The 140,563-nt window shown below is 50.0% G+C and overlaps 4 protein-coding genes across 7 annotated transcripts in view; 3 read left to right on the top strand and 1 right to left on the bottom strand.

Annotated features, from left to right (window-relative positions):
- Positions 1-767: 767 nt before the first annotated feature.
- SYNM (synemin) lies at positions 768-14,979 on the top strand (the record flags this gene model as incomplete). The annotated part of the gene is made up of 5 exons (XM_081114763.1): positions 768-1,580; positions 4,006-4,130; positions 7,806-7,876; positions 9,650-12,054; positions 13,004-14,979. The coding sequence occupies 5 exons, from the start codon at positions 768-770 to the stop codon at positions 13,283-13,285; spliced, it is 3,696 nt and encodes a 1,231-aa protein (XP_080970889.1). The 3' UTR covers positions 13,286-14,979.
- A 646-nt stretch (positions 14,980-15,625) lies between these two features.
- TTC23 (tetratricopeptide repeat domain 23) lies at positions 15,626-41,780 on the bottom strand. 3 transcript variants are annotated; one of them, XM_081114764.1, is made up of 12 exons: positions 41,527-41,780; positions 40,532-40,731; positions 39,872-39,995; positions 38,995-39,145; positions 38,198-38,323; positions 33,230-33,407; positions 29,455-29,560; positions 25,105-25,232; positions 24,483-24,632; positions 20,893-21,015; positions 17,328-17,410; positions 15,627-16,152 (listed from the first exon to the last, which is right to left on the bottom strand). In XM_081114764.1, exons 2-12 carry the CDS (start codon positions 40,709-40,711, stop codon positions 16,035-16,037), a joined length of 1,467 nt encoding a protein of 488 aa, XP_080970890.1. In that variant the 5' UTR covers positions 40,712-40,731; positions 41,527-41,780; the 3' UTR covers positions 15,627-16,034. The 3 variants fall into 3 exon arrangements, with proteins under 3 accessions (XP_080970891.1, XP_080970892.1, XP_080970890.1); XM_081114765.1 differs by lacking the exon at positions 20,893-21,015 and having other exon boundaries at positions 15,626-16,152; XM_081114766.1 differs by lacking the exon at positions 20,893-21,015 and having other exon boundaries at positions 15,626-16,152; positions 41,704-41,774.
- Positions 41,781-42,035: 255 nt separating this feature from the next.
- LRRC28 (leucine rich repeat containing 28) lies at positions 42,036-82,575 on the top strand. 2 transcript variants are annotated; one of them, XM_081114773.1, is made up of 10 exons: positions 42,036-42,105; positions 43,698-43,925; positions 46,717-46,757; positions 49,467-49,504; positions 50,137-50,274; positions 63,794-64,000; positions 69,583-69,685; positions 75,687-75,862; positions 76,758-76,917; positions 82,267-82,575. In XM_081114773.1, exons 2-10 carry the CDS (start codon positions 43,758-43,760, stop codon positions 82,337-82,339), a joined length of 1,104 nt encoding a protein of 367 aa, XP_080970899.1. In that variant the 5' UTR covers positions 42,036-42,105; positions 43,698-43,757; the 3' UTR covers positions 82,340-82,575. The 2 variants fall into 2 exon arrangements, with proteins under 2 accessions (XP_080970899.1, XP_080970900.1); XM_081114774.1 differs by lacking the exon at positions 63,794-64,000.
- A 57,735-nt stretch (positions 82,576-140,310) lies between these two features.
- The window catches only part of LOC308535819 (F-box only protein 31-like), a gene marked incomplete at both ends in the record, with an annotated part of 1,566 nt that continues 1,313 nt past the window's right edge, over positions 140,311-140,563 (top strand). Inside the window, one exon of the mRNA XM_081114803.1 lies at positions 140,311-140,563. This exon is cut by the window's right edge and continues 1,313 nt beyond it. Coding sequence (XP_080970929.1) covers positions 140,311-140,563 — 253 coding nt within the window.

The following is a 140,563-nucleotide window of genomic DNA, read 5'->3' on the forward strand; positions in this document are numbered from 1 at the left end:
AAAGGGGTCGCGACCCACAGGTTGAGAACCGCTGCTCTAAGAAGCCAAACATGGGATGCCAGCAACCCCGTGTCAGACGCCTCGCTTGTGCGTCAAAACTTCAGCACCTGGGTATGCACTTCCGTTTCCAGTGAAAATGGAACTTTTCCTGCATAGGGGTGTGCATAAGTGCATACGATAAGGTACAGACGTATATGAGACGTGTATCTGTGCACTTTTGAAAGACAGACATTCCTCCAAACTCCAAGGCCCCCCTGCCAAACCCGGCCTCTCACCTCATGGCAGCTTCAGAGTCCGCCCACGAAGGCCGGGTCGGACCCTTGGGTGCCGTCGGTGCGCGCGGCAGGGCAGCAACAGGGAGCCTTTTCCCCTCGTCCCTTCGGCCGGCGACCAGGACCCGACGGCCAGGCGGCGACCAGCACCCCGGGCGCGCGCGGGCCCCGAGGTGCGCACCGGCCGGCCGGGCGCCGCGGCCACTCCGGCACCAGGTGGCGCCGCGCGTCCCCACAGCCCGCGGCGTCCGTGCGCTGCGCCCTGGGCGCGCCGCGCCGCGCTGCGCTCTGATTGGCTGGGCACCTGCCCGCGCCCCGCCCCCTGCCGGGGACCTAAGTGCGGCTGCTCGCCAGCTCGGGGCGCAGTCTGCGGGCCTCCCGGGCGGCGGTAGCGGTAGCGGCGGCGGCGGGGCGGGAGCGGCGCATCGGAGGGGACAAGACCGGGACAGGAGGGGACAGGCCGGCCGGCTGGCAGCGCCCCGCACACCCGCAACGATGCTGTCCTGGCAGCTGCACACGGGCCCCGAGAAGGCCGAGCTGCAGGAGCTCAACGCCCGGCTCTACGACTACGTGTGCCGGGTGCGCGAGCTGGAGCGCGAGAACCTGCTCCTGGAAGAGGAGCTGCGCGGCCGGCACGGGCTGCAGGGCCCGGACGCCGAGGGCCAGGCCCGCTGGGCGGAGGAGGCGCGCGGCTTGCGGCAGCAGCTGGACGAGCTGAGCTGGGCCACGGCGCTGGCCGAGGGCGAGCGCGATGCCCTGCGGCGCGAGCTGCGGGAGGTGCAGCTGCTGGCGGAGGAGACGCGCGCCGCCCGCCGCCGCCTGGACGCCGAGCTGGGGGCGCAGCGGCGGGAGCTGCAGGAGGCCCTGGGCGCGCGCGCGGCCCTCGAGGCGCTGCTGGGCCGGCTGCAGGCCGAGCGCCGCGGCCTGGACGCGGCCCACGAGCGGGACCTGCGGGAGCTGCGCGCGCTGGCGGCCGGCCTGACCCTGAGCTACAGCGCCCGCGCCCTCCGGCCCGCCGCGCCCCCGCCGCCGCGCCTGCGGGAGGTGCACGACAGCTACTCGCTGCTGGTGGCCGAGTCGTGGCGGGAGACGGTGCAGGTGTACGAGGACCAAGTGCGCGAGCTGGAGGCGGCCCTGAGGCGCGGCCAGGAGAGCCGGCAGCAGGCCGAGGAGGAGAGCCGGCTGTGCGCGCAGGAGGCCGAAGCCTTGCAGCGCCAGGCGCTGGAGCTGGAGCAGCTGCGCGCGCTGTTGGAAGAGGAGCTGCTGCGGATGCGCGAGGCCTACGAGCTGCAGGCCCAGGAGCGGCAGGTCCGTTCGCAGGGACCAGCCCCATCCGGGCCCCGGAGCGCCCTGCAGGGGCTGGGGGAGCGGCGGGTCTCCCCGGACCCACGGCGCCTTCACTGGGCGTCACCCTGGGTGGTGTTGGCCCCGAGGTTGCCTGAGCTGCCTAGGGCCAGGACACTGAAGGGGGGCACCTTGCTCTGCCTCAGGACCTCAGGGTCCCAACATCTCTCCAGCCCCGGAAAATGGACCCCTGGCCCATGGACTCAGGGGGCGAGTGCCAAATGCCAGGTTCTGGTGGCTAGCTCTGTCCCTGTCATCTTTTTTAAAAAAAATATTTTTAAATTGATTTCAGAGAGGAAGGAGAGGGAAAGAGAGATAGAAACATCCATGATGAGAGAGAATCATGGATCATCTGCCTCCTGAACACCCTCTACTGGGGATCGAGCCCACAACCTGGGCATGTGCCCTTGACTGGAATCGAACTTGGAACCCTTCGGTCCGCAGGCCAGTGCTCTATCCACTGAGCCAAACAGGCCAGGGCCAGAGATGTGGGGTGTGTGTTTTTTTCACAGTCCGAGCTGAAGCCAGGTCTCTGGGGAGTGTAAAAGCCGCGGAAACGCTGCCCGGTGGCAGGCTGTTATAACAAGTGCCGAGTAAGGTAAACAGTTGCTGTTTCAGAGAAGCACAGGCTCAAACCTCGGATACTGCCCGGGTGACACCTGGTGTGATTTATTGTCTGTACGCCCTGCCCAGTCTCGGACAGAATTGGAAATAATCCCAAATCTTCCTATCAGTAGTTCCCAGGAGGACGGCTTAAAATAACACGCCCATAAACTCAGAAGTATTTTTTTAAGGGAACAGTTTGTGTAGCTCCGAGTTAAAAGATTTGCGATCGGGTGATATGGCGGTGCAAGAGTGAGTGGGTTTGGAAGATGCTGCCTGGAGGCGTGTTGTGTGGGCTGAATCCTCACCATTCCTTTGCTGTCGTGGCTCCCTCGGCTTATCTCAGACCTGGAAGCTCTAGGGGTGGAAAGAACCCTTATCCCCCTAATTAAATTTTTTAAAAATTGATTGAAGAGAGAGGGAGGTAGAGAGAAAGAAATAACGTTGCTGAGAAACATCATGCATCGGCTGCCTCCTGCACGCCCCCTAATGGGGATCGAGCCCGCAACCTGGGCATGTGCCCTTGACTGGAATCGATCCTGGGACCCTTCAGTCCGCAGGCTGACGCTCTATCCACTGAGCCAAACCGGCTCGGGCGCCAATGAGTCTTAGGTCCCTGCTTCCAAAAGTCAAACTTCCCTTTGGCAGTTTCCGGAAAAGTTGACTCGCATGGAAATGTGGTTGGGACAATACTTCCTTTCACTCCAACGCAGTTTGATTTTCCTCTGTGTTTTGGGGGGTGAAGGGGTGGGGTGCAGAACTCTTCCGTGCCTTCTGGGAAGAGAGATTCTTTGCCCGTACCCCTTTGGCATGGCTCGGAGACCTTAACCAGCTTAGGAGGTTTGTGGTTGGAGAATTGAGTGCATCTGGTTTTATTTTTTCTAAGCAGCTTGACAATACATGAACGTCTTCGAAAAGAATAAGCTACAACAGAGTCTCAGGTTGGACTGTTTAGGTTGAATTTTGTAGAGCAGAAGGGAGTAAAGTGTTTATGTTCTATACGCTAACCTTGTGGCTGAGTCTGGAGTCATCAGTGGGGTGCTGTGCAGCTGGCATTGTTCTAGAAGCGGGGACACACAGCACATGGAGAGAGATGGACAGATGGGATTGACATGCAGAAGGGCTGTAAAGAGTCATGTGAGCACGTGCCCTGTTACTGATGTCCTACAAGTACAGTCAAAAAAGATTTCGCCCGGCCAGCATGGCTCAGTGGTTGAGCATCGATCTATGAAACAGGAGGTCACAGTTCGATTCCTGGTCAGGGCACATGTCGGGGTTGTGGGCTTGATCCCCAGTAGGGGGCGTGCAGGAGGCAGCCGATCTATGATTCTCTCTCATCATGGATGTTTCTATCTCTGTCTCCCTTCCTCTCTGAAATCAATAAAAATATTTTAAAAATTTTAAAAATTCCTTCATTTTATAAAAGGGACACGTACCTCAGTTGCAGGCTCAATCCCCAGCCGGGTTGGAGACAATCAATTGGTATGTCTCTTAAACATCAATGCCTCTCTCTCTCTCTCCCCCTCCTCCCTTCCATTCTCCCCCCCAAAAAAATCAATGGAAAAATATCCTCAGTGAGGATTAAAAAACACACAAAACTTCCATATGTAATAAAAAACAACAACAATTGCTATGTGGAACAAATGCACCACTTGAAACCATCCTTGCGATGACTGCCCCTTTAACCTGGACGGTTTTCATCTCTCTGTGACCTGGACTATTGTTACCGCCAGTTGGACCCAGCACAGCTCCAGGCCTTGATCTAAACACCCTCTGATCTTTCTAGAGTGCGATTGACCGCCTGGAGGATGAGAAGGCTACCCTCACCTTGGCCATGGCCGACCACCTGCGGGATTATCAGGAGCTGGTGCAGGTGAAGACCAGCCTCAGCCTGGAGGTGGCAACCTATCGGTAAGGATGGGCTCTAGGCAGCTCCAGGCTGTGGTCCTGGTAATGGAGGAGAGGCTGTTGTCTTGGCAACAGTGGAGGGGCTGTTTTCCTGGCAACTGAGGAGGGGCCGTTGTCCTGGCAACGTAGGAGGGGCCGTTGTCCTGGCAACGTAGGAGGGGATGTTTCCCAGCCATCCCCATGGAACTCCAGGCCTAGCTCTCAGGCTCTCCTGAGTCATGCGTCCATCTCTGGCCAGGGGACAAAGTGCCTCATGAGTCACATGGACGGAGGCTGGGGTGGGAGGTGCCCCAAACCTGGCACCACTCTAGAGCCTATGCCGGGCTGGCCCGGAAACCCACCTCTGAGCCGGTGTTAGGTAACACCGGATGCCAGGCCGGTCTCTTCCCGGCAGGAATCTTCCTGTTTCCTCTCCGGGTTGCAATAAGGAGACTCTGATTTTATGCTTTGTCTTTGGGATTGTTTTTCTTTTTACATATATTTTTATGGATTTCAGAGAGGAAGGGAGAGGGAGAGAGAGATAGGAACATCAACGATGAGAGAGAATCATGGATCGGCTGCCTCCTGCACGCCCCCTACTAGGGATGGAGCCTGCAACCTGGGCATGTGCCCTGACCGGGAATCGAACCGTGACCTCCTGGCTCATAGCTCGACGCTCAACCACTGAGCCATGGCTGGCTGGGCTTGTCCCGACTCCTTAATGAGGCCGGAGACGTGGTTTTCTCACACGCGTCCACTTATTTTTCTGCTGAGGAGGCTGCCGACCTGGGGAGCCACATGAAATGGCCACAAATAGGCGGTGAGTCAGGAGGTTGGCATCTCACAGTACCAAGGCCTGGAGGCCGCTTTCCTCGCCTCAAAATAACCAGAGAAGCTCTACCCACTTCTTAAAGCCATACGAGTCTCTTCCTTAAAAATAGGCCTCTGAGCCCGGCCAGCGTGGCTCCGTGGTTGAGCACTGACCTATGAATCAGGAGGTCACGGTTCCATTCCCGGTCAGGGCGCATGCCCGGGTTGAGGGCTCCATCCCCCGGAGTGGGTGTGCAGGAGGCAGCCGGTCCATGATTCTCTCTCATCATTGATGTTTCTATCTCTCCCTCTCCCTCTCCCTTCCTCTCTCTGGAGTCAACAAAAATATATTTTAAAAAAATGGTCCTTGGAGAGGTTTTGAGGAAATCGTGCGTTTCTGGCCTCTATGCTAGTGGGTTTGTGGATGCCTCTGCCATTCGTCTGGTGGAGGGCAGGGCTCGGTGTGTGTTGTGAAGGGTGTGTGTTAATTAAGGCACCGATTACATGGCCAGTGCCTGCCTGTCCGTGCCTGGGAAGGCCCCGGATGGGTGCCCAGGTGCAGAAGGTGACACCTGCCCATGCCAGCCATCGAGAGGGGGACGCAGATGTGGGTCTGAGCCCTTCCCCAGGAGGGGAACCCTGTGGGGGCGTTTTGGGGAAAAGCTCCAGAAAATGGTGAATAGGCTTTCATCAGTGTGGTCTGGAGGGGGTGTCTGCAGGATTTGTTCTTTCTTTTTTAAAAATATCTTTATTGATTTCAGAGAGGAAGGGAGAGAGAGAGAGAGAGAAACATCCATGATGAGAGAGAATCATGGATTGGCTGCCTCCTGCATGCCCCCTACTGGGAGTCGAGCCCGCAATCCAAGCATGTGCCCTGACTGGGAACCAAACCATGACCTCCTGGTTCATAGTCCTTGAGCCACTGTGGCCAGGTGAGAGATCTTTTTTTTAAATAGTTTTTATTGTTTTTAGAGAGAGAGGGAGAGAGAGAAACATCAGTGAGTGAGAAACTTTGATCATCAATCGGCTGCCTCCTGCATGCCCCCTACTGGGGCCTAAGCCCGCAACCTAGGCATGTGCCCTGACCGGGAATAGAACAGATGACCTCTTGGTGTGTGGGACGATGGTCAATCCACTGAGCCACACTGGCAGCCGGGCCCGAGCGATCTTCTTTCCCCTGAACGTCTCTCCACATACACCTGTCATGGATGTATCCACTGACCGGTGCTCCCCAACACTTTCTGTCCTGACTTGGGCCGCTCCAGCGACAAGCCCTGTGGTACCTGAGGCTTCCCGCCGGGTCTGAACCAGCACGTGGCCTTCTCACCAAGCCCCACCCTGGCCCCTTCGCTGTCGGTGGCATCCTCGGGCGCCCACCCCCAGAGTCTCCCTTTTACCCAGAACATTCCTCCGATCCGGTACAGGCCTCAGAATTTTCTCTGCTTCGGAAGCTATTTGTGTTTCTGGGACGTGAAGCGCCTGGTCAAGAGGGTGTGGGATTAATGGGCTAGTGTCCTGCTTCCTGGCTATTTTCCTGAGTGGAAGGGCTGGGGTCCGGGCCCTGCCCCTCGTCTGTCTTCTGGTATCTGCACACGTGTACATGTCCGGCCCTGCGTCCGTGGCAAACCTGTCCACACACACCTTGCGTAGAATCCATCTCGCCATCATCTTTGCTGTTTTCATGAGAAAGGGCTCCCCGCCCAGCAGCCGACATGGCTCAGTGGTTGAGCATCGACCTAGGAACCAGGAGATCACAGTTCGATTCCTGGTCTGGGCACATGCCCGGGTTGGGGGCTCGATCTCCAACGCAGGGCCTGCAGGAGGCAGCTGATCCATGATTGTCTCTCATCATTGATGTTTCTCTCTCTCTCTCCCTCTCCCTTCCTCTCTGACATCAATAAAAATATATTAAGAAAAAAAAAGAAGGGGTTCCCCTTGGCTGGCTCCCCACCCCCCTCCGCCCACGGGGTTCCTGTATCCGTGGGAATCACCAGCCTTGGAATCAGTGGGCATGGAACTTGGTTCCCATTTGCCTGAGGCGCCAGGCCCCTGCCCAGCCCTGGCGTCCCACCTGTTTCCGTGCCCGGCTCTCAGCGGTAATCGGCAGCGTTTCCAAATGGCCCCCGCTGCTGCCTGCCCGTTGCCATCCACAGCTTGTTACTTCTTGGCAGGGAAGTTAGTGATGTCCCGCGTCGCTCCGGCAACGCGACAATTGTGGTGCCCGCAGCAGCCAGCCTCCTAGGGTCTCCTGGCGCAAGGGACATCCCGGGCCGACCCAGCCCCAGCCCCAGCCCCAGCACGCCCGGTCCGCGGGCCCAAAGCTGGCCTGGCCACTGTGTCCTCGGGGCTCTCCGTTGTCGGCGGGAATCACAACCCGATGAAGATGCCGCAGTTTCTTAGACTTTTGGAGCTCGACGTGGCCAAAGAAATCACCTGATCGAATGCTTTTGTTGTCGTTGTTTTGTGTATTGGTTTGTTTTAGAGAGAGTGGAAGGGAAGGGGAGCAACAGAGAGAGAGAAACATCGATGTGAGAGAGAGAGAGAGAGACATCGATTGATTGCCTCCCGCACGCGTCCCAAACGGGACCGGGGATCGAGCCTGCAACCGGGGCACATGCCCTTGACCCAGGAATCGAACCCAGGACCCTTCAGTTCCCGGGCTGATGCTCTAACCACTGAACAAACCAGTCAGGGGTAGACCCTCATTTTGTTCATTCGATCGGATGAATGCTCCACCCCCCGGGTCTGCGTTCAGACACGAGTCCTCAAACTCAGAGCCTGTGACGTTGTGGTCATCGACCCAGGACTCCACAGTGCGGCCCTCAGAGCCCATCTTGTGCTCTGTTTCCTAATGAGTTGTTGTTATTATTATTATTATTACTTCCACAGAGCCTTATTGGAAGGAGAAAGTAATCCAGAGATACGGATCCTGGCTGAGCGCATGGAACACCTGCCGCGAGGTAAAGACCAGAAAAGCTAATTCTTGAACTTCCAGATGCTTCCCATCTGGACAGCTTCCGCCCGAGGATAAACAGCAAAGCGTCGTTCACCTGGAGGCATTGGGGTTTAGATGTGATTTTGTTGCATAACCGTTGTTCACCCCACTCTTACGTACCGAATAGATTTTATCCAACGGGCCACCATTTTCAGGGGTGGGGGATCTTTTTTCCTGCCAAGGGCCATTTGCATATTTATGATATCACTCTGGGGCCATACAGAATGACCCACTTAGAAACCAGCCTGTTCTGTTTGGTCAAACAGTTCATTAACTCAGAGCCAGGCCAAGTGACTTCCAGGGCCTTATACAGCCCCTGGGCCAGACAGTTTATAAGTTGATAATTTTGTAGGGCCTGTGAATGATGTGATAAGTATCCAGATGGCCCTTGACAGAAAAAAGGTTCCCCACCCGTGACTTAGAAAGAAGTGGGGGGTGGGGTGGAAAGCAAACACGGACCAGGACCAGACTCCGAGGAGGACCCCAGGTTAGGTCCCGGGCTCCCTAATCTTTTACTGGCTCTGATTTTCAATCCTGGGAAAAGCTCAGGACGAGGGCCTTCGGATGTCTGCTACCTTGTTTCATGCATTCATTGTTCTCCAAGCTTCTTCAAGGATCCAGAGACCGTATTCATAAACTAAAACGTATTGTAGCAATTATGTATCGTGGCCAAACGAAGGAAGGATTAGACTAAAGCGTGTTGTTTTGGAACTCTGTGCCCAGGAGGATGGGTGCCCTTGAAGCTGTTCCCCGAATAAGTGTTCGGATGCGTTCCCAGACAGCGGGTCGGTCACGCCTGTGAGTGGCTGTATGCTCCTGTGGCCACAGCGCGTCAGATAATGCGGGGCCCCTGCCCACAAGGTGATGGGTCTAAAACTAGCCTGGATCTTACAGATCTCTCAATGAGCCTGCATTAGACAACCAGGCAGTTCCCGCATCATTTTCTGGGATGTGCCAGTGGAGAACCAGTATATTGACCCCAAAAGAGGAATCTTCGTAGAAATTGTCCTGTCTTGATCTCCCTCCTGTATGAGAGGCCTCTGGCCTTTGCTACCATGGAGACCAATGGGGAGAGAAGACAGGATGGGGTGTGGGTAGCACTGGGGTGGGAGGGGGATGCTCTCAGGGTGGATGGTGAGAGAGAGAGAGGGGGGTGGGGGGAGAGGAACATCAATGTGAGAGACCCATTGATGGGCTGCCTCCTACATGTGCCCCAGCTGGGGTTGGTGATCGAACCTGCAACCGAGGTATAGGGCCTTGACCGGGAATCGAATCCAAGACCCTTCAGTGTGCGGGCTAACACTCTAGAACAGCGGTTCTCAACTTGTGGGTCGCGACCCCTTTGGCGGTCGAACGACCCTTTCCCAGGGGTCGCCTAAGACCATCCTGCCTATCAGATATTTACATGACGATTCATCACAGCAGCAACATGACAGTGATGAAATAACAACGAATATAATATTACGGTTGGGTCACAACATGAGGAACTGGATTTAAAAGGCCAGAAGGTTGAGAACCACTGGTCTATAACCACCGAGAACACCAGCCAGGGCTACAGTGCCATGTTTTATAGCAACAGGATAAGTTGGAGATTTGAAACTATCTTATTGATGACGACCGTTCCGTGGTAATAGTGTGTGTTTATTGGATGGGATAGACCTGGGGGGGGGGGAGATGCTTTTATGATAGAAAGAGGTACCCATGATGCTGGTTTTAATGAACCGTTTGCTTCCTACAGAGCTCAGAACCACGGCCTACCAGCACACGCACGCGACGTTACAGAGGGAAATGAGGGAAAACGAGAGAAACCTGTTTCTGAGGCACAAGCCGCCCCCCGGGAGTGTCCGTCGCAGCTGGACCCGGCCCCCGCCCCACACAGCCACGGGGCCCGCCGCCAGGGGACGCTTCCCGGGCCCGGGATCTCCTGTCCTCCCCACCGCCCGGCGGGAGACCGCCTACGAGAAAACCGCCAACAGTCAGGCCCGTTTCAGGACTTTCTCTCCCATGTCCGGGCTTTCGAGGAAAGCCGGGGTGCTCGCGCAGACATTCCCTGGGAGGCCGAGAACCGACGAAGGTCCCAAGGCGCGTCTGGCCAGAGAGGCCAGCCCCGCCCGCGAGTCCCACCGCGACCGCAGGGACCGAGTGGCGGTGGGTGCCCCCGAGAGCGCCTGGTCCGAGGAGAGGATCGTCGTTTTGGGAAAGAAAACGGAAGCTCCGGCCGCGAGGGAGCGGGAGAGAAGCCAGGAGAGAAGCCGGCCTGTGACCATCCACGTGAAGCGAGAAGAGAAGATGTTTGACTCGAAGGAGAAGGCTTCGGAGGAGAGGAACCTGCGGTGGGAGGAGCTGACCAAGTTGGATAAAGAAGCCAGGAAGAGGGAGAGCGAGCTCATGAAGGACAAGGCGAAAGGGAGGGAGCCCCCCCAAGAGACGTGTGTGCGGGTGAGAGAGGTACCGATCCGCCTGGAAGTGTCCCGGGACAGCCGGGCAGAGGAGGGGGCCGCCCGAGGGGCCCGGACGCCCCTACAAAAGGATGCAGGTGGTGGTCCGGGGGGAGGGATGGACACGAGGAGAGAGGCGAGGTTCGGGCTGGACGCCAGGGAGGCCGCGGGCTCGCCGAGCGGCGACGCCACGACGGAAACCATCGCGGAGAGCATCGTGTCCAGCGTGCTGAAGCGGTTCACCCAGTCTCCCGAGACCGAGGCCTTTCCGGACACGAAGGTCACGTACGTGGGCCGGAGGGAGCTGCCCGGGGACAAGGGAACCAAGACGGAGATCGTGGTGGAGTCGAGACGGACGGAGGAGATGGACGTGCGGGACGGAGCCGGCCTGGACTCCCTTCTGGGCCAGGGCGGGAAGGCCGAGGTGGAGCTGAAGGCCAAGTCCACGGAGCGGATGATCGGGGACCTCATCAGTCTCGGTCTGAAGGGGAGGGAGGGCAGGGCCAAGGTGGTCAACGTGGAGATCGTGGAAGAGCCCGTGAGCTACGTGGCGGGCGGGAGGACGGAGGAGTTTTCCACCCCCTTCCGAGTGGAGGAGGCCGACGACGCGTCCCCGGGGTTCGGGGAGGAGAAGGAGGTCGAGTTCTCAGCGGCTCGACGTCAGAAATCCACGCTGCCCCCGGGGAACGCCACGCGGGTGGAAGAAGTGACGGAGGCAGGTGACTCGGAGGAAGAGCAGAGGTATTTCGTGTCCACCCCGGAGGAGGGCCCCGAGGGGCGTGACTTCGGGCAGGACAAGGATGAGGGCTCGGTGTACGGGCAGATCCACATCGAAGAGGAGTCCACCATCCGGTACTCCTGGCAGGACGAGATCGTGCCGGCGTCCCGGAGGACGGTCTCCTGGGCAGAGACGGCGGGGAAGTCCCCGGGTACCCCAGCATCGTCTCCGGAGGCGGAGGTGGGCTCCCCGCACTGGATCGAGGAGACGACCAGCGGCGAGTTTCGCGCCGAAGCCACGGTCATCGACAAGGAGATTAAAATCCCGCACCAGTTCCACGCGTCGATCAACAGAGACTTCAGGGAGCCCAGGCACCAGCTGGTGGAGGTGATGGAGCAGCTGGAGGAGAGCCTCCCGGAGCGGGTGAGGGAGGAGCTGTCTGCCCTCACCACCCAGGACCAGGGCGGGCTGGGCGGCCGCCTCTCGGTGGACGTGAAGAAAGTCCAGCCCTCGGGCGGCGGGGCCATGACCCTGGTGGCCGAAGTCAACCTGTCCCAGACCGTGGACACCGACCAGCTAGACCTGGAGGAGCTGAGCAGAGACGACGCCGGTGAAATAGAGCGAGCCGTGGAGGCCGTGGTGCGAGGCAGCCTGGCCCAGCGACGCAGCCCGGGACCCGGGAGCCCAGACGGGGATGCTGGAGCGTCACCACCGGCGACCGGCTTGGGCTTCAAGCGCTGGGCCACCCAGGAGCTGTACAGCGCCTCCGCCGAGGACGATGACGCCGGCTGGGCCTCTCGCAGCTCGGAGACGGTCACCACCACGCAGAGGCCGGTGTCGGCCACCGTGGAGGTCACCAGCCCACGGAGCTTTGCCCGCTCGCATGTGCTGGAGGACGTCAGCTCGTCTGTGAGACACATTAAAATCGGCCCCTCTGGAGTTTGGAGGACCGAGCAGGTCCCCCCCGAAGGACCGGCGGCAGGACAGGTGAGTGGGGAAGGTGGCTGGGGCCGGGCAGCCAGTTCCGAGGGAGCCTGCTGTTTTTTGAGGCGCTTTCCAGTAGGTCCCGGTCCAAGTCGAGTGTCCAAAGAAATCGTCTCCCAAGTGCCTGACCCTGCCTGGCAGCAGGCAGGGGGTGCAGAAGAACTTGGCCTCCCCTCTTCCCTCCAACCCCCCCAGAACTCGACACAGGCCAGGGAGCCACCGGGCATGTGGCTCCAAACAGTTTCATGCTCAAAGGGAAAGGAGTTTATAAGGCCCTGTTTCTGGGGCAGGGGAGGTTGGCGATGATGATTATTACTTTTTTAAAAAAATATATTTTATTGATTTTCCACAGAGAAGAAGGGAGAGGGATAGAGAGCTAGAAACATCGATGAGAGAGATTGATCAGCTGCCTCCTGCACGCCCCCCACTGGGGATGTGCCCGCAACCAAGGCACATGCCCTTGACCGGAATCAAACCTGGGACCCTTCAGTCCGCAGGCCGATGCTCTATCCACTGAGCCAAACCGGTTCGGCTATTATTACTTTTTTAAAAATATATTTTTACCTATTTCAGAGAGGAAGGGAGAGGGAGAGAGAGAAACATCCATGATGAGAGAGAACCATGGATCGGCTGCCTCCTGCACACCCCCCACTGAGAACCGAGCCCGCAACCCGGGCATGCGCCCTGACCGGGAATCGAACCGCGACCTCCTGGTTCACTGGTCGACGCTCACCCACTGAGCCACCGCCGGCTGGGCACGAGCAGACCCTTTAGGCACCGAAGTCTTGCAGAAACCCAAACCTCTGAGCATGCTGCCTTCTGTGGGCCCATTTCCAAAACATGGGCCCTGGCTGGTTCCGTGGGCTTCCCGGAGGGCCTAGGCAAGCCCGCAGGCAGCAGGACGCCAAGGCAGGCAGTTCCGGGGCCCAAAGGAGCTGCGTTTACCTTTCAGATGGACGTGAGTCCCACGGAGGCGGCCCCCCGCTGGGCCCGAGAGGCCACGGTCCGCTTCGCCACAGGGACGGAAGGGGATGCTCACGGCAGTACCTGGAGGGAGGCCGGCCGTGAGGAGGACCAGGCCGCCCGCGTGGCCTCCCGGGAGCAGGCTGTGTTCGACAGGACGGTGCAGCTGCAGAGGATGGTGGACCAGAGGTCGGTGGTCTCGGACGAGAAGAAAGTGGCCGTCCTCTATCTCGACAGTCAGGGGGACGAGGATGACGGACACTGGTTTTGATGACGTCTTTGTGTTCGAGGGTATTTGGTTTCGTAATGTACCAACCTGCAGAGGCCTTGGCTCATTGTCAGCGGGTGTGTGTGTGTGTGTGTGTGTGTGTGAAGTTCCCACTCTTTACTGAACCCTCCCCCATCTTTTTAATTTCTCCAAAGAGGGCGCCAGGTAATGTCAACTTTCTTTGCGGCCTGGAAAGGTGTCGAATGAATGAATGTGTGTCTTAAAAGGCGCTGGAGTTTTATCTGAGTTGGGGCTTTTCAAAAATACCGTTGATCTTTGTGGTCTTAAAAGTTTTTTGTTTGTTTTTTTAAAAAATAAAATTTTTATTGATTTCAGAGAGGGAGTGGGAGAGAAACATCCATGATGGGAGAGAATCATGGGTCGGCTGCCTCTTGCACGCCCCCTACTGGGGGTCGAGCCCGCAACCTGGGCGTTGAACACGTTCTGGTTCATAGGTTGACACTCCACCACTGAGCCACGCTGGCTGGGCTTAAAAGTTCCTTTTTTTTTTTCCCCCCCTGGGAGTTTTCGCTCCTGGGGACGGCTTGCACCAATTTGCACCTGGTCACAGACACGCCTCGCACCTATTTGCAACTCTACCTTTAGGTAAGCTGCCCCACCGGCAGCCAGAAAAAAGTTACGTATTACAGAGGACATTTTCTTTGCATGTGCTACTAATAGTCAACTAACCTTGTAAGGGGGAAAAAAAAAAGAAAACAATGCACTTTTCTCTTTCTGAAGTCTTTTCAGAAAGAAATCATAGGAGATAAGCAGATGGCTCACTTTGAAATCTACATGATTTCACCTTTAGGAAAAAGTGACACGTCATAGAGTTAAACCCACTGTAACACTTGAATGAATAGCTTTCTCTGTACAGAAGTTTAGAAAATAGAGCATCTTATTTATGGAGAGGGTAGCTCCAGGCTATTGCGGCATTTCAGTTTTTAAAAATATATTTTTATTGATTTCAGAGTGGGAGAGAGAGAGAGAAACATCGATGGGAGAGAATCATGGATCAGCTGCCTCCTGCACGCCCCCTACTGGGGATGGAGCCCACATTCTAGGCATGAGTCCTGTCTGGGAATTGAACCGTGACCTCCTGGTTCATAGGTTGCCGCTCAACCACTGAGCTGTGCAGACCGGGCTGAAAACTTCGATCTTTAAAGGTGTAATGTCACGTTAAAGCTAGTATCTCAAACACCCCAGCATATTGTAATCCAAGATGGTTTCTTTCCCACGATGTTGCCTAGACTACGCTTTTTCTAACAGTATCATAGAACTGCCCGGAGTGCACAGAGGAGGAATGAGCCAGATGGCATCACCCTCAGGTAGGTCATGGCCTCAGGGGTGAGGGTGGCATTGAAAGTTCTCCCCTCTGGGTTTCACACGGACGGTCCTCAGGCCCCCGAGACGCGCATCTCCCCGGCTTCAAGGAACGTTTAGGGAGAGTTGGTCTTCGTCACCGATAAGTGGAGGAGAAATAAGTGAGCATAACTTTGGGGTGAGGATGCGGTCTTTTCCTATTTACTGTTGTTTCGCCTTAATAGTATTCATGGGCTGCTTCTCACCTTCCCGCGGGCTGCTTCGATATTGTTTGTTTAAAATGTATATTGAGGATGGCCTCATCTAAAAGGCTTCCCTTGCTAACCTGCTCCCTGCGAAGGGAAATGTCACAAAACGTGTAAAAATAAAAATCTAAGAAAACAACAAAAACCCTGGCATTGCCACTCAAGAGAATGAATGTCTCCAGGGCGGGGGGGTGTTTGTTTTCCTGTTTACACGCTAATGAAAACGTGTGTTCATATGCGTGCTTTTCATGATGGCCCGGAACCCCTGCGGAACCCATGTGAAAAGCTCGTTCTTGAATTCAGCCAGGACCCGACACGGTTAGCCCAGAGCGAGAGCGCGCGGCGGACGGAGCGTAGGCCCCGTGGCTGGGGTTCACAGAGGACTGGACGGTGTGTGGTGAGAACCTCACCGTCACCGCCAGGGAGCCTGGTGGCGGGAGATGGGACATTCTCGCCCCTTCTTCCCACGCGGCCTTCATTCCACAGGCCTGTCTGGGGGGAGTGGGGGAGGGGAGGGGAAGGGAGGGTATGAGAGGGTTGTGTGGTCGCTGTCACCAGCCTGAGGAGGACAAGGGACCCTGCCTCCCTCCGCCCTGTCACTTGGATCTTTTTGGTTGGTTTCCCCATGGATTCCGGAGGTGGCCTCTCTCACAGATGAAACCAGTGGTTTGGGGCGAGGGCAGCCTTGTGATCCTGGCACCAGCCTGCAGCCTGGGGAAGAGCGGGGGTCGGGGGGAGGAAGCACCGCCCACACACTGACTCCAGCACCTTCAAGCCTCCTTTTATCAGCCTTTTATTCTCCATCCTATTACCTTCCCGTCAGAGAGGGCTTTTCCCAGAATTGAACTCCAAACCGGACTCCCCGACCTGGGCGGAGGGCTGTGTACGCGCAGTGAGGTGCCGACATTTCCCCGCCTTTTCGAGAGGAGCTCTCGGGCCACAGTCGTGCCGGTGGGTAAAGGCATTTGTTGGCACGAAGAACCACTTAGGAGGTAAAACGGAAACTGCTTATGGGAGCACCAGAGGCCAGGAAAGGCCATGCACCGTCACAGGGGCCCGGAGGCGTGGGGGGGCACCCAGCCCACCTGAGGGCTCGCGCGGTGCCTGCTGATGCCACCTCCCGGTTGGGGAGGCGTGTCGCCAGCGCCCGCGCCTGCCCGAGCTGTCCTGGGGTGCGGTGGGTCTCAGTCCGCCACGTGGGGCCTGGCCCTCCTGGGCGCCGCGTGCTGGGCCACGCCGGTGCAGAAGGTCGGTCTGGCCCTCGGGGCCGACCTCAGCTTCACGGTGGCCATCTCGGGGGCCCTGCGAGCAAGCGGAGGGTGGTGAGTGGGGTGCTCCTCGGACCCCTGCCCCCCAACCCCCCGGTGCTGTGGGACAGCCCAGCAGCTGCCCGGTTCCATTTCATGGAGGAGCCTTGGGAGGGGATGCGGGTGGGAGGAGAACCATGGCTCAGGGACCTAAAAGGCAAGGTGTTTTCTGGAGCTTTCTCATGCCTGTGACCCTTCCCTCGAGCTGAGAGTCAACCCTGAGGGAGCCGAACAGGAGCAGGAAGGTTGGGCTGGAGGCCTCAGTGCAGGGGTGGGGACCTTCTCTCTGCCCGGGGCCATCTGGATGTTTATAGCATCCTTCGTGGGCCGTACAGAATGATCCACTTGAACATGAGCCTGCCATATTGGGTCCAGCATTTAATTAACTCATCCTTAATGCCTTGGCAGGGCCAGACCAAAGGATTTCCTGGGCCTTACATGGCCAGCGGGCCGGACGTTCCTCACCCCTGCCTTAGTGGCTCATCTTCCCTGGGGTAAGGGGCCTGGAGCGCAGAACAGCGCCCCCTGCTGGCTGAGTCCGCATCGGGAGCTCCCATGAGTGCGGATTTGGCAGCCCGTCCAGGGGCCCTCTGGGAACAGGCTCTGCGAGGTGGGGAGCCGCCACAGCAGAATTGGGGCCTCCTAAGAAGGATGTGGGGGGCCCGGCTGGCTTTGCTCAGGGTTGAGCGTCAACTTGTGAACCGGGAGGTCACAGTTCGACCCCGGTCAGGGCACAGGCCCGGGTTGTGGACTTGATCCCCCGTGTGGGGCCATGCAGGAGGCAGCCAATCAATGATTCTCTCTCATCATTGATGTTTCTTTCTTTCTCTCTTCCTTCCTCTCTGAAATAAAAAACACATTAAAAAATAAAATACCAGAATTTCAATCTTAAAGAAAAGAAAGATCTGGGTGAAGTCAGAGGGCTCTCAGGATCCCATCGCGACAGGCACCCCAAGAGCGCGGGGGAGCCCCGGGCAGGTTCCAGCGGAAGGTATTTTACAGCTGGGCTTCTAAGCAGCTGGTCTTGCCTGATGTCTGAGTAACAGGAAGTTGGTACAGCTCTCCACGCACGGACAGTCCCCCAGAACCCCACAGACCCGGCTTCCTGGTGGGTTCCGGACGACCGAGGAGTGAGGTGCCCAGGGGAACAGCGAGGGAACACCAACTCACTTGGACAGGACGTCCAGGGCCTGCTGGGTGGCCAGCGTCCGCCTGTCCTGCGGTCCGTACAGGAGGGTCTGAATCTGGAGACACTGCAGAACACCAAGCAGTCATCGTGAGGGTGTGAAATGTCACGGGGAGCATTTAGCAGGCGGACAAGCCTCCCAAGAATGGGAGAAAGAATGCTTGTCACAGACCCCTGTCTGACCTTCACTGTGAATGCTAGGGGCAGTCTGACCTTCACTGAATGCTAGGGACAGTCTGACCTTCACTGTGAATGCTAGGGGCAGTCTGACCTTCACTACAAATGCTAGGGGCAGTCTGACCTTCACTGAATGCTAGGGACAATCTGACCTTCACTGTGAATGCTAGGGACAGTCTGACCTTCAACTTGGATGTTCCGAGGGATCTTGGAAACAAGTGTACAGCTCTAGCACTGTTTTACAGAACCCTCTGTGACAACCTGTATGCAAAAATATGTTTAAAAAGTAATATTCTTAAAGGCAAGAGAATTGGTATTCAGGAGAGGATGGTGTGCAGTTTCTATTTTTAAATGACCCTTGCTACAGCCCAGACACGTTAAAAAAAAAAAGTTCTGTGCCCTGCCCAGTGTGGCTCAGCTGGTTGGGCATTGTCCTGTGCACCCAGAAGTGGCAGGTTCGATTCCCAGGTCAGGGCACATGCCCAGGTTATGGGCTAGAACCCCCGTGGGGGTGAGGGGGTGTGCAGGAGGCAGCTGATCCATGTTACACTCTCTCACGGCGATGATTCTCTCTTCTCCCTTCCTCTCTCAAAATCAATAAACTATTATTTTCCATGGGCTCTCTGTAATCATTACTACACTGCAATTTCCTAGGGAGTCATTTATTGAGGAGTTAAAGATTCTGCTTATTATCCTGCCACTTGACTGCTTGTACCTGGCCAGGGAAAACTCAGGGGGAAGATAAAGATTCAATTTGTGCCCCCAAACGGGCCAAGTAATTTTGAAGAAGAAGGAGGTGGAAGAAACTGCTTTATCGTCACCATCTTTATAAAACGACTAGAGGCCCGATGCACGAAATTCATGCAAGAGTAAGCCTTCCTTCCCCCGGCTGCCAGCACTAGCTTCCCTCGAAGTCCCGGCTTCGTGTGGATGGTCATCCGGAAGGACGTCCGGTCTAATTAGCATAGTACGCTTTCATTTTTATAGACAGATAGTAACGAAGGCAGTGCAGTTCTCATCCAGGGGCAGAAAAGTAGACCAATGGGACATAGCAGAGAGCCCAACACATGACAGATGACAGGAGAGAAGTGACCCTGAGGGGTCGGCAAGGGAGAGCTGGACTCGTCAATGAATGGAACCGGAAGGAAATGGACCCCTGCCCCATTACCAAGCCCAACAGTGAATCCCGGGCTGATTGAAGAGCTAAATACGAAATGTAAAACGTGGAACGTTTAAGTGAAAATACTGGAGACGACCTTTATGCAGAAGTAGTTCTTGGACAAGATCTGGACAAACCCAAAGATTTGATTTATAAAATTTAACTACATTAAAACTCAAAATACCTGTGCACCGAAATTCAGCTTAAACAAAGGATACAGACTGGGGGGAAACATTGCACAAAGCGGAGAAAGGATTAGCATTCAGAATAGATCAAGAACTCCCACCAGGCAATGAGAGAGATGAATACAACCTCCCTACGGAAAAGTGAGCACAAGATGTAAGAGGATGATTCAAAGACCTGGAAAACCAGGACAGCGGACAAGCATGCCCAGCCTCACCAGTAACCAGACACCCAACCTAAAACTTCTCTGAGGTTGCCCTTCACCTGCCAGATTGCAAAACGAATCGTCTGATCATGGAAAACCAGGGTCTGTCAAAGAACACGCATGACAAGCACGCTTTCAGATAGGCTGAGAGGGACAGAGCCATTTGGCGATTCGGCTAATGGATGAGCAACCTGTAACATGCGCACGGACTGTACATGCGTGATATGCACATTTCTGGTGTGTGTGTGTCCATGTAGATGAATCTCAGGGTTATAGGCAGAAAAGAGCAAACTGCAGGTGAATGCAAATTACAGATAATATAGGCACATTTTATATATATTTTATATGAAGCTTAAAAAAACACGTAAAAGAAAACCACAGTAAAATACAGTGTGGGAATGATGTCAAATGCGGGGGAGCAGTCATCCGGTATGGGGCGGGCAGGGGCAGAAGTGGGCACTTCCTGGGGGTCATGTTTTATGTCTTCTATCAGGCAGTGAGCTCAGGCGCCCACCCCCCAGAAGGCAGCTGATGGTATCCTACCAGTTGTCCCTCTACCCTTGACCTTGGGCGCTCAGCGTTTTCCCTGTGGGCACTGCGTTAGGAGGGAGAGTGGATCCTGGTTGGATAAAACGACCCTTTCCAAGAATCAGCCCAGAGAGAGGTGAGCCCAGCTCCCTCCCATCTCCTCGACGCCAATCCGGACTCTTGCTTTCCTGGAATTAATCGATTTCTTTTTTTAAAAGGGCTACTTATCCTCACTAAGCAGATCTGCTCAAAGTTCTAGCTGATGGGAGAGAGGTGCTCAGGGATGCCAGCCGGGAGAGAGAGGAACACCCCGACCCTGGGGCCATCCCTGTGTGATGACAGCGCCCACGGAGGCCGCCGTACCAGGTGCCAAGACGGGAAACATGGTCCATCCGGGAACGGAAATGGTTTTCCTTCTAAAGCGACATAACCCCTTCCTGGTTTTTCCCGGAAGGTGTTTTCCAAAGCTGGGCAACTGAGTCCGAAGCTGAGTAGCCACGTGACTCTAAGAACCAGAAGTTGGGTTTTTCGATGTTCTGCTGCTCTTAGCGAAATGTGCTTTAAAGCACTGGGTGCGAAGGATGCACTTGGATTCTTCTGATGAAGAAAGACCTTGACACTGACATTGACTCAGAGACAAAGCCAGTAGGTGTTAACGGGTCAAAGAAGCCCCAGACGCCTGCGCCTGCGGGAGAACAGCTCCCGCCCCGTGGGAGGTTTTCTGGGCTTTCTCGATTCCTCCAGGGAAGCCCCTGCTGGAAACCAGCCGCAAGGGGGAGTTCCTCACTTTTCTGTAACTGGACAAAACCCTGAAATCCTGAGTATCCAGATGAATCTTAAAAAAATAAATTAATTTTTTTTAAAAAAGAAGAAAAGAACATGGGCTGTGAAAGAATAAAATGAGGGGAGGTCGGTGGTGGTAGGGGTACCTGGGCCGGTGAGGCCTCACATTCAAATGGAGATGCGAAGGATGGGGAGGGGGGTCAGCCAGGTGAGGAGCACCTGGTGGGAGGTGATGGTGGGGGTGGGGTTTTAGGCAGGTGCTTTTCTCTCTCTCTCTCTTCCTCTCTCACATGCACACCCCACCCCCCTGCAGCTCCCTTACCTGGAGGAGCACTAATTCTGAGCTGTGCACAGGAGGGAGGAAGGTTCCCGTGAGAGGAAAACAGGTGAGGTGGGAACGAGGAGGGATGTGGAGATGAGCGAGAAAGGGGGGTGTGGGGGGGGCTGCCACTCACTCCGCTGCGCTCCCCGAGCCTGGGAAGCCCGGGTGCCATCCTGGCCGCACCCTCCTCACCTCTGCGTTGCCAAGTGCCGTGAGCTCTCTATCCTTATCGACACCCCTCGACTCCCCCACGACTCTGCTCCATCCCCTGGCCACTGTCATGGAACAAGCTACCATCATCTTCCTCCAGGACAACTGCAACATAAATGTTCAGAGGACAGACAGATGCGTCATGGGGGCACGGCAGGATCCCCCTCCAGCCGGCCGGCGGTAGGAACCATTTTAAACTTCTGGGCCAGCCCGGCCGTGTGGCTCAGTGGTTGAGTGTGGGCCTAGGAACCAGGAGATCACGGTTTGATTCCCGGTCAGGGCACATGCCCGGGTTGCCGGCCCGATTCCTAGTAGGGGACATGCAGGAGGCAGCCAATCCATGATTCTCTCTCATCATTTATGTTTCTCTCTTGCTCTCCCTCTCCCTTCCTCTCTGAAATCAATAAAAATATATATAAAAAAGAAATAAAAATAAAGAGTAAACTTGTGGGTCATACGAAAGCAGGCAGGGAGTGGTCTGGATTCGGCCTCAGAGCCCATGGTTGGGACAGTCACCTAAAGGATCAAGTCTCAGCCCCTTGACCTAGGAACTCCGCCCAGAGCCTTGCCCACGTCTTCCGGGTGCTCCCCGACAGACAGTCCTCCCCAGTCACTCTCTGCTTCTTAAATGGGTTGTACCCTCCAGCCCCCCAGCCTCCTCTTCACCCCATTTCCAACCTGGGGATGCTGGCCTCCCCCAGGCTACACTCTTTCAGGACTACTTATTACACACCTTCCCTAAACCTCTCCCTACTCCTCCTCCCTCCCAACCCAGTCCCGAAAAAAAAAGAGAAATCCAAATGTAAAACTAAGATGTTACAATGGGAATGCAACTATTTAAAAAGTAGAAATTTTAAAAATTCATGAGACTATCTTGCAAATCCCTATGCAAATCAATATGTAAATGTAAATGAAATAATTACCTAGAATTATACACCAAAATGACCCCATTAAAGATCAAAAACTTCAACAAATCAATTTTTTGTATAATACAGAAAACTGTCAAGGGATTTCCCCCTAAAAGACCTAAAGAGTTTCACAGGAAGTGCAGAACTTCAAGCACTCGATAGTTTTAATGCTGCATAAATTCCTTCAGCGCATAGAAAATAAAGGTAAGGAAGGAGACCTGATATGGGGTGGTGAGCGCACAATACAATATAGGTGATGCATTAGAGAACCGCACCCCTGAAACCTACATAATCTTACTACCAACGTCACCCCAATACATTCCATAAAAAAGTTAAAAAAAAGAAAAGAAAGGTAAGCTTCCAAATTATTTTTATGAAGCAAATATAACACTGATACTTAAATATCACTTATAAATATTGGTGCAAAAATCGTAAAATAAACATTAGCAGGCAGAACCAACTTCATATTAAGACTATAATTCAGTATAACCAAGCACATGTATTCCAGGAATGCAAGGTTGGTTTGATACTAGAATAGAATATACCATATGAAGTGATCTAAGTAGAGTCATCTGATTATCTCCACCGATGCTAAAAAAACATTTGATAAAATCCAACACTTATTTCTAATTATAAAAAAACACACAAAAAAACCACACGATATCTACTTCCTTAACATGATAAAAATACATAAACCTTAGTCCCAAAGCCAGCATCTACTGAATGAAGACTCACGAGAGCAGTGATGGCGAACCTATGACACGCGTGTCAGAGGTGACACGCGAACTCATTTTTTTGGTTGATTTCTCTTTGTTAAATGGCATTTAAGTATATAAAATAAATATCAAAAATATAAGTCTTTGTTTTACTACGGTTGCAAAGATCAAAACATTTCTCTATGTGACACGGCACCAGAGTTAAGTTAGGGATTTTCAAAATGCTGGCACGCCGAGCTCAGAAGGTTCGCCATCACTGGCCTAGAGGCATGTCCACTAAGCTCAGGAGCAAGACAAGGGCGCCCGCTACCTCCACTACCATCCGCTGTTGTCCTGGAGGTACGAACCGACGCGATGAGACAAGAAAAATCAAGCAGAGCCACCAGGGCTGAAAAACAAAAAGTCAAACCATTCGCCGATGAAGTAATAGGATATACCCTGGAAACCCGAGAGAATGCTCCAATTAACTCAGGCAGGAGAAGCATTAAGCAAGCAGCAGCACATAAAATTCACACAGAGAAACCAGTCGTCCTCACATACACAAGAGTGACCAGTCGGAAGACATAACAGCGGATACAACTCCACAGACAACAGTATTAAAGGAGATAAAATGCTTAGAAATCAACCGGGTAAGAATTGTGCAAAAGCCAGGATAAAGGGGCACTTTAGAAACGGGCCTAAATGAGACAAAAGTGGACACCACCAAGTATAACGACATCCCTGCTCTGGAATAAAATGACTCCACACCATAAAGCTGTAGCGCTCCTCAAGTTCACTTATAAGTAACACCATCCTCCAGAAAATACCACCCAACTTTGTATTTGGCGAGACAAGCTGTTCACATTAAAATTCATGTGGAAAAACAAACACACACACACACACAGGCTAGAAGACCTGGGAAACCAGATATTCTAGAGTCAGAGAAACCACGAGTGGTGTCTAGTCCTCCCAGCTACTGAGCCCTGCTATGAAATCTCTAAATTTAAAACCAACAAGGAACTGGCATTTACACAAACAAAGCCATCAGTGGAGTAGAAGAGAAATCCAGAAACAGACTCAAGTTCATGTGGAAATGTGGTCTATGGTGAAGGTGTTATCTCAGACCACTGGGCTCTTTAATAAAATGGTGCTGGACAACTGGGTAGCCATTTAGAAAACAAAAAACGTTTTATCTGTACCTCACACCGTCCACGCAAATGAACTCCAAATTCAAGAAGAAACTGGTGATGGAAAGAGACTTGGCTTGGGGTGACCATACAATACAATGTACAGATGATGTATTATAGAATTGTACTCCTGAAACCTACATAATTTTATTAACCAATGTCACCCCAATACATTCAAATAAAAAAAGAACTAAATATGTAAGTACTAGAAGAACACAAAAAAATTCCTCTATAAACTGTGTGCACAGAGAGTACAATAAAAGACAGATAAATTAAACTCCATAAAAATTAAAAATTTACATAGTAAAAATAATTGATAATTCATTAAAAGATTATATATATATATATATATTTGTATAAGAGGATTACTGTATCTTTTACTGAAAAAGTGTTAGTTTAGATCACCTGTGAAAGTGAAGTAATCTTTCCTAAATAAACCACTTAGAAAGGTCCATTTAAAAAGAGCATGGTGGCCTGACCGGTGTGGCTCAGTGGTTGAGCCTCGACCTATGAACCAGGAGGTCACGGTTCAAGTCCCGGTCAGGGCACATGCCCGGGTTGTAGGCTCGCTCCCCAGTGAGGGGCATGCAGGAGGCAGCCGATCCATGATTCTCTCTCATCATTGATGTTTCTATCTCCCTCTCCCTCTCCCATTCTCTCAGAAATCAAAGTATATTTTTAAAAATATAAAAGTAAAAAGAGCATGGGGAGGGAGAGAAGACCCGTGGGAGGGAGGAGGGGAGGAGGGCTTCTCTCTGCATTGGTGTCGGCTACAGGTTTACCTTGTTCAGCTTCTTGTGGGCCCCGCTGTGGTTCCCCTGCGCCAGGTCGGCGCCGCTCAGGAGCCGGTAGGTCTCCGCCACCTCAGGGCTGAGATCACCAAACGCCCCCACTTTGGCCTCCAGGGACTCTCTCAGGATCGAGGTCGCTCTCTGCGAAAGGCACACAAAGCTGTCTGGTTAAACATGTTCCAAAGCTGACGAAGATCAGTGCCCATTAAGAAAATGAGGTAGGCCAGCTGGTGTGGCTCAGTGGTCGAGCGTGGACCTGGGAACCAGGAGATCATGGCTTGATTCCCTGTCAGGACACATGTCCCATTGTGGGCTCGATCCCCAGTAGGGGGCGTGCAGGAGGCAGCCGATCAATGATTCTCATCATTGATGTTTCCATCTCTCTCTCCCCCTCTTCATTCTTCTCTGAAATAAAAAATATATATATACTAAAAAAGAAAGAAAATGATGTAACTCACTGCCTGACAGTGGCCACATGGCCTTACTCATCCATGCCTCGCACAAAGTAGATGCCTACTGGATGCTCGCAGAGCGAGGGAGTTGCGTAGCCCTGTGGGTATCAACTGGGTCACCCATGCAGATAACCGGCCAGCTGTGGCCCAAACTCACTCACCTCCTCTTGCCCAGCGCCTTGCAGAAAATGGCAATATTCGTCTTGAACCGAGAGAAACTTGGCTTTCCCCATCCCTTCCGCATCGTTCAGGTGAGCCAGGCTCTCTCGGAAGTACCGCTCGGCCACATCTGAAGCAAAGCATCGCGACAACTGTGAAAACGGCTCGGGGATTTGAATGGAAACCACAGAGACGCTTGTAGCGTGGCGAACTATTTGAAAATAATAAGCACTCGGGTAAGAGGACCCTGTTGGGGAGACTGCCGTCTGCCCGTTCAGCTGCCTGTTTCATCAGAAAAGATTCAGATCTCAGAAGGACACGGCCATTTACTTTCCTCGCTTTTTTCAGATAGCTTAGCTCTCCCAGGGATGCGGTCATGCAAGATATCAGCAAGTTTGCAGGCTGCGTAAAGAGACTCCTTTCTTTTCTTTTCTTTTTTGTTCATCCTCACCCGAGGATATTTTTCCACTGAATTTTATAGAGAGTGGAAGGGAAGGAGAGAGACAGAGAAACATCGATGTGAGAGAGACACATCAATTAGCTGCCTTCTGCATGCGCCCCGATCCAGGCCGGGGATCGAGCCTGCAACCGAGGTACATGCACTTGACCAGGAATCGAACCTGGAACCCTTCAGGCCGAGGACCGACGCTCTATCCACTGAGCCAATGGGGGAGGGGTGGTGGTGGTGGTGTCTGTACATTTCTACATTTCTAGAGTATTACTCCACTTTTTAATTTTCTCTTGGTAGGAGAAAATTCTACTGCCTGGAAAGTATTCCTTCCTTCCCTTTTACTTGCAGCTGACTCATCGCAATTTAATGCTCAAACTCTGCGTTCACTTTGCCTGCGTCGATGATCGGATGACAGCGACCGGGGCATGACGTGGCATTTGTTCTGTTGGCTCTGAAGGCATTACCGACATCAACATTCCACGTCTCAACACCAGCGAGTGGAGTACGCCGGAGAGTTCTGTTTTCTGTCTATTTGGAAATGAACCGAAGAACGGAACCAAGCCATCCTTGAAGAGCAAGGATCTTTCCCGGCTGGTGTGGCTCAGCGGTTGATTCCAAGAGGTCACCGGTTGGATTCCCAGTTGTGGGCTCGAGGCCCAGCAGGGGGCGTGTAGGAGGCAGCTGATCCATGATTCTCTCTCATCATGGATGTTTCCATCTCTCTCTCCCTTTCCCTTCCTCTTTGAAATCAATAAAGATATATTTTTAAAATATTTTGAACAAACACAACCCTCAATAAAAAAACACCACCACCACCACCGAAACACCTCTTCTAGAATCCTCAGCAACCCGAGGCCCTGGCCTGGGCAGCGGATGAGTCACTCTCCTAAGCAGGGGAACATGACTTAGCTGTAAACCTGAGCCCTCGGGGCACAGGTCAAGGCCATCAATCTTCTCCCCTTTCCACTCCCGTAGACTGGCCAGGCTGTCTGCACGTCAGGGCGAGGGAGGAAGTGTGGCCCCGTGGTGTACGGTCCCCTCACAGCCCCGTCAGGCTCTGTTCCGTCTGTGTGACTTCACTCAGAGAGCATGAGGAATACAGGGTCACACGCGGGGCAGGAGGCTTTAATTACAACCAATCCCTGTAGCCCGGCAGGCGTGGCTCAGTGGTTGAGAGTCAACCTGGGAACCAGGGGGTCAGGGTTTGACTCCCAATCAGGGCACATGCCCGGGATGTGGGCTCGATCCCCAAGTAGGAGACGGGCAGGCAGTGGATCCACGATTCTCTCTCATCATGAATGTTTCTCTCTCTCTCTCTCTCTCTCTCTCTCTCTCTCTCTCTCTCTCTCCCTTCCTCTCTGAAATCAATTAAAATATATTTAAAAAATAGATGAAACCACCACCACCAATTCCTGTAACTCTCTGGGCAGCTTTCACTGAAAGGGAGGCCTGTGCGTAGCGGCAACAATGGTCTTTTGTGATGGTCTTGGGAAAGACTCTGCACTCTGTGCTAAAGCATTAAGGACCCCAGGGAATTTGAAGACGGAAAGTCTTAGAGCCCAGCTTGGCATGAACCCCGAGGAGCACATCACCCAGCCAGCAGACTGAACCCATTTAGAACCTGCTGGGCGTGCCCGGAGGGCATCGCAGGGCTGGGCTGGGGCGTGGCTCGGTCCCCACCCAGTGTGGAGCGTAGAGGAGGCAGCCGATCCATGATTCTCTCTCATCACTGACGTTTCTCTCTCCCTCTCCCTTCCTCTCTGAAGTCAATAAAAATACACCGAGTGGCCAGATGACTATGACCGGCCAGATTATTATGACCACCCCATCAGTACAATGAAGTGAATTAGTTATGCAAATAATAATAAAACCTGGAGAGTATTTGCTTAGGAAGTTTTCAGTATTCAGTATTTTTGGAAGTGTCAATGAAGCACTGATGGGGTGGCCACTCAGTGTATATTTTAAAAGAACATATGGATGCTGACATCTGCTTGGGGAGCAGAGACAGGCCAGGCTCGGACTGGCTGGGCATTTCATAATGAGAAGGGCCCTGAGGAGGACCTGAGGCAGGCCCTCTCGGAGCACAGGGGGGTCAAGAAGGTGAGGAGGCCAGGGAGGGAGGAAGGAGGGTGTGGTGTCTAGCAGCAGGGGCAGCTAAGGAGGGCCACGGGAAGAGGTGAAGGACCCCTGTCAGGAGCCCATCGGAGCTGAGTGCACGAGGACGCCAGGGGCTGCCTGACTTCCGGTGTCTCTAGGGCACACGGGACGCAAGGAGCATCAGTAACCCAGACAACAGGGAGCCGGGCCCAGCCTGGAGCAGGCGGAGAAGGCAGGCCACAGGAGGAAGAGTGGGGAAAAGGGAGGCGGGTGTAGGGTGAAAAAAGGAGACTTCATCAAGATCCAGGGCGTCGGTTCTGATGCTTTCATATTTCCCGTCTACTGTGCAAAATGTGGGGAGAGGCTAGGCCACGTGGGGGCCGGGAACATATTGGTGCACAGGGAGCTATACCTCAAGAATGCACCCCAGCCCTGGCCAGTTTGGCTCAGTGGACCGAGCGCTGGCCTGTGGACCGAAGGGTCCTGGGTTCGATTCCGGTCAAGGGCACGTACTTCAGTTGCAGGCCCTCCCCTGCCCCTCCCTGGCCCGGGCTCTGGTCTGGGCACGTGCAGGAGGCAACCAATCGATGAGTTTCTCTCAACATTGACGTTTCTGTCTTTCCCTCTCTCTTACACTCTCTCTAAAAAATCAATGGGAAAATATCCTTGGGTGAGGGTTTAAAAAAAACCAACAAAAAAGAACGCACCCCACGCTCATGAGTCCGGTTCACGGAGCCAGGGACCCACCCCCGCCCCGGAGGCTCCGATGGGACAGAGCCCGTTCCGTTTGGATGTGCCTGGCGCTGCCCGGCCCCCTGGAGCCCGGAGGCAGATGGGGCCACTTCCAAACAAGGCCGCCGTGCTCGGCCTCTGGAAGGTTTACACTGACATGAACTTGGCTTCCACCCACTTCATCCTCACATCCTTCGCGAGGAGAGTTAAGAGCCCTGACCCCCTGGCAGGCGGCGCTGGGAGAGCTGTTGATACCAAGTTTGTCGACGGCGGCCCTGGGAAGCCGGCCTGGCCCCGGTCCGGGGGCTGCTGGGGGAGGCCTGATGCAATCCGGGTCCCGCCTGGCTTCTAGGCAGTGCTGTCTGCATAAGGAATGCGGGGGAGGCTCGGGGCGAAGGGATTAGCGTGATGCGCGCTGGCTGCTGGGCCAGCGACATTTTTTCATCGGAGGGCAATGCCTTGCATGGGCAATCAGCAGGCAGGCTAGGGAAGATGCCCCAAAGGAGATTTTTTTGTTCTCATTAATTAGTCTTTTTTATTTTTGCCTTGTATTTATTGGCCTTAATTCTTTTGCTGTTGTTAAGACTTGCCCGAGGATATTTTTTCCACTGAATTTTAGAGAGAGGGTGGGAGGGAGAGAGAAACATCGATGTGAGAGAGACAATGATGTTACTATCGCTGTCTCATCATGGATGTTACTATCTCTCTCTCTCTCTCTACATCTCTGAAATCGGTAAATATATTTAAAAATAAACACTGATCACCTTTGAAAGCAGAGTGGACCTCCCGGGGCGCCCAGCCCGGGTTCCCTCGGGCTCTTTACCACCTACATTCGGGTGCAGACTCGCTGTATTTGAAAACCAGAGCTTGGGGAAGGCCGCACAGGGAGACACCAGGGACCTGGTGACGCTAAGATGCTTGGCTAACGCCTCGGCCGCTCCCCGAAGGGCCTGCGTCACAGCTCCGTCCACCTGCTCGCCCATCCCCAAGGCCCAGACGTGTGCAGGCCAGGCGGGCAGCGGACAGCGCCCACCACTCACCCACCCACCCAGCCACGGAAGGCGGCTCTCACCGTGGTGCTCGGGCCTCCCGGAAGCCGCGGCGGCGCGGGCGACACAGTGCGCGGACTCCGCTGCCTCCTCTCCGGACGGCTCTGCGCTCAGGACGATGAGATGCGCCTGTCGCCGTGGGAAGAAGGAACAGGCTGGTTGCCATGCTTGGCAGCAGCGCCAGGGGACTCGCTGTTCTCGTGGCGATAAGGACGCCAAGGAACACTCTAGCCCGCTGGACAGTGGGATGGATGTGGAGGCAACGATGTGCTCTGGGAGAGGTGGATCTTAACAGCGCTGTGTGGAGTGAGCGGGAAAGCATTGGGCATCGAGTCCCCAAGGGCTCGAGGCTGCGGCCAGAGGCCAGGGCCCATCGCTAAGCAACTTACTTCACAGGCTCTGCTCCTGGGAGAGGGGTGTGGGCAGAGGAGGTGAGAGGGCCTCCAGGAGGAAGGAGATGGATTTAAAAAGGCCAGTGCGGCCCTGGAGGGTTTGGCTCAATGGTTAGAGCATCAACCCTGGGACAAAAGGGTAGTGGGTTCGATTCCTGGTCAAGGGCACATATCTGGCTTGCGGGTCCCCCAGACCCAGTAGGGGCAAGTGCAGAGGCAACCAATCAATGTCTCTCTCATGTCGATGTTTTTCTCTTTCTTGCTCCCCACTCCTTCCTTTCTTCCATCTCTCTTTCCTCCGTCCCTCCCACGCTCTAGTAATCAATGGAAAAAATATCCTGAGGTGAGGATTTAAAAAGAAAAAAAAAAGGGGGGGGGCCAGTGCTGTGCAGAGGAAGTGGGCCAGCCCCGACCCTCCACCCACTGGTCAGCTCAGCATGGGGTCCCCTCCACCCCCCCGCCACCTTAAAAACCGATTTTTAAATTCCTTCAGGAAAAAACACAACCCTATGATCCGGGGGACATGAAATAATAGTGGATCCTTGCAAGTAAAATACAAAGTGCATCGCTTCAAGTAAAAAGATGTAAAATACATGCGCGGATGAAACGGTAAAGTCACTTCTCACCTGCCTATCGGCAGGGGGAGTTTTACAAATGCCTATAAGTAACGTGTGTCCATTGATCTGATACACAGGTACTTACAGATCGCCCGCTACAGGACACGCGTGGGCCAGAAAGTAGGGCGGTAGAGGAAGAAACAGACAGAAACACCAAGTCACACAAGGCACTACTGCGAGAGGGCAGGGAGCTCTCCACAAACTGCCCAGAACAAAAGGACCAAAATACCACGCGTTTCAAGGACAGAAACACTAGGCCAAACATAGGAATCACAACTGATATTTAAGCTGCACACTTTATATATATATATATATATATATTTTTTTTAACATGTTTTTACTGATTTCAGAGAGGAAGGGAGAGTGAGAGAGAGAGAAACATCCATGATGAGAGAGAATCATGGATCAGCTGCCTCCTGCACGCCCCACACTGGGGACCGAGCCCACAACCCGGGCATGTGCCCTGACCGGGAATCGAACCCTGACCTCCTGGCTCTGGCTCATGGGTCAATATTCAGCCACTGAGCCACACCGGCTGGTCAGTGGGCGGTAGCTCTAGACTTGTTATGATAGGGGCTACTCCACACCAAGGTTGCTGGTCATAACTCTCATGGCTGTGTTAGGACCATCAGAATTTCATATTCTTAAATGCTAACAATATCCCTTGTTTGGGCACTACTTTTGTTATTAAAGCGTAGAAACAAATGGGAGAAAGTGTCTTGGCAATGCCCCAATTAGTCATTTCCCTCCCATCCCCTCCCTCCCCCACCTCCCCGATCTGGCCTGAAGGGCCGACTGAGATGCTTTTCAAATAGCAGGCGCCCCGGAAAGCCACGCCCTGTGAGTGAAGACAGCAGGGGCCGCGGGGATGGAGTCAAGGGGCCTCGTGGTCAGTGTCTGGGGAGAGGAAGAGAGAGAGGCCAGCCTGCCCCGCTCCCCATGCCAACGGAATCATGGTTATGATTCTGCCCTGGGCTCGCTATAGGGAAGCTCTTCAGCGCCGCACACACCACAGGGGCATGGGGGCAGTTGGGGGGACCTCAGCTAAGAGCAAGACGGAGCTGGGAATCCCCGGGGCAGTAGCTGGAAGGGACGTCGCTGGGTGCCCGTGGCCGTACAAAAACCGAGTTCTCGGGGCCCCGGCCTGAGCCAGTTTCTTTTAATAGTCGGAGAGAGTCCTCCGTGGCAGCTCTCCAGCGGTCAATTTTAGCTCCTCCAAAGGGCTGGCGAGAAAAGGCCCTGCCTGCCACCCCGGTGAGGGTTAGCACCAAAATAGATGTGTCGGGGGCTTGCATTTTCATCCAGTTTTGGTTGCAAGTAGGTGTTCTCTTAACACTTAACTAGGCTTTTAGATAGGAACGCGAACACCTGCCTGTCACTTTAAAAACCCCAAGTCAGTGGTTCTCAAGCTTCCTGATGCCGCGACCCTTTGATACAGTTCCTCATGTTGTGGTGACCCCCAACCATAAGATTATTTTCGTGGCTACTTCATAACTGTCATTTTGCTACTGTTATGAATCATAATGTAAATATCTGATATGCAGGATGTATTTTCAGTGTTACAAATTGGACATCATTAAAACATAGTGATTAATCACAAAAACAATATGTAATTACCTATGTGTTTTCCGATGGTCTTAGGTGACCCCTGTGAAAGGGTTGTTCGAACCCCAAAGGGGTCGTGACCCACAGGTTGAGAACCGCTGGTCTAAGTGGCAGGAAAGAATGAACAACTTCAATGCCCCCTCCCTTCTGTCCCTAGCTGTACTCTCTTTTCTCCCCACGCCCAGCTGATTCCGGATAGCTCCCTGCTGCCCACTGTTCCCCGTGTATCCTCTCGGAAATACTGATGTGCGCCCACCGGCGTGGCTCGGTGGCTGAGCGCTGGCCTATGAACCAGGAGGTCAGGGTCCGATTCCACCGGCGGTGGCCTCGTGGGGCTGGCTCTATTTTTCTCCACTTGCGTGGGTTCGCTCCCGAAAGGCTTTGGACTGTTGTACATTCTGCAGAAAACGGAAGGTCTTTTCTCTCTGGTGCTTGTCCCCGCGAAGGAATGCAGAGTGACAAACAAGACGGGAAGTAATAAGCCCCTTTTCTTTGTGCGGATCGAATACATGGCTCTGAGGCAGGAGCTCCCCCCGAGAGCTGTGGCCACCCTGGACCTTTCTGTGTCTTAGGGGATGTCCCTAGAGAAAAGGGGGGCCTTGATAAATGTCTAATGGCGGCTGCTGACACATAAAAGGAGCTTGTGCAGGGGACACGCCCACCGGCGCACAAAGCGCTGTCCGTCTTGACCCTGTGAGCGGGTCCTCGAAGTGGGTGAGGGTCTTCTTCCCTTTCCTTTTCTTTTCTCGAGGGGTTAAGTGACTTCCTTAACCAGATCTTCCCATTCCAAATCCAATGCTATTTTGATTTCACCAAGGGACCTCTTGAGCAAGAATCGGCAAGTCTTAACTGAAACTCTCTAATCTTTATGAACCTCAAGAATAAACAAGAAGAAAAGTCGCCTGTCACACTTGACAAGTATGCCCTGGCCGGTTTGCTCAGAGGTGAGAGCGTCGGCCCACAGACTGAAGGGTCCCGGGTTCGACTCCCGGTCGGGGCACATGCCCGGGTTGTGGGCTCAATCCCCAGTAGGGGGCGTGCAGGGGGCAGCGATCCATGATTCTCTCATCATTGATGTTTCTCTCTCTCTCCCTCCCTCTCTGAAGTCAATGAAAATATATTAAAAAGAAAAAGAACAGCGTTGGGTCGGGACCAGCTCTGGCGGCCAGGGTGCTGCAGCTCACCTGTAGGAAGTGGTTGATGGACGCGTCGTGGAGTCTCAGGGCCCGTTCTGCGCCCGCCAGTTCCCTCAGCACCGGCACACATTCGAGACTCTTTTCCCCTTTGCTGCTCTCCATGTGTTCTAAAGCCTCTTGGTAGTAAGGCAGAGCTTCCTTGGATTTCCTCCGGCCCCGATACATCCTAAAACACCAAAGTGACAGTTTTTAGACTAATTGCAATGGAAAATGCTGGAAATACGGGTGGTCTGGGTGGTGAGGATTTGGCTCTCCGATCCCTGCTGTCCAGGTTTGTTTCCTAGCCAGCTATGACATTTTAAAAAATGTATACTTTTTAATGGATTTCAGAGAGGAAGGAAGAGGGAGAGAGATAGAAACATCAATGATGAGAGCGAATCATGGATCGGCTGCCTCCTGCACGCCCCCCATTGGGGATCGAGCCCGCAACCCAGGCATATGGCTTGACTGGGAAAAGAACCGTGACCTCCTGGTTCATAGGTCGACACTCAACCACTGAGCCACACTGGCCTGGGGGGGCCCATAGTAGTTTATCTTGAAGAGTTACTCTGGCAAGACAAGAAGATCTGCATGTAAGAATGTTTACCTAAGCATTCTTTGTAACAGCGGAAAAGAACAAAGTACTTAAATTGCACCAACAGGCAACCGTCCAGGCGGTTACAGTAAGTACGTCCATGCACCGCGGAGTGCCCCTTAGCCATTAAAGTTAATGTCGATCCATACTTATCCATGCAGAAGTGCATCCACTACATTTTCTAAGCGAAAAAGCAAATTATAAAAATAACTTTGTATGCTATACAAAACCTTTATATCTAATCTATAGGTACACAAATGCGTCAAGAGATAGTTAGCCCTGGCGGGTGTGGCTCAGTTGGTTGGGCGGGTTGTGGGCTCGATCCCCAGTGGGGGAGGCGGGGGGGGGGGGCATGCAGGGTGCAGCCGATTCATGATTCTCGCTCATCACTGATGTTTCTCTCTCTCTCTTTTCCTTCCTCTCTGAAATCAATCAAAATATTTTTTTTTAAAAAGAAGCTGAGAATATAATAATTGGGCTTTGAAAGCATCATATTTTATTTCTGAAGAGAAAACCTGCTAGCATCTCTGGTGACAGGAAGAGGCTTTGAAACACAGGGTTGGTAACAGATCACTTAGCCAAAGAATACGGTTCCTGGGAGACAAAGATCACAGAACTGAACACAGAAGTCAGCAAACTATGGTCTTTGGGTCAAATGTACCGTTTTTATACATAAAGTTTTATTGGGACATAGCCACGCCCACTTGTTTACACACTGTCCATGGCTGCTTTTGCATATGGCCTATGAAGTATAACATACTGACTGCCTGGGCCTTTACAGCAGGGCTGGGTTGGAACGTCCCTGTACGGTCCCTGAAATCATTAGGTCTGGCCCTAGGGGCATTAGGGGTGAGTTAATTACATGTTTGACCAAATAGAGCAGGCTAATTTTTAAGCTGATCATTTTGCATGGCTCACGGATGATGTGATAAATATCCACATGGCCCAGGGCAGAAAATAACGCCCCCTCCCCCCCAACTTTACAGAAAAAGCTTGCCAACCTCTGGTCTAGAATCTAGAGCAAGTCGCATAGTTTCAAAATGACTGCAGATTTTTTCCACCGAACTGCACCTCAGGAACTCAGACAATACCACAGATATTTGAGTAAAGGGAAAAAAATCACCTTGTTCCTCTCATGCTCATAAAGGATGAAGCATGTGCCCAGGGAGTCAAGAATCGGCCTCTCGTTTCCAAGGCTCCTTAAATGGCGTGCGTGTCCTGGGCACCGGGCTTGCTCATCTTAGTCCTGGCTCTGGTCTGACGCCCTAGACCAGTGGTTCTCAACCTTCCTGATGCCGCGGCCCTTTGATACAGTTCCTCATGTTGTGGGGACCCCCAATTTCATTGTTACAAATTGAACATAATTAAAGCATAGTGATTCATCACAAAAACAATATGTAATTATCTATGTGTTTTCCGATGGTCTTAGGCGACCCCTGTGAAAGGGTCGTTTGACCCCCAAAGGGTCGCGACCCACAGGTTGAGAACCGCTGTCCTAGACTGAGTGGGGTGACACTGTGATCACTTCACTGTGCTTCCCCAGAACTGGGAACCCCTCTGCTCAGAAAACATCTCTCATACTCTATTTTGGGTTATCTTTTTTTATTGATTTCAGAGAAGAATGGAGAGAGAGAGAGAATCAATGATGAGAGAGAATCGTCAATTGGCTGCCTCCTGCATGCCCCCCAACTGGGGATTGAGCCCACTACCTGGGCATGTGCCCCGACTGGGAATCGAACTGTGACCTCCTGGTTCCTAGGTCGACGCTCAAACCACTGAGCCACGCGGGTCAGGCTCTCATACCTCGGTCCCACTCTGGGAACACGCCTCAGAGATAACGTTGTGCGAGTGCCCAAAGAGACATGCGGAAGAGGGATCAGGGAAATGCTGTTTCCAGGAGGGAAAGTTTGGAGGCAATTTACAAGTTTTACTCTCATGTTCATGAGAATGGATCATTAAATCCATTTCGTCTCTCCCCCTCCCTTCAACTCTCTCTGAAAATCAATGGAAAAATATCCTTGGGTGAGGATTAACAAAACACAGAACAACAACAACAACAGAAAGCTGCGGCAATCGGAACACAGGGTTGGATTCACTCTCCAAAGGGAGTAAGAATGACTGGGTGGAATGGTGCTGGGACAGCGGCGGACAGGTAGGAGGGACGGAGCTGCAGGCCCCAGGGAGGGATGGGAGGCTGGGAGCATGAGTCACTCTGCAGCACTCATCTGCCTGCCTGAGGAGGAAAGAGCTGGCCTGGCCGACGGGCACCATAAAAGGCGAGGCCGATGGAGGAGGTGGATGCACCTCAAAGATACCCTTTTAAGAGAAACACAAATCCCGTGAGAGCTGCCTGAGGGATTATCCAGGCCTTCCACCTCCAGGACCTGGCCCTTGTGGTTGGGACTGTAGCTACAGAAACGCACAAACTAAAGCCTCCTTTGCTTTCTTCCTTCTTTTAGCCTCACCCCGGGATATTTTTTCCATTGATGTTTAGAGAGAGTGGAAGACTAGGGGGTTGGGGAGAGCACAGAGACACAGAGAGAAACACCGATGTGAGAGAGACACATTGATTGGCTGGCTGCTGCCCGCACGGGGATCAAACCTGCAACCATCAAGGCACGTGCCCTTGATGGGAATGGAATCCATGACCCTACTGTGCACGTGCCAACACTCTAACCACTGAGCTACACCGGCCGGCCAGGGCAAAGCCTCACTGCCTTCTAGAGCAGATCAGTGTGGGCAAAACAGTCACACTTCAGTCAGGAAACAAAGCCGAGCGATGGCATGAAAACCGTCAGTTGAAACACGCGAGTTCCAGTAACTGGGTCAAGGTGAAGGTTCAGGACGGAAAAGGAAGTAGAGAAGTTTAAAACGACTCCCCTGAAGTCAAGGTAACTAACTGTAGGACAGCTGAGAAAGGGGACTCACGGGCATTCAGGACAGATGCGTACAAGGCACGCCACCTGCTGGCGAGACTTGGTACCGCTAGTCTGGAGAGCACTCGGAGAGGAGGTGCTGGATTCTGGGTGGAGGAAGGCATTTATACTTGACTTTGCAGCAACGTTGTTCAACATGAAGCACAAGTAACATTAGTCAGATCTCAACAGATGGCGACAAACATCAGATCCGGGGCCTCTGATTTGCATACGTCCTGTCTTACAGGGCACGAGAGAATGCCTACTTCTGGGCAGGGAGCAATTCTGGGCTAGCAGCCTTTTGCAACCACTACCATCTCCTGTTACAAACACGGGATCAGACGGTATGATGAATTCTTTGGGGGTCTGGCTTCTTACACAAACACTGCTTGTGAGAGTCACTCCTGACGTTAAGCATAGGAACGCTCTGATCATTTTCTTTGGATGAACATATCACAATTTGATCTATTCCACCTTCCTGCCAGAGGCAGCCATCAGCTTATCTTTTAAGTATTTTTTTTGTTAGTGTTTCAAATTTACCTTTATTGTTGAAAATATTACAGATGTCCCCCCCTTTTTACCTCCACTGACCTCCCCATTCATCCTGGCCGCCCCCCCCCCCCCAGGCCTTCACCACACTATTGTCTGTGTCCATGGGTTATGCATATATGCATATAAGTTCCCCGATAGTCTCTCCCCACCCACCCACCTTCCCTCTGAAATTCACCAATCTCTCTCTCTCAAGTCAATAAGTAAAAATAATAAATAAGATATGCTGCTATTTTAACCTCCCACCCAACAGAACATATCAGACTGCATAAAACAATGCCTGGCAGAACCATGGACAGCGCTAAACAGCCCAATAATTGTGCGTCAAAATTCAAGCGCGCTTACCTTCAAACCTAATACATCAAAGTCGCAAAAGATAAAACAAAAATGTGAATTTGAGTCACCCCTAAGGCAGACTTATTGCAACCTTACACACGGCAATTAAAGAACACAATTTCCCTTGTAGCTCCCTGGAAACCTTCCCGAAACTTGGCCCTGGACTAGATCCCAAAGAAAGCTTCAGTAAATTGCAGAGTCCATACCATACAAATATGTTTCTGTCTATAATACCATAAAATTAGGCGGGAATAGCACCCAAACACCCAGAAAAAAAAATCTCACGTATCTTCAAACTAAAACACAGATCACGTGAATAATCATTGGCTTAAAGGGTAATTTATACATTAAGTTATAGATGCTAAAAACTGGATCCCCAGGAGGGGGCATGCAGGAGGCAGCCGATCAATGAATCTCTCTCATCATTGATATTTCTCTCTCTCTCTCACTCACTCTCCCTTCCTCTCTGAAGTCAATAAAGGCAGATTTTAAAAATAAGAAACTTCCTGTCTGGAGACAGAGTCTTCCGGCAAAGAACCGCCAGCCGTCATGCTTACGAAAAGTCCTGCCCTGGAAACCTACCGCGCGAATGACAGCTTGATCCGAGCTTGGGTTTCTATCCACTCTTCCTTCACGATCCTTCCACATCGCAGCAGCTCCTTTGAAAGCCTCTCTGCTTTCGCCAAGTTCTCTGCGGCCTCCTTAAATCTGAGCTACGTTCAGGAAACATGACCCTTGGTTCTGGATTCCGGGACCCTAGTTCCTGGACATCCTGGACTCTCTACACTTCCCATCACCCTTCCTGGGTCACCTGTCAGCTTTGAGAATCCTATATAATAAAAGCCTAATATGCAAATTGTCCCCTCGACCGGGAGTTCGACCAGGGGCGGGGCCAGCCGGCCAACTGCAGAAAGGGAGGCCCTGGCCAGTGGTGGTGGCAGCAGGCAGCTGGGGAAAGGGAGGTCCCAGCCAGCATCTGGCACCCAGCAACCGCTAGGGACCCTACCTATGCATGAATTTCATGCACTGGGCTTCTAGTTATATATAAGGAACATGAACAGTATGTCTCTTTGTTAAGTAGAGGCCAAAGAATACTTTTTTTATTTTTGTTAATCCTCACACTAGGATTTTTTCCACTGATTTTTTTTTTTTTGAGAGAGCGAGAGAGTGAAAGGGATGGGGAGAGACAGAGAGAGAGAGAAACATTGATGTAAGAGAGACACATTGATTGGTTGCCTCCTGCACAAGCTCCAACTGCGGCCTGGGATCGAGCCTGCAACCGAGGTACATGGCCTTGACCAGAAGCCAACCCGAGACCCTTCGGTCCGCAGGCCAACGCTCTACCCATGGAGCCACACTGAAAAGGGCCAAAAGGATACTTTTGAAGGGAGAGTAGGGCTCTCCCCAGGGTATGGAATAGCTCCACGGAACACCTGAAAACAGCCGTGTTGTCATCACAGGAAGGCACGATGGAGTTGGTGAGGATTTCTCTGGCTTTCTCTGCATGGTGTTTGGCCTGCAGGGACGTTCCTGGGAACAAAGAAGAGGAAGTCTCAATTTCTCTATCATCTCAGTGGGCAAGAATATCGTCAGTCACTTAAGGTCAGGGAATCCAATGAGGTCTCCTTGACCTACTTACTGTCAAGGGGAGAGGTACTGGGGCAGCAGGAAATACTGTCATGACTGTAGCAACCAAAGTGTTTTATACCTAGTACAGAAGATGAAATTTCCATACACACCCGCCTTATAGTCAAGATAAGATCATTTCTCCCGAAAAATGGTCTTCTTATTTATCTATTTTTCTAAAATATATTTTTATAGATTTCAGAGAGAAAGGGAGAGGCAGAGAGAAAGAAACATCAATGGTGAGAGAGAATCATGGATCGGCTGCCTCCTACACGCCCCACACTTGGGATCGAGCCTGCAACCTGTGCATGTGCCCTGGACCGGGCATCAAACTGTGACCTCCTGGTTCATAGGTCAATGCTCAACCACTGAGCCATGCCAGCTGGGCCCAAGAACCCCACTTTTAAGACCCTAAAAAACAAAACTCCAAGGGCGCAAATCTCCCTGCTCTTTTTTTATACATTATATATAAAAAATCTTATTGACTCTTTGTGAAGGGAGATGGCTTCCCCATGTGTGCAGAGGAGAATGATCAGGGTAGTTTAATCCTTGCGGTTACATGTTAGTCCAATTTGGGGGAAAAAAGCAGAATCCAACCAACTGAGCCTCCTGGGTCTGAGCTGAGCTCACCTTTCAGCTGGAGGTAGCCTTGAGCCAGATTAACATACGCCTCTGCTAGTTTCCAATGGCAGCTGCCATAGCAGATTCTGGTCAACGCTACGCATCGTACGAGCTCCTGGATCGCCTGCTTATACTGTAAGGAAAAGAAAACAGGCTTACTATTAAAAAATTTTTTTTTAAATATATTTTTATGGATTTTAGAAAGAAGAGGAAGAGAGAAGTAGAAACATCAATCTATAATAATAAAAGCAAATATGCTAATTAGACCAGACAGCACAACAACCTTCCAGACGTCCTTCCGGACATCCTTCCAGACGACCTTCTGATGAAGCCGGGGCTGCGAGGGCCGAGCCCCTTGCACAAATTTCGTACATCAGGCCTCTAGTAAGAGATAATCATCAGTCGGCTGCCTCCTGCACACCCCCTCCTGGGGATCGAGCCCGCAACAGGGGCATGTGCCCTGACGGCGAATCAAACAGTGGCCCTCTGGCTCATAGGTCGACGTTCAACTACTGAGCCACACGGGCCAGGGCAGAATCTCCTTCTTTTTATGGCTGAATGATATTCCATTGTGCATGTACATACATACACATTTTCTTGGGAACGTCACCTAAGCCATTGCCCTTCTCAATGGCCCGGGCACAGGGATGGAGAAGGAAGGCTCCTCACCTCGTGCCGGCTGGAGTAGAACTTTGCTTTCTCTTCGCAGAGCTGGAGTTGCTCTCGCGGAGGCTGGAAGAGGACCGAATGAGGCAGCCTGCTGGCGAACTTCTTTCTCGGCGTGACGCTGACAGCAGCCACAATTTCGTCTAAGTACTTGGATATGTGGGTTTCCTGTGATTCTTGCATAGTTTTATAGGCATTATCCTCTGGTTTTTAAATAAAGAAAAAAAAGAGAGAGAGGTGTTAGGTGATCTTTTTCATATCGACTTTTTAGCTAGAAACTGAGGGTAGGCTCCAGGTAAATTTCAACACTATATTCAGGACTTCTTTGAAAACAGGAGCATTCTCGCCCAGCCTGCGTGGCTCAGTGGTTGAGCGTCGACCTGTGAACCAGGAGGTCACGGCTGGATTCCCGATCGGGGTCCCTGCCAGGGCTGCGGACTCCATCCCCAGGTGTGGGGTGTGCAGGAGGCAGCCGATCCATGATTCTCTCCCATCATTGATGTTCCTCTCTCTCTCTCCCCCTCTCCCTTCCTCTCTGAAAGCAATAAAAATATATTAAAAAAATAAAAAAGGGCCACGTTACCAAACAAGGTATTTAAAATATTCGTATGGTGTTTTTTTTAAAAGTTCCCTAAAAATGCTTGGATTTTTCTTTTCTTTTTCTTTTTTAACCAACATAAAGCTCTCTTCCTTTGATGTCTTTATTCCCTGATATAGACATTGAAGGAATATTTATGCACAGCCATTCAGCCACGCTAGGAACCGCCTCAATATTTAAATGACTAAGCTGTCACTGTCTTTTCTAGCGATCCTTCCTCACAACAGGTGTTTCAGAGACCAGGTCACCGCCTCCTCTCTGGCAGGAACCTATCAGCGCGCACCGCCGGGCCCTTAAAACCCGGCGCCCAGGCTCACGGCTTGCTCCCTAACCTTGGCCACGGTGCCGAAACCCACCCGGCCTCCGTTTTTCACCCGTCAAAGGGGTAGAATCATGGTACCTGTGCCACAGGATTGCTGTGAGGGTTAAAAGAGGTAAACTATGCGCAGCTCTTAGCACTCCGCCTGGAACCCAACAAGCGCCCGGCATCAATTATTGTTGTAATCCCTCAACCTATACATTCAATGCGTGCATGGATGCCTGAATGGACGCACGAACGAGAGCGCAGAGTAGTTACCGGCGGCCTCTGAGGTTGGAGCCGGACAAATCACACCCTCACGCCGTAAAAGCAAAAAACTACTCCTTCCTGACAGCAAGCCCGGAGCCGGAGCCGGAAGCGAGGGTCGGAGGTGGGCGGGGCCAGTAGGCCGGAAGCGATGCTCTCGACCAATGGCCACATGGCTTGGAAAACGAGCGTCTCGTCCCACCTATCGTGAGACCGCGAGAACAGGGGGCAATTATCGCGAGATTCCGTCCTCCTGCGCCCTTCCCGCTTTCCCAGCTCTCGGTAGGGAGGGCCCCGCCCCGCCCCTCACCGCCTGGCCCCGCCCCCTCCCCGGCGCCCCGCCCCGCCCGGCGCCCCACGGTTGCCGTCCCAGCTCAGCCTGCGCCCGGGAGCGCTCTCTCCGCCGGCGCCCAGGTGAGTGTGGCGCCTCCGAGTCTTAGGTGACGGGAGCGGCGAGGCCCTCTGTCCCGGCCTCCGCCTCGCAAGCTGGGTCCGGCGACAGCGTCCGGGCCGCGGGGGGAGGGTCGCGGGGCGAGCGGGCCCGGCCGGGCCCTCCTCGTCCCTGGGGGCCCGGGACTAGGCCCGGCGAAGCACCTGTCTGCACCTGGGACTTGATCGGGGCGTCGGAGGAAAATGACCTTTGACAGATGCTTTTCATGTGCCGTTTTCTACGCTGCCATGTCCCGTGTTGGGGCGTCGGAGTGGCATTTCCCAAGGAAGTAACGAAGCCAGTCTCAGGGGCTCCTTCCTTGCCTTGAAGGCACCCTGCCTCCAATGGGCGAAATATTCTTAAAATGGGAGGTTTTGTTTCTTTAAGAAAAAATAAACAAAACAAAAGCACAACACACGAACGTGGGGTGGTGTTTGCCTGTCAAGAAAACTCGTGTGGAGGTGCAGTTGTATGCGGTGAATGCTGAGGCTGTCGTTTCCTTTTTATTTTCTTTTTATTTGCTATCCAGTCTCTCTCTTTCTTTAATAAATATTTATTGTTGAAAGTATTAGTTATGCCCCTTGTCGTTTACTTTTAACTGTCCAAAGAAGTGACTTTGCGTAAGAAAAAAGTACCCAAGTAAGGGAGGTATGTGGCCGAGGAATGCACATTGGAGAACTGTTTGCATTATTATTTTTTTAAATTTTTAATTTAAGTTTTTATTTCTATATGCATTTTATTGATGTCAGAGAGGAAGGGAGAGAGAGAAACATCCACGATGAGAGAGAATCGTGGATCGGCTGCCTCCTGCGCGCCCCCTACTGGGGTTGGAGCCCGCAACCCGGGCATGTGCCCTTGACTGGACATCGAACCCTGACCCCCTGGTTCCTAGGTCGAAGCTCAATCACTGAGCCTCAGCAGCCGGGCTGATGTAGCTATATTCTATATACATATTTAAATATTCTTGAAATACCTTAAGCTAGGTACAAAAATGAGGATTTGCCATATCCGATTTTTAAAAAAATATATTTTATTGATTTTTTTTTACAGAGAGGAAGGGAGAGGGATAGAGAGTTAGAAACAGCGATGAGAGAGAACCATCTATCAGCTGCCTCCTGCACACCCCCTACTGGGGATGGAGCCCGCAACCCAGGTACATGCCCTTGATCAGAATCGAACCCAGGACCCTTCCGTCCGCCGGCTGACGCTGTATCCACTAAACCACACCGGCCCGGGCTGTATCCGATTTTTAACTTGTTTCTTTGGTTGCCTGTTGTGAAACCGGTCTCTTGTCGTCTTAGGGATTCCGATCTCAATTTCAAGACTGTGTGTGTGTTTTTTCAATTAGGACTATTTCTACTGAGTAATAAATATTTCCTAAGTAGGGGGTGTATTTTTATGAAATGGTTATTAATTTAATCTTCTAAATACGCCTGACAAATTTAGCTGTTATGAGAGCAAACTATGGGGATTCAATGCATAACTCTCTTTTTGAGTATCTGCAGTGGCTGCGTGTGCTTAACGGGCTTGCCTGGCAGTGGTGTCATAATCACTCGCTGGTCTTTCTCCTCCTCAGAGATGGACCGATTCTGACAGGATGTAGGGCTGCCGCGTGCCCGATGGGATCGGCTCAGCCATGGCGTCCGAGCTCGGCAAGACCATCTCCGTGGCAAGGCTGGAGAAGCACAAGAACTTGTTCTTGAACTACAGGAATCTCGACCACTTCCCGCTGGAGTTACTCAAAGGCGAAGGGCTCCAGTTCCTGGAGAGACTCTATATGAAAAGGAACTCGCTGACCACCTTGGTACAGTATTCTATTGCGTTCTTTTAAAAAAATAAAATAAAATAAAACCCTTTAGAACGTGTTCCTGACCAAGGTGCACTTTCCCTGTCTTAACACAGACTGAAATGGGTGTCCTCTCTTATTGTGTGAGCAGGTGCTAAAAATCCACATCCAGAGGGTCCTCGTGAGCTGAGAACGTGTTACTCAAGACCCCGCAGTTGTGTGGTGACAGGAGGAGCCGTGTAGGGAAGCAAAATATTCGCAAATGTTCCACTTACCAAACTGCCCCCATTCAAAACCCCTTTTTGCTTAGCCTGTGCCTGTGTCTGTGTCTTGGCCTGTGCCTTTTTTGTGTGTGTGTTAAGCTTCCTAGATGATCTTTTGGATGTTACAATATTGAATGGACCAATTAAAAGGTAAAGAAGAGTCCAGCTGGTGTGGGTCAGTGGCTGAGCCTCCACCTAGGAACCAGGAGGTCACGGTTTGATTCCCCATCAGGGCACATGCCTGGGTTGTGGGCTCCATCCCCAGTAGGGGGCGTGCAGGAGGCAGCCGATCCATGATTCTCTCTCATCATTGATGTTTCTCTCTCTCTCCCTCTCCCTTCCTCTCTCTAAAATCAATAAAAAAATATTTTTAAAAAAGTAAAGAAGAGAAAGACCAACAAGAATGATTTTTTAAAATGAATGATTTGAAGATTAAAATATTAAGATGGGTGTTTGGGAAGCCTGATGTAGCCCTTTGAGTGTTTTGAAAAAACAAAAAACCTTTTTAATGATTGCACTGTGATCATTAATGATTTTGAATCCGGCTATCATCCCATTTGTCAGAAAAAGTTTTGCCCCAAAAGCAACATCTGATTCACTCTTTTTATGTTCTAGGAATAAGCACATAGTTATCATTATAACCTAAATTTTATGACATAGAAGATTTTAGAAAACTATTTGTAATTATTTTCAAGAGAATGTTCGAATCAGATTTTTCATTCTCACTATTAAGAAATTTGGTCTGCGTTTTAAATGGATTTGCTTTATATAAATTCGAGTTCTTATTCATTTTAGATCATTTATGATGTCTTTTTTTCTTTGTGAATTGATCCATTCTTCATTCCCTTCTCTGTATTGGACTTTGCTAAATATCTGAACGTATATCTTATTGGCTTCATATAATGGACTGTTTTCCTCTAAAAGTTTTCTTGATCTATATAAAATACCTACAAGGAGCAGAAAGCATTATAAAATTTGCTTGTGTTTGCTGTTTCTGGAAGTAAATCGATATGTATCTTTCATTTATAGCCGTTAGCATATTGGTATGTATGTTATTTTGAGGGCATAGTTAGATTTTTAAAATAGGTTTTTTTAGTATAAATTCTGTGGATCAAGATAAACTATTTTGTGTGGCATCCATAATCCAGCATCAGAGTTTAGCAACCCAAAGAATAATTACAGCTTTTTTAAATTGATTTTCAGGGAGGAAGGCAGAGAGAGAGAGAGAGAGAGAGAGAGAGAGAGAGAGAGAGAGAGAGGCGTCAATTTGTTGCCTCCTGCATGCGCCCTGACTGGGACTCGAACCCGCCCACCACCCTTTGCTTTTTTAGTTATCAATTTATAGTTATCAAGTCTCTGACTTTATGTAAACCCCATGGACACGTAAGAATTAAAATGTATAACTTTCCCCTCATTCCTTGGCTATATCGCTAGCACGTGCCGGTAGGAAACAGAGAACGGTATTGTAGGACACCAGTAGGTGTCAGCCACAGCCTAGGCAACAGACTGCTTGCTTACCAGGCTTTTGGGATGGAGTCTAATAAGTGGAGTTTTTCCCCCCAAATCCCAGTGTTGTAATAAATTGCAATTTCCCACGGTCACTGTGCTTATTTAAAGATAAAAGCCCAACGTACTTATTTGTTAATAAAGACACAGCGATGCACTGTTGGCAGCAGAAACTTTATTCATTACTCAGTTGTGTGTGTGTAGCTTTGTGACTCAAAACAACGACAACCCGACTAGCTTGTCAAGGAAAGATTGGAATGGATGTGCAGGAGCCAGGTGGGCACCTGGAAAAAATAAATGATCACCGGTCCTGTGAGTTAGCCAGGTAAGATGTTGCTATTACAGCAGGCAGACCTAGATGAGAGTCAGCATCGCTTGCTTTCTGGACAAGTTCTCTAGTTTTTCTAGGATTCTTTGTTGAGTGCCAATACATGGAGGTGTATATTCCTCTTCTTAGGGATGATAACGGTGCTAATAGAAACATTTTGGGGGTTGGGACAGACCCAGGAGGAACACCGGAGAAAAGACTTGTCATGAAGGGCCTCATGGCAGACAGTGACAGCAGAACCTGAGGGACAGAATCACAGCTCTTGGCATGTGAAAGCTAAAGGTGGTTTTATCAAGAGCGGGTTCTCGGTAAATGCTTCACTGACTTCGGAACAGCGTTCACACGCAGCGCTGTTTGATCATCATAAAAGGGCGAGGATGGATGGATGGAAGCAGCTTGGGATACTGTGTTAAGTATTTGAATAGATCAGAATCCCAGTAAGACATTAACAATGTCACTTCCTTTTTTGTGATGGTGGTTGCTAATCCTCACCCGAGAATATTTTTCCATTGATTTTTTTTTTAGAGAGAGTGGAAGGGGTGGAGGGCGGGGGAGAGAGAGGGAGAGAAACATCGATGTGAGAGAGATACATCGACGCCCACGTGCGCCCTGATCAGGGCCCTCGAAAAGATACTGGTTTGTGCGTAAGCTATTTAGAGACGTTTATACATTTTTCAAAAATAAAATTTAATTCTGAGTTTTTCATTTTCAGCCAGAAAACCTTGCTCAGAAACTCCCAAACCTGGTGGAACTGTGAGTATGTTTATTCAATTTTTTTTTTAAACAGGGATAAAAATAATTTTAAGTTATTTGAAATAGTAGGAAATATAATGTTCATGTATTAACTTATTAGTATCATGAGCATGGTAGACCTCTGGTTCCGCTAAGCCCAAAAGTCTTTTAAAGTATTTTAACCATTTAAATTTGTGTTTTCAATATCTCACTTCAAGGTGGTGAAGATGCTGAAAAGTTCAGTTTTTCTGGTTGCAGCATCTTTGTCACAGAATCATTCCGGATAGTCCATGTAACTGGCAACATTTATTATTGTTACCACTACTCCATGTGATACTTGATATAAACAGTGAAACCCTATAAAAGATTTAAAATGTATGGCAAAAGCCTCCTTACCTGCATCCTCCATGCTTTGTTTTATTTATTTTTTTTAAAACCTGTTTTTATTGATTTTGAGAGAGAGGGGAAGGGAGATGGATAGAGTGATAGAAATGAGAGAGAAAATTCATCAAGCGGCTGCCTCCTGCACGCCCCCCACCGGGGATGGAGCCCACAACCCAGGCATGTGCCCTGACCAAGAATCGAACTGGTGCCCTCTTGGTTCATAGATAGATGCTCAACCCCTGAGCCACGCTGGCCGGGCCCACTATACCTTTCAACCAGTTTCTCCCGTTGTTAACATCTCCCAATTCCATGGTACATGTGTCAGAACAAAAAAACTGGCATTGGCATGTTACTGTTAAGTAAAGTCTATACTTAATTTTTATTAAAAGAAACACACCCTGCCACACCATTTCCCAAAGTGGCCGTGCTAGCTTGCGCTCCCACCAGCAATGAATGAGAGTTCCTGTGTTATGAACATGATGAACACTTAGTCACATCGAAAACACCATTTCAACTTCTCTGGACTTTCAAGCTTATGATTACAAATGACTCACGATATAATAATAATTCTCACGACAATAACAATAGCATTCATTGAACTCCATTCAGAGAGCTTTGTATATGTTGATTCATTTATCTCTTACATCTCTATGTTCTAATTGGTGCTATTGCCATCTGCTATAGAGAGAAAGCGAGAAGTTCAGTCATTCTGATCACATGGCTCTAAAGGCACAGAGCCTGCTCTCTGATCCACTCTAGCAGCAATGATTCTTTTTTTTTTTTTTAAATATATTTTTATTGATTTCAGAGAGGAAGGAAAAGGGAGAGAGAGAGAGAAACATCAATGATGCGGGCTGGATCCCCAGTAGGGGGTGTGTAGGAGGCAGCCCATCAGTGTTTCTCTCTCATCATTGATATTTCTAGCTCTTTCTCCCTCCTCCTTCCTCTCTGAAATCAGTACAAATAAATTTTTAAGAAAAAATAAAATGTGGAATCGTTTTATGTACACAAAACAAGGAACATGGAATCGTGTAATTATTATTTAAATTGTGTTAGACCCAGCAGGTTAATACCTACTTCAAAATTAATTTAGTCCAGCATAGAATAATCTTCTTAAGTTTATTTTCTATCTTTTTTATTCTGTGTCACACTTGAAATTAGACTTTAAAATAGAGAAGAATATTTTGAAATTCTATTTTTAAAGATTTTATGAAGATTGGATAGTGGGGTACAATAAATAAAAGGATAGTTTTGAAAATAAAGTTTTCAGAAGTCTAGTTTTCTTGTCTCAAAATCCATGATATAAATTTATTTTAAAAATTATTACTGTATGATCTCCAGTGGTCCTTATTTTACTCCGATGTTAATGGGCTGCTTCTGATTGTATAAAATCTCCACCAGAGGGTGCTGCAGACACTTCGCCTGGATTTGTCAGCCTGGAACTTTTTTTCTTTTTTATGAAAAGAATTTGATCCTTGTTTATGAAATTCATTTTGCTGTAAAATAAATTCTGTGCCTTGACAGTTGCATATTTCTACAGATACTACTAATGATGAGTATGTAATCTCTCCAGAATTCTTGGTTCTCAGTAAGCATGCTTGCTGACTGGAAATATCTCTGGTTTGATTATTTTGTGCCGTTATCCGTTAGAAACGAAAAGTTGCATTTTCCTGTACACATAAGTGCCGACTTTTCTTTACACCATAACTGTATCTGAAAACCTGAATCATTTAAAACAAAGTAGGAAACTAGTTTGTATTATGAGGTTGAAAAAATACCTCTAGTTTTTCTTTTGTGTATCTTTTATTTTAAAATAGCACTTAAAGCCCTAGCTGGTTTGGCTCAGTGGATAGAGTGTCAGCCTGGGAACCAAAGGGTCCTGAGTTCGATTCCGGTCAAGGACTCGTGCAGGAGTCAACCACTCGATATGTTTCTCTCACACCGATATTTCTGTCTTCCACTCTCTCTAAAAATCAAAAATTATCCTTGGGTGAGCATTAAAAAAAAAAAAAGATAAAAATCCCTGCTTATTACAGAAAATGTCAAAAATACAAAAAAAGCCCTAAAAAGAAAATAAAAATATTTATTTTTAAAAAAACCCAAAAATAAAATAGCAATTAAATCAATAAATAGTTTTAATATTTGCAATCCCAGCATAAAATATTTCAAAGTATTAGTTATCTGTGATGACAATATATTTTGTGTTATGTACTTAGGGCGTTAAGGAAAGTTTGGTCCCTTTATATTTGATGTATTTCTAAGTGAGCATTTTACAAACCTATTCTGTAGCAGAAGTTCTGAATAACAACAGCGTTTTTTTGTTTTGTTTTTTGGTATTTTCCCCAGGTACCTTCATTCAAATAACATAGTTGTGATTCCAGAAGGTAAGTAAGCACACTTCCAACTTTTAGTTAGGAGAGACTATAGTTTAAGTTTTCCTTTCTAATAGTAGAACAGATAGTGTCTTTAAACCTATTGTGGTTGGTATATTAGTGAGTTTTAATTATAAACCATCTTTAATTTATTTGTTTCACAGACTCTTCCCCCAATTAATAAATCCAGTTAGGAATTATGACTAAATGACATTAATAGAGTCCAAAGTGGTTATAATGATTAGATAAATTATCTTTAGATATATTGTTGTTGGGTAAATAACAAAATAATAATAAGTTCTAAATTCAGTAAATCCAGTTAAGAATTTCGGTTAGATTGAAAACATCCTTATATATTGTTTCATGAATTTATTTTTTTATTCAAGCGGTATTTTGCATTGTTTTAAAAATGTTGATTTGTGCTTTTTTTAAAGTAATATTTTATGTAGAGGTAGAAGTCTTATCACCTCCATAAAATTTAGTTTCATGTATGTTTTTATTATTTAGGGAGCAACTCTATTAGTACATTGTGAGATGGTGATACTAAGTCTGCAAATATTTTAACTTGGAGTTCTTGCATTAAAGATCTGGCATAACGCTTGGGTCAAATTGATTTTGCCTTTCCCCTCCTTTTCTCTTTGAAGCCATTGGATCCCTTATAAAACTCCAGTGTTTGGATCTTAGCGACAATGCCTTAGAAATCGTTTGCCCAGAAATTGGTCGTCTGAGAGCTTTGCGTCATCTCCGATTAGCTAATAACCAACTGCAATTCCTACCTCCAGGTAATCGTAGTCGGGGCACCCGGTCTCTTTTCTCTTACAAGTCTGTTTCATTCATGTTTCTCACTGTGTGTCTAGGCAGTGAGCTTTGCAAAGATTTGTAAGTATTTGATTGTCCATTTGTTTGACTGGAAGCTAAGAAATGGTGGGGGGGAAATGTGACAGTTTTCCCGGATGCAAACATAAGAAGGGGGCATTTATGTTTTTGAGGTACACTTACCACAATTGAGCATTGGCCTTCAGATCACTGCTCTGGTGAAATATTTGTACAAAAAGCTACTTCACTTCTGAAGTTCAGCTCTGAATTTCACATCAGGAAATTTAGGGGAAATTTGCACGGTGTGATCATTTTAGTATCAAAAAGGCAGATATATAGTGTTTTCTCTCATTCTCTAGTGAGAGAACGGATGTATATTAATAAGATGTGATTTAATAAGAAGCCATACAAGAATTTAGCAGCACCATTTAAGTTTGATCCGAGGCTTAATGGTCAGTTTTGCCTACTGAACATTCTATTAGATTGTGACATACCTATAGACCAGGGGTGGGAAACCTTTTTTCTGCCAAGCCATGTGGGTATTTATAACATCCTTCGCAGGCCATACACAATTATCAACTTAAAAATTAGCCTGCTATACTTGGTCATAATATTTCTTTATGATTTAAGGAATACTTTCTCCAAAGTTTTGCAAGTAGAGAAATTTCTTGATCAATACACAATACATGATTAGTTTTGTACTGGCCAGTAGTTGATGTACTGGCCTTCACATAGAGGTGCAATATTGCTTACAAAAATGGTACTGGTGTAGCAGTTAGTCTGTTTAAAAAATAAGTTCTTAACCTCATATAATGTCTTTTCAAAACTTTCTATTCAAAATACATTACTATTACTGCATATAATTTTACTCCAAACATGCAAAGCTACAGTTAATACAAGAATTTTCAGTATAGTATAGGAATATGGTCTTTCCTTTAGATTTTATCATTGGTGATTAGGCTCAGTGGTGTTTCATCACTCTACCTTTGTCAGGTTCACATATCCAGATATTTAGGAAATTAGATTCTCTTTTGTTGATTACCTCAAAAATGTATCATTAAAATGATACTTTAAATTTTCCTGTATGGGGCTTATAAAGATATATTGTAGAATCAAAATGCATGGATGGATATAACACTGTTCGTTAGCCCTTTTGATGTATGTTTAAGTAACACGAGACTAGAATTCCCTGTTAAGCCATTGTTCTTTGTATTCTATTATTCTCTTTTCCTGTAACGTAAGACGTTTTGTGGTAGAATGTGGCCATTTCCTTCCATTATATACTCTCGGAGGTTAAGGCTGTACGGCCGATAGCATTGGCTGCTTCCTACTCACCAGTGAAGGACATAGGTTTCCTGACGCCTTTCGTGTAATTTTTTATTTATATCACACCTGTTGCTTAATAGATTGGAGGCATTTATCCCTGATTTTATCTCCTTAGCTTATTTCTGGTGTCTGTGTTTGTGTTTGCTTGTCTTGAATAAAATTATATGCAGCAATAGCAATGTATTTTGAGCCATGTATAGACTTTTTTTCTTCTTTCTAGGCTATCATGAATAGCAATGAACTAGGTCTTACTATCTGATTCACTTGATATCTCTCTGTATGAGGTAGTTTCAGTGTTATAATTTGAATGGGTGAGGGGCTAGGGACACCTCTGCAAATGTTTGATTATGTTTGGGCACATACTACGGAAATGTATTTTATTGATAGTTTTTAAAAATGGGAGGGTGCCATGTTGTCTCCGTTTGATGACAATAGACATGTGGCTATGGGATTGTTCTCCCTTCTCCCTAGTCCATGCTAGTACATGTAGACTTCCTTTTAAAAAAAAATTTTTTTTTATTTATTTCAGAGAGGAAGGGAGAATGAGAGAGAGAGAGGAACATCAGTGATGAGAGAATCATTGATTGGCTGCCTCCTGCACGCTCCACACTGGGATGGAGCCTGCAACGCAGGCATGTGCCCTGACTAGGAATTGAACTGTGACCTCCTGGTTCATAGGGTGACGCTCAACCACTGAGCCACACCGGCCGGGCCGTTTAGACTTCTTACGCGTTATATTCCCTCGAAAGACTTAACGTTTTGCTATGTGTATTCGTTGTGGTTGAATACGCTTTGAATATAAGATCGTAATCAGTATTTATAATTTTAGAGCATATTTGAAATATCTACTGGTTATAGAGAGTTTTAAGATTAGGATCTCAGAATGCATTACAAGGGTTTCATGAGCGCCCTCCATGGATGCATTTTGCAGGAGAGTATACAACTTGTCATTAGTCATTTTGACTTGTGCTCAGAGCCTTCATAAGAAAAGTGAAGACCCAAAGAGCATTTGGAGCCAAATACTCACATGTTGGATTAGACAGAGAGTAGTCCATTGTGAGAACTTGGTAGGGAGGCGGGGCTTGGGCTAGGACAGTGCATTGTGGGGAAATGGCCAGGAGGATCAAGGTCAGCGTAACAAGGTTTGTTTGTACCGATTTCCCTTGGCCTTGAGTCCCCGCCTCTGGAAATAAGAACGTCTCCTGGTACAGGGAGTGCACCTTTTGCATGGGGCTTTCCAGACCCCAGGGGCAGAGCCAAGCCGCTCAGGGCCTCCCCGAGGGCCACCCCCAGGCCCAAAGAGCGGAGCCCTGGTCCACAGGCCCTGTGCTCTGTTAAGGATGCTTTACCTCATTTGATTACTTAAAGGAGTAGAGGGGTCGGCTCGACTCTTCCGGGCGAGGCTCAGGCCTACGGGGGATGGAGCCTGCAACCCGGGCATGTGCCCTGACTGGGATTCAGACCATGACCTCCTGGTTCATAGGTTGCTGCTCAACCACTGAGCCACACCCACTGGGCATGATGATGCTTTAAAAAAAAAAAAAAAGGCAAAAGGAGAAAAGTTAGTCTTTCAGACTTCAAAATCCTCTCCTACCACTCATACCACTGATGAAGGCCTGGGCTGTTCCTCTGTTGAAAAGATTGAAAAGCAGCTAACATCCTAACAGTAGAGATCCAGTTTGAAACCTTAAGGGATGGTCATCCAAGTTCACCTCACATGCAGTGCCTTTTCTCTTTCCTTTCTGCATATAATTAATTTTCTTCACCTGATCTATTAGAGGCGTGGTGCTCTATGGGAACTTTAAAGAGAGTACTGCCCGGCCAGTGTGGCTCAGTGGTTAAGCATCAACCTATGAACCAGGAGGCCACGGTTCGATTTCTCGGTCAGGGCACATGCCTGGGTTGCATGTTTTTAAGACACAGCCTATTATTGACACTTCAGAAATTTTATTTTATTTTTGGATCTAAATCAACTTGCCGTATTTTAGAGGTGTTGTTTTATGACATGATCAGAAAATTCTAGCTTCATGTCAAACTATATAACTGTGAAGAAAAATGAACAGGTAGGCTATAGGGTATGTGCTGAAATAAGTATTAGTTTAAAAGTGTCTTCAATATGTAAAAAAGTTATTTTTCTTAATGTGTTATGGGAACATGCTTGGTGCTTGCTTCATCTATAAATTATGGTTTAATCTGTTCAAGGTTTTAATTTAAATCAGATTGTCTATTCTGCAAGTAATTTGGAAGTTAATGACTGTTTTAGTGAATGAAAAGCTGTATGATTTGCCAAGGGTTGATGTAATAGAAGTAATTAAAGAAAATTCAGTTTGATATGGGTTGTTACCAAGTTCTCCGCCACACTCCACACATAATTGACATCATAGTTCTTTGTTTAATACTTTTTATTATCCCTTTTAAAAAATTAACATTATGTAATATACACAATTTGTAAACCCTCATGCCCTGTTATGTCATGCCTTTTAGAAACAGGAAGCGGATTTCCAAGGCTGTCATTATGCCCTTCATAAAATCAAAGCCATCAGAGTTACCATAAACTCTGATGTTGGATGTTAGTGGTAGAAGGACTATCACAACCCATCAAGTTAAAATTTAGCTACCACATTGGATAAGCAAATGGAGGCCTAGGGAAATTAATTTTATAGGCTTTTGCTTTATTGAACATTCACAATTCTTAAAGCTCCATGGAATTCTCAGTGTGGGAAACTTAAATATCTATCATTTGAAGAGCAGAAATTTTAAAAATTGAGGACGCCCAATTTTCCTGTATTTTTTATTTGCTGGAGTATGCTATTGACGTCACATTTAAGAACTATTCACCAAATCTAGGGTCACAAAAAATTTTCAATTATTGTATGCGATGTGAAGAAAGGGTTCAGATATTTTTAGATTGGGGATATTCAGTTTTTCTAGAACAATCTGTTGAAAGGCTATTTTTTCTTTGTTGAAAATCAGTTGACTGACCATGAACATATGGGTTTATTTCAAATGTTCTGTTCCCATTAGTCTCTATGTCTGTCCTTATGGCAATACCATATTGGCTCGATTACTGTAGCTTTATAGGCAGTTTTGAAGTGAGCTTGTGTAATTCCTTCAACTTTGTTCTTTTCCAAATTTCTTTAGAAAAAAAATCAAATTTCATTGATTTTTTTTTTTTACCACCAAAAAAAGTTTATTTTTCTTCCTTTTGGGGGATTCCAGCTGTGTATATATGTTTATGCATATATGGTAGCAATAAGAAGGTAAAGATGGAATGGAGGACTTTGTATCCATGGAGATCATTATACTAACCAGTATAATTTTTAATCACTCAACCTAGTTCTTCTTTTTAAATATGTTTTTATTCATTTCAGAGAGAGGAAGGGAAAGGGGGATAGAAATATCAGTGATGAGAGAGAATCATGGATCGGCTGCCTCCTGCACGCCCCCTACTGGGGATCCAGCCCGCAACCTGGGCATGTGCCCTGACCGGGAATCAAACCGTGACCTCCTGGTTCATAGGTCGGTGCTCAACCGCTGAGCCACACAGGCCGGACTCAATCTATTTCTTGCCTTTATTTATGTAACTTAGAACATTAAGCTTGGGTCTCTCATTCTGTTGTGCCTTCCACAACATTGTGCCTCTTGTCAGTAACACAGGGACAGTGAAGGGCCAGACCAGGAGCCAGATGACACGCTCTGCATTGTACTCAGAGGCGGGAGAGTTGAAGGATGGACAGACTTGAGAAAAGGGAAGCTGTGTCTGTTTGTCCCCCCCTCCCCCTTCCCCGTGTACCTGCTTCTGCTATTTATTGATGGCCAGCTCCTGGGCGGGGGCGTTGAGCAAGAAGAAGATAAAGGCTCTGGGTTTTGACTCACAGATCACCTAAATGCATTTCAATGTCCTATAGAGATCATGCAAATATATATATTAGATGAAAGGACACCAGACAATTAGGATGCGTGCTGGAAAGGGTCTTCTCTCTGTGGCTTTTATTATTTATTTATTTATTTATTTATTTATTTATTTTGTTATTGTTACATGGATACACTGTAGCTTGTTCTTGTCTCTGTGGCTTTTTTATAAACAAGAATTAATTTCTGTACTGCTAAAGTAGTGTGAACATCTTTTTTTCTTTTTAATCATCTTTGATAAGTCTTTCCGTGCCTGTTATGTGCTCAAACTTTGTTATTTAATTTTCTGTGGTTTACATATCCTGGCATTAAATACATTGCACCCACATAAAAATAGAGCTTTTGGCCAAAACCGGTTTGGCTCAGTGGATGGAGCGTCGGCCTGCGGACTGAAGGGTCCCAGGTTCGATTCCGGTCGAGGGCATGTACCTGGGTTGTGGGCACATCCCCAGTAGGAGATGTGCAGGAGGCAGCTGATCGATGTTTCTCTCTCATCAATGTTTCTGACTCTCTGTCTCTCTCCCTTCCTCTCTGTGGGAAATCAGTAAAATATATTTAAAAAAAAATATATAGCTTTTGTAGCAAATATTCATTTAATTTTTTAATTCTTTCATAAAACTAAAATAAATATTACTTTGAAATGTATCAATATTTAACAAAATGTTTATAAGAATAATATTATTCAGCTATTGCTAGAACTAAAATTCTTCCAATATCTTTAAGATTCTTTAGGTTTTGATGAAGGATTGGGATCTGTTCACAAATACTTCCAGGAATGTTAATTAACAACCACTGCCTTTTTAAACCTCTTGGACATGCTAACTAGGGGCAAGTAAAATTTGGAAAGTGGAAAATTCACATTTATCCTTCTATATGTTTATGTCATTTTAAAAATGACTTTGAACTTCAACACAGTGATTTTGTTCTCTTGAAACCCTTTTAGTGTTTCTCCACTCGAGTCTCTTTGAATGTTCTACCCAATGTCTCTAACCCAGGAGGAGGGAACCTTTTATCTGCCAAGGGCCATGTGGATATATATAACAACTTTCTCAGGCCATACAAACTGATCCACTTAAAAATTAGCCTGCTGCATTTGGTCAGATATTTAATTAACTCACCCCTAAGGCCTGGGCAGGGCCAGACCAAATGATTCCATGGACCAGACGTTCCCCACCCCTGCTCTAAACCAGCGGTCGCCAACCTTTCGGACCTCACGGACCACCGCTTGGCGACCGCTGCTCTAACCAGTGCTCTACGTAAAGTGTGTTAGTAAATCTTAGTCAAAATGGTAATGGACAACTGCCCATTTCTTCCCCAGGAAAGAGCTGGCAGTATTTCAGTCCCAGTCACTGAGACGTTAAGTCTCAAGTGGTGGTAGTTAATTTCCTTTCAATGGGATGATTAAGGCTATGTAGAAGGCTACTTTTGTGAAATGTTTTGATTTCTCCCTTTGTCTTCATTTAATTAGCTCTTACTATTGCTTCTTATTAGGCTAAATGACTTGGGTGTTTCTAATTAAAACTTAAATCTCTTACAATGATCTTGCTTTTGAGAAGCGCTGTGGACTAATGCTGCCGAACGTTTTCTCTGGGCTCTTGGCCTTGACATTGCTGGCTCTGGTTTCCTAATTTAGTAACAGAAATACAAGTATGCACTACTGGGCAGGTTGGGTATGCTGGCACCCAGCCAGGAAGCATGGGCTTCTCAAGTAAGTGGACCAGTGGGGATTTGTGGAAAACACAGATTACATTACGTGACGTGACAGGAGCTTCGCACTTTACAAATCCCTAACTATTTAAAGGGACTCAGCTAACCCACGCCATCTAAATAAAAGTCAGTTTTGTTGAAACACGCATTCACACTAAACAATATATTGTTTCCCTTTCCAAAATCACCCTTCATTTTTGTAGTTTTAATTTCGTATTTGTGTAAACATATTTTGCCCATTGACTTTTAGAGAGAGTGGAAGGGAGGGAGAGGGGGAGAGAGAGAGAAACATCTATGTGAGTGGGTTACATCGATTGGTTGCCTCCGGCATGTGCCCCATCCACCCCGCCGGGCCCAGGGGTGGAACCTGAGCCACACCGGCCAGGGCATTGTGTAAACTTGTAAAAAGCACGTTCTCTGTCAGTGAACAAATAAATGCATCACATTTACTTCACTCTATTCAATTATCGTATGCGTGTGTAATACCATTCAAATTAGCCTGATATAACAGAGTTGATAAGATACAAATGTAATGTGCTTTTGTGTGAGGAAATGAAAGAAAACTCTGACAGAGATAAACTTCATAAAAGAAGAACACGCCTGGTTTTATAAGGCTGCCCCTGCCCCTGCGCGGCCGGTGGCGGTTGCGTCTCCTGCACTGTGGGCATCCTTAGGCTTCGCGTCCTCCCTGTGCTCTGGGGGGGGTTGGCCCCGGTTGCTTCCTTGAATGTTGGAGCGCTGGCTGCTTTCCCGTCTGCTCACACTTGACCTTCCTGTTGGTGCTTCTTGCCTGGCATAGGCTTGGTCTTCAGGCTCATTGCCTCTGAATTTGGAGAAGGGTCTTGAGGTCCCTTCTTGGCTCCCGCCAACCTTGATGTATTTCATTGTCAAATGAGGGCCCGCTGTCCATCCTGATCATCGTTGAACAATGAATTCTACCACTCGGACGCTCTGAATCACACTAGAGCAGTATGAGTCACAAAATGCAACAAAAGGGATTTCATGTAAACTCAGGAGTCAAATTATATCGACTTCAGGATTCAGGTTTTTGTGTTGTATAAATGCCATCCAAAAGTTTTAGGAAGAAAGAATACTGACCATCATGGATTTCTTGACCAAAAGTGGTCAGGTTTTAATCCTTAAAAATAGTCCGTTCTTAAGATGGTCTGCTCCTCACCTTTTGTAATTGGGCAGATGTCCAGTCCTCGTCAGGCCTCCTCCCTCTTCCCTCCCTCCCTTATCTCAGGCCTCTGCCTCCCAGTGTGCTCAAACTCCACATCCCACGGAGACTGACTCAGAGCTCCTCTGCTACTCGCCTTCCCTTTGCGTTCCTGAGAGAGGGCACTGTCCTAACAAGGTTTTGGCTGCCGAAGAGATGGGCTGAGGGGAGGTCTCTGTTGTCAGAGACTCAAAATGGTATCCACTGGTTACTAGGCAACGCAAAACATTTGGAAAGAACTAGAATACAGATATTTTGGCAGCCTCAGTAAATTTAATTTCTTAAATGCACTCTATTCATGTTGCTGTTTTTGCTAGTAATAAAATTTAAAACAATACCTTAACAATTACTTTTTTACAAAATATATTTTTTTATTGATTTCAGAGAGGAAGGAAGAGGGAGCGAGAGATAGAAACATCACTGATGAGAGAGAATCATTGATCGGCTGCCTCCTGCACGCCCCTCCATTGGGGATCAAGTTTGCAACCCGGGCATGTGCCCTGACTGGGATCAAATCCGGGACCCTTCAGTCCACAGGCCGACGCTCCATCCCCTGAGCCAAACCAGCCTCAGCTCTCATGGAATCTTTTCTATTTTTGTTTACCTTTCAGCAGTTTGACTATTATGTGTCTAGATATGGATTTCTTTGTGTTTCTCCTACTTGGAATTCATTGAACTTCTTGGATCTGTAGATTAATGCTTGTCATCAAATGTAGAACATTTTCAGCCATTGTCTTTTAACATATTTTTTTCTCCCACTTTCTCATTTTCCTCTCCTTCTGGAACTCCCATTACAGATATGATGGTATCCCACAGGTCTCTGGCGCGCTGATCATTTTCTGTTGATTTTTTTTTCTATTCTCCAAACTTAATAATTCCTATTGACATGTCTTTGAGTTTACTGTTCTTTCCTCCACCATGTCAACTCTGATCCTGAGACCATCTAATGACTATTTTACTTCAATTATTGTATTTTCCACTTTAGAATTTCTCCTTGGCTCTTTTTTATGGCTTTTTTTTTTTTTTTCCTATTTAGATTCTCTATTGATTGAGTCATTGTCATCATAGTTTTCTTTAGTTTTTGACATAGTTTCCTTTGCTTCTTTAAACACATTTGTAACAGCTGCTTTGAAATCTCTGCCAAGTTCAACATCTGGACCCATTCAGAGTTAGTTTCTGTTGACTGCTTCTCCCCACGCCTGCCCCCCCGAATGCCCCCCTGGTTATGGGTCACACTTTGCTATCTTGTATTTTTGTTGTTGTGGAAAACTGGAAAATCTAGTTAACATATTGGGACAACTTTGGATTTTGATTTATTTTTCTGGAAGTTGTTTTATTTTTTAAATTCTTCCTCCTTTCTGTGGTTTAAATTTCAGACTCTTTCCCCCTCAGTGGTATGTAGCTGCTCAGAATTCAGTCTTGTGTTTTTTAACCTGGCTCCGTAGGGGCAGCCACTGTGTATAGCTGAGCAGCAGCCATTGATTTGGAAAGAAGTTCGCTCAAACACTTCCAGCCCGCGAGGCTCCTGTCTTACGCGACTTGAAATGTGTGTGGATTGTCAAGTGCCTTCAGAGGGTGTCAGCTGTCGCATCTGCTCTGCTGTTGACTTTGTGCAGACTCTCGGGTCTTCCCTGCACGGACACACGGTTCCTCGGTTGTGGAAGGATTTGTGGAGAGCATATCTAGCACTTCATCTGCTCTCTCCTTTCCAGAATCGCCCAATTAAATTTATGGATGTTCAACCACTCATTCCAGCGGGGTCTGCAATCCCAGGCTAGCAAAGCACATGCTTTCCTCTTCTTTTTCTATACCATTTGCCACTTTTAGCTAAAAAAAAAAAAGCTGTGAGATTTGCCCCCAACCCCCAAGTCAAGGATGCTCTCTGACTGCAGGCTGCTGGCTGTCCTAGCCATTCCTCAGCAGCCCTGCCTTGGTAAGCTCACATTTTTGAGATTGAGCTTGGGCCCTGGATGGGAGAGGAGCCACCCCAAGCAATAAAAGCCTGCAGACTCCCACTGTTCTTGAATGAAGCTTTAACAGGTTCCCAAGAATAGACACTTACGAATTTGTCTGCCTTTGGGTGGTTTCCAGAGTCCTGAAATAGTTGGTTCTTTACAGTTTTGTCCAGTGTTCTGCTTGTTTTTGGTGGAGAGACTTCACCCAGCTCTTCACATCGCCTTGAGCCCCACTCTTTTGAAATATTCTTAAGCCATTTATGTAATATATTTTTATTGATTTCAGAGAGGAAGGGAGAGGGGGAGAGAGAAACATCGATGAAAGAGAAACATCAATCGGCTGCCTCCTGCACACCCGCTACTGGGGTTCGAGCCCGAAACCCGGGCATGTGCCCTGACTGGGAATCAAACCCTTGACCTCTTGGTTCATAGGTCAATGCTCAACCACTGAGCAACACCAGCCAGACTCCCTATACTAATTTGAGTTCAGAAAGTGAAATGAAAGCAATCATTATAATGACATTTTATTCAGATAGTGTAATACGGATTATTTGTAGTTATTCTCTTCAAAGTAATAAAATAAAAAATAAGCTTTTATGCTGGACTATGATGCTGTGATATTTCTTGAGGCAGCGGTTATAATAGTTTTATGCCAACAATGGACACCTGGTGATCTCACTCAGGTCAAAAACTCCATTGTGCTACCTCGGTGAAGACGGAAGAAAGCCTACCTAGAAGAAATCTGGGAAGCAGACAATCACTAAAATATAACATAGAAATGAAAATCGGCGTATGTGGTCTCCATTAATCTTGCTGAATGAAGACAATAAAGGGTTTTTCTAAGTAGCAATTCGTGTATTGACACAAAGCAATGCGACAGATGCTAAGTTTTAGAATAAATGCTTTTCCATTTCAAAGACAGGCTGTATCTAAAGAAGAGATAGAGGCCACTTCAGTCTAGCGGTGGGTTAGATTATAGTTGGCCCTCAGGGAGAACACTTTCAAGAAACGTTTTCTTCTATAGTAGTCTCAGGGCATTTTACTAGGGTCAGATCAACCATTTGGTTAGCTAACCAATAAACATCTGGTAAGTAACTTATTTTGAATGACATTGAAAGAAACTTTAGGGCATAATTTAATTGCACACAAAGCACCAGGTAAAATGTCAAAACTGTGCTTTTTTTTTTTTGAAGTATGTCTTTCACATTTTAAAATTTCTATTGGGAATTAGTTGCCAAGTCTGACACCCAGACATAACTATTTAAGTCCTATCAGTGTCTGTTGTGTTTCTCCGATGTCGGGTGTTTCAGAGCATTTTATTTGAAAACTCCCAAATAATATGTAATCGTCTTTCCCAATTAAGAGGCCTTCTTAATTGCTTGTTTGCTATTACTTCTATTAGACAAATGCATAGTTAATAGATTTTTTTTTCAGTGAGCTTTCTGCTATTGTTAATTTTATTCTTTCTTGTGATTGTTTGTTATTAAACATAACCCGCCACACATTCTTATGAATATATAGCAAGCTCCATACGATTGGTTTTCATTTTTTTATTTCACCAAGGTAGTTCTACCCATTTTCTGAAAGATCATCTACTTTGTAAGAGCTCCTTTCTCTAGGTTAGACATAACAAACATGAACATACTGTGTTCATAATTGATTCTGTGATAAAACTGCATAATTAAAAAGGCACTTATATTTAGAATTTACATTTAGAATATTGTGTAGTTTAATGAGCTGAAAAATAATTGTTTTCTGCCATGTCTTGTTGAATCTATGGATATTTCATTTAATCACTTTATGTACATGTTATTCTGGTGTTTTTATAGATGATTTCTTATTTTATTTTAAAAATATATTTTTATTGATTTCAGAGAGGAACAGAGAGGGAGAGAGAGATAAACATCAATGATGAGAGAGAATCATTCATCCATCGGCTGCCTCCTGCACGCCCCCTACTGGGGCTAGAGTCCGCAACTTGGGCATGTGCCCTGACTGTGAATTGAACCATGACCTCCTGGTTCATAGGTCGATACTCAAGCACTGAGCCATGCCAGCCAAGCTGTAGATGATTTTTGAAACATCAAACCACCAGATCTAAATATTTGAGTAAATCACCCAAGTGGCACGGCTGATGAGTGACAGGGTTATGGCTTGAATGTATTGCTACGTATCAGTATGAGCCTTCCACCGCCAATCTAGAGCGAGCGCATGAGCATAGAGAGGGACACGCTGTTACGCAGAACGGAACCTGGCCCTGAAATATTGTCCTCTTGTCTCTGCGTGCTCTCCCCTACCTGCTGTGGTTGGCAGCTTCCATTAGAGCTTTCTTCGTGGCACCGGAAAAAGCCAGTGCTTGAAAAATACCATCCTTGTTACTGACTCTGTGGTCACTGCCCTGGCCTGGAATGGGTGGCTTCCTTCCCGTTCCCATTTAAATTTCAGATGAGGTCAGTGTGCATCAGCAGAGAATGATGGTCGAGGGAGCCGACTGCTTTCTCTGTAGAAATGGCACTCCCGCGTTCTTTTTATGCTTCGTGTAAGTCATTACTGCGTTGGCAACAGGGAAGTCATTTTCGGGATATTCTATCAGTAGCTGCCAAGTTGTAAGGTATTGAAGGTGTAGCATAAAAGGAAACCATGCAGACTGCCATGAAGTTAGGCTTATTCTAGGCCCACCGAGGAAATACAGTCTGCAAACGGATGTTTACTCCTTGGGGAGTGGGGTGCTGACAGGGAGACCAGCTGGGAAGAGTAAGATCCCACTAATATTCTAAAAAGAATGCATTGAAACGCTCTATCAGTAATACCACACTAATACCAAGATGACTTATCAATGAATATTTTTGAAGGCGTCAGTAATGTTAAATCTATTAAGGATAAAATTAATTATAGACAATTTTATTAAAAAGAAACATAATACTTGCCCGGCCAGTGTGGCTCAGTAGTTGAGCGTCGTCGGCCTATGAACCAGGAGGTCATGGTTCAATTCCTGGTCAGGGCACATGCCTGGGGTTGTGGGCTCCATCCCCAGTAGGGGTTGTGCAGGAGGCAGCCAATCCATGACTCTCTCTCATCACTGATGCTTCTTTCTATCTGTCTCTTTCCCTCCCCCTGCCTCTCTGAAATCAATAAAAAACATATTTAAAAAAAACAATTCTGGCAGGCTCCTTTAAAGACACCTGCCCAGGTTGGATCATTTGCATACTAGACCTTAACCCCGTGCCTCCGCATGCATATCTATGGGAATAGCTGCAGCTACTGGTGTTATTTGGTTGAACTGTTGCGGTATTGATTCATTTTATTTGCTCAGCCTAACTCATGTAACCAGGATGCGAGTTATCTTAATTTTGGTTTTGGTTGTAGAGGTTGGCGATTTGAAGGAGCTGCAGACACTAGACATTTCTACCAATCGTTTGCTAGCTTTACCCGAGAGGCTTCACCTGTGCCTTTCTCTGCAGTACCTCACCGTGGACCGAAACCGGCTGTGGTGTGTGCCGCGCCACCTCTGCCAGCTGCCCAGCCTCAATGAGCTCTCCATGGCCGGAAACCGGCTTGCATTTTTGCCGCTTGGTAAGTGAGTGCAAAGTGGATACGAGAAAGCAAAGAAGCCAGGGAGTAAGACAGAACACCTCTGGCTCCTTGACTGGGAAGGAGGAGTTAGTTTTCTTCATTCTGTTTGTCCTGAAGATTCCTCTCTCAGTCCATCTTTGCCATGAAGAAGGCAGGATCCTGCCCAGGGAACAAAGTTCATTTCAGGGTTTGAGATTAAAAGAAAAAAAAATCTGTGCAAAAAAACGTGATTAGGGACAAAACATGTGACATATGAGGTGATTTACTCTGAGTAAAGGATTGACATATATAGGGTATCCCCAAAAATGCCTACACACTTTGAATAATTGTAAAGGCAGTGTTTATCAAAATACATTTCATGTTCAAAATTGAGCCATCGGCGGTTAAAGTGTGTATACATTTTTGGGACACCCTGTATGCATATGTACACATATGTAGTATATTTTATATGTAGATAACCATGCAACTGACAGGGGTTATCGAGCAACATGAAAGGGTGGCCACTAGTACAGATATATCTGTTAGATGTGTGCTTCTATGTGGAAACATTTGTATCGGGTGTTCTAATGATTAGCATTGCCAGGTAAGCAGACTAGACATTTTTAAAGACTGAGCTAGAAATGTCACTCTGAACCTAGCCGGTTTGGCTCAGTGGATAGAGCATCGGCCCACGGACTGAAGGGTCCTGGGTTCGATACCGGTCAAGGGCATGTGCCTTGGTTGTAGGCTTGATCCCAGGCCAGGGAGCCTGCGGGAGACAACCAGTTAATGTGTCTCTCTCACATTGATGTTTCTCTTTCTCTATCTCCCCCCTCCCTTCCACTCTCTCTCAAAATCAATGGGAAAATGTCCTCAGGTGAAAAACAAATGAACAAACACAAGAGATGCCACTCTGGCTAGTAACATTCTCCACTGCAGACTTATGTAGTTGGCCCATTCTGACATCATATACTAGTATGTAAACAAACATTGGCCATTAATGAAACAATACATTAATTTTCACTGAGAATTGAATTCTTTTAACTGGTAAGAAACAAAAGAGCCACTTAAAAAAATTTCAGTGTGAAACCCCCCAGTCTGTGCTGGACAGTCAGCACGAGCTCCTTCGCTAGGATCTTCCCTGAAGGAATTCCTGGGATTTATTGAAATCCCTGCCCTAATCCGGAAGACAGAACTAGCTCACAGTGATCGGGGCTTTTAAAGGAAGCTGGACACTTTGTTCATCACTCAGCTCTCTGGCAACGCCTCCTGACGTCTCACCTGGACGCTGGGCACAGTGCCAGTACTCGGGGCATCCACAGCACCCGTGCAGCCTGCTCGGTAGTACCATTTCCTAGTTATAGGGGAGCGCCCTGCTTCTGTGGAATGATCTGTTGATAGAGGTTGTCTAACTCACAGGGAAGCAGGCCGCCCCACCTTTCAGTTCCAGCTCTGCCACTGAATAGCGGTGTGAGCTTGGGCTTTGAAAGGCTTTTTCGTTTGTATAAGGCTCAGTAACAGGGCAATATTAATACCTACTTCATACTGCTCTTGAGAATGAAATAAGATTCTTTTAAAACACTATCACTCGTAAATACTGCATAAGCACGCAGTCAGTATGAACTACCTTTATTGTTTCCCAAGACTGTAAGCAAGGCTTGGAGCTGTGTGTCTTCACTTTTGTGCCCAAGAACCTAGCACAGTGTCGAGCCCATTGCTTATAATAATGTCTTTGTTACCTGAACTGTGGGACAGAATTCGATTTAGAGATACTGACATCTGCATATTTAAACCAACAACAAAGGCACACTTCAGTCATTCAAATTCATTTAAATCCACTTACTGTAATTTAACAGTTGTTGATTCACTCTGTATAAAGCATCTGATTAAATTACAATTCACTGTGAAATCTTACTGTGCAAAAGTTGAATAGATCGGAAAGAATATGATTATGTAAAAGATTTTGTGGAGCGTGTGAGTATTTGAAGAAGCTAGCACTTAAAAAATTCATTATTCTGAAAAAGTGGTTGAGAAGTTCTCTTTGTCAAAGGCCTCATGTAGGTAATTTATTTTTTAGTTTTTAATATGTTTTTATTGATTTCAGAGAAGGGAGAGGAGAAGGAGAGAAACATCAATGATGAGAGAATCATTAATCGGCTGCCTCCTGCACACCCCACACTGGGGATGGAGCCCAAAACCTGGGCATGCGCATTGGACCTCCTGGTTCATGGGTCAACGCTCAACCACTGAGCCACACTGACTGGGCTCATATAGGTAATTTATATTACCTTTGAAGTATTTTCCGAATAGACTATAAATTACTCTAAATTCATTACCAAGATACCCACATTTTATAGGCATTAAAAATGTAATTATGACTAATTATATATCCAATCGATCATACTCTGATTATTGGTATAATATCGATAGAGCATTCTGAACAACCTGTTTTGGTCTGTTGCTTTCATGGTGCCATCCCTCTTGGCCTGTCATTTTCTTGAAGAGAATCCATCATTCATCTTTGATAAAAGAAATGAGTTTCGCCCTGGTCAGGCCTCGGTAAACAGAGCCTGTCGGTCCTGGCCCGGGCCGCGGGGCCGTGCTTGCTTTTACAGGGCAGCTCACCAGCAAGCACCCGCACACACAAGACCTTTTTTGTTCCCTCGGCCGCCATGTGGGCCGCATATGCCGGAGCCTTGAAGTTCAAGGTAAAAGAGCTGGAGTCTGTGCAAGACCGCTAGCTTTTGCTAATTTGCAAGTCACAATACTTTGATCTGGGCGTCTGGAAGGAAAAAAAGGAAAACACTTTAGACACTTTAAAAAGCCACATGAAGGAGTTCTTTGTGGCTTTTCGCATCTGTGCAGATGTTCACTTCCTTGCTTTATGAAGTTCACGTCCTGAGCATTTTCGCACAGGAACTAGGAAGGGTATTATTGCATGACATATTTTATTGCAAGATATTGGTCCATTAAAACTAATAGAAGGAAGAAAACACACCATCTCATTAGCTGGTGGGTCACTGGTACCTTCCAAAGGTAATGATTGCCCGGCCTGTGCGGCTCAGTGATTGACCTGTGAACCAGGAGGTCACAGTTTGATTCCCAGTCAGAACACATGCCTGGCTTGTGGGCTCCATCCCCAGTGATTCTCTCTCATCATCGATGTTTCTCTCTCTCTCCCTCTTCCTTCCTCTCTGAAATCATTTCTTAAAAAAATATTCACAGAGTTAGTTACTGAGTGGAAATTTTCTCTTTTCGGAATAGAAGAAATAGCTCAAAGCTTTTCCCTGCAGAAGCACTTGCAGGTCAGCCTCGATATGATTAGAAAGGCCATCCGTGAGCTTGAGGCTCTGCCGGCGGACAGCTCTCCGGCTGCGCGCGCTCCTGAGGTTGTCACAGCGCTGCTCCGACAGCCCGTGACCTTGCTGGGTGTTGGGTGTCGCTGCCTCGCCAGCAGGCCGTGCTGTGTCAGCTAACGCAGGAGCGGCCTGGTTCTCTGTAATTCCGCACTCTCTTGTGATTTTTCTCTTTATATCCAGAAGAGAGAAGTAAAAGTAACGCAGATGCATTGAGCGCCCATTAGTATGCAGGGGATCGAGTTGGCATTGTGTGCACTGTTGAACCTTCAGAACGAGCCTGCGGCCTGGGTCCTGTTCTCTCCATTTCACAGAGGAGGTGACAGGCACGGAGCCTGGCATTTCCCCTGGCAGCGCGAAGCAGGCAGAAGGTGGAAAGCCAGGGTTCAGACCCAGTTCTGACTCCAAAGCCCACTGCATCGTGTCAGTTCAGTACTGTTTTTTCATCCTCTATATGAGATTGTGTTACTTGGAAAGTTTAAATATTTGTATTAAAAACTCACAGCCATGTGGTATACTGGCCAACATGTAATAGACTTTAGCACAGTCGATTCCTGTTTTCTTTCAGCTTCAATAGAAAATAGTTCAGCTTTGGCCAGTGGTGTTCAGTGGTTAGAGTGTCAGGCTATGCCAGTGATGGCGAACCTTTTGAGCTTGGCGTGTCAGCATTTTGAAAAACCCTAACTTAACTCTGGTGCTGTGTCACATATAGAAATTTTTTGATATTTGCAACCAGAGTAAAACAAAGACTTATATTTTTGATATTTATTTTATATATTTAAATGCCATTTAACAAAGAAAAATCAACCAAAAAAATGAGTTCGCGTGTCACCTCTGACACGCGTGTCATAGGTTCGCCATCACTGGGCTATGCACTGAAGGGTCTTAGGTTTGATTCCTGATCAAGGGCACATAGCTGGGTGGCAGGTTTGCTCCCCACCCTCGATTGGGGTGGGTGGGGGAGGCAATCGGTCATGTCTCTCACATCTCTCTCTCTCTCTCTCTCTCTCTCTCTTTCCCTCCCTTTATCCCTCCCTCTCTTCTCTCTCTAAAAATGGATGGAAAAAATATCCCTGAGTGAGGATTAACAACAGCAGGAAAAAAAAAATTAAAAAAAGAAAATAGTTCATTCCATCACGAGCCTACTGTATAAAATAACACCCCCAGCCGAAGAGGCGCGGAGAGAACTCTCTGGAACTGAAAGCCTACGATAAGATCTCAGCCAGCTTGCATTTTAAACCATCGACTCCTCATTGTTTCCTCTACACCCAGGATAGGAACGAAGACTCAGGGTATCGGAAGCTGCCAGTGCCAGCTTTTAGGTAGCTTTGTGCTGGGGTCTTTGCACGCAGCCTCCTCTAATTGCACGCGCTCTCCCTTTTGTGTAGCTCAGAGGAGAGAGGCGCCTCCTCTGCCATGTCCCATTTTGTGTCCTTGTCTCAAGTGGGTGAATCACCATCTCCCAAGGCCGTTGCCTCCAACCCTCTTCTGTGCAGTTCAAGTCCAGAAGAGCACCAGTACCTTTTGCTGATGCCAAAGAGAATTCTCTCTCTCTCTCTCTCTCTTTTTAAAATGTATTTTTATTGACTTCAGAGAGGAAGGGAGAGAGAAACATCAATGATGAGAGAGAGACATCGATTGGTTGCCTCTTGCACGCACCCTGACCAGGGCCGGGGATTGAGCCTGCAACCGAGGTACGTGCCCATGACTGGAATCGAACCCAGGACCCTTGAGTCTGAAGGCCCACGCTCGGTCCACTGAGCCAGTCCAGCTAGGGTGAGAATTCTCTCGTAATTGACCCTCTCCTGGAGGGCACACCTCCAAATATGTCCCCTACTAATAATCACGAGAATAATAATAACTGCCAGGTATTGGAGGAGGCTGTGTGCCAAGAATTCTGCTTGACAATTTAGAAACTGTTAGTAATGCCCACTGAATTTAAGAGGCAGCATTATCCCCCCCTTTGTACAGATGGGGACACCGAGGACACCCATTTTGTAAATAGAAGGAGAATTCAAACCCTGGGCATCTGACTGCAAGACGGTGCTCCCGTGATGAGCATCCTACACGCCTCACCGCTGGTCAGCTCAAGCGGAGACTCTTTCCTTAGCCCCGTAGGGACTCTAAAAGGCACATCTGAGCTGAGAGCGTGTTTGGATTGTGTCAGAGCCGTTTCATTCAATTTTCCGTTTCATGTTGTATTGGTGCGTGGTTACAGGAGTGATGGTGCTTTGCTTTCTGGTCCAGATTTAGGTCGATCGCGAGAACTGCAGTACGTGTACGTGGATAACAACGCCCACCTGAAAGGCTTGCCGTCCTACCTGTACAACAAGGTCGTCGGGTGCAATGGGTGAGCGGACGTCCCCTTTCAGCCTGTGGCCCAGCTCTTTGCTGCCTTGGTTTCTCTTTCATTATTTGGTCTTGATCTCACTTTGGGAGAGATGAACTGTTTTGATAATCCTGCTCAATTTTATCTTTGGCCTGAATATGCTAAACCACATACCTTTAGAAGCTAAGCATTTAGGGCAAGTAGGTTAGAGCGTTGTCATTCAAGTTCAGCCAGTCAGCTGGGAGTTCAGACAGGACACAAGTAAAAAATGAATCTCTGCATCTCATTCTAAGCTCAGGATCAGTCACAGACGGGCGGTGTCAGCAGTGACGTAAACGCTGTCCTCCTCAGCCCTCCACTGCAGTGCCCCCCTCGGATCTGGAACAGTACCACTTGGACTATTCAGAACTCAACGTCTGCAATAGCCCCTCATGGAGATCATGATTCTGGCAACCAAAGCAGATGTTTCATTTAATGGGGAATGATTGGCACTTGTTTTCAGAACCACAATAACCTTTTCTTCTCAGTCGGGCTTTTAGAAAGACGGCTTCAGCCCTCTTGGCGAGACCCAGTGGGTTGAGCAGTGTCCCATGAACCAAGAGGTCGCTGGTTGCATTCCCAGTCAGGGCATGTGACCAGGTTGCAGGCTCCATCCCCAGTAGGAGGTGTGCAGGAGGCAGCCAATCGATGTGTCTCTCATTGATGCCTCTCTCTCTCTCTCTCTCTCTCTCTCTCTCTCTCTCTCTCGTTCTCCCTCCCTCCCTCCCTCCCTCCCTCCCTCTTTCTCTAAAAAAACAATAAAAACATAATTAAAAAAAAAAAAAAAGACAGCTTTAGCTCCTCCTGCAATAGTGGGACAGACCCACCTTAAAGTGCTTCCCAGAGGGGTTTGGGGTTAATGTAGGACAACCCAGCTTCCAGAACCTGCTTTTGAATGGCCTCGCTTCCCTCACTTAAGCAGCCAAAGGATGCTTGGAACACCTCTGAGGCCTCTTAGCACGGTTGACTGTGCTCTGGTAATCCCCAACACCCTGCCTAACCTGCCTCTCACCATCCGCAGTTCTGGCCAGAGAGGGGATGGCCATCAGCTTGAGCACAGCCGTCCCCCTGCCGGCATGGCTCCGGGGGATGGACGCCGAGCAGCGCCACCTCCCCTGGGAGAAATTACAGGGCTGTGATCTTAGGAGAGCCCTGGGTGAGATCAGCGCCTGTGCAGGCTGATGAAATACCAGCGGGGCGGTGCCTGCAGAGCCCATGCGAAGTCAGTGGAGTCGTGTAGCTCAGCGATTTCTACAGCTGGTGTGACAGCTGTGGCTCCCCTCAGTCAGTCACTGATCCAGACGCGGTCCTCCAGGATCCGCACGATGGCCCACTTCTCCCGGGGGAGGGAGATGCCCCCATCACCGAGATCCAGGGACTGATGCAGGCCAGCCCCGAGGATGAGGCAATGTTATCGCACCAGGCCAGGCCTCCAGAGACGGCGCTGCGATGGACTTAGGCTGCGCCATGATTGTGGGAGCGGCCCTTCTGCTCCCGTGTTGGATGTGGATGTTGTTGACGGCCAGAACGTTCTGTTTGTTCTGAGCAGGGAGAGATGTCTTAATCCTTGACTTGGTATCTGGTAGCAGAGAAAGTGAATTTTCTGGGGGCTCCAAATCTTTGAGAAAAATAAATGGTAGTGCAAACTATGCAGATTTTTAGCTAGTAGTCCACATTTTATTCTTGTTATTAATAGTGTGGTAACATTTTCCTTGGATACTAGTAACAAGAAGATAAAATTATTATTAGAAGGAGAGCACCACACTATCAGCTTTCTAACATTGGTAGTTTGGGAGTGTAGGCAGTTCCACTTAGAAAGGCCCAAAGGCATTTTTAGTCTGTTGGCTTAACTCAGCCTGCATTTGTCACAGGTGCAATTCTGGTGCTTCTATTCCAGAATTGCTCTTTAAAAGGTCTGGCTGGTGTTGCTCAGTAGTTAGCATCAACCTAAGAACTAGGAGGTCACGGTTCGATTCCTGGTCAAGGGCACATGCCTGGGTTGTGGGCTCGATCCCCAGTGTGGGGCATACAGGAGGTGGCAATCAGCGATTCTCTCTCATCATTGATGTTTCTAGCTCTCTCCCTCTCCCTTCCTCTCTGAAATCAATAAAATATACTAAAAAGAAAAAGAAAAGAGAAGACCTTTTTCTCTCCTGCATCATTTTGTGGGTGTTATTTAGTCTCTGATGGGGTCAAGGGAGGTTGGCCATGGCCAGCAGAAAGGTCCCTAACCCCTGTGATTGCCTCCCTTGCAGCCTGCATCCTATAGACCTGCTGCTCTTCTCTCGTCTTAGCAGAGAAAGCGTTTCATAGATGGATCCTAAAATGGATTTAATTAGCTCTTTGCATCCAGTCACGAAGAATAGGAACTTCTGCTAAGAGAATTGTCAAAGGGAAATGAGACCTTATGCAAAACGAGGATCCGCTCACTTGCTAGTGAGCCTTGGTAGTAGTTTCGGTCAGATCCCTGTCTTTCTCATTATTGGAGGCCAGGAGAGCATTAGGGGAAATCTGGTTTTGAGTTTTCTAAACCTTTATTTGTTCCTCTATGTTATTAAATTCTTCAGGCGGTTCCACGCAGAGTCCGCCTGCAGTTGGGTTAAGAAGAGCAGCTGCCAAGGCAATAACAGTGTGAAGTAAATACTCACGAATGATTGGCTTGTCTCATTGTGTTATGGTTTTGATCAGGGTTCCCATACTACAGTGTGGCTGTAAAGTTTGGGAACAGATACCCTTTTACCATGTGTTCTCCATAGCAACAGCACCAATAGAACGAGGTGCGGGGGTGGGTGGGGAGGGGGTATTAATTTATTTTAAGAAATTGGCTCTCCCTAGCTGGTTTGGCTCAGTGGATAGAGTGTCGGCCTGTGCACTGAAGGGTCCCGGGTTCGATTCCGGTCAAGGACACTTGCTCAGATTTTGGGCTCGATCCCCAGTAGGGGGAGTGCAGGAGGCAGCCGATCCATGATTCTCTCGTCATTGATATTTCTCTCTTTCTCCCTCTCCATGGCTCTCTGAAATCAATAAAAATATGTTAAAAAAAAAAGAAAAGATAAAAAATGGAAAAGAAATGGGCTCATCTGATTGTGAAGGATTGGAAGTCTGAAATCTGTAGGCAGCCTGGAGCTGCAGCCCGGGGAAGAGCTGATGAGGCAGCTTGAGGCTGAAGACACTGTAGGCAGAACTCCCTCTTCCTCAAGGGGCCTTTTCTCTAAGGCCTTCAACTGATTGCGTGAGGCTCCCTCACGTCACAGAGATGAATCAGCTTTAGTCAAAGTCTACTGATTTATGCCCGGCCGGCATGGCTCAGTGGTCGGGTGTCGACCTATGAACCAGGTGGTCATGGTTCAATTCCTGGTCAGGGCACATGCCCGGGTTGCAGTCTTGATCGCCAGTGGGGCGTGCAGGAGGCAGCCGATCAATGATTCTCTCTCATCATTGATGGTCCTATCTCCTTCTCCCTTCCTCTGAAATCAATAAAAATATATATATTTAAAAAAACAACAACAGACAAAGTCTACTGATTTAAGTGTTAATCTCATTTTAAGAAATACCTTCACAGCAACATCTAGACTGGTGTTTGACCACATATCAGGGTACCGTGTGCCTAGCCAAGCTGATAGAGGAATCTACTCACACCGCTTATTGTAGTATATCATCAAAAGAACCTTTTGTTGTGTTTTTGCCTGTTTCCAGACTTAATGGCCACACGGTGTAATAACATTTTGGAGATGATCCTCTCATCTTCATTTTTCTCCATATTAGGAAAGAAACAAGAATTATAAAGGAAAACCTAGAATCATTTCCTAATCTTCACAAGTGGTTCATAAGGGTAATAGCTTGAGAACCAACGGAAATACTAACACATTGTCTTCTAAGATTTGTAAGGGTTTAGGTTTGCATGTAGGTCTTGGATTTATTTTCAGTTAGTTTTTATATGATACAAGCTACAGTTGAAGTTTCTTTTCTTTTTTCTTTTTTTTTGCCTATGGGTATACAGTTGTTCCGACAACCTTTGTTTAAAACCCTATCCTTTCTCCACTTGCCTTTGTACCTTTGTTGAAAATTAGTTGTCCATATAGGTGTGGGCCTATTTTTTGTTACTCTATCTGCCCCATTCATCTCTTTGTCCGTTTTGACACCAGTAACACATTGTCTTGATTACCAGGGTTTTACAGTAAGTCTTAAAATCGGGTGGTATTTGTCCTCCAGTTTTTTTTGTTGTTTTTTTTTTTGAAGTGTCTGACTATTCCAGTTGCTTTGCTGTTTAGAAAAAAATCTATTCTGTAGTGAATTTCATTGAACTCACAGGAGGCGTTCCTTTATGAAAACTAAACTATAACGTTAGCATTTAGAGTAGCCGTTCCCTTTGAAATGTGAGTTTTGCCTGTTAAAGGGTCCCAGAGTCGCCTTCTGAGCTCTCTTTCTTGAGCTGAGTGGAGAAATCGGATGGGTGAAATCAGCTGATTCTAGGTCACATGTTCTCGCCTCTGCAAAATCTCAAAATCTTCCTTCATTCCCTGGACAGGGCCAGTCACTCCGTCTTCTCTAATATCAGAATAATTGTAATCATTTCATTTTCCAAGGAAAGGGAGTCATCTTGTTAGTTTGTTCTCTCTCTCTTTTTAAAATATGTTTTTATTGAGTTCAGAGAGGAAAGAAGAGGGAGAGAGAAACATCAATGATGAGAGAGAATTATGGATTGACTTCCTCCTGCACGCCCCCTACTGGGGATCGAGCCTGCAACCCGGGCCTGTGTCCTGACCGGGAATCGAACCATGACCTCCTGGTTCATAGGTCGATGCTCAACCACTGAGCCACACCAGCCGGGCTGTTTGTTTCTTTAAGTATCTTGATTGACGGCAAAGAGTAGGTTCTCTGGGAACCTTTTCTAGTGGAAGGAATGAGCAAACGAGGGGCCTTCCTAATGAACCAGCGAGCCAAGGGCTTCTTGCCATCCCTGTGCGCGCTCCTTCATGGCCCGTTTCCCGTGGAGGTTGGAGAGGTTGTCCCAGGTGATGTCGGGAGAACCAAGGTCTGTCCCTTCATTAGAGGAGGAACGTGTGAGGACTTTCAGGTAACCCAGTGGTCGCAGGCAGGAGGTGGAATGAGGTCAGACTCCGGAGTTTGGGTAACCCTGCAGGAACAAGGCCTTCTGTGCCTCCAGGTTATGAGTGGCTACAGGGAAGCGGGTGTGGCTTGGCTTAGTCAGTAGGTTTGGCCAAGAATATTTTCACTGCAAGTTTATGAAAGGCTCCAATAAAGGTATCTTCTACTACTAAAAATCTATTTGCTCTGCAGGGTATTTTTCCACGCCAAAAAGTTCTTCTAAACCTCGTTACTAGAACCTAACAGCGCATCCTTTTTCTCCTTTTAATTTTGAAAATTTCAATAAACATAAACGTGAAGAGGGTCATAAAATGAGGATAAATAGAGCTCACAAAACATACCGTGTGGGTCCTGGGAAGGAAAGTTCCTTCAAAGTTTGTCCTCCCTGGAAGTGACTGGACCTCGGCAATGGTTTAGTTGAGTTCCAACTGGCGAATGTAGATTTCTGCGCCAGGTTTTATTTATTTAATTTTCATTTTTGTTATTTTTTTTTAAATACATTTTTATTGATTTCAGAGAGGAAGGAAGAGGGAGAGAGAGAGAAACACCAGTGATGAGAGAGAATCGTTGATGGGCTGCTTCCTGCACACCCCCTACTGGGGATCGAGCCCGCAACCCGGGCATGTGCCCCGACTGGGAATCGAACCGTGACCTCCTGGTTCCTGGATTGACACTCACCACTGAGCAACACCAGCCGGGCTGTGCCATGTTTTATGAAGGAACCCGGGAGAGCATCTGTGCGCTTTGCAGGGTATCCTGGCAGTTCAGCGGCGTCTTCAGATGTTCAATGTATATTTTGACGAACACATTTTTATTGGCACGTGTCCCCCTGTCCTCGTTGCTCACCCGGCCGTGAATGCCTGTCTCTCCGCAGCTGTGGGGCTCCCGTCCAAGTTTCCGAGGGGAAGCTGCTGTCCTTTTCATCCGGGCCCCTCACCGTCTTCCTCCCCGCCGAGGTGAAGGCCATCGGGACGGAGCAGGACCACATCCTGCCACTGCAAGAGCTGGCCATGCGGAGCCTGCATCACATCTGCCACCGTTTTCTCAAAGGTACGGGGTCCTCCCTTCCTGCTCCACCCCGCCCGGTGAACTGAGGAATTGTGTTTCATGCTGCCTGTTTTGGTGTTCTTTTATTTATTGTGGAAAAATACACCCAAGTAAAAGTTACCATGTAATCCAGTTTTTTAATTTTAATTTTATTTTAATATATTTTTGTTGATGTCAGAGAGGAAGGGAGAGGGAGAGAGAGAAACATCAATGATGAGAGAGAATCATGGACCTGCTGCCTCCTGCACGCCTCCACACTGGGGATCTAGCCTGCAACCCGGGCACGTGCCGTGAACAGAATCGAACCCGGGACCCTTCAGTCCGCAGGCCAGTGCTCTATCCACTGAGCCAAACAGCTAGGGGCAGTTTTTTTAAAATACAGCCTTGGTTTCAGTACTTTTCATTCCCTTTACATTTTTTTGTTTTCCCTTTTTTTTATTTTCAGTAAATATGATTTAAATTGATTGATTCTAAATGCCCGGTAGATTTAGGAAGAACTTAATGAAAGCCCATTTTCATCTCCAGTCCAGTCCCTTTTTTATTCTCTGTCTCTTACAGAAGTTTACAAACCCTCTCTGGTAAAATCACGCCTTTCTGATCTTCGTTCTTAAAGAATACTTGCTCTTACTCTTTCCTTGCCTCTTCCTCAGGACAGCTTCCGGTTGCTCTTAAAAGAGTAGATGTGGGTTCCATCTTAGTATCAAAAATGAAAAAGCATCTTCATTTCTAAATAATGTTCCGTTTTTATTCCATGCCTGACCGATAAAAGAATTTCCAACAGGCAGTACTTTTAACTAACTGAACTGACTTGGTAACAAAGAGAACTATATTTAAAAGCCTGGTACTATAAAGAGCTCTGATTTTTTTTATTCATGCATGATTTCCTCTTATGTTCCAGATCTGAACTTCCTGTCTCCCGTCTCATTACCCAGAAGTCTCCTGGAGCTGCTGCACTGCCCCCTGGGGCACTGCCACCGGTGTAGCGAGCCCATGTTTACAATCGTCTACCCCAAGCTCTTTCCCTTGAGAGAGACGCCGATGGCGGGGCTGCACCAGGGGTAATCATGCCCACGTGGGCGCCAGGGTGTATACCTGGGCACGGGTGGGTGACCAGGGAGGGGTGGATGCCTCGCATGAAGGTCTTGTGAAGTCAGGAGCTATATAGGGGCATAGATTCTGCTAAATGAAACATGCACATTTTTAGCATCACAAGAAAACAGTTTTGCTCATATGCAGGACAGCTTTATTGCACATATTATTTAGAGGAGCTCATGCTTCCCAGGCGTGTTTTTCTGCTATTCCCCTGTTCAAAATAGTCTTCAGGCAATAAGGAATTGCGAGAACCAGATAGTTATTATATAATGGAACCAGCCCAGCCCTTCTATTTAATGGGTGTTGCTAGCTGAAAGTGTGTGGCTGACCAGTGTGTGTGTGTGTGTGTGTGTGTGTGTGTGTGTGTGTGTGTGAGTGTTTTGAATTTCTAACCCTTCCAAATGGCATTCTCTTGCCACTCTCTGTTTCTTGGCACAATGCCTTGAATTTGCTAAAAATGTTCACTAAGTAAAAAACGCCATACTGGTAGTTTAAAAAAGAATACCAGACAATTAAAAATAGAACAGCAAATAAAAAATTCCCCCATTAGCACAACCATAGCATATAGATTTTCTAAATTTAAGGTTTTCTAAGTTTGCATTTTTCAAAGTAAAAAAAAAAAAAAGTGCTATAATACCTTACTTATTTATCCAGTGTGGTGTTTTGGGTTAGTAAATTTTCCAGATCACTTGTTACCTCTATTCCACGTCAAGAGGTGTTTCCTTTGTAATCATTTCTTTTTTATTTTATTTGTTACTGGTTTCAGAGAGGAAGGGAAAGGGAGAGGGAGAGAGAAACATCAATGATGAGAATCACTGATCAGCTGCCTCCTGCACGCCCCCTACTGGGGATCAAGCCTGCAACCTGACCTCTCCACTGGGAGCCCTTGGGCAAATTACTTAACTTCTCCAAGCTTCACCTTTTCATTAGTAAAATGAACATCATCATAATATCTGTTTAATAAGGTCTTTTTGGGGTTTAAGTGAGATGATTCATGTCAAGAGCCCAGGATGGTGCCTGATGTGTAATCAAGACTAAGTAAATGTTAACTATTTATTTCTGCAGCTCAGAGACATTTTCAAAATTAAATTTATTGGGGTGACATTGGTTAATAAGATTATGTAAGTTTCAAGTGTACAATTCTATCATGTACCATCAGTATATTGCATTGTGTGCTCACCACTCAAAATCTAGTCTGAGACTTCTAAAAAATTGTGTGTATAAGCAAATATTAATATCAGTATCTTTAAATGAGTAAGATCATACTAGGAAAATCAACTAATTCATTCAACTGTAGTAAAATTCTAATGCATTGTTATTGCACAGTTTCCTATAGATGGTATTTTCTTACCAAAAATATGAAAATGAAAACAGTTCAGTATGGTCAGGATGCACTGTTAGCTGATAAAATCCTAAATACTTATTTTTTAAAAAAGATAGACTTTCTTTTGTCATGCTAATTAATTGGTGAAAGTAAAGAAGCCCTTCAAATGAAGTCATTTTTGTGTCGTCTTTACATGAAATTGGGAAACTTATTCAGTATTTGCAATTGACTTCTGCTTATTCTAGAAATTCAGTATGAATAATCTTACATTGTTTCAGAACATAAATTTAATAGTGTTCATTTAATGAAATGTGTGTTATCAAGTACATAGGACTTAGTGCCCTCTGGTTGAGCAAAGCCATCGTGCCTGTGTTTACAGCAAGATAATACGCCAAGCTATAAACATGGCTTTCTGTGGCGAGCTAATGCTGGGTCTGAAATCGAGCCCTTGTGGTTTTCATTCGGTCCACCAACCTTTGCTCCTTCCCATGTTGCTATGGAGATTGTATTAAAAGCATTGACTTCGGTTTCCACCATAGCCTTTAAAGTACTTTTTTGGTAACTGAAAACCAAATACTTGAATCTCAGGACCTTATTGCTCCAAGTAAAATCAATATTTTTAATGTCATAAACTCTAAAAGGTCTTGGTAATCTTATTTTTTCAGTTTTCTAATATATTTAGGCCTGTTTGCATTGCTTGTCCTAAAATCATGTATTGTTTTAGCCAAAGTCTACATTAATATGGACATCTGGCATTATTGTGAAAGAACTTTATTTTAGAATATTCTTCTAAAATACCACGTCCCTTACAAGTGTTAGTTCTAACCTAAATTAGTGCAGCATGAAATAAAAAGAAATGACTGTAATTTCACATACCCAAACCTTTAAATATCTATAGCAGAGAAGAATGAGTAGTATATTGATAATTTTTGATCCTTATAGAGATAGCAGATTTTCATTCCCAAAACTTACTGTTCATTTAGTAAAACGAAAGACATCAACTTAGAGGATTCTTGATCAACATAACAACGTGTATCTGGCTTTTCCCAGGCGTGTATGATTCTCACAAGTTCTGTATTTCCCAATCTGAAATCAGGCTACCAAAAGCTTTTCAAGGGCCGTGTTTTAGTTTGCTAGAGATACCGCAACAAAATACCACATAATGGTAACCGAAACAACAGAAATCTGTAGTCTCACAGCTCTGAAGGCTGGAGGTCAGAAATCAAGGTGTTGGCAGGATGGGTTCCTTCTGGGGGCTGTGAGGGAAGGACCTGCACACGGAATCTTCCCATGAGAGCCAGTTAACATACATGTAAGGAGCAGATACAATATGTTGTTAGAGGGTTCTCCCCTAAGTTAGCAGTCCAAGGGCTGGCGGTTTTATCTGATCAACTCCGTCTAATAAAGATTAATTTTCTTTTGGCTTGAATTCCTGTCTGAGTCAAAGATAGGCTTTTTGTTTCTAATGAGGGAGCACATTTGCAATGAAAATACCACGATTTTCGTGGGCTCCGGTATGCGCCACCAACATTGCGATTTGTTTCGTTTATTTGCTCGTTGTTAGAACGGTGGCATTCCTGTATCCAGAAGTGAGCTGATATGCTCTTTCTCTGCCTTCCTATAAATATGCTCAGATTCTGTAGCAACAAATGCCGTGTCTGATGTTCTTTGTAGGGTTTGCCAGCATCTCCTTCCTCACTGTACAGTTGATCGCTTAGCTCCAAGGGTCTCCCCTAAAACGGCCACATCTCCAGTGCCAGGGTGTTGGCATTTTGAAGGACCACCCAACACACATCCCTCCTTAAGGCAGTAGACCTGGTGGTACACTGGTGACCGCCGAGAGCCGTGGTCAGCAAACTCATTAGTCAACAGAGCCAAATATCAATAGTACAACGATTGAAATTTCTTTTTTGAGAGCCAAATTTTTTAAACTTAAACTATATAGATAGGTACATTGTGATTCACTTAATTAGGGTACTCCTAAGGCTTAGGAAGAGCCGTACTCAAGGGGCCAAAAAGCCGCATGTGGCTCGCGAGCCGCAGTTTGCCGACCACGGACCTAGAGCATGAATGTAGCAGGCACATACAGTGTTCTATTAGGTGAGTCTCCCAATAGTAAATAGCACACAGACTTGGGGTTTCTTTGTAGCACAAACACGACTCCTCCAGGTGGCCCACCCTCCCACCTTGAGCGTGCATCGTAAGGAGTTAATGATGATCCAAAGAGCACTAGCCTCAGTGAGTAAAACCCACATCTCTGTAAGTTTGGATTCTTTTGCTTAGGACTTTTATTTTAAGCAGGTCCTTAAATGTTAAGTCGATACCCAAGTATTTCACTTTCTTTGTGTGATTGTAAATTATCTTACAGTTTTTTAATTTCAACTTCTGTGCGTTCATTGTTAGTATATGAAAATATGGTTGATTTTTTATTTTTTATTTTGATCTTACGTGTTTGAAACCATGCTGAATTTGCTTGAGAGGCTAGGAGTGTTTTTGTAGATTCCTTGGCATTTTCTGTGTAGACGGTCATGTCATGCCATCTGACATTAGGAATAGTTTTATTTCTTCCTCTTCCATCGGTTTCGCTTTTATTTTTCTTGCTTTATTGCAGTGGTTAGGTCTTCCAGTACTGTGTTGACGAAGGTGGTGAACGTAGACATCGCTACAAAGCACGATATTAGCAAGTCCTTTTTGTAGATTATGCTTATGAAATTGAAAAAGGTCCCCTCTATTTCTAGTTTGCTGGGTTTTTAGCGTGAGTCGATGTTGCAGTCTTTTCCAAATGCTTTTCTCCGAGTCCGTGGATACCATACAAATTCTTCTTTCTTAACCTGTTGACACGGTAGATCACATTGGCTTTCAAATATTGAACCCGCCTTACAGCCCCGGCATAATTCCCACTTGATGTCAGATGTTTTTGATTTGCTGAAGTTTCCGTTCCCATTGAGTTCATGTGAGGCTTTATCCTGTGAGACGGCCTCTTTCGCCCCCGGGAACGTGCTCATTTGACCGGCGGGTTAGGAAAGGGCAGAGAACTGTGGTGTTTGATTGTCACGTGTGGAGTTTCTCCGCTGGTCTTTCTGTTACTGATTTCTAGTGTGATTCCACAACAGACAGAGAACATACGCTGTGATTTTTTACTTGCTTTAGACTTAAATGGCTCTTTATTCTCCAACTTCCTGGTGAAAACTCAGGTTACTGGCTTTAGAGCTTTTTTTTTTTTCTAATAAGTGTGTTTAGTGTTAGAAATTTCCCGTTAGTACTGCCTTTGCTGGGAAAAGGACCCTCAAACTCTATTTTTCAGATTCTTAAATTCCCTCTACAGCCAATCTCTGTGACTACATTTATAGGGTAAATTCTTTAAAATTATGTTTTTTAGGCTCCCTGATGTGTGTGTGTGTGTGTGTGTTCTAGCTAAATTGATGAGGTTTTCTGTTACATGATTTAAAAAAATTTTTTTTTTATTGATTTCAGAAAGGGAGGGCGAGGGGGAGAGAGAGATAGAAACATCAGTGAGGAGAGAGAATCATTGATCAGCTGCCTCCTCCTCGCCCCTTCCTGGGGATGGAGCCCACAACCCGGGCATGTGCCCAGACCAGGAATTCAACCTGGTTCATGGGTCGATGCTCAACCACTGAGCCATGCCAGCCGGGCTGGGCTTCATGATTTTTATAACACATTTGAAATTCCGTCTTCCCACGTTGGTTCTAGTAAGCGGACTTCAGACCATAGCATGAAGAACGCTTGCTTTTCATTTGCTGTTCACGGGGGGATGTGATGTCATCTGAACGCTGCTAATAGAAGGCGCACAGACACGCCCCACCTGATGCCGGGGCTCAGTGTTAAAAGGAAATGGACGTTTCTGCTGCAGGCTGTGCGGACCGTACCTAATCCTTTATTTTAACAAAGAAAGACACCGTCTGTAACGGAAAGAATCCGCGCTTTCATCTCAAACTCACCACGTCCCTCTCTCCCTTCTTTCCGCCTCCAGGAGGACCACTGTTAGCTTTGTGGCTTACTGCTGCTCCACCCAGTGTCTGCAGACTTTTGACCTACTCAGCTGATAAACACTCAGGAGCCTCAGGAGGGTTGCCAGCCCGACAGCGCAGCTGCCTGCGTGTCACACGCTGTCTGAGCGGCGGAGGGACAGGGGCGCCAGCCAGGCCACGCAGGCCCTCACATCCTGGCACGTCCGGTGCGGGGGGACCGCAGAACTCTCTGGAAGTGTTGTGATCGAGCTTCGGAGCTGAAAGGCCTTCCCCCTTCCCCCACGTTGGAATATATCCTGCCCCCAAATTAAGGACCCTTTGTCTCGTGTGTCTTTCTTGGTATGCAAGTGTCTCAGACGAAAAAGGTTTTTGATGTGCTTCCCCAAATCTAATTGAAAGCAACCTTCAGCTCCCCAAAGAGCTGTGACTTGATAATATTGTCAAGTGAACTCTTGAACACATTCTAACTCAGTGATCCTCTTAATGTTCTCTTTCTTCCCCCCAGAGAGTAATTTCCCCCCAGAGGTTATTCTCCGTGTTCATAACAAATTTCAGGAAACTCCACCGTCTCAATGGTACGAATAGTAAGGGGTGTGGGGGCCCCCCAAGTTGGCAGAGAAGTTAGACCCAATGGAGATTCTGTAGGGTGCCCGTATGCACCCTTTGAAAAGTTATAGCCTAGTTTATCAGTTCTGCAACATGTTAAGGTACTTTTCTGAGGGATTTTAAAAATAAAAATGTAGACTATAAATAAAAATACACATATTTTGAAAGACTACAGGAAAATAATCATTGAAATGGTTGCTTTCCTGATAAGATTTCTTTTAAATATATTTTTTATTGATTTCAGAGTGGAAGGGAGAGGGAGAGAAACAGCAATGATGAGAGAGACACATCAGTTGGCCACCTCCTACCTGCCTCCTACTGGGGATGGAGCCCTCAATCTGGGCGCGTGTCCTGACCGGGAATCGAACCGTGACCTGGTTCATAGGTTAATGCTCAACCATTGATGCCACACCAGTCAGGCATATATCTTTAAATATTTTAACTATATAGTGTTTTCTCTAAGTTGGTATGGAAAGGGGGGACCAAGAAGGTTTACTTGGTAGGAAAAGTATTTTCAAAAAAATGTCAGACTTGTCTAAAATTCCGTTTCTGGAACTTTGTTCGCTGCCCTAAATCTGTCTGGCTCAGCGCTAACAGTGCTAAAAATCCTACCTAGTTACTGACAACCGTGTGATCTTTTCACAGTCACACCCCCCGCTGCCCAGAAAGCAGACTCTCCGCGCAGAACGCTGAAGGCAGAGCGTTATATATGTCCCAGCTGCGTTTCCACTGTTCTCACCTCCCCTTGTCCCTTTCATGACTTGGCCTGTTCCGCCTTCAAAGGCGTAGAGTATAATAGATCCTGAAGGGCGACATCAAAACATAGCACTTCTTTCATCCTGCAGAATAATTGACGTGTTAGCGGGACCTCTCCGTGCCTATAGGGTGGCAGGTGAAAAATGTGGCATGAACCTCACAGGTGTGATTCCGGCCTACGTGGTGCTGCTTGTCACTTACATGACAGTAACTGTGTCGCAGCATCTTTCTCTTTCACCCTCCTGCAGTCATGTCTTAAAACGCCATGTGCTAACCTGATACTCAGGATGCTCACTGGGATGAGGAGATGTGGTCCTTTCATTTTTTATTTAAATGTAATTAATTTCAGAGAGGAAGGGAGAGAGAAAGAGAAACAACCATGATGAGAAGGAATCACGGATCAGCTGCCTCCTGCACACCCCACACTGGGGATGGAGCCCACAACCCGGGCATGTGCCCTGACCGGGAATCGAACTGTGACCTCCTAGTTCATAGGTTGACAATCACTGAGCCACTCAGGCCAGGCAATACTTTCAGCTGGTTTGAAAGTTTACAAAGACAGAATCCAAGTGTCCCCTCTGTACCTATTATAAACCACTAGAGGCCCGATGCACGAAATTCACGCAAGGGGCTCAGCCCTTGCAGCCCCGGCTTCGTCTGGAAGGTTGTCCAGAAGGACATCCGGAAGGTCGTTCGGCTGTCCGGTCTAATTAGCATATTACGCTTTTATTATTATGGATGTGCATTGAGCACCAGCAGTGGGCAACCTTTGGGCAGACTCAACCTCGACCCTGGTGCAGCACCCAGCTTGATTGATGGAAATGCAATTTATCATTTGGCTTCCCTGGTGCTGTTTATTATTTTTTTAAAAAAAAGTTATAGCCAAAACCGGTTTGGCTCAGTGGATAGAGCGTCCGCCTGCGGACTGAAAGGTCCCGGGTTCGATTCCGGTCAAGGGCATGTACCTGGGTTGCGGGCACTTCCCCAGTGGGGGATGTGCAGGAGGCAGTTGATCGATGTTTCTCTCTCATCGATGTTTCTAGCTCTCTATCTCTCTCCCTTCCTCTCTGTAAAAAATCAATAAAATATATTAAAAAAAAAAAAGCTATACTAGATTCACTGATGTCATTCTTAAACTTTTGATATTATGTGAGAGCATTAGAGACTGGAGAAAGTTTGCCTACATGCTATATATTTTTGAGTTGTGTGCAGTACTTTGCAGAAGATTCTAAAGTTGTTATATCATGTCTTCTTGATTAACAGTTATGCTACGTAGAGAAATATTTCGCGCAGTCATAATAGTGCAAAAAAAAAAAAAAGCGAGTCACTTGGAAAATAGTCTCTTCAGGTAAGTTTATATCAATAATCTGATGTGGTTCGTGGTAAATTTATAATCCAGAATCCCCTGTTTGGCGGGGGCCTTCTTATAACAGAGTGTGAAAGACAATCCATGTGAACTGGATTGCCCTGTCCGTGCCTTTCAAGATGCCTACTTGCTATCACACCAAATTCCCGGATGACAGAACATGGTGTGGATGAAATGTTGCCTCTTCCACGAATAAAAAGATATATTTTGAGCACACGTAACAATTTTTTAAAAAAATGATCAAGAAGCAAGAGAGCTGTATCTCATGGAGGATCCGCTCTGCTTAACAGAGAAGAGCGATAAACTCCATCACCTGGCCCTCCTCTTCCGTGAAGCGAGGCGCACTATCAACATTTTTTAGTCGACATACTCAACACTCAACGCACAGCTTTCACACACTGGCGTGTCCGCCTAGTTGAGCATACATCTCGCTTTTCTTCCACATTTTGCATTATGAATTACAATGTCTACGTCTAAGGATAAAGGCTTCCATGCCAATGGGCTTCTTAGGCTTTGAATGTCGTGTTCCCTAAAATATATATATTTTAATATATATATATATATATATTTATAATGTGTATATATATATATGTGTGTATATATATATGTATTTTGGAATCACTGGGGACTCTCAAAGCTGGTTTTCAAAAGTATTAATAGTAAGATTAGGTTTCTGTGTCCTGGATTTAAAAAATCAGACTTTTTTGTCTGTACTATGAAAATATAGTCGCTTCAGAAATCAAAATATTTGTATTCAGATGATTTATGGACATGGATCACTAATGGGGTCAACAGTAATACAACCTGATGTAATGAAATGTTAAGATATAAATTTATTCCACAGACTTGTAAACGCACTCTCTTTAGGAACCTTATTTTAAAATGTATTCTTACATCACTGGAGATTATATATATAATTGATTTCAGGGAGAGGGGGAGAGAGATAAAAACATCCTACTGGCAACCCAGGCATGTGTCCTGACCAGGAATCAAACCATGACCTCCTGGTTCATGGGTTGATGCTCAACCATTGAGCCACACTGGCCAGGCAAGGTTTGTTTCTTATAGCAATTTGGAGACTATAATAATTCAAGATTAATTAATTTCTCCTTTTTTTGTATACTGAAAGGATTTTTCTAAAACTCAGTGTCTACATACTGAACAATGATGGCAACATTTATTAGAAGTGTGGACGTTTTCTAAAGCTCATACTGTATCCAATTTGGTTGTCTATAGCTGCTGCTGTTTATAGCACAGTTGAGCTTGAACCATGTGAATGCTTAGAAATGTCGATGGTGGTAGCTTTATTCTTTTAACCAGATGCATTTGGTTAAGAAAAATAAGAGGATGTTAAATAGTTAAAGCCAGAAAAGAAAAAAAAAATGGTGAAGTGAAGACATTAAAAATGCTCCCTTTCACACCGCAAGGAGAAAATTGGCAAAAATTGGCAGAACCAACTTTTTTCAGAACGGTGGAAATTAACCAGAGGCCCGCGGCAGTCCAAGGGCTACTTGAGAAATTGCTGAATCTCAGAACAGTAAGCTTGGTGGTATTTCAACTTGCCCTGTTTCCATTCCCTCCCACCCCTTTCCAGCTCTGTTGCACCCTGCAAACAACAGCCCACAATTGAGGTAGAAGCCACAGGGTAGAAGCCACTGGAGGGGTGAATGGGGTTGTAGCTTTCTCAAATTCTGATTCCCAGAGAATCATCATTATTGGACTTGACTGGTGGCACCCTGGAAGACCTCACTTGCAAGTCTGTCTTTATTTTGCCTGATCAGAGTTTGTCAGATATGAAAAGCTTTTTTCACAGGGACATCCATTGAAGAAGGAAAAAAATCAGAGGCGGTTGTGGCTGCCCAAAGCAGGGAATAAACATCGGAGCAAACAATAGGCTAACCAAAAACTTGAAAGGAAATGCTGAGGAATGAGATATTTGTAGGGGCTTGGTACAGCTCTGACATCCCTGGGATTTGCATGTGCAGGCATATGCATAGGGCTTGTCGCAAGCCAAGTGTGGCATGTCTGATGAGGAAAGGCCCGTGAGCATAATTTCTCACCTGACATTGACCTTGAGGATTTGCACAAGCAGAGAGTAGAGCATAAGGCAGAGCAGCCAACTTCCTGGCCGAGTGTTGAAGAGTGTTCCAACAGGCACACAAACCCTCCACGAAGACTGGGGGAGTTACTGGATTCAGGTGATTAAGGAAATCCCTGTCCAATTATTAATTCACCACAGAACTATCTGAGTAAGACATCGGTGTCTGTATATCACAAAGAATGCAGGCTTTCCAGAATGACTTCAGATGAGTCACTCAACAGACAAAAACCAGCAACTACATCGATCCCTTGGCAAAGGGGGGAAGTCAATCTAATTTTCAGAGTTACCCCTTATTATTTGAAATACCCAGTTTTAAGTTATTTTAAAATACAGAAATTCCATAGTTGAAATACAATAACTGAAATCAAAATTCCTGAGAGGTGCTCAGCCTCAGATCTGAGCCAGCAGAAGAAAGAATTCGCAAACTGGAATGTGGGTCAATTGACATTCTTTCATTGGAGGAACAGAAAGGAAAATGAACAGAGCCTTAGACCTACGGGACACCATCAAGTGTACCAACATACATATAATGGGAGCCCCATACAAGCAGAAGAGAAAGAGGCAGAAAGAATATTTTTAAAAATAATGGTGAGCCCTGGCTGGTGGTGTTCAGTGGTTAGAGTGTCAGCCCCCACACAAAGGGTCTGGGGTTCAACTCCTGCTCAAGGGTTGCAAGCTCACTTCCACGCCTAGACAGGATGTGTGCAGGAGGCAACCAGTCCATGAGTCTCTCCCATCAATGTTTCTCTCTCCTCCCTCCCACTGTTTTTGAAAAGCAATGGAAAAAAATATCCTCAGGTGAGGATTAACAACAATAAAAATGACTTTAAAACTTGATGAAAAACTAATTTACATACCCACGAAAAGGTGCTCAAGATCCTGTCATCAGGGAAGTGCAAGTCAAAATGACAATGAATTCCACTTTACACTCACTAGAAAGAAAATGGTGGACAGTAACAAGTGTTGACAAGGACATGAAGAATCCCAATTTCTGGTGGGACATATGAGCTATAAATACCAAGGCTGTCTCAACTGTTTTTTGAAAAACAGATTGGCAGTTTCTCAAAAGCTTAACCCTAGAGTTACCATACGACCCAGCAATTCCCCTTCTAGGTATCTGAGGGAATTGAAAACATGTCCATGCAAAAACAACAAACAAACAAACCCCCACAAAAGTTCATAATAGCCAAAAAGTAGAAACGACTCAAATGCCCATCCCTGGATGAATGGTTAAATACAATGTGGTATAATCATGATGGACTATTATCAGGCATGAAAGGAAGGAAGTACTCACACATGCTGCAACATGGAAGACCCTTGAAACATGATGATGGAAGCCAGGCACAAAAGACCTCATATTGTATGACTCCATTTACATGAACTATCAAGAATAAGCAAATCTCTAGAAACAGAAAGTAGATGAACGGTTGATAAGGGCTGGGGGAGATGGGTAGAGAAAATGGGTAGTGACTGCTGAAGGGTATAGAGCTCCTTTTTGGGGTGATAAGAATGATCATGAGTTCGATATTGGTGATAGTTGTCCATCCTGGTGAATATACTAACCACTGAATTGCACTCTTAAAGAGGTGAATTTTATAGCATGTGAATTATATCTCAATTTTAAACAGTGGTGCACCTTATTTTATTTATCTGTTAATAAAGTATTTTGGGCCCGGTCTCTGTGGCTCAGAGGTTGAGCGTCAGCCTAGGAGCCAGGAGGTCACGGTTCGATTCCCAGTCGGGGCATGTGCCTGGGTTGCAGGCTCGATCCCCAGTAGGGGGCATGTAGGAGGCAGACGATCCATGATTCTCTCTCATCATGGATGTTTCTCTCTTCCTCTCCCTTCCTCTCTGAAGTCAATAAAAATGTAAACTTTTAAAAAATAAATTATTTGGGGGTAGACCAACAACCCTTGCAGAAGCTATGAATGAAACTGCTCTCACTGATTGGGAAAGAGATGGAAATTCCGTGTGAACAGCTCACCGGGTTTCAGAGTTTGTCCTCGCTGGTTAACACCAGCGTCAGGCCAATATGCAGTAATTTAAAAATCCCAGATGTGAGGCTTCCAACTCACTTCACCCATTGAATGAAGTCCCCTCAAGGGCCAAGGCCCCCTGAAGGTAAAACATCGTGAAATGAATGAATTTGCAAATATAATCAAGTGGAAAATTCTGGAAGGAACTAGGAGGTCGTGTTGGCTTTGTTCCTAGTGCATAGCGCTGTTTGGTACCACTGTTTCCCTAGAACAAAAATGTAAAGGGAGGTTATTATTTACTAAAGGTCCTATCTTTTCAGCATGATTATTAAATACTTGTGTTATTTTTATCAGGTATTCCAAACATACCTCAATTCAAGGCTTTTCATAATTTTCTGAAACTGATCAAAGTAACTATTACAATATATTGGCCAAACAATTACACCCTCTTTGTAGGTGTGCAGTCAAATTTGGTCAGTAGATCAAAAAACGACAGCTTGATTTTAAATAAAATGCAGGGACTTAAGAATTGTATAGTAGTTATATCTTGCTCTCTTCAGGTATTATGTTCTTTATTTTCAGTTCTTTGGACTGGTAAAAAACATTTTAAGAGAAAAATATAAAAACTAGTTGTAATATTAAAGTATGACCTTCTATTCAAAATAATCTAGCTAAAACATTATTTTTTATTGCTTTCAGAGAAGAAGGGAGAGAGATATAGAAACATCAAAGATGAGAGAGAATCATTGATTGGCTGCCTCCTGCATGCCCCCTACTGGATATTGAGCCCACAACCAGGCATGTGCCCTGACCAGGAATCGAACCCATGACCCTTTGGTGCTAACCACTGCGCCCCAGCCAGGGCAGTATGGCATATATTTTTAAATTAACAACAAAAAAATGAGCTGGGGATTTGATCAATTACGTTTCTGTTTAATATTAAATTCACAACATTGATTTACAGATTCACAGCCAAAATATAGTTAACATAGTCGTCTGGGGTCTCTACAAAAATAAGATATGGGAGCGAGCTTTGAAAGAAGAAGTGTTCGTGCCAAGGAGAAAATGGCAAGGACAGGGGGTGGGGAGCCAAGGAGAGGCCCGAGTCAGCAGCTCAAGAGCAAGCCACACCCTTTGGGGGAGTTTTCGTGGCTCACATCCAAGTGGCCAGCCAACTCTGCAGACTTAAGCAGTGTGGAGAGTAAGGAGGTTAGAGCAAGAAGAAAAGACGAGGGGGTGGGCGATGAAAAACACCCCCTTACTGAAACAAAAACGAACCTACTTTTACCAGGACCTGTGCCCGCTTTAGCGATGTGCACCCCGCTCAGGGCAAGAGAACCTGAATGTGAGGAAGGAAATGTGTGACCTTGATAGTAGTGTCAGTGTGCTCTGCCTCTAGCCATCCACCGTCCTCCTAGGTCATCCCAGTGCCCTGACTGTGCTGGTACCAGGCGCCCTCCTCCAGGCAGGCAGCCGAGATTGCTTATAGGCGAGAGGGTGGGAGCCCTGGAGGGTGATGTCTTGATGACGATGGCGGCTGCGGTTCTTCTGAAGAAGAATGTAAGTGCAGTATTTAGGAAACCTGGACTGATCGTGAGCACGTCTCTGTTTACCCCTTAGGAGGCTACGCTGGGTACCTGAGGATGAAGGGAGGCCCTCGGTGAGTAAGTTTCAGAAGAAATGGGTCCATGAGCCTCTACCCAAGGCCTCCGGATCTGCTGCGTTTGGCAGAGGACACGCCGTGGGGAAAGACGGCAGCTCTCTCTAAAGGTAAACACGGTAAGGAGAGATTAAGGGGCAGAATCATCTGATACCACGCGTATCAAAAAAGAAAGCAAGAAATGACTTGATTTTTTGCCCGTGCCTGTGGCCACCCCGAGGAGCTGCCTTTGCACGCCACCTTCCTTTGGGACAGTCCTCCCCAGTCCGTATCTTTGCGTGGATCTCACTCAGGTATCTGAGTTGGCAAACTCATCTGGGGGGGATGGGGCGGGGATGGGGAAATTCCTTAAATAGAATTCATCACGCCCTGCCCCGCCTCGCCCGCGGGTTTCTCACAGGCTCCTTCCCAGCCCCCTTGCCAAAGTGTAAATTGGCGCAGACGTGGCTCATTTCTACTTCAGGTGGTTAACTCTGGTTTTTTATTTTTATTTTATTAGATGATGTCCATTATTCGTATGTAAACGTGTTAGTGGTCTTACCCAGGATTGTAGTTTCTATACTATTCAAACAACATTTCCCACATTATTGCAATCATCTTGGTTCTGCGTGTGTATAAAGAACTGTCTAGAAAAATCTGAAGGTTTCATTTGGTTCTTGTTTTCCACTGGAGTCTGAAGGAGCCGGTCTAACTAAGAGCCTTCATTTGAAAACATGCCATCTCGTACTTGGTCACCATGAGGTGCTGACACACCACCCGTCCTCTTCCCAGCTTTAGTTCAATGGTTACTATCTTTTTCTGTTTAAACCTCACCCAAAAGAGTGATAATATCCTCCCCCCACCCCCAGAGATTTTTAGAGAGAGAGGAAGGGAGGAGGGAGAGGGGGAGAGAGAAAAAGAGAGAGAGAGAGAGAGAGAGAAACATCAATCTGAGAGAGACACATCGATTGGTTGCCTCCCACACGCGTACCAGGGAAGGTCTCGAACCTGCAACCCAGGTACGTGCCCTTGACCAGAATCAAACCCAGGACCCTCCCATACTCAGGCTGACACTCTAACTACTGAGCCACACTGACCAAGGGCAACTGCCATCTTTTTAAACACGCAGCTTCCTCATAACAAAACTTTTTCATGTGAGTGTTACTATTTGAAGTGACATACAAGCCACTGACCTCAAAGTGATAATCCGGGTTTCTCTCAATAAAAGAAAAAATTCCAAATGAAACAGCAATTCAGGAGGGGAGCTCACCCAGACCAGCAAAGCCAGAGGCAGTTGGAAATGACATTCACTGCTGCCACGTGTGCAAAGTGTCATTAAAATGGCCCTCCCAGCCCTAGCCAGTGTTGCTCAGTGGACAGAAATTCAGCCTGGGAATGAAGGGTCCTGGGTTCGATTCTGGTCAAGGGCACATGCCCAGGTTGCAGGCTCCAACCCCAGTAGGGGGCATGCAGGAGGCAGCCAATCCATGATTCTCTCTCATCATTGATGTTTCTCTCTCTCTCTCCCGCTCCCTTCCTCTCTGAATCAATAAAATTTTTTAAAAAGCTCATTAAAAAAAAACACTATCCTCCCAACCCTACCCCATCTTGTCCTTAAAAAGAAAGAACTCAGGGTGTAAGTAATGAATGAATAGAATAAATACATGTAAATACGATAGTTAACGATGTGTGTAAAAACAACGGGTCATACTTTATTTTTTTTTAATATTTTTATTGAATTCAGAAAGGAAGAGCGAGGGAGAGAGAGATAGAAACATCAATGATGAGAATCATTGGTTGGCTGCCTCTTGCACGCCCCCTACTGGGGATCCAGCCCACAACCTGGGCATGTGCCCTCAACTGGAATTCAACCCGGGACCCTTCAGTCTGCAGGCCGATGCTCTATCCACTGAGCCAAACCGGCTAGGGCAACGGGTCATACTTTTAGACTTGGGGAGTCCATTCTTTAGCTCCCTTGTTTTTTGGTTGCAGGTTTTTTTTTTTTAAAATAAATATATATTTTTTTACTTCAGAGAGGCAGGGAGAGGGAGAGAGAAACATCAATGATGAGAGAGAATCATCCATTGTCACACACCCCCACTGGGGATTGAGCCCGCAACCCGGGCATGTGCCCTGACCGGAAACGGAACTGTGACCTCCTGGTTCAGAGGTTGATGATCAACCCCTGAGCCACGCCGGCCGGGCTCTTTTGTTCCACTTTGCCCCGTGGAGCAGTTAAAGAATCTGCAGACATGTATCCGTTACATGGAATCGCCACTTCAATTCTAAAAATACTCTCTTGCTACTAAACTCAATTAAAAAGAAGTGCAGTCGGAAAGCTTAATTAAGCTTTCTAGGTTGTTAAAACTCTGCTTCCAGAAAAAGAAAAAAAAAAACCCCACTACGCTATTCTCAGAGTCCCACAGTCCGATTGCGAGAAACAACCAAGGTATTATCCATCAGGAAAGGTTGGTTTCTCTCCCTTGCTTAGGACGAGGCCATCGGATGGGGTTTCCATGGAGCCAACCCAAGGCTGCTGGGCTGCTGGTGAGAACATTCTGGCAGCGACATCAGCCCCAGGAGAGGGGAGTTGACGGGAGGCCAGATTCCCTCAGGAAATTTGGGGCGAGTTGAAACCTCCCTTCCCCACCTCGCTTTGATGATGGCGACTGATAATGTCTTCATTTCTCAGCACCTGGTGCTAACAGCGCCCCAACAGCAACAGAGCATGTACTGGGCCGCGTGCCCCAGAGCCCACGGAGGGAGCAGGCGGCAGCCGGGTGAGGAGACACACTTGACCTTCTTTTGCAGACATCAGACATGGGGGAACCCGCCCGGGGAGAAGCCACGTAAGACAGGGAGGAAGCGTGGAGTTTGGGGTTCTGGGCAGAGACCCCGAGGCAGGGCCTGGGTGGCTTTGAGTCCATTGTAATGTCACACCCCCCGGGTGACATGAGTTTTATTGCATGGAAATTACACTTCAGTTCAGGAAACAAGCAAAGGGGGAAAATGCAGCCGCCCTCCTGTCTGTCGCGCCCCTGGCCCTGACCTCCCACCCCTGCCCTCATCACCAGCACAGTGGCCTTGAGCACGGGTCACGCCTGACTCTTCCCTCTGGCTACCTTCCCAAGTCCACACGTGACCGCACAATCAGTGGGTTCGGGCTGCCGGTCACTCCTTGAGCCCATTCAGCGGAGACAGGGCGGAATCCTACATGAGCGTTGATTCCAATCCTGCCGGCAGCGTGGGGGAGCCGCAGGACACCCACAAACATCTGCTCTGCCCCCACCATAAGCCAGCTGCTGATGGTGGGTAGAAGGACAAAGATTGCATGGGAAGTCCGCCAAAGGGTGATGCCAAATGGGCAGCTAACGGGTGAGCAGGCTGGAGATTTGCGAAGGCCTGTGGGTGTGCGAAGGCTGGGGGCCTTCAATGGGCTGGCGGCTCTGGTTTCTGCAACAAGGTTGTCAATCTTTCCACGATCATAGGCAGCCCCCTGATGGGGAGGAGGGGCCCCATTTCCAGGGGAGCTCCCAGGTCCCACGTGCAGCTCCCAGCCAGGTGAGAAGGTGCCTTCTTTCATCAGAACAGCACAGCCACGGGTCACAGAGCGGGATTCATATTCCTTACAGTGACAGCTGGTCTCCAGCATTGTATTTCCGCCCCATCATTGGGAGGGCTGGCACATGGGTCTAAGGCACACACATTAGCGGGTGGGGGCAAGGGGCTCCCCACCACAGTGCCCCCCGCCCTCCAGGCCTTCAGGACGTCTCACCACTCTCCCTCTGCAGACGGCTTGCCTGCTGTGACCTAGCCCAATGCTCAGCCTTTCGTGCCCCAGCCTGTGCCGGCTCTTTGTTTCTCTGAATGTCTTTTGCCTTCTGATCCTCTTATTTTCTGACATTCACACTTACTCATTCCATCGGCTTGTCAGCCCCTAATAGCCTCCCTATGGCTCCAGCGTGCCGGAGCAGGGCCAGCTGCGGGCCCGGGTATCATGCGGGTCGCGGGGACATTGAGCCAGCTGGGCCCTGGGCCGCCTTCTTCCGACAAGAGGGGCTGTGCCCAGTCCCCAGGCCCGGCCTCCCGGGCGACAGGTGGTTTCTTTGCCACTTTCTGGGCCCAGGGCTCCAGTAGCCAGGCCGCTGGAGTTGCCAGCCAACTAACTCCTACAAGCAGCTGACATCACCAACCAGACTTCCTGGCACCACGCGGCCTGGGCATTCCCCTGGTGACGGGGCTGCTTTCTCCTTTGGGCCCTAGAGAAAGGGAGAATAGCAGAAGCCAGAGCCTTCCCTGGAACATCCATCCGCCGGCCAGGCCTGCCCCGCCCACTCTCCACGGGATGCAGGAGGATGGGGGCTGGCCACCCCCTCTAGGTGATCCTGTATGATCTGTCCTTCACTCGTGACAGGGACAATGGGAAGCCCCACCCTCGGTTACTCTCTGCTCTCTGGACCTTTGCCTTTAACCTCCTCACTCCCCTCTCCTCAGGGCAGGCGTCCCTGCTTATCAGCGCTGGTCTGCAGCAAGCTCTCCCCTCCCGGCCTTCAGGGAGTCCTGTTCGTAGTTCTCACGAGAGAGATCACGGCCTTCTTCATGGGTAAGTGAGCCGTCTTCCCAGGCAGTCCATGATGAGTGCCTCTCTGAGCCAAGTTCAGGTCCTGTCATTCCAGAAACATTACTGAGTATCTGTGATATTTAAGATATTAGTCTAGCCCTAGCCGTTGTAGCTAAGTGGTTAGACCAGCCGTGGGCAAACTACGGCCCGCGGGCCGGATCCGGCCCGTTTGAAATGAATAAAACTAAAAAAAAAAAAAAAAAGACCGTACCCTTTTATGTAATGATGTTTACTTTGAATTTATATTAGTTCACACAAACACTCCATCCATGCTTTTGTTCCGGCCCTCCGGTCCAGTTTAAGAACCCATTGTGGCCCTCGAGTCAAAAAGTTTGCCCACCCCTGGGTTAGACTCTAACCGTTAGATGTCTGTCCTTGTACCAAAAGGTTATGGGTTCGATTCCTGGTCAAGGACACGTACCTGGGTTGCAGGTTGGATCCCCAGCCCCAGTTGGGGTGTATGCAGGAGGTAACCAATCCATGTGTCTCTCTCACATCGATGTTTCTCTCTCTCTGTCTCTCCCCCTCCCTTCCACTCTCTCTAAGAATCAATGGGAAAAATATCCTCGGGTGAGGATTAACAACAACAACAAAAAGATATTATTCTAGACTCTGCGGATATACATACATAGAGAACGTGGCCGTGGCCCATGCCTTTGCGAAGTTTATAATATGTTCATTTATTGTTCTTGGAGTAAAAAGATATTAGTAGGAAAGGGAAACGGAGAGAGAGAAAAGTGACCGTATTGATCATCAAACAAGGACAAGCATCACCCTATTCAGCTTGTTCTAGGAAGGGGTGTGGTGACATGGTGACGAGTCCAGGAGGCTGGGTGCTGGGTGCTGGCCATTGCAGTCCTCCCCAGGACCTGCCCCAGGCTCTGCAAAGACAACGCCCCACCCTTTCGGGTCTGCTTGGTCCCATGTGAAGGTCCCCTCAGATCTTCCTCTGCTGCTGGATTGGAGAAAGTGGTTCACTGGGGGAGGAAGGGGTGGGTCCATGAGAGTTTGTGGTCTTCACTTCCTACTTTCTAAAACGGGCTGCTTCTGGCCATGAGAAAAGGGAGACCCAATTGCCACTTCTCCGGGGTCCCTTAGGGTCTCACCATAGTGGGGAGAAGAAAAAGGTTCTTCCAGGAAACAGCCTTGGGAAAGAGGAAACCTCGTGAGGAGACCACACTCCTAAGCAGACAAGTCTCCTCTAACCTGGATGGATGGATGGATGATGGATGGATGGATGAAAGAATGGATGGATGGATGGTTGGGTGGATGAGTGAATGAATGAATGAGCAGATGGATGAATGGATGAGTGAGTGAATGAATGGGTGAATGAATGAATGAGGCAGTAAGTGAAGTGCTGCCTGCCATGCAGTGCAGGGGCTTGGGTTTGTGGCTCTCCACCCTCTCCCTGTGCACAAGGTCACTTCCTCATGGAGGAAACGGATGGCCCAGGGCCAGGAGGAGTGGGGAGGTTCCCAGGAGCCTCCTTCTCGGTTCTCCTTTGGCAAACCGCCATTTCCCACTGAGGGGCCTTGGGCAGGCTGTGGCTGGAGTAAGTGGTCATCGCATGGTCAGGGGGCAAAGGGCACCTGTGCTCATTACTAGGAAGTGAGAAAGCATAGCTCCGATGTCAGAAGGAGGGCCATTTCCTCCCAGTGCTTCCCAGGGAGGTCTCAGGACAGCGCCCCTGGGAACCTGAGCCTGCAGGGGGCGCCGAAGCGGAGGGGACCGAGGGCATCGGGTTTCTGCAGTTTGCCAGGGTTCAGTACAGTCACAGGCGGCGTCTCAGCTGTCACCCGCCAGGGGAGGGACGTTTGCCTTGCTACCAGCTATAGGAAATAACCTATGTAATCTTGGCCGCCTGACACTGTCAGAGCACTGGTGTGTGGCTTGTCACATCAGAGAAAGTAGGTCTGGAATGAAGGGTGCTATGGACTCCATGTTTGTGCCCCGCCGCGCCCCCCAAACTCATATGTTAAAACCTAACCCCCAGTATGATGCTATTTGGAGGTGGGGCCTTTGGAAGGTGTTTAAGAGCCCTCGTGAGTGGAATCGGGGCCCTCATGACCGGGTTTAGGACCCAGAAACGCCTCACCCCTTTGCCAAGTGAGGACAGTTTCTGCCTCCAGCTAGACCCTGAGCCCTGCAGAGCAGCCTGCGCCTGGGGCCTGCCCGCACTCTAATCTCATCTCCCGATCCGCTCACAGGCTCTCAGGGCAGCCTGGTGACCCACAGGATGAATGTACTCTCTCCCTCAAGGTCACCCAGCTGCAAGGTCACCCACGGCCGTCACCTCCACTGCACGCATTCTCTGACCGGAGGAGGAAGTGGCGACTTAGGACTCCAGGGTTGAGTGGCTCCCACATTTGCAAGCATTTTTCAATCTGGGAGGACAGGGAGCTGGAAACTATTTAAAGGGGGAGCCGAGGCCTGAAAGTCTTGGCTGGGATGGAGGAAGGGAGAGAAATGTATCCTGTGCCGTCAGGACCCTCCCCGAGGGGGAGGCAAGGGCGTGTCCAGGACAGCGCAGCCCGTGCACCCTGTACACCGGCCTGAATGGCTGCTCCCGCCCTGGCCCCCGGCTCAGCCATCCAAGGACACAGGCGAGCAGCCAGGCCAAAGCCAGGAGCCCGCGGCACCGTGGGCAGGACACCGCAGGACACCCAGCTCGTTGGAGAAGGCCCCGGAACACTCTTCCGCTCAAATCCGCTCCTCCAATTAGCATGTTTACTCATGTAATACGGCTTGGTTCTGTTGACACTCAGTGAAACCACAGCCCGTGGTTCCCCGTCCCCAGAAAGGTCGTGAGAGGATCGGCTGTTTCTGAGCTTTTCCGTGAGGGTGACTTTGCTGCCTGCCATGGCTTTTGTCACCGCCTGGCCTTTGCTCGCAGCTGGTGAAGGCTGATGGGAAACTCAGCCCGGGGATGCTCGAGTGGAGGAAGAAGGTCTCGTGCCTTCCATCGCAAGCACCCAGGCTGTCTTCACGGTCGCCCAGGCCTCTCTCTTGGCCCCCAGGATGAGCCCCAGGAGCGATGCTCTCTGGACACTGTCCGGCGTGGATGTGTGGCCAGAACTGTCATAACCATCGGCTACATTTCCAGGGGGGAGGGGGCCACTTGGAGGAGCCACAGGAACCATAGCAGGAGCTGCGGGCAAACCCACCTGCAGCCCCTCACCGGGACTCCAGTGGCACCAGCCTAGGCCACTCTCAGCCGGACTTCCGGTTACTGAGCCCACTGCATCCTGAACACGACAGTTCCACGCACGTCCGTGCCCCCTTCAGCAGGTGGAAGGTCGTCCATGTGCATTTCGGCGGCTTCCCTCGTTCCTGTCGGACTCTGAATTGGACCCTGGTGGTCTGAGCACCACCACCACCACCACCATCCTGCCGAGGCTGCCATCCCTCTCTCTGTCTTCCTGTGGGCGTCCCCAGAGCAGACCCTATGACGAGGGTTTGGTTGTGGGTAATCTGTTTGTGAGATGACTGGAGAAGCACAGGGCAGGGGTGGAGAAGGAAGATGGGGAGGGAGGAAGGCCATGAATAGGGCTGACATGGGGTTCCTGCTGCCAGCGATGGGCTCAAGCAGCTGGGTCCTAGAGAGATGAGGGAGCCAGGCTTCCAGTGAGGATGTATTCCCAGGCTCCCATGCCTGGGGGCTGCGAGGCCCCTGGGGGCACAAACTCCCCTGGCACTTCTGGGCTGTGCCCGCAGGGGAGGGAGCAACTTCCCCAGGTGGCAGGAGAGGTGGACAGGCATCGCGGCCTGTTCTCTGCACAGTCATGGAAGCCTCAGTTTCCTGACCTGTAAAATGGGGCCAGTGGTACTCACCCGGCGGAGCTCATGCAAAGAGTAACAGCAAATGCACTTCCTGGCAGAAGAAGGGCTCTGCTCCTGCTGGCTTTGTAAGTGTGGCTCCTTACGCGAGGAATGTCATCTCGCCCAGTGCGGCGACTGGGGGTCTGTCCGCCTTCCCTCCTGCCGCCTGGACTCCACTTCCTGCATCTGCGTCTGCGGGCAGCCCGGGGCTCGGGGCAAGTCTGACTGGAACACCCTGAATGGCTGCTGGCCGAGGACCCGGGGCAGTGGTGGGGCCACGCCAGTCAGCCAGGCCAGGCTGGGTGCGTCCGCTCCGTGTCAAAGCGAGAGCCCAGGCTGATCTGTGGGTCACCGCCACTCACCTGTGCCCGCAGGCCATGCCACGTGGCCCTCTGGCCCAGCAGCCACCTGCTCAGGGCCGCAGGAGGCCCTGCACTTGGCCTTTCCCTCTCAGCATCATTTTCCGTTCGGCTGCGTCCTGGCCAGGCCTGCAATGGGGGAGCCTTGTTCCAAGGCCTGTCATTGTTTCAGGATCAGGTCGCCTGAGTCTCAAGAATCTCACAGAAACCAGAACTCCCTGAGTCACCGGCACCCATCGTGGGGCCTCGGGTGGAGGATGGGTGGCAGGGCGGGGTGGAGGCAGTGGCTCCCGTGCCCCCATGAGGCCCGGAATGCCTTAGCAGCGCCCTCTCTGCCCGCGGGAGCTGGGATTTTGTAGCTCAGGCCGAGTGCCAAGTTGGCCTGAGGGTCTGGCCCCTCGCCTGGGCCTTGCTTTGCCTGAGCCAAGTCCGAGGGGAAGGTGGCGGCTCCCCAGGAAGGCACAGTGCGAAGCGGAGAGCTGAGAGGTGTGTGCATCACCCTGCAGGCCCAGCCCTGCCTCCCCCTGGTCTGTCTGAACCCCACACACTTGGTGGGGACCAGCCTTCAGTGCCCTCGGGCTGGGCAGGCCACGGAACGAGCATCCCTCGGCTCCTGGCCAGCGGCAGGCTCGATGGGGAGGTGGTTTTTAACAGCCTCCTGCGTATCGATTTCTGGGTGGTGCGGTCGACGTCAGCCCACTCCCCTGGAGGGAGGCTGGAAACCAATGCCGCTCCGTCCCACCTATTTCCTGCAGGCTTGCTGGAGTGTGGCCAGCTCCCCGCTGGCTACGTGACCTTGGGCAAGTCACCTCCCTGTGGGCTCAGTGGCTCCGAATCCGTGTCATCGGGCGATGCCATGTACCGGAAGGGCCACTTTCCTCAGCGGCCTCCCTACACAGGTATGACCCAGCCTTTCCCTTTGTCAGATAAGGATATTGAGGCTGTGGCAGCCGGTGGCAAGACCTGGGCGAGAAGGCAGTTGGCCCACCCGCGTGAGCCCGGGGACCAGTTTAATGCGGCATCAAAAGGCAGGACCGGTCTTAGCCGGTTTGACTTAGTGGAGAGAGCATCTGCCTACAGATTAAAGGGTCCCGGTTTGATTCGGGTCAAGGGCACGTAACTTGGTTGCTGGCTCCTCCCTGGCCCAGGCCCTGGTAGGGGCTCATGCAGGAGGCAACCCGTTGATGTGTTTCTCTCACATCGATGTTTCTCTCTGTCTCTCCCTCTCTCTTCCACTCTCCCTAAAAAAAAACCAATGGAAAAATATCCTTGGGTGAAGATTAACAACAACAAAGAGTAGGATCAGAGTTTTCTCCAACAACCTACCCTGTACCCCACACTGAACCCCTAGAACCGATTTGACCCCAAACAGCAGCTCCCCGGGAGGGTAGTGAGTGCCCTCTAGGTGCCAGCCCTCCAGCCAGTGCTAGGGAGACGGTTGCCAGCCCTCCCGTGGTCTGGGTCAAGCAGGGGGACACACTGAGGCTGGGTCACCCTCCTGGGAAAGGTTAGGGAGGGGCCTGTGATCTCCCAGACATGATGAGGAGGAGGGGCCTCCATGGGGGGCCCTGGATTCATCCTCAGGACCCAGCTAGGTGGGTATCACCCTCCTCCGGACAGTGTGCGTGGCAAGGGGGACCCCGCCCGGCTCTCTGGGGTCCTTCTCTCTTTCCCCTAAGCCACCACATGGGCTAATAATAGAACCTTCTGGCCAATTCCACCTTCTCAGGCGGCACCCCAGCAGGACGCTGCCGCCCCTCCCAGTGGTGAGGTGGAGAACAGTGAGAGGAAACAGGCTGAGATGGGGTGGGGACCTCCCTGCGCCCAGGCCCGCGTCTGAGAAATCCCCTTGGCCTGGGAGGACGGAGCAGCAACGCCCAGCCCAGCGTGGGTGTGCGGCCTTCAGCGGCACCACGCCCTCCGCCCCCTGAGAGCTATTTCTGCCGCTTCCTGGCTCGGTTTCTCTCCCTCCGCCCCCACCTCTGTCTGGGTTAGACCGAGAGGCCACCCGCAGGGCAGGCCCTGGCAAGGAGGGGGAGACCAGCCTGGCCCCTGTGCCAGGTGAAGGGCAGCTTTAACCCTTGGGACGCCAGTTGAAATGGAAAATTTGGAAAATGAGAATAGTCGTTGCTCAGTCCACCTGTCCCTGCCAAGCAGAACCTGCTGGTGCCCCCCGCCAGGCTTGGGGGGCTTCTGGTAACTCTTCCCATGGCAGGGACCCCGTGAGCTGTGGGGGCCGACAGCCGCGAGTCGTCACTTTCTCTGGTTGGAGGGGTCAGGAGTCTGTGACCTGTAACACCCTCCATTTTTCTTCCCTAGAACAGGGCGGGGGGCCAGGAAGGTACCCCGTTGCCAAGGGGCTAGGCCGCAGCAGAGCCCTGTGGGCGCACTAGATGACACAGCTGGTTCAGAGCTCCCAGCCCAGAGTGTGTCTCCTGTCTGCCACTGCCACTGCCCCCGCTGTGCCCCATGGCGGCATCGTGCAGCTCCCAGGGGCCGAGCGAGGGAAGAACAAGACCCGTCACAGAGGGGTTCATATTCTGGTCACACATTCGGAAATGACCTCTTTCCCTTTCTTAATAAAGAGTTTCTATGTGGATCATAAATAAGCCATCTTCTCCAAGTCCCCCTGGAGCCCTCGGATAAATAGGCTCAGGGCCACCGTGTTCAAAGTCACACCCCCTCGCCCGGCCGCCGTGGCTCAGTGGTTGAGCATCGCCCTCTGAACCTGGAGGTCACGGTTCAATTCCTGGGCAGGGCACATGCCCGGGTTGCAGGCTCAATTCCGAGTAGGGGGCGTGCAGGAGGCAGCCCATCCATGATTCTCTCTCATCATGGATGTTTCTCTCTCTCTCCCTCTCCCTTCCTCTCTGAAATCAATAAAAAAATATATGTTTTTTTTTATAAAATCACACCCCTCCTCACCTGTCTGGATTCACTGCCTACCTCTCCTGCTTTAACTTTCTCCACAGCATTTATTGCCAGAACTGCACTCTGTGTTTTACTGATTTGTCTTGCTTTGCGTCTCTTCCCACCGCACCCCCAGTAGAAAGGAAGCTACATGAGGGAGTGACCAGGTCTGTTCTGTTTATATCAGTGGTTCTCAACCTTCCTAATGCCGCGACCCTTTAATACAGTTCCTCATGTTGTGGTGACCCCCAACCATAAAATTACTTTCGTTGCTACTTCATCACTGTCATTTTGCTACTGTTATGAATCGTCATGTAAATATCTGATATGCAGGATGTATTTTCATTGTTACAAATTGAACATAATTAAAGCATAGTGATTCATCACAAAAACAACATGTAATTATATATATGTGTTTTCCGATGGTCTTAGGCGACGTCTGTGAATGGGTCGTTCGACCCCCAAAGGGGGTGCGACCCACAGGTTGAGAACCGCTGCTCTATATCAGCACAGCCTACACCGTGCCTGGCAGGCCATAGGCACTCGGTCAGTTTTTCTGAATGAACCGAGAGGGACCCTCTCTCAGAAGAGAGGGACCCTGTCTCAGCAGGCTGGGAAGCGAGGACCCCAGGGTCCCCATCGCTCCTGGGAGCCTCCTGGCGGAGCTTCCTGGCGTAGAATCACGCCCACCCCCTTTCCCGTCCTCACCGCAGCCAGGAAGGCCCGGCTCCAAGTTGACCAGCAAGTGCTGGCTTCCCAGCGTCCACCGTGCTCTTCCCATGCCCCTCATCCTCACACTGAGGCCCGCAGACCGTCACCAGCAGCCGGTCAGACGTGCGAAGCCTCCAGCCCCACCCGGGGCCCGTGGACCAGAGGCTGTGCTCTTATTGTTATTTTTGTGGCTGTGAATCCTCCCCCGAGGATATTTTTCCATTGATTTTTAGAGAGAGTGGAAGGGAGAGGGAGAGACAGAGAGAAACATCGGTGTGAGAGAGACACATTGATTAGTTGCCTCCTGCACGCACCCAGACCAGGGCTGGGGATCGAGCCTGCAACCGAGGTACGTGCCCTTGACCAGAATCGAACCCAGGACCCTTCAGTCCGAGGGCTCACGCTCTATCCACTGAACCACACCAGCGAGGGCGCAGAGTCTGGAATTTAACAAAACCCCGGGTCCTAAAGTAAGTGTGGGTGGGCGGCCCACAAATGATCCCTTCTCCCCGGCTCAGGGAAATGCTTTGCTGAAACCATCTTGGTTTCTTTCTTTCTTCCTTTCCTCTGCAGCTCCTAAAGCAGCCAGCGCGGGGCGGAGGGGGCCGGGCCTTCCATGTTCCTGCGAGAACGGGAAACGGTGAAGGGCGAACCCAGCAATTATAGCCTGGGAGAGCGGGGAGGCGAGGCAGGCACGCTGGAGAGCCAGGGAAACAGCAGCCCTAATTGCGGGGTGTGCCAGCCTGGGGCCTAGTGTGCGCGGGGGAGGGGCATTGAGACAGCAGCCACCTCTGTGTGAGTGTCTGTCAGGCTGGGGCAGGGACTGGGGGGGTGCGGGGGGGGGGGGGAGGCGAAGCAGCAGGGAGGAGCCGGTTGGCGGGGATGCAGATAACTGAAAACCCAGCTGCCAGGGTGCCTCTGCAGGCCTGCACCCCCCTCCCCAGGCCTGCACCCCCCTCCCCGGGTCTGCAAGTCGGCCAGGCTTGCTGAGCTGATGTCTCCCCTAGGAGCACCCTCTGTGATGCTGCCCCAGGTGTCTGCAGGGGCCTGTACCAGGCTCCTTGGCACCTGGAGGGCCGGGCTTCCTGCTGACAGCTCCATTCACCGCTTCGGAATGAGGTCAAGAGAGGTGTAGGCCTTCGAAATGATGCTCAAACTGGGGTTCCCGGAACCCTGGGGCACCATGGAAGGGCGAGAGGAGGAATCAGGCGAGCTTCCTGCCCCTCACCCCAACCCTATCCATGCACCCCAACTGCCACCAGGCGGCTCAGCTCCTGTCTGTTTTATATATTAGAACTCCGAATGAGACGTCACTTCAGAAACGAGCTTTTGCTACTTTTTTGACAAAAGGGAAGGGAAGGAAAATGTTTTCATCTGACATAACCATGATTTTTCTGGACTTATCTTACCCCGTGCTCCCCGGATAAAAGCAGACCCTTCCTTATCCCCCAAACCCCCAAGACCAAGTGTCCCCACACCCAGGCCATAGCTCCCCCCCCCCCTGTGGCGGGTGGGCGACTTCTGTCCTCCCCCGGCCTGTGACATCTGAAATGAAGAGAGGAGGTACCGGGGAGAGGCACCCAAAATAAAGGCCGCGGAGGATGAAAGCCCGAGTCCAGTCTCCCCCCCGAAAAAGGACGTCCGTTTGTTCTCAGGGAGAGTTGAAAGAAGAGCGAGCATTGTCCTCATGAAACGGTTTCATGTGAAGCCTTTGCTTTGGGGGTTTGTGCTGGTTCTGGGCCTCCTCTCCTCCCGTGGCCACTGCACATGAAAGGCGGGGGTCAGGCAAGCGTGTGGGGGCCGCGCGGGGCCCGTTTCGCTTTGATTTTCCCCAGAGCAGCAGCGGGGAGCTCTGTCCACCTGGGTGTCTGGCTGTCTCCTTCGGGCCAGTCCCAGACCCAGACCGGGCTGAGAATAATTCCTCCTCAAAAACACACATAACAATTCCCGTTAAATGTTCCCAATGCTCCACGCCTCCCTCAAAGCTCAGAGAGGTGCCTTTGAGGGTTTTTCACGGAACAGAAATAAAACCTCACAGAGGCTGGGGAAACGGGCTGAAATCCCCCCAGGTGTGTGCCCTGCGGCTGACATGTGAGGGGCAGAAAAAGAGCCTGGGGCTCAAGGTGAGGAAGGTTTGACAAACAAAGGGGAGGACAAGAGGCTGTTTCGGGGGAGATTTCAGTCATTTTTGTTGTTTTTTTAAAAATATTTTTACTGATTTCAGAGAGGAAGGGAGAGAGAGAGAGAGAGAGTGAGAGAGGGAGAGAGAAACATCAATGATGAGAGAATCACTGATCGGCTGCCTCCTGCACACCCCTCACTGGGGATCGAGCCCACAACCCAGGCTTGTGCCTTGAACAGGAATTGAACCGTGACCTCCTGGTTCATAGGTCGATGCTCAACCACTGAGCCACACCGGCTGGGCTATTTCAGGCGTTTTTATTATGTGAGCCAACGCTGGGCCAATGTGACCACTGCTAGTTACTTCTACTAAGGAGGGCAGTGAATAATCCCAAACCATGGGTAATCCCCACGCCAGAGGCACCTTTCACTCCCTCCCCACCTTCCAACAAGGCAGCTTTGAGCCTGGAACCTAATTCAGAGGGACCCAGATTCGTCCATTCATTCATTCGTCCGTCCATTCATTCGTCCATCCATTCATTCACTCAGTAAACACTAGACTCCCGTCCCTGTTCTAGATGCTAGATATTCAGCAGGAAACAAAAGGACTCCAGCCAGCCTTGCTCCCGCACGTCAGCTGCCCGGACCAAGAAACCCAGATAGAACATCAGCCGTTCTCCGGGGCTCCCGTCTCAAACCAGATCGAGATGGTGAGTCACCTGGGACCTTGTTAGAAGTCGAAGGGGGACCTGAGCAGGAGTCAGGGGGCGCCTGAGGCTCTGCATTTTTAACAAGCTCCCAGGGGTGTCAGCGCCACGGGCCCCAGGTGAGAGCGCCCAGCCGTCTGGTTCCCTCCCAGCTCCGTCGCCGGCCCTGTGAGCCTGGGCAAGCGTTCCAACCACATTCTGCCTCAATTTTCTCATCTATAAAAGAGAGGTCCAAGTGGTTCCCACCACACAGAAATGTATGAGGGAAATGATTTTTTTTTTTTTTTTTGGCCTAGGTCTGTTTGAAGTGAGGTTTTCCATCCCTTGCACAGAGTCTCAGCGATACATTTTTAAAATATAAATTTTTTAAATTGATTTCAGAGAGGAAGGGAGAGGGAGAGAGAGAGAAACATCCATGATGAGAGAGAATCATGGATCAGCTGCCTCCTGCACGCCCCCTACTGGGGATCAAACCCACAACCCGGGCATGTGCCCTTGACCAGGAATCAAACCGTGACCTCCTGGTTCATGGGTTGATGCTCAACCACTGAGCCACACCAGCCAGGCCATCATGGATTTTTTTTTTTTTTAAAGCACATTGCCTGTTTCTTGTTTTTTTTTATTCTCTCTTGAACTTTCCTTCTCCTGAAAGCAATGAGGGTGCGGCTGCCTCTGGCTAACCACCAGGGAAAAGGTGGGGTGTGAGGACTTGAGGAAAGGAACAGTTCTGGGCTGAGTCCTTTGAGACACCTTCTCTCTGCACAACCAACCCAGGAAGGGAGGGAGCTGTCACTACCATGGGTGTGGAGGCGGGTGGGGAGAGAGGGAGTCACGCTGGGGACCAGAGAGGGTGGATGAGGTTTAATGTCCTAAGTTCTAAGGGTCCCTTGTTTGGAGTTGGGCTGTGTGCATGAGTGAAGTTCATTTAAGTATTTATAATAATCAGTACATTCATTTTTGGAGCAGGAAATGCAGACCCTTTTTTCCAAGACAAAGTGGCATTGAGTGACACTTCACTCCTTCCCCACCTCCAAGCCCTTCGTTCACTCCCCAGAGGCCAGCGTGGGGACGGGCGTTGTCCAGCCAGACACAGAAGTGCATCCCTGGGCGTGCCTGTCCTTTCCCGGGTGTCTGGGTGTGTTTGTGTACAGGCTGCGGCGTACAGTGGGCACTGCTCTGCTTTCCGCCCTCACTTCCTGTCTTCTTCTCTTTTTTTTTGGTTGAATCCCCACCCCAGGATATTTTTTCTATTGATCTTTAGAGAGTAGAAGGGAGGGAGAAGGGGGAGAGACAGAGAGAGAGAAACATTGATGAGAGAGAGAGAGAGAGAGAGAGAGAGAGGGACCTGTTGGCTGGTTGCCTCCCACACACACCCCGACCAGGTCCGGGGATCGAACCTGCAACCAAAGTATACGTGCCCTTGACTGGAAATCGAACCCGAGCCTCTTTAGTCGGAGGGCCGGCGCTCTAACCATTGAACAACCGGCCTGGGCTCACCCTCCTGTCTTAGAGAAGGTTCCAAACCCACCCCTCAGAGGTCACCAAGGCAGCGGGAGAGGTGGCCCAGTGTCTGTCGCAGGAGGAGGCCTGGCACCAGACGCTCGTGAAACACTCGGCTGGTCCCTGGGAATGCCGCCTCCTCCTCCTCCGGGAGCTGTTGGTCCAGATCGCCGATTAACATTCCCAAGAACAATTTAACCCCTAACTTAGCACTCGGAGGAGAGGCCCCCTCCCCGGTGCCGTGGCTTTGAGGTGGCACCTGATCCTTGTTGCCGAACTCAGCGTCGTTCCCCCCACAACCCCCACTTCTCATTCATGGACACGTGCCACCTTTTGTCTTGCCCCCCTGACTGTCACGGCTCCCCAGCATCTCCCTGGACTAACAGAAGATCTTATCTGTGACTTGCAGTGGAAAATCTGTGTCACTATTTTTTCCCATTGCTCAAGCATCTATAGAGTCGATCTTTTTTTGCCAGGAGTTCTCTCACTGGAGCTTGACTACAAAAAGGAATGTGAAAACTGCTGATTAACTATTCAAATGATCCTGCTGTCATTCGCTCTACATGTGAAGATCAAAAGCAGTAACAGCCGCCCTGGCCCGTTTGGCCCAGTGGCTAGAGCGTCGGCCCGAGGACCGAAGGGTCCCAGGTTTGATTCTGGTCAAGGGATCTTACCACAGTTGCAGGCTCGATCCCCGGCCCTGGTCAGGTGTGTGGGGAAGGCAACCAATCGATGTGTCTCTCTCACATCGATGTTTCTCTCTCTCTCTGTCTCTCCCCCTCCTTTCCACTCTCTCTAAAAATCAATGGAAAAATATCCTCCAATGAGAGTTAGCAACAACAACAAAAAAGGAACAATAACCATGTATCCCCCTCTTCTGCTTCTGAAAAAGGCAACCGAGGAAGACACCCCCTCCCAGCCATCTTCATCACCATGCCCTTCCTCGCCGGCTCTTGGCATGGAAAAGATGAGTAACCGATGTCAGAGGCTAGGAGCCAAAACTCACGCCCGGCCCTGGCCAGGAAAACAGTCCCTCCCCCAGCCGTGACCTCTTCCCACCAGCTCCCACAGCCTGGGCGCCGGGCATGAAATCGCTGAGCAGGAGAGTAGGTGCTTCGGTGGCCAACTGCCCCCTTCAGGACATTCCCTTAAATACTCACTGGGCCAGGTAAGAGCATCCATGGCTTCCCCTTGGAGGATGATGAGGCTGAGCCTTCTTCAAGACAGATGGCCTTCGGAAATCTGACTGGGGATGGAGCCCACAACCCGGGCCTGTGCCCTGACCGGGAATCCAACCGTGACCTCCTGGCTCACAGGTCAACGCTCAACCACCGAGCCACACCGGCCGGGCTCACCAATATTTCTAAAAGGAAAGAAGTGAGCTGTATTCAGAAGGCCATTTGCCCGAAAAAACGAGCGTTTTCCGTACAAGTCAAGCCAGGCGACGTTTAACCCTTTCTTTTCCATGATGGACCTTGTTGAGAATTTTTCATCAGCGGGCTGGTTTCTGGCTGGGTTGACAGCCACTTTTTAAAAAAAAAAAAAATCTATTTTTATTGATATTTTACAGAGAGGAAGGGAGAGGGATAGAGAGTTAGAAACATCGATGAGAGAGAAACATCGACCAGCTGCCTCCTGCACACCTCCCACTGGGGATGTGCCCGCAACCAAGGTACATGCCCTTGACCGGAATCGAACCTGGGACCCTTCAGTCCACAGGCCGACGCTCTATCCACCGAGCTAAACCGGTTTTGGCGACAGCCACTTTTTGATTGACATGAAAGTTGGCAGCCAGCAGCTCACACGGCGATTTATTAAACTTCTGTGGTTCATCAGAGGCTGTATCCGAGCTGGCTGCAGGAGTGCCGATCGCCCAGGCAGCCTGATTTGGGGCCGTACCAGATGTTTGCATCTGCATGCCTGCCTGATCCGCGTTTCTCCAAGGTCAGATCGTCTCTTGTTCCCTCCCCGACCTGCATATTCATAAAGACCTTTGCACAGTTAATGAGACGGAAGATGAAGGGGTTACAGATTGAGAACAAACCCTACCACTGTGATTAGAGTAGAAGTTACCTAGTCAGTCAGATTAGCATCCCCAATTCACACCAGCTAACACAGAGGCATGGCGATGAAAACACACACAGCCGCCCGAGCCTGGGCGGGAAAGCCAGGGGCCTCATGACGACTTCTACCTGAGATGACCCTTCCCCTGGGAGAGCCCCCGGTGGTGGCATCATGGAGGAGAGCAGGTGGAATCCCATCCCATCGCAAGGCAGCCATTGCTTGACCCCATCGGTGGCAGAAGAAGAAGTAGCATCGCCCTACGTCGATTTGGTTGGATTTTTCCCAGACTCCTCCTTGGGAAAACTGATGTAGTTTTTTTTTTTAACTTTTTTTAAAAAAAAGACTTTGTATTGACTTTAGAGAGAGAAGTAGGGAGAGGGAGAAAGGGATAGAAACATCAATGATGAGAGAGAATCATGGATCGGCTGCCTCCTGCACGCCCCCTACTGGGGATGGAGCCCACAACCCAGGCATGGGCCCTGACCAGGAATCGAACTGTGACCTCCTGGTTCATGGGTCAACGCTCACCACTGAGCCACGCCACCCGGGCTGGGCATCTGTCTTTTTGACAAGCCCCAGACGATGCTGATGGACACCAGGGAAGCCACGGACGATCCCTGGATGGACTGCGGAGAACCCACGGACTCTTGATATTGAAAACATTTTATTGGCACGGATATTTTTCTGGGGAGCAGCTCCCACCAGGATCTCCAAAACAGGTTACTAACCCCTGGGATGGATGAAAGAGGCGAGGAGACTAGAATTGGGCCCCGCAGCAGGCACTGGCCACCGTCTAGCCCAGGGTCAACCATGGAACCTGCAGCTCAGAGGCCTCCCTGTGCTATCAGGCGGTGGCAGCTCTTTCCTCCAACCCTGGGGGTGCAGGTGACAGAAGGACGGGAGCTCAGAGAGAAAAGAGAGGGGGACAGGAGGGCCTGGACCAGAGCTCTTCCCAGCAGAAGGGGGCTCGCTCATCTGGCCCCCGTAGGAGGGGGCATAGCCTGAGCTCCAGCATGTGGGTGGACGTAAGCATGGCCTGGGAGGAGCCAGGCCCGGGCCTCCCAGCCCACGGAGCGCTGCCCACGCGTCCACCTTCTCTGCCAAGATGCCCAGTCTCTGTGCCTACCCCTCCACACTCAGAGTTTGGTCCCATCTGTACCTGGAGCAGATGGCGGCCCCTCCCTGGCTTTGAGTGCCTCCCCCCACCCAAGGGAGCAGGGAGACCTCCCCTGACCTCCTTCCTGTGTGATCGCTAATGAGATCACGTCTGCCTGCCGGGAAGGGGCGATTATGCTGCCGCACCGGGTTATTACCCTTTACGAGTGGCGCTCGGCCTGCCCAGCTGTCTGCCCGCCCCGGGCCGTAGACACCTGGCCGGGCCGGGGCAGCTGCTGGGAGCCGCTCCTTGGCAACTGGCTCATTAGCAGACGTGGCCTCCACAGCGGGCAGAGCTGGGCAGCGGACGGCACCCAGGCCTGTCTGGGCCTCGGGGCCAAATCCCAGGAGTGGTGCGTCCCACCGCGCCACGCCCAGCCCAGCTCAGCCCTGGGGCGGCAGGCGGGAAATCGGGAGGCACTGAAGGCGAGGGGAGGGTTCCTGCCCCTGCAGAGGCCTGGGAGTCTCAGAGGGGAGCCCCCTGAGGCCCCCGCCCTGCGTGGAGCACCTTCATCAGGACCCGAGCGAATAGCAAAGGAAGGCGCCAACTGTCCCATGAAGGGCTGTCTCCTGGGCTTGGCCAGCAGCGTTGTCCTGGTGGTGCCTCCTCCAGCACACTGCCATCCTGCACCCTGAGAAAAGCCTCAGTCTCAATCGACATCCGCCTCCCAGATTTCCCAGCCTGTCCTGTCGTTTCCATTGGCTCGATCCCTCCCAGCCTGGTGTCAGGGCCACCAGCTTGCAGAGAACAGGGGAGGGGATCCCAGGAGTGCTGAGCGGGGTGTGGAGGGAGGTGGTCCTATTTGTGTGAAAATGTCAATCAAGAAAGATCCCCTGCCCGGCTGGTGTGGCTCAGTGGTTGAGCATCGACCCAGGAACCAGGAGGTCAGGGTTGGATCCCCAGTCAGGGCACATGCCCGGGTTGCAGGCTCCATCCCCAGTAGGGGGCGTGCAGGAGGCAGCCGGTCCATGATTCTCTCTCATCATAGATGTTTCTATTTCTCCCTTCCTGTCTCTGAAACCAATAAAAAATATTTTTTTAAAAAAATAAAGAGCCCTGACCGGTTTGGCTCAGTGGATAGAGCGTCGGACTGTGGAATGGAAGGTCCCAGGTTCGATTCCGGTCAGGGGCATGTGCCTCGGTTGTGGGCACATCCCCAGTGGGGGGTGTGCAGGAGGCAGCTGATCGATGTTTCTCTCTCACCGATGTTTCTAGCTCTCTGTCCCTCTCCCTTCCTCTCTGTGGAGAATCAATGGAATATATTTTTTAAAAAAAAGAAAGAAAGATTCCCTCAGGGGCGGAGCCCTGGGAGGGAGACGTTTACCTGCTATGGTCTCCTTCCTTCTCTGAGTCTGAAAGTGCGGCAGGGTCCCCTGGAGCAGCGGTTCTCAACCTCCTGGCCCTTTAAATACAGCTCCTCCTGCTGTGACCCAACCATCAAATGATTTTCGTGGCTACTTCATCACCGTCATGTTGCTCCTGTGATGAATCGTCATGTAAATATCTGATAGGCAGGATGGTCTTAGGCGACCCCTGTGACAGGGTCGTTCGACCGCCAAAGGGGTCTCGACCCACAGGTTGAGAACCGCTTCCCCGAAGGGTCTCATTCCCCACAGCCCGCGCTGGGGCGTGTCCCCAGTGGCTGATTGACAGGCGGAGGGGGGGCTGCGAATCATCTGGGGGACCAGTGGACTTGGCCACTCACCCTCAGCCAGCAGTGCCCTCAGATGCACCGCCCAGCCCCCTGCTAAGTAAGCGCCTGTGGGAAAGGCCCCGCTCTCCCTCGTCCCCCCTGCGCCCCGCCCGCCCCCTCCGCCGTGACCGGCTTGCCCTCTTTCGGTCCTCTCCATCCTCCCTCCGTTTCTGCTTTCAAAAGGGGGGAAAAAGCGTTTTGATTACGAAGCATTTCCAGGGCTGTGTAGGTTGGCCAAGCGCTGGGACTTTTGTTTGCCTTCCCTCCCGGCCCTGCCTGCGTGGAGGTAACGTTATTATCTCCTCTTGACAGGTAAGAAAGTGCTGACCGAGAAAGGCCCACAGGCGGCCAAGGTCAGACAGGGCATGGCAGGCGGGCCCCTGTCACCGCCAAGCCTGGAGGCTGGGCCGGCGTGCAGGGCGGAGGCTGTGGGGACAGAGACCCCAGCCCAGAGGGTCCAGGAACTGCTCGAGGGGGACACCAGCACCCACTGGGAGCCACAGAAGTGAGGAGGGCGAGGCTGCAGGTCCTGGGTGCAGGGGGCGGAGGCCTGAATTGAGTGAGTGTGAGAAACGTGGAGAAAGCAAGTCCGGGTTGAGCGCCTGCCACGTCTGCCAGGCTTTCCGCCTTCCATTCTTCCCACAGTCCTGTCCTCTTTTTTATTTTAAGTTGTTTAATTTTGATTGATTTCAGAGAGGAAGGGAGAGGGAGAGAGAGAGAAACATCCATGATGAGAGAGAATCATGGATCGGCTGCCTCCTGCACGCCCCCCACTGGGGATGGAGTCCACAACCTGGGCATGTGCCCCGACCGGGAATCGAACCGTGACCTCCTGGTTCATAGGTTGATGCTCAACCACTGAGCCACACTGGCCGGGCCTCATTTGGTTCTTAAAAGCACCAGTGGGTGGTCAGGGAATGTCACAGACACCAAGGCTCTGGGCACAGGGATGTGTCCCTCAGGGCCTCCCTCTTAATGGCACGGCCTCTTGGGAAGTGTCCTGGGCTCTATGGGCCAGGGAGGACCAGGAGGCCCTGTTGTGACCTGTGAAGCCCTTGGTGGTGTGAGTCACCCCACTGTAGAGTGGCCAAGGAGAGGTGGGGGGGCGGGCAGGTACCAGCCTGGGAACCAGCCCTCCACTCCTCCCTCCACCTCACCATCTGGACTTGGTTGCAGGCCGCCCCACTTCCCAGCCTCCCCAGCAGCTGGCCCCTCACGTGATCGAGTTCACCAGTGAGTGGCACGTGCCAGGGTGCCGGCTCCAGACACGGTCACCACCCTGTCTCCTGCTCTTCCTGCTCCTCCTGCCTCCGTGCAGAAGTGAGGCCCGGCCAGGGGTGGCCGTGGGGTGCCTGAGGATGGCAGAGCCCGCAGCTCCAAGGAGCCTGGCTCCCCATGCCCCTCCCACGGCCACCCAGCCCTGTGTGCTCCCGCCTGGTTCCGTGAGGAACCGAAACCTCTATGAGAGGCTGTGGTCAGCTGTGGTCAGGGGCACCTGAGCCCAATCCCAAGTCCCAACGGTCTAGGAGCCGTCTAGAGGGGCCTCCTGACCTTGAGGTCTCTCGGTCTCAGACCTGGCTTCCAGGTCCTGGGGACCAGCCCTTACCCAGCACACACTCAGCCCGCAGCCCCTCCCCGGGGCCTCCCTCCAGGAGCTGTGCGTGACGCCCACCCACTCTGGGCCTGGTGTTCCCGCCACGGCTGTCTTCACCCTGCCAGGCTCAGCTGTTAGGCAGGCAGCTGGACAACACAGCAATTTCCCTTTTTAAAGAAATATATATTTTTTTATTGACTTCAGAGAGGAAAGGAGAGGGAGAGAGAGAGAGAGAGAGAGAAACATCAATGATGAGAGAGAATCATGGACCGGCTGCCTCCTGGAATCGAACCTTAACCTCCTGGTTCCTGGGGTCGATGCTCCACCGCTGAGCCACGGCGGCCGGGCTGGTCCCATTTTCTTAAACGTTTCATGAGGTTCTCCCAGAGGCCAGTGCCGAGAGTGGGAACCCATCTCTTGTGGCATAATTACCACAGATGGAGAGCTGGGGCTGGAATCAGGGCCCTGGATGGCTGGGCAGGCTGTGCACTAGACACCTCCCGGGGCCACCAAGCCCCACCCTGGGGGTCCAGCCTGCAACCCCGGCACGTGCCAAGCCCCCCAGGCTTCCCGCTGAACGCCCAGCTCAGCGTCACCATGGAGATTTTCACACAGCGCCCCGGAAATCCCTCGCCTACGTCTGCTGTAACTTGCCTACCCCTCCCCATTCCTGCAGGAGCGCCACCTCCCCTGTGGCCACCAACCCCAGGGCAACGCGGGCTGGGACTGATCTGGCCGGCGTGGCATCACGGGGTGGGGGCCTCGCCCCTGCAGGGCCCCCCCCGAGAGCCTCCATCCTGGGAGCGGGCGCCCCCGGTCCCCTGTCTGCCATGCCCAGCTGACCCTGGCCCCGGCAGGAGCGCATGGCCTCCCTCCTCTGCCACCTCTCGCTGCTGACTGGCCTCCTCCGGGAGGAGATAAACCGCAGGGGGACTGTTTTCTGTGACACCACGTGTGCGCCCAACAGAAGTGCAGGGTGAGTCACCAGGACCGATTTCCTCCGCACCCACCCCTCCCCCGCCCGACCCACCCCCACCCCCACCCCCACCGGCCTGTTTGGGCTTCTCCCTCTCAGGAGGCGCTTCCCAGCCTCACATACGTGTCCTGGGTGTTTCTGTCTTGTGACTCGGGCCCAGCTGCCACCGCATTCCTGCTGCGACACTTGGCCGGTGTGGGTGGGCAGCCCCGAGTGGGCTGGGGGTGGGGGGCGGGGTGTTATCAGAGTTCTGCTTGGGGCCCAAATCCAGAGAGAGCTCGCCAGCCCAGGGGCCAGGCCACACCTGCTTGTCTGTGAAGGAGAGAGGGCAGGTGGGCCGGAGACCCAGGGGAGCAAGCATCTGCCTCCCCCGGGGCAGCGGGGCCTCTGCCAGGTATGAAGTCGCTGGGGAAAGAATGTCCCGGCCAGCTGATGCCTCCCACTTTCTATCTCCAGCCTGGCCCTCCGCCCTGGACTCCGGGCCCATAAATCCAGCTGCCTCCTCCCCAGACCATCATTCCCGATTTCCACCCCCCAAAGGCTACTCCTCCTGCTACCTTGGCGCCTCCATTCTTTCTTAGCTCAGGCCCAAAGCCATGTGACATCCTTTTTTTTAAATTTTATTTTTAAAATATATTTTTATTTATTTCGGAGAGGAAGGGAGAGGGAGAGGGAGAGATAGAAACATCAATGATGAAAGAGAATCATGGCTCGGCTGCCTCCTGCATGGCCCTATTGGGCCCACAACCCGGGCCTGTGCTCTGACCGGGAATGGAGCCCCACATTTTGCTTGGTCCCCAAATGCTAGGTGGGGAGGCACACAGACCAGGTTCCTGGCACTAGCTGAACCTTGGAAGCGGCCACCAGCTGCCATCACTGGCTGCCACCTTCAATGCCAGGTCGCGAAGCCATGGGTGGTGGAAGGAGAAATCGTCCCCGTGGGCAGAACGGCTTCTCTGATACGCATTTATTAGCAGGGCGGCCGAAGGTGTCGGGAGCTGAACGGAGGCAGCTGCCTCTGGAAGCGAGGCCGCCGCACAGGGCGGGGGTGGGGGGTGGGAGGCCAGGAGGAGGGACGCTGGGGAACAGCTTCTGCTGGCAGGAGAACTGTCTTTGAAAGTTCTGAACATTTTTGCAGCTTTCCTCTCCCCGGGAACCTCATGACCTGTCCCTCCTCGGAAACCCATCAGTCATCTCCCAGGCCCCATCCAGGCCAGCCGGGGAATTTCGGTGCCGTGGCACCTCGCCCGCCATGACTGAGGTGCGTCTAAAGAAGTCCGTGTTAATGAGCTTTGTTATAAACCCGAGGCTGATTCCCCAGCCCATGTGGCTCAGTGGTTGAATGTCAACCTATGAACCAGGTCATGGTTCGATTCCCGCTCAAGGCATATGCCCGGGTTATGGGCTTGATCGCCAGTAGGGGGCGAGCAGGAGGCAGCCGATCCATGATCCTCTCTCATTATGGATGTTTCTCTCTCTCTCCCTCTCCCTCTCCCTTCCTCCCTCTGAAATGAATAAAAACAGATTTAAAACAGGTTTACATAAGGTTCTTCATGGGAAGAGATTGGTTGAAAGACAGTTTCCCTTTCCACAAACCTGTACTCAACACGAAAACCCTTTATTTTACAGATTAAGACACCGAGGCTGAGCCGAGGTGAAAGCCACGGCCAAGGTCACCGAGCTGAGAAGAGCTCCAAAGCTTGGCTCCAAACTCAGATCTTCTGACTCGAATCCAGCGCGGCCGAGGCAGGAAACCGGCAGGATGGCCCCTGCGGGCCGGCTGCTATGCGCTGGCCCATCCTCAGATAAGGAGCTCCCGGGAGAGGAAGGATCTGGGACAAAGATCTGAGCGGAGCGGGCGGACAGGAAATTCTGCCGGCTGGGATTTTCCCTGCCACCGGGACCCAGGCAGAGGGGCAGGAGGGGCCAGCGAGCCAGGGTTCCCGGAGACGCCCAGTCACGGTGCCAGGCTCCCCAGCGGGCCCCTGGTAGGTAGAGTCCCTGCCCTCTAGGACCTCACCATCCAGGCAGTCCGATCCCCAGGGTGCAAGGAGATCCTGCCAATCACAGCTGCCGGGGGCAGGGGGGACGGGGGCTGCTCTGAGAGGAAAACACATTTGACTGGGCCCTGGGAAAGGGTGCGGAAGAGGGGGCTGGGTAGAGCAAGAACAGGTGATTTTCTTTTTAATATTTTTATTGATTCCAGAGAGGAAAGGAAAGGGAGAGAGAGAGATAGAAACATCTATGATGAGAATGATGGATCGGCTGCCTCCGGCACGCCCCACACTGGGGATCGAGCCTGCAACCCGGGCATGTGCCCTGACCGGGAATCGAACCGTGACCTCCTGGTTCACCGGTTGCCGCTCTACCACTGAGCCACGCCAGCTGGGCAAGATCAGGCGGTTTTCCAAGTGAAAGAATCAGCATGGGCCATGGCATGGAGGCAGGTGGGAACCTGAATTTGAAACCAGAGCGGGGGCGTGGGGCCAGGCAGCAAGCTCGGGGCCCTGCGTTGACATGCTCTCGCTCTGCAGGTGGCCAGGAGCCGTCGGAGGTCTGTGCACGGGACAGTCCCAAGGTCAGTGTGTGTTTCCGGCAGTGAGTCCTGGGCGGAGGGGAAGGGGAAGGGGAAGGGGAGGGGGTGGAGGAAATGTGGAGGCCCGCTGCTGTGGCAGCTAAGATGCCACGGGATGAGGTAGAGGCCAGGGAACCAGAAAGGCAGGGCTGGTTTTAAGAAATATATTTAAACTATATCTGGCCCAGGTGTGTATGTGTGTATAGTGTATGTGTGTGTGTGTGAGTGTGTGTGAGTGTGTGTGTGAGAGTGTGTGTGTATGAGTGTGTGTGTGAGTGTGTGTGTGAGTGTGTGTGTGTGAGTATGTGTGAGTATGTGTGTGTGTGTGAGTGTGTATGTGAATGTGTGTGTGTATTTTGTAGGCAGCATGACCAGGACTTGGAGTGGGGCAGATAGGTGGATTTTTGGTTACCAATAGCCCGGGTCCCATTTCCTCCTAGCAATTGCACAGGCTTATTGGAGTGAGTGTGTCTGTCAGGTATGACCAAAAGTGTCCTGACAGTCCCAGGGGAGGACGATGCATCCCTTTGAAACACTGGACTTCTGCTCCCCAAGGGTCCTCCCCCAGGACCCCAGAGGGGCTGGGGAGAGAAGGGACCAGTCCACTCACACCCGGTTGAGGTTGGAATCCTCATTCTAACACCAGCTGAAACGCAAGAGTTAAACTCTGAGGACGTTTATCACCATAATGAAGCCCTCTCAGAATTAAGCGGGCGTTCCTCTCCTCCTGCGGTAACTGAACCTTTCAATGTCAAGCTCAAGGACACACACACACACACACACACACACACATGCGCACACACGGCTTCTGGGTGTAAATCATCTATCGAGACGGCTCTGCATTAACCCGTTCATCTACGTGTGGCTAATGACTCTCAAGGCCACATCCTGACCTTGACCTCACTCGACATCATGGCAGCCTCCCCCCCCAGTCACAGGGTAAAGATCACAGGTGGCTGGCCTGTCATATACTCCCTGCCCCCTCTCCCCAACAACTTGACCCGAATACGTGAAGCATTCTGTTTTCTACGTTGCCCAGGATTCCACACTCCTCCCTCAATCTTGCCCCCAACTCAGGGAACCCGTTATCTCTGGTACCGGCTCCACGGGTCCTCTTCCTTCTGGGGTCACCGCCTCCCCAGAGCCCCACCACTTCTGGGACCATGTGCCCAGCACGGGGACAGGCAAACCGACCTTCTCCTGGCTTCCTGGGGCTGGGGCCCTGCCAAGATCCCCGACTCCCCAGTACTGAGGGAAGTCCTGGGGACGCCCGTGGTGGCAAAATGGCGTGGGGAACGGAGGATGAGGGCGGGGCAAGGCTGTTCTGCCCTCTTTTCCAGACGAGTGACCAAGGGGGCATGTCCACTGCTGGCTGTGGCAAGGAGCCGTTCCCCTTCCGGGCAGGCCCCAGGGGTGGCCAGGGACAGGCGGCCCCAGCAGCTGCCCGTGTCAGGGTGGCAGCTCAAGGCCCCAGCGCTGTTCGTACGGTGGCCCAAGGCCCAAGGACCACCCCGTGTTCAGTGTGTGTAACTTCAAAGCAAACATTGCCTTTAAAAAATATATTTTTTTATTGATTTCAGAGAGGAAGGGGGGGTAGAGAGAGAGAGAGAGAGAGGAACATCTATGATGAGAAAGACTCATGGATCGGCTGCCTCCTGCACGCCCCCCACTGGGGATCCAGCCTGCAACCCAGACCTGTGCCCTGACCGGGAATCGAACCGTGACCTCCTGGTTCATGGGTCCGCACTCAGACACTGAGCCACGCCGGCGGGGTGAGACATTGCCTTGTATTAGGATCCCACGCAAATCCCAAGCCCCAGAGGCATCCATTAGGCGCCCGCTGCTTCTCTGTCTCCTTGGCCGCCAGGTCAGAGAGTTGCGCTGGAAAACGCCTCTCACTGGTTCCATCCCCTGCCCATTTCCAAACGGACGACAATAACACCACAGGGACAGCGTGGCCGGGAACGCGTCCCCATGACAAAGGAGGGAACAAAGACAGACAGCTCTGCCCAGGCTCAGCCCCTCGGGAAGGTCAAGTCTGAGCTTTCATTCCCTACGTGTCTGTAAACTTCCCTCAGATACCAGGGCGACTGCCATTTGCTCCTGTAAAGCTCCGACGCCCATCAGAAAAGCAGCCCCCGCCACGTGGCTGCCCGCTGAGGTCTGGTCCCACCTGGAGGGCCTGCCTGGAGCAGGCTGGCCGGCCACACAGCGGAGGCCGAGGCCGGGGTGCCGCCGCCGCCCTCCTGGCCACGCGGCCGCAGAAAGCCTGGGCACAGTCAGGCTGGCAGGTCCTCCACGCGGGGCCCTGGCCTGGTTTGCGGTGCATTTTGTTTCCCTGATGGAAATAAAGGTGGCAAATGAGAAGGAACCCTGCTCCCCATCCCAACACACACACACACACACACACACACGCGCGCGCGCGCACACACACACACACACACACACACACACACACACACACGATGGCAGCTCGCTATGCCTGGCGCCCCGGGACGCAGACTGAGCACGCCGTGTCCCCGGAGGAGGCAGACGCAGACCCAAGGAGCGTCCCGAAGTGAAAGAGGAAGGAGAAGGCGGCGGGAGGTGCTGAGTGTGGGTTTCCGGGGTTCCTGCGGGAGCCCAGGGGCCCAGCCACGCGGGGGCCAGGGTCACGGTGCGGGCAGCGCAGGCGTGGGCAGGGAGGCCAGAGGGGGCCTTGCTTAACCTGCACCTCCTTCTGTCGGCTCTCTTTCAGCCTTAAAAACAGGACACACACACTTCCTCTTGTTCCTCTGGGCGGAGCATAATGAAATCTGGGAGCAGAAGAGGGGCCCCCCGCCAGCGCCAGGGCCGTGTCCGCCGGCTTCCTGGCCGTCCCCTGAAGGTACACAGGACTCAGCCTGAACGTCTGTTCTGTCCTCTGCTATTGGACCTCCCTGAGTCTTGTGGTGTGTGTGTGTTTTTAATCTATTCTGATATAATTATTTTTACTTTTTAAAAAAATATATATTTTTATTGATTTCAGAGAGGAAGGAAGAGGGAGAGAGAGAAACATCCATGATGAGAGAGAATCATGGGTCAGCTGCCTCCTGCAAGTCCCCCACTGGAGATCGAGCCCACAACCCGGGCATGTGCCCTTGACCAGAATCGAACCTGGGACCTTTCAGTTTGCAGGCCGACACTCTATCCACTGAGCCAAACCAGCCAGGGCATTTTTACTTTTTATAACCACAAAAGTAATATATGTCCATTGTAGAGGGTTTAGAAAATAGAGATTAATACAAAGTTGTTTTTTCTTTTACCCTCACCTGAGGGTATTTTTTCCTTTGATCTTTAGAGAGAGTGGAAGGAAGGGAACAGGGGAGTGGGGGGCGAGCGAGAGAAACATCGATGTGAGAGAGACACATCGACTGGTTGCCTCCCGCACGCGCCCGGACAGGGACCAGGGATTGAACCTGCAACCGAGGTACATGCCCTTGACTGGGAATCTAACCTTTGACCCTTTGGTCCACGGGCCGACACTAACCACGGAGCCAAACAGGCCAGGGCTCCCTGAGTCTTGTTTTTATCTTACTCATAAAATGGGGACAGACAACAGCCCCTGCCATAATTCGGGAAAGTCAAACGAAATAGAATAACAAACACGTAACGGCAGTAAATCCCACGTGTGTGTGTTCTGTGCATTCATATCCATTAAAACATATATACACACTCTGTGTCCCCTCCGCGCGGAGCCTGGGGTGCCCCTGCCCTTGGCTCAGGTTCTCCTGGGAGGACAGCTGCCTGGGGCCGGCCCCTCTCCTCCCGCGCCCGCCCCGCCCCTGCCTGGCAGCCGCTGAGGCCAACTGGGATGGGCAGCTGGTCCTAGACAGGAACTTGGGGGCCTGACCACGGGCAGGTCGCTCCCTGTGCGGGCCCCACGCCTGGAATGCCCGCTCGTGAAACTCTAGCTGGCCGACCTTTTGGGTGAAGTGCCGCCCGCCTGTGCCTTGGGGGCCCGGGATGGAGGGAGGGCGGCCTGGCGGGAAGTGACGGGATGCCCGTCGCGCTGTGGCTGTGTGCCCTTCACCCTGGCTCTGAGGCCACCTCCCTCCCAGCTTCTCTTCACTCTGCCCTTCGGCATCTTCTCGGCCACGCACACTGCTCGGGTCAAATAACAGTGACAGCAGCAGGGACACCAGGCCACCCTCCCCAGCTGGTCCCTCCTGCCACGCTGCCTGCCCCTGTGCACCTTCTCCGCCTCCCAAGCGGAGCCGCTCATCCTCCCAGCCTCAGCCAGCCCCACACTGCGCCCTGTGGCTCCCAGTCCCACACCATCTTGCGTGTTATGCACACGTGTGGTTGTGTTTATTTGTGTAGCGTCTAGAACAGCCGTGGGCAAACTACGGCCCGCGGGCCGGATCCGGCCCGTTTGAAATGAATAAAACTAAAAAAAAAAAAGAAAAGACCGTACCCTTTTATGTCATGATGTTTACTTTGAATTTATATTAGTTCACACAAACACTCCATCCATGCTTTTGTTCCGGCCCTCCAGTCCAGTTTAAGAACCCATTGTGGCCCTCGAGTCAAAAAGTTTGCCCACCCCTGGTCTAGAATGTAGGTGCCAAGGGGGAGGGCTAGGCCTGACATAGAAGGGGTGCTCAGATAATAGGCATGGAGCCCGGCCGGTGTGGCTCAGTGGTTGAGCATCGGCCTATGAACCAGGAGGTCATGGTTTGATTCCTGTTCAGGGCACACGCCCGGGTTTCGGGCTTGATCCCCAGTAGGCGGCGTGCAGCAGGCAGCCGATCCATGATCCTCTCTCATCATTGATGTTTCTCTTTCTCTCTCTCTCCCTCTCCCTTCCTCTCTGAAATCAATTGTGTGTGTGTGTGTGTGTGTGTGTGTGTGTGTGTGTGTGTAACAGAGGCATAAAATGAATGAGTGGATGAGGTAAGAGAGGCTCAGAGAGGGCAAGTTGCTTGTCCAAGGCCACACAGCTGGCAAGTGGTGGAAGGAAGCTTGGGATTGTATCGCCTTCGACTCCTGGAGACCTGGTGCCTGAGCTGCCATCCCCACCCCTCCCTGCCCCTTAGAGGCCCCCTTCCCTTGCCCCACACACCTGCACAGGGAGTACCTTAGCTCTGCTGTCAGTCGTACCCCTCCCTTACTCCCTACCCAGGTAGCATCACCCAGGGACACAAGGTGGGGGGAGGAGTTGGGCTCAGGGGCCCAGCTCGCAGCCTTTCTCAAGCAGACAAACTTCAGAAAGAGAAGAGGTTGGGTCCAAGCACGAACCGTGGAGAGCCTCCTCCCGCGGGCTCCTTCCCATCCCGCTCCCCTGCGCCCGGCAGCGTTTGAAGACAGGCCAGCCGGCTCTACCTGTCTTGCACATTTGGAATCTAGGTCATTCTGCCGCCCCCTCCCTCCTCTGAATGACAAGCAGGCTTTCTCCTAGGGTCTCAGAGCCAGAGAGAGGGGATTGGGGGGGGGGCGGGGCGAGGAGGGAATGTTTCAGTGGCACCCACACCCTGCCTGCTGCTGTCAGGCACACTTCATTTTGGAGCCACTATAATTTATGAGATGCAAATGGATTTAGCATCCAAAAAAAAAAAAAAAAAAACCTTGGAAAAGGTACAAAGTGCACCTCACACCCTTGCGCTCTCAGGCGTGTGAGGGGCTCCATTAATCATCTCAGACAAAAGAGATTTCATCTGAGGCTGGTGGCTGGGGAGCGCGCCCGCGTCGCTCCCTGAGCCCGGGAGGCCGGCGGGGGGGAGCAGGGGGCGCTGGCTGCGGGCCTGGCCTCCGGGCGCGCGCTCCGCACTTGCGCTCAGGTCTCCTCCTCTGAGTCAGGCAGCAGATGAAATTACAGAGGTGCCTGCACAGGATGAATCAGAAAGCAGGATCAAGCCAAATATTTAGACAAGCCTTGCCCCGCGTGGGGCAGGAGGAGGCTTTGCAGCCAGCAAGCAGCCTGCCAGCAGCCAGCCCGGAGATGGTTGGGGGTTTTTTTGTGTGTGTGTGTTTTTTCTTGACAAAAGTGCCTCCTCGCACAAGGCAGGCTGCCTTGTAGAGAAAATCCGCTCCCATCCACAAGGCACCCTGCGGTCTGATCTCTGTGCCAGCGCCTGGGAAGGGGGCTCACAAGCACCCCAGGGCCCTGAGCAGGGATTCCGTCTGGCCCCCAGACGAAGGAGCATGTCAGGGTGCAGCTCGCAGGGCGGGGGGCGGGGAGGGGGGAGGAGATGGCTCCCTTTGAGTCACCCCATCTGCCTACTCTTTCTGGGAGTCATCAGGGCGGCGGGCGAGGAGGGGATCACGCAGTCTGCCCGCCACTCCTGCCTGGGCCCCGGTCTGTCCAGACGGGTGCAGACACCAGACCCAGCGGCCACAAAATGGGGAAGGTGGTGCAGGAGGTGCAGCCCTGTGCCCCGTGGCAAGGCTTACAGCTGCGATGCCGTTCACGAGGGGCCTAATTGCTACCCTTGGCAGCTTCAAAGCCAAGGGCTTTCAAGGCCGCTCGGAACAATAAAACCGGTAATGACAAGGCCACTTTAGGTTTGTCTGAAATCTCGCTTTTTTTTTTTTTCTTCAACAAACTTTTGAAAGGGCTCAGCATTCTGGGGGTTATTTTAAGCCACCTTTCCCCCTCTGCAGGGATGCTCCCAGGAACCAAGTGAGGCGGCCTTGAAGAACACAGACAGATCCCTGCAAGTAAGCCGTGGACACTGGTGCATAACCACAGTGGCTCACAGACGCTGGGGGCTGACTCCGTGTGGCCACGGGAATGTCCTGCCTGAGCCTCCTGAGAGCCCTGGCAAGGCGGGTACTGTCACTTTCTCACTCTGCAGATGAAGAGGCAGGATGGGAGAGGTTATACGGCTTTTCCAGGACCGTACAGCTAGTAGGTTGCACATCTGGAAATTTACATATATATATTTATTGATTTCAGATATGAAGAGAGAGAGAGAGAGAGAGAGAGAGAGAGAGAGAGAAACATCAATGATGAGAGGGAATCATGGATCAGCTGCCTCCTGCACACCCCACACTGGGGATCGAACCTGCAACCCAGTCATGTGCTCCTGACTGGGAATCGAACCGTGACCTCCTGGTTCATAGGTTATTGCTCAACCACTGAGCCACGCTGCCCGGGCTGCACAGCCAGAATTTAAACCCAGGACCCGCGCTCCCCACCTCCCCCGATTATATTCTGCCTCACAGCAGCACCCTTGGTGCACAAAGCCTGTAGCCAAATGACCATGGGAACAAGTAAGTTCAGAGCCCTCTGTGAAGTGGTCAGACTGGGCACTGCCTCTGGGAGCCTGGCCGGCCCTAGAAGCCGGAAGAAAAGTCTGAGTGAGGGTGGCTGGCTTCCTCAGAGGCCAGACAGTCCTCCTCGTGGGCTAGCCAGGGTCCGGCCACGTGGGCCAGCCCTGCTTGCTCGGAGACAAGACTCAGCAAAGATCCTCCCGGCCAGACACCCCCGGAGACACCAAGGCTGCTGAGCTTGCACGCGGAGCAGACCTGCCTTCGGAGGCACGGAGCCCCCGCACCGGCCCGCACGGCCGGGACACCGTGCCCACGAGCCCTGCTGCGTGGAGCCACAGAGCTTGCATGAGGAACCCCACTGATCATGCGCCCAGACTCCGTGTGCCGGCAGCTCACACAGGGGACAGAGGGATCCATTGCTCCGTGACGTCTGAGACACTGAGAGATGCGGCTGGTCTGTGGCTGGTGGCTGGGCTCCTCTGGAGACGTCCTCACTCACACGGCTGGTGGCTGATGCTGGCTGTCAGTGGGGACTCCGCAGGGACGGTCACCAGAATATGTCTATGTGGCTTTGGTGATCTTACAGCATGGAGGCCTCGGCGTAGTGAGACTTCTTATGTAACAACTGTATGTCTTCTGGGGTTGCCATACCAAAGTACTACGCACTGAGTGGCTTAGAACCCAACAGAACTGCCCAGCCAGTTCTCAATTGGTTGGGTGTCATCCCATGCCTCCAAAGATCCCTGGTTCGATTCCCGGTCAGGCCACATGCTTGGGTTGTAGGGCTGATTCCCAGTAGGGGCCATGCAGGAGGCAGCCAATCGATGTTCCTATCTCTCTCCCTGCCCCTCTTTCTAAAATCAATAAAAAGACATTTAAACAAAAACAAACACACAAACAAACCACAACAGGACTGGATCGTCTTACAGTTCTGGAGGGTGAAAGTCCAAAGTCAAGATATAAGCACATTTGGTTTCTTTTGAGGGTGTGATCTGGGCCAGGCTTCTCTCCTTGGCTTGCAGACGCCCTTTTCTCCCTGGGTCTCCACATCGTCCTCCCTCTGTGTGTCGGTGTCTACATTTTTCCCACCCCCCTCCTTAAAAATAGATTTTTATTTACTTCAGAGAGGAAGGGAGAGGGAGAGAGAGAGAGAGAGAAGCATCCATGATGAGAGAGGATCACGGATCGGCTGCCTCCCGCACGCCCCGTGCTAGGGATCGAGCCCGCACCCCGAGCCTGGCTTTGGTTATTGACGTGGAACAAGATGCTTTTGGAGTTGAGAAGACCTTTTTTCTCGGAAGTGCCTGGCTCTTGCCACTGAACGCCTCCCTGTCTTTTGTGGCATGGACCTGAGGGGCCTGTCCTGGATGTCAAGACATGGACATTGGTCTCTTCTCTTTGGAATCCAACTATAAACAGCCGTACGTCTCCCTATGCTGGGCCAGGAGATCGCTGTCGAGGACGTGTGAAGAGAGAAAAACGCATTAACGAACGTTAGGTGCTCTCTCATGTTCTCATTCACCATGTGTTAGAAGCGCTGGGGCTGATGGAGAGATTTGAACTGAGTCTGTCTCGAAGACTGGCTGAGGTATCAGCGTTTGCACCGGAGGGTCTGCCTGTGGCGAGATGCTGGGACCCCTGAGCGTTAAGGATGCAGAGAGAGGGGTAAGGGGCCAGGTGACCCAAGTGGCAGTTCATTGGTTCATTGAGTTGTTATAGCACCGTTGCCCTTCATCTCCTCCAGGGCAGGAAAGATGCCATGCCATAGTCTGCCGACTCCTAGAGTGTATTAGTTTCCTTTTGCTGCTATAACAAATGACCGCAGGCTCAGTGGCTTTAAAAGAACACACACGTTTTACATTTCAGTTCCGGAGGTCAGACATCTGCTGTGGGTCTCCCTGCTCTGAAACCAAGGTGTCGGCAGGACCGGTTCCTTCCAGGGGCCCAGGGAAGAACGTTTCCCTGCAGGAAGGACAGCAAGCGCCCAGCCTCCAGCCCCAGGTAGGCCCAGCCTCACCGAGGCCACCAGCAGAGTTGGGTGATGGGGACAGGGCCGGCATTGAGAGAGAGAAAGGGAGGGGGGGTGGAGAGAGAGAGATAGAAACTTCAGCGATGAGAGAGCATCATCGATGGCCTGCCTCCTGCACACCCCCTGCTGATGATTGAGTCCGCAACCTGGGCATGTGCCCTGACTGGGAATTGAACCAGCAACCTCTTGGTTCATGGTTCAGTGCTCAGCCGCTCAGCCACATCGGCCGGGCTTGGCTCTATGGACATCCAGTTTTTCTAGCTGGGGCGGGGAGCAGCCCTCGGGTCTGACTGGTGCCAAGTGGTAAATATTTGGAGCGTGTGAGCCTTAGGATCCCTGCAGGAAAGTAGGCAGGGACTCAGAGCCATTGAGATTTGGACGCTGACGTCACCACTTCCATCCCCTGGGGCTGGTGACATGGAGCGCGGGATCCTGTGGAAAAGGCTGCTGCCCGGGAGCCGTGGCACCAGGGCACCTCCCACACAGACCCACAGGCAGCAGGGAGAGAGCAGGGCAGCCACGTCGGCTTTGGGCAGAGAGAGGCAGCAGGACCAAGGGGGCTTTAAAGCGACCGAGCCCAGGACACAGCCTGCTGCGCGGAGAGCCAGGGTGGCCCTTCCTCCAGGGCCGGGGGAGGGTGGCCGCTGGCTGGACTGGAGGAACAAGGAAGCAACCCCAGAGGGGCCACGCGGGTCCTTCCCAACAAGGAGAGATCCGCGTTTATAACTGAGATGAGAGAGGGAGCTGCATTATTTATGAAGCAGCTCGGCCGGCCCGGAGCTAACAAGGAAGGAGAAGGCCTTTAGAGGGGAAAGTGGTTTCAAAAACATCCGTATTTTGCTGAAAAACACACACACAAACTACGATTTATGGTGCGCTGAGGTTTAGAACCGGAGATGACTCAAGTGCAGTTAGAGACCATTGGGGAGGGGGTGGCAGTGGGGGGATTCGGCAGGCTCCTGGTGAGAGAGGGCGAATTGTGGGGTCACCGCCTGGGTATAGAGGAGTGTGTGAGTGTGAGAGTGTGTGTGTGTGTGTGTGTCAGCGCGCGTGCGCGCGTGTGTGTGTGTGAGTGTGTGTGTATGTGAGTGTGTGTGTGAGTGTGTGTGAGCGTGTGTGTGTGAGTGTGAAGGTGCAGAGCCTCTGAGACTTGGGAGTTAATTCTGTTTGCTGTGCTAATCTGTTTTATTTTTTTAAATGTAGTTTTGTTGATTTCAGAGAGGAAGGGAGAGGAAGAGGGAGAGAGAGAGAGAGAGAGAGAAAGAGAATCATCAATGATAAGAGAGAATCATTGATCGGCTGCCTCCTGCACACCCCGCACTAGGGATGGAGCCTACAACCCAGGCATGTGCCCTGACGGGGAATCAAACCATGGCCAGGCAGGCTAATCTGTTTTAGACCAAAACTCTGAGAAAAGAGTATGTTTAGTATTCTTTCTTTTTAAAATTAAGGTATAAGGTGGTCAGGTTGATGAGGGTTGATCACTGTATATGCCCCTGTAACCGCTGAAAACATCTCCAATCTCTGTCCCCACCCCCAGCCCGGTGGGATGGGGACTCCTCTGAGGCCTTGTTGCCCATCCATCCCCACTTGATGTCGGACAGTAACACTTCCATGTGCCTCCTTCTTGAGTTTGAATTGAGGAAAACCTCTCCTCTCTCCACGGCCTGATCTTTCCCTTGAACACTTGGCTCCAGCCCTAGGGTTTCTGAGCTGGTTTGGATGTCTGAAGCTGGGCCGCCTTCATTCCACTGCCTCCTCTCTCCTTCTTCCCAGCTCCCACCCCTGAAAGTGGCGGACACCGAGGCTCAATAAGGGAAAGTCCCCGAGAAGGATGAGAAAAGCAAGCACATGCATCGTTTCAAGGTATTCGTCTTTTTTTGGTATGTGTTTATTGATTTCTAGAGGAAAGGAGAGGGATAGAGAGACAGGAACTTTGATGAGAGGAACATCATCGATCGGCTACCTCCTGTACCTCCCCTACTGGGGATCGTGCCCACAACCCAGGCATGAGCCCTGGCCTGGAATCGAACCGGTGACCTCTTGGTTAGCCTAACCAACTTGGGACTGGGAGCAACATGACAGGCAGCCTCCAAGATGGCCATTGGTGATCGCCACCCACCTCTGATATCCATGCTCTTGTAGTTCCCTCTCACCGTGTATTGGTTGGTGTGACCGGTAAAATAAGGCACAGCACCCCTCTCTCGAGTCGCTCGCTCTGGGGGGAGCCAGCGCCATGCTGTGAGTCTCCACAACGAGAAACCGAGGCCTCCTTTCAAAAGCCACTGAGTGAGCCACCTGGCAGCAAGCCCAGAATCACAGTGGCGGACGAGGGTGGCAGACAGGGCTCCTGCAGGCAGCCCCAGCAGCTCCTGAAAGAGGAAGTAGAGGCCTACAGCGGTCAGATGACCCATAACCTCACACATCTGGTCAGCCCCCAAGCCGCAGCACTCACAGTCTGATTTTATCTCTTAAATATATTTCTGTTGATTTCAGAGAGGCAGGGAAGAGAGAGAGATCCAAGCATCAATGATGAGAGAGAATCATGGGTCGGCTGCCTCCTGCATGATCCACGCTAGGGATCGAGCCCTGACCGGGAATCGAACCGTGACAGGTCAACGCTCAACCACTGAGCCACACCGGCCAGGCAAGACTTGGCTTTGTAAAGAGTATTGTTACCGTCAAAAAAAAACCAAAAAAAAAAAAAACCACTTGAAATTCAAATGCTTTTCCCTTCATTTTTGCAAAGAGGCTGCAGGCCAACCAAGACAATAGTTTAAAGAAAAGAAATCTCAGGGACAGGGGTTGTGATATCCCTTCAGGTGGATGGAAACAGATGCAAACAACAGAAACCAACTCCGCTCAATTACGAGAAAAGGGGTCTCTTCAAAGAATACCGGGCAACTGACAGAATCACGTGGAGGCCTCAAGGGCAGGTTCAAAGCCCATCTTTGAGGAGCGGCAAGGCAAACCACACCAGATCCGGGCTGTCGGGGCAGCCCCCCCACTGCCCTGCGCTGAGCACCACCACCTTCTGAGGGGAGGGGAGGGGCGGCGCTCGGCCCCCAGCGCTGCTGTGGTCACCACAGCCCTTGCCTCCCGTCACCGAGCTGGTGCACGGGCCTGGCAGAGGCGAGGCCCTGCTCAGAGCCCCAGCTGCAAGGCAGTCTGGGAAAGGAGGTCTCTGACCATCACAGCGCCGATGGAGGAGGTCGCTTTTGCTCCTCGCAGACTCATGCAACGGCCAGTTCCCCAAAGCAAGTGGCCAGGCTCCTCCTCGCACACAGGAAACACACCAGGGCTGGGCCCAGAAGGGTCTCCATCCTCTCAGAAGCTCTGCCCAAGAATGGCAGCCAGCAGGCAGGCGGGAGGCCCAGGGGACAAAGATACTTGGCCTTGGGGAGGCTGAGCAGAGGTGTGACAGGTGTCAAGAGGCTGGGAGCAGCCCTAGCCGGTGTGGCTCAGTGGATAGAGCGTCATCCCGTGACTGAAGGGTCTCACGTTCGATTCCGGTCCAGGGCATGTACCTCGGTTGCAGGCTCGATCCCCAGCGCTGGTCTGGGTGTGTGTGTGGAAGGCAACTAGTCAGTGTGTCTCTCTCACATCAATGTTTCTCTCTCTGTGTCTCTCCCCCTCCCTTCTACTCTCTCTAAAAATCAATGGGAAAAATACCCTCAGGTGAGGATTTAGAGACAGAGAGAGAGAGAGAGAGAGAGAGAGAGAGAGAGAGGCCAGTTGCATTTACCACACAGTTGGGGCCAGAGCAAAGGCTGGGTAAGTGCCCAGGCTGTTCAGCTGGAAATCACATCCTGCTCAGAACGTAAATGTCACGCTCCCAGGCCCCAGCACAGTGACCCGCCTCAGCGCCGTGCCCAGGACTCCACAGTTTATGACCAATGGCCTGCGCCCGCTTTTAGACCCAACCTGTCTGGGTCAGGAACGCCAAGCCAACAGGAAGCACAGGAACGCTATCACTGACCTAATCTTTTTCTTTGCCAAACCAGCCCCACGAAAATGCGTCACTGCCGAAACCCTATAGAGGACCTGCTCGGTGAATTCTTTCGAAGGTCGGTCACCTTAATCATTCAAACCGGTGGCACGACGAGGACAGGAATGCTCATCTGGGGCCGATTGCGGGTGCTATGGCTCGTGGATATTAAGGCTAACGCTTCTTTGGAGCCTCAATGCCAGAGCCGGGGGGATGTTTGCGGATTTGTCCTTTTGCGGGCACCGTAATCCTGGGTCTGCTACTGGAGGTGATCACTGGATAGCAGAGTGAGTAAGAGAAAGCACACACACAGCCCAGGAGAGATTTACAGATGAGCTGGGAAGATGTTTGATCTGTTTGCACAATAAATCAAGGCCAGAAACACAGCAATCTGAGAAAAGGCATCTGACATGAGGCACGGAGATGGGGTATGGCCCTTTCTTCCAAAGAGGAAGGGATCCCACCGAGCTTGTCCTTGGCACCCTCAGCCTCCCCTTTCTGAGACTTTTCCATCTTGGGGTTCCCTTGGATCCCCTCCTTCCCACCACCGTAGAATAGAGGGGCCCAAAGTTTGTCCTCAGAATAATTCAGGCTCAACTGTGAGTGACTGTTATCAGCCAAATCAGGAAACAGAACCAAGTCTGAAACTCTAAAGAGCAAACTTCCAGAAACACTTGGGAGATTCTCACTGGGAATGTGGGGTGCTGCATGGGGAAGGGGTCCCATAAAGAGACAGAATGACCAGACTCCCTGGGTCTGGGTGGAAATGTCCAGCTCCAGGGTATGAAAACAAAAAAATCACTCCTCACAGCTGTGGTTTCATGGTACTATCCAAACATCGAAGTTAAAAGGAAGGTCAGTGTAAAGAAAAGTATGGACTCAATGATGAAACAGATGGCATGACAAGACCCGCGACTGAAGTTTGCTGAAGGATATCTGGGAGCCTGGCTCCTCAGACCCCGGTCCTCAGGCGGCATCCTGGGTATCTCCGGCCCCACCAGTTGGAATCCGCATCTTAACAAAGCCCCCGGGATTCGCATACGTGTCAGAGTTTGAGAAGCACCGACTAAGAAAACCTGGGGAGAGCATTCACGGTGCTGCAATTAGTAGATGGGTCACATACGTCTAGCTGACCGATGCGGCAAAATTGGGTCAACTTTCGCCCAGTGGAGAGAATCCTTCTGAATGTCCGTGGCTCCTTCCTTCACTCTCCCAGGAAGATGTTGTTTGTGTTTTCACTGTGATCAGCGCCCAGGGCCTCCCCACGGACCTCCCTTTGCCTGCAGAGAATCATGGCCTCTGCTGGACCAGAGACTCAGCCCAGAGCAGTCTCCCCCATTCTACCCCCTCCACCCCCACCCCCAGAGGACAGCCTGGACGGCCCAGGCCGTGGCTGAGCCTAAACTCCAGTGCCTCAGGGACCTGCGGGGACGGCTGCCAGCTGCAGGGGCCCGAAGATAAAAGCGTTAATTTAGCTTGGCCGGCGTCCAGAGAGCTGAGCAAAGCGAGGCCTCCCAGCGAAGGGTATAAAGATATAAATAAATAAATAAGACGGAAACAAGTTGGCAGATGTTTGCGCTCCCCTTTAAAGCGCGAGCTGCACGCACTCGGCCGGGCCTGCGTGCCAGGCCCGGAGCCAGACGCGTGAGGTGGTCATTCCCTGCGCCCCCCTGAGGCCCCGCAGGTCAGCAGCAGCGGGGCTGCCTCGCAGTGAAGTCGGCAAAGCCGGAGAGGGGTCTTGCCTGGGGCCACGTGACCCCCACGGCTGTGTGCCGAGAGCCAGCTCTGGGCAGGAAATGGAAACAGGCTGGTCGTTTTCCCAGCGGACCCTGGATGGAAGGAACGCTCGGTATCCTAATAAGGTTTCAGAGCCGCAAGGAGTGTCTTCATCACGCTCAGCTCTGCCAGCGCCATCTCATCCATCGTCTCTGCGCTTGGACGCACACACGGCCGACTGTTAGCCACGCAGCGAACGTGGAGGCACCTTGGGGGAGGGTCTGAGCAAGTTGCCAAGATGCTCGCCTTCAGGAGGGTGGTGCGTCCATGACAAGGAGCCCGGGAGGCTGCCCCTGCCCCGGATGCCAGAGGGACGGAACGGGGCCACTGTGGGAGCTGCCTCCTGCTCGCCCCGTATTGGGGATCGAGCCCGAATCGCGGGCATGTGCCCTGACCGGGCGGGAATCCAACCATGACCTCTTGGCTCATAGGTCAATGCTGCACCACACAACCACGCCGCCGGTCCTGGCCATTTTAGATCAGACCTTCCATTCACCCCACAGAGAACGGGGGCCGCTCAGCTTCTGTGCAAACAGGAGTCGATTCCACTGCTGCTGCCGAGGCGGTTGGAGAAGCTCACGTTGAAATGCTGTTTCTGAGGTATTTCTAATCCGTGCCCCGTTTAGATCAGTGTAAACCGTGTGTGCCCTTCTTCACTATTATTTGAAATTTCAAGTGCAATGAAACACGAAATCAAAGCAAGTCAAATGAATCACGTCATTTATGGACTTGATGCAAACGGCCTCCCCCTGCTGAGATCTTAAAACGCCCCTCAACAGGGGGGAACCTGGCTGCTCCCAGCTGAGTCCTGGTGGAGCGAGTCAGTGCCAGACCACGATAAAGAGATGTGGACACACACCTGTGCTGCTCACACCTGCCCGCACATCTGCCTGCCCCGCGCTGGGCAGAAGGCTCTGTCACTCTCCTTCTCCATAGATGGGAACGTGGCCAAAGCTGAGCCAATCATAGCGCCTCGCCTGCCCCTGGCCGCAGGGATTGGCCAGGGGGGCGGGCACGTGACCAAACCTGGGCCAATCACAGCGCTTATCGGCTTCCGGCTACAGGGATGGGCTCAGGGAGTGGGGCCATGACAGAACCCGCACATGACTTTGCAAAGTGGAGAGGTGGCCACGAGGGGACAGATGGGCGAACCCCCTCTCTGTTCTGGAAGCTGAAGGGCAGGGGAACCCTGAAGCCAGGCACCCCTTTGCTGCCGCCTGGAGAAGCGGTCCCGACAGAGAAGCCCACCACACAGAGGCCAAGGTGAAGAGCACAGGAGGGCCCCCCAGTGTGGTCAGTGGTGGAACGCTGACCTACGAACCAGGAGGTCACGGTTCGATTCCCGGTCAGGGCACACGCCCGGCCAGGATGCGGGCTCCATCCCCAGTGTGGGGCGTGCAGGAGGCAGCCCATCAGCGATTCTTTCTCTCATTGCATTTTTTTTTTTTTTTTTTTTTGCGTCTTAACAAGAATGGTTAAAAGTTCCAGGTGTTGCCGAAACCGGTTTGGCTCAGTGGCTAGAGCATCGGCCTGCGGACTGAAGGGTCCCGGGTTCGATTCCGGTCAAGGGCATGTATCTGGGTGGCGGGCACATCCACAGTGGGAGATGTGCAGGAGGCAGCTGATCGATGTTTCTCTCTCATCGATGTTTCTAACTCTCTATCTCTCTCCCTTCCTCTCTCTGTAAAAAGTCAATAAAATATATTAAAAAAAAAAAAAGAAGTTCCAGTTGTCTAAGTAGCTAGAAGTTTACACTAATTTTCCATTAAAAAATTTTTCTCCTAAGAGAACTGTAAATAGTAAGACAATTTTTTTTTTTACTGTGGAGGAAAGGAAGGAAGGAAACCCTCACTTTACCACCTCCCCTTTGTAAATTTTCTACTTTTTTTTTTTTTTTTTTTTTTTGGTTAAAAGGCGTTTTTCAAGCCCCACAGCTCAGGGTTAGTGAATATACCCTTTTTAAAGAAACTGAATTTTGTGGTGAAATGACCAAATAGCTTAGACGGAGAAAAATAAGATCTGATGAAGAAAATACTAGACTTCGAATAACATCTCTCTAAGATCCATTCACACTGCTGCCTTTTTATAAGTTAGAGGCCGAAGTCTAACCCACCTAGGTACACCCAGGACTCTATAAATATACACACACCTCACATCCCTCTCAACGCAGTGAACGCTGGGCTTGGGGAAATACTGGAGCCATACAGTTCCCGAGAGAAGCTTGTTTTTTCAAGTTATTAAAAGAAGGTGGCGAGCATTCACGAGGATATGAAAATTCAGCATCGTCTGGAGGAAACTCTTGAATCTGGTTAGCGCGGCTGCCAAACATCTCAGCTATGTTATGTCAGGATGTTCAGCTGCAAGCTCCACGCTAATGGATGGAAAGACGGAGTAAGAGCAGGAAGTTCCTGCAGGAACACAGTGCAACCTTGACCATGAACTCAACTGTCCAGAGGATACCCCGTGAGGCTCCAGTTAACAGTCAGGGGTGCCAGATGCCCGCAAGTGGGGAGCAGGGAAACGCAGGAGCAGCCTGCCTCTCTCCACCTTTTCTGAGACACCATGTAGGGGGAAGATAAATTCACGTTGCTCTTTCTGAAAAAGTGGATGTTTAAAAGAAACTCACACACAAAAACAACATTATGTCTGATCAGCGTGACTCATTGGCTGAGCATCGACCTATGAACCAGGGGGTCATGGCTCGATTCCCGGTCAGGGCACATGCCTGGGTTGCGGGCTCCATCCCCAGTAGGGGGCGTGCAGGAGGCAGCCCATCCATGATTCTCTCTCATCATGGATGTGTCTATCCCTCCCTCCCTCTCCCTTCTCCTCTGAAATCAATAAAAACATATTTTAAAAACAAACAACATAACACAGCTCTAGACTCAGAAAAAAGTGATCGCCTTGGGGTGGGGGTGGGGGTAGGGGCTGGGAGGAGGGGAGGAACGGGGGGAGGAAAATGGGAGACATCTGTAATACTATCAGCTATAAAATAATATTTAAAAAGGAAAAGATAAAAGAAGTCATTAAAAACTTGGTTCCCCTCTTTTCCATGCAGTTAGCTTGCAGGGTGAGGTTGCTATTTTTATCAGCTGTCTTCAACCCAGCTGTTGCTTCATGTTAACATGGCGAATGGTGTGAAAATCCCAGCAGAGGCGCGTGAATCCCAGAGGGATCTGTCTCCTGCCGTTTCTAGAACAGATAAAATGTCATGCGCTGCAGTGGGGGTGGGTCAGGGACGTTGCACCAGTGGAGGCAATGTGACTATTTCTGACATTTATTTTTTTTAAATATATTTTTATTGATGTCAGAGAGGAAGGGAGAAGGAGAGAGAGAAACATCCATGATGAGAGAGAATCATGGATTGGCTGCCTACTGCATGCCCCCTACCGGGGATCCTGGGCATGTGCCCTGACCTGGAATCAAACCGTGACCTCCTGGTTCATAGGTGGATGCTCAACCACTGAGCCACGCCGGCCAGGCTATTTCTGACGTTCAAATGATATGGAGCTGAGGGCCAAACTTCCTCTCCATCAGCCCCAACCAAAGAGCCTGCCCTGGGAGAAACCAGAAGCAGGAGTCCTCGCGTTTCAGGGGCACCTGGCTGCCCCAGGTGCTGGCCGTTGTGGCGCCCTGAGGTTGGGACAGCTGCGTAGCCTGCAGCCCGGAGGTGGCCCCCGAGAACCCACTTCCTTTTTCTGACTTAGAATGTGACCTGTAATTTCAAACCCACTCTTTGGATTTCCTCTGTGTAAATAACAGCATTTTGGCGAGACTGTGCAATGGGGGCGGGTGGCGGGGGAGTGCCACATAAAACTTAGACCATTTAAAAATACAACTCTAATTGCAGGTTGGTTTGCCCAGGGTTTGGCAAATTAGGCGGGCAAATTGGAGGGGCAGTCGGAACTTGCCCCAGGCACAGAAACACGACTCCGCTACCCATCCGATGGTGCAGTCCACAAACTCTTTCAGAGCTTCCTTCTAGAACAGCGGTCCTCAACCTGTGAGTCGCGACCCCTTTGGCGGCCGAATGACCCTTTCACAGGGGTCGCCTAGGACCATCCTGCATAGCAGATATTTACATGACAATTCATCACAGTAGCAACATGACAGTGATGAAGTAGCCACGAAAATAATTTTATGGCTGGGTCACCACATGAGGAACTGTATTTAAAGGGCCAGAAGGTTGAGAACCACTGGTATATACAAAACCCAGCCCGGTATCTAGCATGCAGGAGGGTCTGTGATGCCTGTTGGATGGGGGAGATAATAAATAAATCATCAAGGATATTTATTGAGAATTTGGTGGAGTGCCTGGCACATAGTAGATGGCGTTCACAAGGGGAGGCTTTGGAAATTTGGTGGTGGGGTCATCAGTCTAATGGGAAGACATTACCGGCATTTAGAGGGCACGGCCAAGGACAAGGGCACTAGACAAGGCCTGGGGGGGCGGGGGGGGGGCGCAACCCTGCAAGGCAATAAGTTGCCCCACCGCCCACACAACTTCAAAAGATCCTGCCAGACATTGCTGTTAGGAGGAATCTGCGATGATCTGCATTCATAACACTGTGTTTTACATCTAATCAGAAAAAACTATTTGCACATCTCAGTGGGCACTGAATTTTCCAGGAATGCAATTAGCGCACACTCTTAGAAAACACTCGGTTGCATTTTGTTTGCAACAACTCCATTAGCAACGCTGCTCGGGGGATTTGAACCCTCAACAGAACACGCTCAGATCAGGCCATGTATGAGAGTGTGATGGTATGTGTTGATGCAAAAAAATCCAAAAACAACAAACCACACGCTGATTTGTTCATGTATTATAATTTCGTTTCTTTATTTTTTTTTAAATATTTTTATTGATCTCAGATAGGAAGAAAGAGGGATAGAAATAGCAACATCAATGATGAGAGAGAACCATGGATTGGCTGCCTCCTGCACAACCCTACTGGGGAGGGAGCCTGCAACCCGGGCCTGTGCCCTGACTGGGAATCGAACCATGACCTCCTGGTTCATGGGTCGATGCTCAACCACTGAGCCACGCCAGCCAGGCTCTTCTTTCTTCTTTATGTTATATTTAAAGCATACAAACTTTTTTGAAATTATGTATATAGGTAGGTTATCTATGCATTTTTTACAAGATCGTAAAAAAACAAAATGTTTGTTTTAAAGGAAGGCAGTTCTTGTAATAGGGATTAGAATCACTGTATTAGATGCTCTTTTTATTTTAATAATAATAATAACAATAATACTAGCTCCAGGGAAAAATTCCCACCTGGGGAAACAACCTTTCTTGGAGAGGTGACCCTGATTAAAACACATAGCGCCAAGAAGGGGAGCAAACATATTAAGAACAGTATGCCATATAGGCCAGGTCCCTTGAAACATATGCTGTGCAGATGTTTCTTCCCTGCAGCGACTGTGTCAAGCAGCAAGGATGGACCGGCTTCCGGCAGATGAAGTTGTCTTGTCTAACAGGAAAGGCCCTCTCAGAGTAGGGCCTACAGCTGCTGGTACCTGTCCTTCTGCATTCGCTTCATACTCTCTACAACATCCAGGCTTTGCTTCTGAAAACAACTGTCTGAAAGATGCATCTAAAACATCAGTGCTGTTTTGCTGGCGTGGCTCAGTGCTTGAGCGACCAGGTCAGGGTATAGGGCCACGTTGCGGGCTCGATCCCCAGTGTGGGGCTTGCAGAGGCAGCAATTCCTTGATTCTCTTTCTTCATTGATGTTTCTATGCCCCTCTTCCTCTCCCTTTCTCTCTAAAATAAAAATAAAATAAATAAAACATACATGCTATCACAGCAGAGAGATGCTCAACAATATCTAAGATTCATTTAGTAAGTTTATTGAGTTTTTGGTGAGTGCCGGCCATTTCTTAAAGTGATCCTCTGATCCACAGGTGGGGAATGTCCTGCCTGAGGTCCATCTAAGGCCCCCAAAATCATTTGGTCTGGCCCTCCCAAAGCATAGGGGTCATTTAAAGGTTTGACCCAATTGCAGCAGCCGAATTGTCAATAATTTCATTTCATTTTGTATGGCCCTCAAATGATGTTCTAAATACCCAAATGGCCCTTGGCAGAAAAGGTTCCTCACCCCTGTAATCTAATGTATTTACACTTCAATATAGTCCCTGGAGTGGACCCACAAGAAACACTCCCTAAAAATCCAATTACTTCCCCTTTCCACCACTTAAAAGAAGTCACAAATTATCCAATACTTGGGTACATTTATCAAATTTACAAAAATGTCATCAATCTCATGTGTAAAAAATGATTCCTGTGAACACAGTTGCTTTCTTCCCATTGGTAATTAGAGTAGCATCGTTTCCTGTTTCTTTGCTCTTTAATTTTCTTTGCCATAAATAAGCTGTTCATAAAATTGTTCATATTTTTATTGCATAATCCATTAATTTTATTATCTGTAAGTATAGATTTTTCGTTGCATTCTAAAAACAAATTACTGACTAAAATGACAGATATTACATGCGTATAGTAAATCCCCTTCATGTTCTATAATATAGCAGAAACAGTCTACGTACTAGCAAGTACTGAAACATTATTCTTGGCCAATAGGCAGAGCTAGCCTCCTTCCAGCCTCTGGTCATAGCTTGCCCATCCATCAGTTAGTACATCGTCATGTTTTCTGTGTGTTCCTATTTAAAGACATCTTAGTTGTGACTGGCTTTTTTTTTCACTTAGCATACATAACATTTTAAAGTTTTATGTATGCTATATTCTAGTGTATGGGTATACCACATTTTGTTTACCCATTCATCAGTTGATGAGTATTTTGGTTGTTTCCGGTTTGAGGCTCTTATGAATAACGCCGCTGTGAACGTTGTGTACAAGTTTTTTTGTGTGAACATGCTTCCATTTCTTTTGGGTATGTACCTAGAAGTGGAACTTCTGGGCCATCTGGTGAGCCTCGTTTTCCAACGTGGCCCCACTATTTTACATTTCCACCAGCAATGTTCGACGGGTCCAATTTTTAAACATTCTCATGAATGTTTTTTATTTTATTTTATTTTTTTAATCTTTAATTTCTTTATTGATTAAGGTATTACAAATGTGTCCTCATCCCCCCATTAACCCCCAGCCCCTCCCCCCACTCATGTTCTCATCCCCCTGTTGTCCATGTCCATTGGTTTGGCTTATATGCATGCATACAAGTCCTTTGATTGATCTCTTCCCCTTACCCCCACCTTCCCCTACTTTCCCTCTGGGGATTGATAGTCTGATCGCTGTTTCTCTGTCTTTGGATCTGTCCCTGTTCATCAGTCTATGTTGTTCTCTATAATCCACAAATGAGTGAGATCATGTGGTATTTACCTTTCTCTGACTGGCTAATTTCACTCAGCATAATGCTCTCCAGTTCCATCCATGCTGTTGCAAATGGCAAGAGTTCCTTCTTTTTTAACCGCAGCGTAATATTCCATTGTGTAGATGTACCACAGTTGTTGTTTTTTTAACTGCATTTCTGTGAAATGTCCGTCCCCCGCCCCCACCCCCATAGGCATATCCCTGGAGGCATTTCCCTACAGAAAGCAGATTAGTGACTGCCTGGGGCTAGGGCGGGAGGACAGGGAGGGGCACTGGGAAAGGGAGGCGCCTGTTAATGGGTTTAAAGTCCTACCAATGGCTCCTCTCGGAGGGGGCGTGGCCAGGCCCTGGGGGGCGTGGCTGGATCTCGGGCGGGACCAGCCAGTTTAAAACCCTGCGGAGGCGCTGCGGCCCGCACTGTGGTGGCTGTTACGCGGAGCGGCATGGAGCAGTGCGCTTGCCTCTGCGGCGGGGGCTCTTCGCGGGGACGTCGCGGGTGTCGTCAGAAGCGCCAGCGCCCAGCTGAGATGGCAGCAGCCAACGCCAAGCGGTGTCGTCAGGAGCGCCAGGGCCCAGCTGAGATGGCAGCAGCCCACGGCAAGCCGGCCCCGGCCCCGGCAGAAAGGCACGTGGAGGCGGACGCAGCAGCGCCCTGCTGGGCGGAGAGTGGAGGAATCGCGAGCCCCAGGCCGCCCC

This window comes from Myotis nattereri, assembly GCF_964212035.1.
Source record: "Myotis nattereri genome assembly, chromosome: 21".
NCBI lineage: Eukaryota > Metazoa > Chordata > Mammalia > Chiroptera > Vespertilionidae > Myotis > Myotis nattereri.

What these genes read in the sequence shown, in the direction of transcription:
- TTC23 (XM_081114764.1), bottom strand. Translation starts at nt 40,711, where the DNA reads ATGCAAGAATCACAGGAAACCCACATATCCAAGTACTTAGACGAAATT. An exon ending in CGGCACTTGGCAACGCAGAG is followed by an intron (nt 17,411 to 20,892) that starts GTGAGGAGGGTG and finishes GGTGTTCTGCAG; the next exon opens with TGTCTCCAGATTCAGACCCT. An exon ending in GCCCTGGACGTCCTGTCCAA is followed by an intron (nt 16,153 to 17,327) that starts GTGAGTTGGTGT and finishes GCTTGCTCGCAG; the next exon opens with GGCCCCCGAGATGGCCACCG.
- LRRC28 (XM_081114773.1), top strand. Translation starts at nt 43,758, where the DNA reads ATGGCGTCCGAGCTCGGCAAGACCATCTCCGTGGCAAGGCTGGAGAAG. An exon ending in GGAACTCGCTGACCACCTTG is followed by an intron (nt 43,926 to 46,716) that starts GTACAGTATTCT and finishes TTTCATTTTCAG; the next exon opens with CCAGAAAACCTTGCTCAGAA. An exon ending in ATGGCGGGGCTGCACCAGGG is followed by an intron (nt 76,918 to 82,266) that starts GTAATCATGCCC and finishes TTCCGCCTCCAG; the next exon opens with GAGGACCACTGTTAGCTTTG.